The sequence below is a fragment of the Elgaria multicarinata genome, chromosome 3 (assembly GCF_023053635.1).
Source record: "Elgaria multicarinata webbii isolate HBS135686 ecotype San Diego chromosome 3, rElgMul1.1.pri, whole genome shotgun sequence".
NCBI lineage: Eukaryota > Metazoa > Chordata > Lepidosauria > Squamata > Anguidae > Elgaria > Elgaria multicarinata.
Genome location: NC_086173.1, coordinates 96143059 through 96263494, shown reverse-complemented (window position 1 = coordinate 96263494; position 120436 = coordinate 96143059). Strand labels below are relative to the sequence as shown.

Genomic DNA, 120436 nt, shown 5'->3' with positions numbered 1-120436 from the left:
GGTGCTGTGACTCCACTTTTCATATTAAGCACTGGTCCTGTCTACCACTTATAGCCCTGCCTCAGCCTACATGACAATGACAATGACTCACCTGCGGTTGGCATGTCAGTTTTGTTGGCTTCTCTGCAACATCCAGTCACCATCTCAGGGTGAATAGGGATAGTTCTATGGGGAGCAATTACTTAGGGAGAAGGATCGTGTGGGGACAGCCTCCCCCAGCCTGGCCCCCTCCAAGATTGCCATCTGCCTGCTGGCTGGGGATGATGGGAGTAATAGTCTTCAACACATCTACAGTTGGGTGCTGGGTCAGGGTACACTGTGGCAGGGTACCGCACTGAAGTGATGTGATAAAAAGCTGATAACTTGGGAGTTATCATTCAAAACAGGGGTGCAGAATCTCAAGTCCCTGGGCCAAATCCAGCTCTCACCTGTTATTTGGGGTTTCCCCAGGTTTTGTACCTTTTCTCCCATTCTGAAAGGTTTTAATGCATCTCCTAAGGCTTAGTTACTGGCAGCCTGTAAAGGCCTTAAGCTAAACTAGGCTGGCATTTTCTTGTGGTTTTGGCCCCGCCCCTTTCACTTTGGCCCCACCTTCCACTGAAATGTGACCCCTGAGAGCTTCTCCAAAATTGAATTCGTCCCTCAGGCTGAAAGAGGTTCAAAACCCCTGTAAATATTCCTGAAGAAAATAAGCACTTGTGCCATATGATGCATAGGGTCACCATCCTGGTTTGATTTTGCTTTGTTTCCTCTGCCTTTTCACAACTGCATGGCAGGAAGAAATTCAACAGGTCCTGCTTTCCCCATGAGTGCATGTGCATGAGGCGAAACATTGCCCTTGCTGAATTTCTGCCTGTCCTGTAGCTGTTCAAGGCAGATCAAGGCGAAAGCCCTACCCACATGGGACAGGCAAGGGGGAAAGCTACTATCTTACCCCAGGCTTCTGAGCTTGATCCTGCCTCATGGTCCCTTTCACACACAAGCCTTGTATTTGGGAGCCCTGCATAGGCCTGGCTGGGCAGAGGAGCCCCTTTCCTTGCGCTGCTGGTTTACGCCTTTGACTTCACACTGAAGGAAGTAACCAACAAGCAAGAGGATTTGTCAGACAAGGTCTCGGGCAGTGTGCATGTTGGGGGTGGGGGGTGGAGAGCGGCTGTAGCGTTCCCAATGACCTACTTACCGGAACAAATGAGGATTGTGCTGCCTCCAGTCAGGCAGAAGATGGGTTAGGCCGGAGGAAGTGAGGGAAATTGTGCCAGTCTGACAATGTGTCATTTTGGCTAGTGAGTGTGCTGTCAGTCCTACTGCTGTGACAAGCCAGGACACTGAAGAGGCATCCTGACCAAGGGGAGGAGAATGCCAAGCCTGAGGAGAACAAATTGAATGGTTATGTTAGGTCTCTCAAAGCGTCCTGCTTTGTAGGTCCAGAATATGTCCCCTGTTTCCAGTCTCCGCTACTCCAGCATGTTAGTCAAAAATCAGACCAAACAAAATCCATTTAGATGTTATTAATGTTACTAAATTAAGGGTGCTACCTTAGGCGTTTTCAGATAGAAAACTGTTCTGCAATGCCCAGCATTCCCATTTTCTGTTTTTGATGAGTTTCGCTAGACAGGTTTTATAGGGTGACCATATGAAAAGGAGGACAGGGCTCCTGTATCTTTAACAGTTGAATAGAAAAGGGGATTTCAGCAAGTCTCATTTATAGGCATGCAGCACCTGGTGAAATTCTCTTTTCATCACAACAGTTAAAGCTGCAGGAGACTTGCCCCCTTTTGTATCTGGTCGTTCTAGTATAGCTCCTGCAGCTTTAACTGTTGTTATACAGTTGAACTGTTAAAGATACAGGAGTCCTGTCTTCCTTTTCATATGGTCACCTTAGGTTTTTCAGCCTGTCTAGCAAGGGCACTTCAGAGGGGGAGGGAAGGAGGCTGGAGGAGGCTCAGGATATTTCATACCCCGGTCTCTCCATTCTCCTCCCTTACCCATACATCAGAATACCTCCTTTTCTCTTCCTTTGAGGTCACTTTACTGACCTTGGAGGGCAGCCAGCTGCGGTTCTGTCCGCACCAGCTGCGAGGGAATGACCTTTGCAATATGTAGCCCTCAGAGGAAAGTATCTTGAATTTGATCCCTTTTTGACTCTGAAGGGCTACAGGAGGAAGTGAGGTTCTGAGGAGGAAAAGGGAGACTGGAATGGTGAAGAAAGGCCCTGAGGAAATGGACAAAGGAGACAGAAAAGGCAGGCCCTGAGGAGGCTGAGAAAAGACCAGGAAAAAACAGCAGCAATTGCCGTGGTTCCCAATCTTTTTGGTCAGTGGGCACATTTAGGATTTTGAGAGAGTGTCGTGGGCTCTCTCACAAAATGGCTGCCAAAGGGGTAAGTTGTCCATTCATAAAATTATTGCCATGGTCGCTCACAAAACACTCAGTTCCCAGAAGGCCAACTGGTGAGGCTAAAAGAAAAAGAACTTGTCCAAGAACTTAAGTCCAAGAAAGAGATGGGGTTCAAGCTCCAAAACACAAAACTGCTCTTCTGAACCCAAGTAAAGATTTCACTGGAAGGCAGCGCCTTAAGCATCTCAGTTTTAAAAAACAACCACCAAAACACGCATACATTTTAATTTTTTTAAAAAAATCTTATGAAATAAGATAAAAATGGTGACACACTGCTGATTAGCTTATCACTGACTAATTTTACTCAGCTCTGTTGCTACCAGATTTGCTCTTGCTGCATAGAAGAGACAGAGACGGAGGAGAAAGGGGTCATGCCCCACCATCACTTTGGGTTCCTGTGTTATTTTGATAAGGAAAAGAATGTTGGGAAAGGTCCTACCAATAACTGGGATTTATAAAACTTGCTTTGTTTTATACAAAAATCCAGTACAGATTTTCTGTTCATTAGTATAGAGTATTTGCAATCCTTTCTAAGAGCACAAATACTGGCAGCTCTATAATATCATTGCTGCTTCTAGCCCTATAATATTATAAGTTCTTTGGTGGCAGAGTCTCCACTAGAGGCCTTAAAAGCCACTCAAAAGCCTTTTAACTGGAGATGCCAGGAATAGATGTAGGGACCATGTGTGTGTAAAGCGTGTGCTATACCACTGAGTTATATAGTCCCTTGCTGACGTTTTTATTCTGAATGCCACCAATCCATGCATTTATTTTACACATCTATGTAACACCCTTCACCCAAACGATTCGAAGGGCAGTTTACAAGAAAAGAAAAGAAACAAAAGAGGAGAATAATTTTTAAAATCAGTATAAAATCACACAGGAACAATCCACAGATCCCTTATATTTGATTGGCTAGGCCTGACCATAAATGTAGCAAATCTTCTTTAAGCAATAAGCACTTCAGATGCCAGATTCGAGTCTTTCTGTTGCTTTCTCCTTCTCTAGAATGGATTCCGTCCCTCTTCCCCAACCTGGGCGAGGCTTCCGCTGGATCTTAGAACTCTTGTCCTTTCTGAGGAGTATAAAGATGCAAGCTAAACATGAAGGCCACGAAGCTCACTTAGATGCACTGACCAAGAGCATTATTGGGACTCGTGATGCAATCCTACCACTGGCATTGGGCAGGCTGAGGGACTGCAAGAAGCGGTGCAAATACTGTGGTGTCGGTGGACAGAGACACCCACTTGTGGGAGGGTACTGAGCTGCTAGAGACTTCTGGTGTATTCATAGAAAGCTCCACCAGTGCTGCGGGCAGGGGAATGGGGCATTCCGGGGGCATGTCAGAGGTGGCCAAAGATCCTTAACATGACCGCCCTCCCCCAAAGAGGGCTTGCCCATTGGAATAAATGGAGGAGAATTTCTAAAAAACTCTGTCCGCCACCTCCCACTCTGCCACAGCGAGCTATTAGGGCTTAGGAAGTGGCAGTGGCTGTGCCATAGAACCTCTGCCCAGCTGCAATCCTATTCACGCTTACCTGCCATCAAACTCAGTGGGTCCTGCTTTTGAGTAGGCATGCACAGGCTTGTGCTGCTGTTCTAGCAACTTGCAAGGGCTTTCATAGAGCTTTTTCTACAAAAAGCAGCTAATCAGCTGTTAATCCGCTGTATCTACTTTCGGCTTCATCACAGAATTGAGATCTTAGCATTCCATGAGGACCTTTCCTTTTCCACTACATCATGTCTAGGTGGCACCGTTGTATAGTGGAATAGCGCAAATACACAAGAGGAAATTTCACCTTTTTTCGTGTTCACAATTAAATGCTGCATTTTCCCTTCTCTAAAACTCTCGGCAAAAGTGCCGGTTAGACACAGGAGCAAAACTGGGGGGTCACGCCGTTGTTTAAAGAACCCATAACCAACCATGAGTAAGGAATGGTGAGTGCACGATAAATACCTCATGTACAAAATCCCATAGACAAGATCTTATTTATTCCAGTGGTATAAATAAGGATATAGATGTGTACATATAAAGTCTTGCTGTTGCAATCAGTATTGGTTTGGGCTTTGAAGCTCCAACTTTGTCTCATTCACTGTGCACTTCCCCATCCCATCTATAACCATGCCCCGTTCCTAAAGAAACCAACATTCAAAGAATATATAATTATATTATGCTATTATATTTATAACTCCAACCAGAAAGAAAAATGATGCCATGCCTAGCTTAAACCACAAAGCAAATGGTTCCCAAAGGTATTACTATAATACTTGGAAGATTAAAATGTGTGTTTTATGGTGGTGCTCTTGTACCACACCACACCCACTCACTTCCACCACTAATTCAATCAGACCATCACTGGAGCATGGATGAAGTTTGCCTTTACAGTCTTCTTGTCTTGCTGCTGCTGCTGCTGCTGCTGCTACAGAATAAGCTTCAGATGGCTGCTCTTCTGTAATAAAACTGGCCTGTACTCACCAGCAGGAGTTTGTATCCAATTGTTATCCTCTTAAGGTTTAGAAGGATTTTAACTCAGGTTCCTGGAAGATAGTTTGCTGGCTGAACACAAAATGATACTTCTCCTGCCTGCACGGAGATTTTATCAAAAGGCATGTCTTGGTTACATTTTTTTTTTTATCCCTCTTTGGGGTTTTTTAAAATATTTTTTATTGAATTTTACATTTATAACAAAAGGATGTAACATCCAATCATATCAAACATAACACAATGATCAAACATGGGATACATTTCATACGCACAATCAATATCGATCCAAATTAATCAGGTGACACAGTGGACTGCTTGTAATTGTATATATTCAAAGCTTCAGGAAAATATACCAAATCATTCTCCCCCCTGCTGCCAAATTATTATCCTAGCAGATCTTTCCAGCATGTTCCATGAGTTAATGGAGGTGCAGTAATATCCTTATCGGTATTAGCATACTTATTAAATGATTCCCAAATTCCATAGAAATTATCGATATAGAGCAGCACTTTAGAATGCACAGCTACTGGGAAGCAAGTCCCATTGAGGTTAATGGGACTTACTGAGCATAGGGTTGCACTGCTGGCTTCACAACACCTGTGAAGTTGGTTGGGTTAATAGATAGAATAACAAAGTTAGAAGGGACCTCAAAGGTAATCTAATCCAACCCACAGCCAATAAAGGAAATCCACAATCATTGCATCCTGGATAAGTGGCTTTCCAGCCTCCGCTTAAAAACTTCTAATGAAAGAGAGTCCAAGAGCTTCCCCACATGGAACATAGGTAATGTGATCAAGATGGGTTACTCACAGAAGTTTCTGGGTCCTTTTCATGATGTCATTATCCTTGGGTGCCTCTCCCAATGTTTTTGAGGTTTATTCCACTGAGATTTAACTCCCTGAAAATCCTGTAACAAATATATACCACTATGAAAGAGCTGATGTATTTCCGGGATAACAAAATGTTCCTGTAACATTGCAGTGCCATCTGCTGGCTGTTTAAATGGAACATATGGAACTTCCCCACCTCTGGGAACTGCCAAGGAAAAAGCAGGGGAGGAAAGGGGAAGGCACGTTTATTGTGCCCATTGTAATCCTGGAATGGCTGCGCAAGAAGAAAGCCCACTAAGGGAGCAGGTTTTTGTGTGTGTGCTTAATGTAGAGATGCTCAACGTCAGTCTTTTCTGTTGCCAAACAGCTTATCCCATCAGGAAGTTCTTCCTAATGTTTAGTCAAAAACCCTTTTCTTGTAATTTTAATCCATTGGTTTGAGCCCTACCCTCTGGAGCAACAGAAAACAATTTTTGTTCCATGATGTATGCGATAGCCCTTCTCATATTTGCCTATCATTTCAGGCAGCCTTTCACATAATGCAATGCCAACCCTGCAAATAAGCTATGCAGTGTCGATTGTTTACTGAACACCCCACCGTATGCCCGAAAGATGTTATGGGTTATTCTCCCCTCCTTCCCCTTCAGTCCTGGTTGGACTCAATGGCCTTGTAGGGCCCTTCCAACTCTATTATTCTATGATTCCTCCAGCTGGCTCTGGAACATTTTATTTTATTTTATTTATTTATTTATTACATTTTTATACCACCCAATAGCCGAAGGGGATATTGTGGCCAAAACTGTCTTCCCCTCCCTACTCCGAACTTGGCCCCTTTTTGTTGCATGGCATGAGGATGATGAGGGTGATGGTGATGTCCCTCAAAAAAGCATCTTTTTCACTCTCTTTTGGATACACTCCAGTCTGCCAATATCCTTCTTAAAATGCAATGCCCAGAACTGGACACTATATTCCAGGTGAGATCTTAGCAAAGCATTACTTCTTGCAATCTGGACACTATACTTCCATTGATACAACCTAGAACTTCATTAGCCTTTTCAGCTGGTGCATCACACTGCTGACTCATGTGTAGCTTGTGATCTACTAAAACCCTGTGTCGAGCTAGGTGTCACCCATCCTGTATGTGTGCAACTAATTCTTCCAGTCCAAATGCAGAATTTTACATTTATCTCTGTTGAAATTCATTGTGTTAGTTTTTGCCCAGTTTTCCACCCTGCAATTATCATCTTGAACCCCGTTTCTGTCTTCTAAGGTATTAGGTACCCACCCACATTTGGGGTCATCTGCAGATTCTATCAGCATCTCCTCTACTCTCTCATCCAAGTTATATATGTAGATGTTGAGCAACACTGGGTCCAAGACAGAACCCTGCAGCGCCCCACTTGTTACTTCTCTCCAGGTTGTTGAACCATTCAGGAACACCCTATGGGTACAGTCCATCAACCAGCTACAAATCCACCGAACAATAGCATCATTTAGCCCATATTTTACCATCTTGCAGGCAAGGATATTCTACTGGAGCTTAGTGAAATCCTTGCAGAAATCAAGATAGACTATGTTCACAGCATGCCGCTGATGTACCAAGCTTTATGATAGTAACTGTATATAAAAAAAAGGAGATGAAATTGGTCTGGCATTAGTTGTCCTTGAGAAATATATTGCTGGTTCTTTGCTCACCTCCAGTTTCCAGTTTAGAAACCTGGCCTTTAACACTTTTGCATGGTGTGATGTGGCACAAGACAACTGATATTACAGGCCACTCTCCAAATTGGTGCCAGTGTGAGCTTTTGATCTCATCTTGTGTGCAAATTTTCCCAGGCCCACCTCTGTCCAGAGCAGCCTCTGCTGGGGGGAGGGGATGGAAAACTGAGTTAGTGAGGCAATGTACCCTCACTAACACAAGGTGGCAGCAGATAGCACACTGCTGGTTAATATTTGGTGAGCTGCTCAGAGTAGGTTCTTTTGAGTCAGCAGCTGTACCTTTATTCTTGCCAGAAAGCACATGGCTCCAAGCTCAACAATAAACAAGCCTCCTATACGATGGCAGGAGATGGATGTGCAATCTATTCATATGATAATATCTCCCACCCAGGTAGCCCAAACCTACAGCTGTAACGACAAGATGTATGACTTGTGATGGAAGCCAAAGAGAGGAAACGGGACATGCGAACTTGATCACATAAGCTGCTTGCACACATAGTTCTTCCCCCATTGCTTCAACTGGAAGGGACATATTCCACTCATGCTATGTCAACAGGGTTTCCCTGAATCAATGCTTGTACAATGAAATTCAGGATGCCCACACTTCTCAAGTTAGGAAAACACAGGAATCCCAAACCCCATCCATGAGAATTTCTTTGAAATGTTCTTCTTTGAATTTCTGTTTGAAAGCAATTTCTTTTCTATCAAATTTAATGGGAATGATCAGGGGAGAAATGTGGAAGTTTTTTATTGTATGTCAGTAGTGACATCCCACCTAGAGCTGGGAGCCAACAGCTTCTAGAAATTCTCCACCCTATTCATGGCCAAAGAGATTTGGGGGCCTACTTCTCTGAATTTCTCTAGGGGAAGCATACATTCTCCAACAGTCTCTCGGAGCTGAGGTTCATCGCTAGCAGTTGTTTGCAGCACAGCTTCTCTTCCTCTCCCCCCCGCCCCCCCCAAACCAGGGTTTCTGCACTGCCACAGCAAGTGGTAACAGCAGCACCTGTGTTGGTGGCCTAGCTAGTCCCCATTTCACATCCTCCACAAACCTAGCATCATTCTGGGGCATTGGCAGGGGATGGGCAGAGGGCAGGAGAAGCAGGCCACCACCACACACGAACACAGTGGAGAATATATAGAGAAAAATTTGCTATGACCTTCTGTTTCAGAGGGAAAGGTGGGTTGTTAAAAAAGAGAGAGTAAAATCTCAGAAATGTTCTGAGAAAAATGTCTCTGATACAGATGCTTCTTCCCTGAAAGCCCTGTAGCAGAAGTGGGGGGCAGTGTTGCGGCCTGGTCCAGGGAAGAGGAGGAGCTAATGCTGTGCCAAAATCTGTCCTTCAGTTTCCCCAAACTTTTGTTCCCCCATGAAAGAAGCTTCTGTGGCGGTGGAGGCGGGTGTTGCCTCATCCTCAGAATGCTTTAGAATTTCTTTTGGTGGTGTTTTTGAGCTTATTTAATCACTGCAAGATGGCCGAGGGTGCAGCGTGTCTGTTTATTCTTTCTACTGAAATCTCTCCATTGTAATGCAGCCTCCCCAGCTGCCTGCACTTCCTGATCAAAAATGCCCTATGGGAGGAATCACCTCCCAATGTCTTCCCCTTGGCTTTAACTGAAGTGCAGGTGCAGGGAGAGGATTGTACAATGAAACTCAGGATGCCCACACAAACTCCTCTTAGCCACTTCCCAAGCTAGGAAAACACAGGAATCCCAAACCCCATCCATGAGAATTTCTTTGAAATGTTCTTCTTTGAATTTCTGTTCGAAAGCAATTTCTTTTCTATCAAATTTAAATTTCTATCAAATTTCTATCAAATTTAATGGGAATGATCAGGGGAGAAATGTGGAAGTTTTTTATTTGTTTGGGCACAGCATTCATTTCCACCTTCAGAACGCCATCACAGTTAGATCTACAGGCACTCACAAATTTAAGGGCCTAAAAAGAAAGACTTTAAAAAGAAATGCTTATGGGTCAATTCTGTGTCCATCCAGGGTAAGCAATAGTTAATTTTGCATAAGTCCGCACACACCTCTCACATTTTGTAAGATCCTTTCCCTGAATGAACTGAAGGGGATTTTGGTCCGTTCATTTATTTGGAATGAGGGAAAGGGGGCTCCAATTTGGAAATTGGCGCGTGTGTGGAGAGAATTGCTAGAACTCGAAGGGGTAGGAATGTAGGCCTGAGAAGCATATTTAACCGAGAGCAATTTCCCAAGCTTGTTTGCCCCCTCTGCCCGCCTGGGCGCTTTGATTACTTCTTCACCGTGTCTCTTTCAAACGCGTCATGGTCCGGTCAATGTCCGGTGAGCGTTCCGAAGAAGTGCCTCAACTCCGAGTTCGGAAGGCCCGTGTTTTTGGCACATTACGGGCGCTGCTGCGGGAAGCCCTCCAGAAGGGCTCAAAGGACCATACCGTTAGGAGCAATACGGTCTTCCTCCTGAGTTTCTCTCCCCGCCATCGGTGCAGATGGAGCCTGCTGCGGACGGGCCCACTTCCTCGGCAGGGGGAGGCTGAGGCTGCGGCTCTTCCGTAAGCCGAGCAGAAGGGCCGGTTCCATCAGGGAGTTAGCCGAGGGGGGAGGGGGGAAGGGGCTGGGAAACAGATCCGCGGCGGCGAACAGGAGGCGGATCCAAGAGGTCGGGCCCGAGCCGGGACCTCCGAGGAGGACTGAGCCCGCGGGGCTCTCAGCGCCCGGCTATGCGAGGTGACTGACTAGGGGGTACGGGTGTCAGGTAAGGCGGTGAGATGGACAGGCTTTTCGCACCTGCGGGGCATCGGCGGGGAGTGGGGGATGATTTTTTTTTTGGCAGGATTTTCTGGCAATCGCGGCCGGGGATGAGGCGGCTTTTCGCACCGAGAATGCGGGGGCTGCGTGGAAGCGATCGGGGGGCGGGCGGCGGCGGCGGCGGCGGTGTGAAACTGCAGGATGCGCTGCGCCGGAGGACGGAGCGCGGCCGGAGCGCGGGTGCGGATGCGCGCGCCCTGCCGCGCGGGGGTGGGAAAAGAGAGGAGAGCTGTGGTAGGTAGAGCCGGATCGGGAGCAGCGGAGCCTGGCCCCGCAAAACCCTCTCGGGCGATCGGGGCCAGCCGGCCGGATGTCGTAGGGAGCCGCGCTCCTCTCGGCGCCCTGCTCCGCGGGGAGGAAGAGAGCGAGAGGGCGTTCCCCGCTCCTGCTCCTGGCCTCTGGCGCTTCTGCTTTGTGCCGCCCTCGCTGCCGGGGCCCTGGGGCAGCTCTTTTGTTCTGAGGGGAGGGATCGGGGCTTCGGGGGGAGGGGATTCATTAATGGGACTGTGCCGGCTTCCCTCCCCGCGTCCCGAACACGTACATGAGTTGACTGCTTAAGATCCGTGGAGAGGGAAATATATAAATAATGTTGCTGCATTAATAATAATCATAACAACAACAACAACAACAACAACAACAACAGACGTGCTTTGCAGACCCCGGCGAGGCCCATCACGTAAGCGCCGACCAGAGAATAGCATGAACGCGGTGGCTGCCCTGGCGCGGAAGGGCTTTTGTGCGAGACAGGGGCGAAGGAAGCTGCACCGGGGCGCAGTAGCGGGTGATGCTGGGAACGTGCGTGTGGAGCGTAGGCAGCGGGAGAGCGCCAGCTGCTGCTGCTGCCTACGGACCGCGGGAATGATGCATCGCTTCTCCATTGTGTTGTGTTGCGAGTGCGACCCAATAACACGAAGCAGCGAGCGAGCGAGCGAGCAGGGGCCCTGTCTGCTGGGCGTGGCAGTGCCACGGGGCCGCCTGGGGGAAATGCCCTCCTTTGGTGAGCGGACGTCGGATGCCTCGCCAGGAACTTGGCTGTCCCTTTGTGGCAGTCGGGTGTTTGTCGCCTGAGAGGATCGCTTGGAAGGAGGCTTTTCAAGGCCTGGGGCTGGGAGTAAACTCTTTCGCCCGGCCAGCTGATGAGGGGGGGTCAGTGCTGCTGCGCCAGGGAAGTTTTTGCACACCAGTGCCCTGGTGTGTATGTGTGTGTGTTTGGGTTTGTGTGTAGACTGTCAAACCTTGCGGGGAAAGGATCTTCGGAGGACAATATTGTGGGCATTAAGTATATCAACACGGATGAACTGCAAGAGCAATGAAACCTCTTCTGGCATTTGAGATATGTTTGGCTTTTGGCCTTTCCTGCCTGGTCCAGGGAACGGTTTGGATTCGCTTTCTTTTAGTGCTGCATCATACACATTCGATTTTCCTTAATGTGGAGACTCTGGTTATAGAACCCCATGTTCTCCTTTTTGACAAAGAGGGAGTCGTGTTGCATGATGGGATTTGTAGTGCAGGATGGTTGTAGCAGTATGTAATATAGGTCCCTGGTTGGCTACTCATTTTTAATGGGAGGCCCTGTTTTCAATTGAGCAAGGGCTGAAGGGCAGCATTGGTTCTGCTCACAGGTTCGGTTCTACACCAGCCAAGACTCTTTAACCTTCCTGGTTTCCCCGGTGTGAACAGCAGCAGAGTTCTCCCTACAAACACATCCATTGTTTACTCTCATGCAGAAGCCAAGATACAGGGAAGTGGTGCATAATAAAGGAATACACTAAAACCTCTCCTTTGATTTTCTTTCACTCTCTTTTGTTGTTGGGATGGTGCTATTGCACTCTCTCTCTCTCTCTCTCTCTCTCTCTCTCTCTCTCTCTCTCTCAGCATACAGGGCATCCCAAATAGAGATGATTGATCTTTACAGTTTTCTTTGTGGTTAAAGAAAAAGAGAATTGCCCTTCTCTGTGAATGGTAGATGCAAGTATTTTCACAAATCAGTCGCTACTGAGTTAGCTGTTCTAATGAAAGATTGAAATGCCATTACTGGGGGGGGGGATTCAGAAAGAGCTTGTTCTGTCTCTGCCCACCCACCCCCATTCTGTATTTTGCTTATTCCTTCCACTCCTAGGATGCCCACTCTTTCTTGTTTGAGAAACAGGATAGAGATAAAACAGAGAAGCCTGACATAAGTTTTGAGACAACAGGAGAAGATCAATGGCAATATAATAGTGAAGGGATACATTCTATCTATTGGACATCTTAGTCAAAAAGCTGAACATATTTTGGAAAAAACAACAACAACACAGCTACACTAGATGAAATTCTCCTCATGATGATATGAGGCATTGTTCAATATTTTCCCATATGCATCATTTGGCAGCCTTTAGATCTTGAGATATTTACAAGAAATTCCAGAGTAGCAGCGAAATTAATCTGCTGCAGCAAAACTAATAAAGAATCTTGTGATATCTTAAAGTAGGGGTGGGCAACTTCTGGCCCTCTAAATATTGTTGCTGGACTACAACTCCCATTATCCCTCAACATTAGTTGTGCTGGCTGGGGCTGATGGAAATTGCAGTCCTACAATGTCTGGAGGGCCACAAGTTGTCCATACCCATCTTGAGGACTAGGAATGGTTTCCAGTGATAGTTTAACTGAAGTCTTATTCATTTCAGTGGAACTATTCTAAGTAGAACTAACATTGGATACAGCCCTACCAGTGCAATCCTATATGTGCCCATTCAGAAGACAACCCTATTGAATTTACTTGGACTTACTCCCAAGTAAGTGAGTTGGATCCAGATTTAGTTATACTTAGAGCAGACCCATTGAAATTAATAAGATTTATGTTAGCTATGACTTATTTATCCCATCGGTTTCAGTGGGTCTACTCTAAGCATGACTAGATCCAATTCAGTGTGTGTAGGGTTTACAGCCTAGCAAATGTTTGTGGGTTTTCCCTGCCTCACCTCATCTTGGTACATAGTATTTCTCTGTAAGAAGTTAAGCTGAAGATGCTTATTGCGGGATATGTGGCACAATATTATGCACAACACTAATAATTAGAGCAGGGATGGGCAACTTCCAGGATAGGGGGGACTTTCCTTGGAACCTACCAGGGACTTCACTCGATTCCTGCTGTGGTCGCAAAAATCAGGGCGATTTTGCATTGGAACAGGGCATGCGCTGGGCATGCATGCCTTGTTTCCAAGCAGAACTGTGCTTCCAGGGGGCTTCTGGGGGGGAAATCCTGCCTGCAAATGAAGTGTGCACTCCCTGTATACCTAGTTGCAAAATTGCCATGAATTTTACCCACTGATACCATGACGGTGGCAAATCCAGTAGCCACGGTAGTAGCAGGAGAACACAGGGTGGCCTGCAAAAGTGGGCAATATTTTTTTTTTTTTTATTTATTTAAGTATTTTTATGCCGCCATTCAGCCAAAAAAGGCTCTCATGGCGGCTTACAAAAGTATTTCTTGACAGTCCCTGCCCACAGGCTTACAATCTAAAAGACATGACACAAAAGGAAAGGGGATTGGGAGGGAGGAGGAGGAGGGGGAAAAGGAAAGCAAATTCAGGCACTACAATCTTAGTTGGAAAGTTCAGCAGTTACAGGTGACAGCAGAAGGGAGGGGGCTCTCAGCTGGAGCTGGACCCAGGCACGGTGGAAAGATGCCTGGCTGCTGCTTCCTCCCTCATGGTGGCCTCTGCAGTGACAGTTGGTAGCAGGAGGGAGGGGGCTCTCAGCTGGAGCTGGACCCAGGCACGGTGGAAAGATGCCTGGCTGCTGCTTCCTCCCTCACTGGTGGCCTCTGCAGAGACAGTTGGTAGCAGGAGGGAGGGGGCTCTCAGCTGGAGCTGGACCCAGGCACGGTGGAAAGATGCCTGGCTGCTGCTTCCTCCCTCACTGGTGGCCTCTGCAGAGACAGTTGGTAGCAGGAGGGAGGGGGCTCTCAGCTGGAGCTGGACCCAGGCACGGTGGAAAGATGCCTGGCTGCTGCTTCCTCCCTCATGGTGGCCTCTGCAGTAGGTGCCTCCTGTATTATCCACTCTTGCTTTAAAGGGTGGGTAAAAATTATTCTTTTATAAAGAGAGCATTTGTCTTGCCAGATCTCAGCCTGAGTTAATATCAGCTGTTACTACTTCTGACTGGAGAAACGTTATATTAGCTCTTTCCTTGGATTTTATGGGTGTTTAAACCATTGTGGAAATACACAATAGTATTTATTTTTGTTTACATCTTATTAACAGTTTTGAGAAGTTTGGCTAGGTAGGCAATCTATAAATAACTAATACTATTCTCTAGTAAGTTAAAAATAGGTGACTCTTAATTGAAAAGACTGTATGGACAGAATTGGTTTCTATAAATCTGCCTCTAAAACTAATTGCATGATAGAGAAATTTTGAAACAATGATAGTGGCCTTTCTTGCACATACAAAACATCCACGTCTATATTACTTGTCTTGACTTACTTTATAAACTTTCCTGCACACATATAGCAGGAGTTAGTCCAACAAATAGTTTCCACACAATCTTTAGTCTAATTCTTATGATATACATCAGAAGAAGTCTGTCTGTGTCAGAAAATGTGGAAAGTCTTAACTTTGTTTTCCCTCCCACCTATCCTAAAATAATGATAATGCCACACATCATAACTGGTAATATGATGTATTCTACCTTGGACCACTTTTTAAAATTAGCTAATGTGGTCAAGCCTATAACTCAGCCTTCCCCAATCTGGTGCCTTCCAGTTGTTTTGGACTTCAACTCCTATCAGCCCCAGCCAACTGGGGAATATGAGCAGGACAGGTGCTATTGCACTCATGTCTCACTTGTGGATTCCCACAGACATCTGGCTGGCCACTGAGTAGCAGAATACTGGACTCAGTGGGCCCTTGGTCTGATCCAGCGGGGATCTTCTTAGTGTTCAATGCTGAGAGTTGTAATCTAAAATATGTGGAGGGTACCAGGTTAGGAAAAGCTGCTGTAAAGTCTGACTTAAGCATTTGCTCTTCTTGTTCCATACTTAATTCCAGTGAAAAACATGAGCAGTGAAGTTATGTCCTGGATCAGGAGTCACTTGGTATATCTGTTGATCAACGCTTCACTTATGCCAATCCATGTGCTTTTTGTCATTCTGCTCCTGTTCCCTTCCCCATGCATTGCATGACTTCTCCTTCCCACCCTACTGGGCTGGGGGTTTGCCATCACAGGCTTCCACTTGCTGCTTATATAAAGTAGCCCACAAGATAAAAGGACAGACAGAATTTGTCCCACTTTGAAGCCTGAGTCCTGATGCACCGTTGTACAACACAGTGGGGATTGGTTGCCCCATGCCAGTCTGGTAACTGCCTCAGATCAATAGAGAAATGATTTTCTCCCAAAGAAATGAAGTGGGAGCAATGTGCTGCCACTGCTCATTGGAATGGAGCGATAGAACAGTCGATTACACTGTTTGCCATGGAACAAATGTTTGGCCATGGCCCTAAATTCATGTAGCTCTGCATCGTAAGAAGTGACTCGTAGCAAGTCATTCCTTGCTCACTGACTGGATGGTGATGGGGGATAGATGGGCCCCTATAGGTCACAAGTAGGGATGCTGGAGATACCTGCAACAAAACCAAATGCGTTCAGATTTTTATGATCCTGACCTGTGGATCCCGCACAGGACCAGTTTGTCCCCCGCCAGGCAGATTCTACGGGGTTGTGGAAGTTTGTTTAAAACCTTTGGGAATTTTGTACAAATTTCAGCATAGAAAAATATGCAACACTCACCCGCCCCCAGTCAATAATGTACATTTTCCCCAGTAGGCTACATTGTGAAAATGTAGGGGGATTTGGGGGGAATTTGCACATTTTCGCTTGTACGAATTTGCACAAATGTGAAGTTGCACAAATTCAGAAACAACACCCCACCCCACCCAGAATCCTGATGGTGGGTGGATGATGGAACAAAAGGCTGTCTGACAAACTGTGAAACGCAGACGGAATGGATTTTACATAATCCGCACATCCCTAGTCAGAAACACCTTGTGTGGACGTGTTTCATACTACTGTAGCAGTGCTAATATTAAACAGTGGTTTGCTGCCCTCTCTGTCATCTTCCTCACTGCCAGTCAAGCAAAGAGCACAGCTGCTGCAACCCTACATCCTGCCAGCTCTACGGAGAGGATGAATATCTGGTTTCTGATGTAGCACTCTATGGGTAATTATGCACATTGCAATGAAAATAATAACCCTGGCTTCATAGTAGCATCTCAGGATATGAATAATGCCATGAGGCTATTGGTGAGCTTTTGTCTGTCACCTTTGGGTGCTTGCTTTCAAGGTGGTCTCCCTGGAGGGAGGAAGCTGGGCTCTCTGCTATTGAACCAGCTGGTTTTGACTTTTGGCTTAAGAAATAAGTGCTCTGTTTTACTTCATGTATCTGGCAGTGTCGGCTTTAGCCTGCAAGAATTTATGCTGTGATAAAGTTGCCTGTCTTTAAGGTGATGCAGGACTTCCCCTACCCCCTTATTTCATGGGTGGGGCTGGGTGCGTGCAGATGCGTGGCTTTGCAATTTTTTGAAAATTTGGAAAGTGCTGACTTAAGCAGGGGTTGTTGGAAGAAACTGATCCGAAAGACAAATTTGTCATGAAAGGATGTGAGATAGACAGGGAAATTCCAGTTGTGATTCATAATCCAGAGGCAGGTGATGGTGCATTGACTGAATGAGAAGGCACCTATTTTGGCCTGGCTTTAATGCAGTGGGTTCCTTAGCATTCAGAGGGCACTTCATAAGGCTTATCTCTCTTGCCAGTCCTGGTGAAAAGGGCCATGGAAACTTTATTGGCCTTCCTAACAGGAGATTTCTTTGGGGCAAAGGCCCAACAAAGCTGAGCCTAGGGTAGCAGCTGTTGTTTTGTGTTCTCTCATACAAGAGAGATCTTTTGGAAACACCCCTTCTTAATAGCACAGTAGTGACACATTTATCTGTCTGGTGGACAGCATCCTTCAGTGTCTGTGGTAATGTAGCCCCACTGCATACAGTCCTTGCCCTCATCACACCATGGGTATATGCTTACCACCCACAGTGGTCATAGTGTAAGAACATAAAAAGAGCCATGATGGATCAGACCAAGGGTCCATCTAATCCAGCACTCTGTTTACACAGTGGCCAACCAGCTGTCAACCAGGGACCCACAAGCAGGACATGGTGCAAAAGCAACCTCCCACCCATGCTCCCCAGCAACCAGTGTACATAGGCGTTCTGCCTCTGATGCTGGAGGTAGCACATAACCATCAGGACTAGTAGCCATTGATAGCCTTCCCCTCCAGGAATTTTTCCAGCCCCCTTTTAAAGCCATTCAAATTAGTGGCCCTCACTACACCTTGTGGTAGTGAATTCCATAGTTTAACTATGCTCTGTGTAAAGAAGTACTTCCATTGGTCTGTCCTGAATCTCCCACCAATCAGCCTTATGTGATGACCCCGAGTTCTAGTATTATGAGAGAGGGAGAAAAATGTCTCCCTATTCACATTCTCCACACTGTGCATAATTTTGTACACTTCTATCAGGTCTCCCCTTTGCTTCCTTTTTTCCAAGCTAAACAATCCCAGTTGATGTAACCTCCCCTCATAGGGGAGATGCTCCAGTCTCTTGATCATTTTAGTTGCCCTTTTCGGCACTTTTTCCAGCTCACAATATCTTTTTTTTTTTTTTAGGTATGGTGACCAGAACTATACACAGTATTCTAAGGGTGATCGCAGAAGTCACGTCTCTTTTAAAGAGCACGACTCAGATCAAACGTAATAAAGGTGGCACAATGCTGATAGGAAGCGAGGCTAGCCTTCTCTTCCTATCAGCTCCATGCAATACCCTCTATATTGCAGATATGGTGAGTAGATGCAAATGCTCTGTTTTGCCTAGGGCATGTCTAGATGTTATGTTACAGTTTATTTCTGTGCCGCTTTTTGGGTGAAAATGCCCCCAAAGCTGCTCACAAAAGTGTATAAATACAAGAATTCAAATAAAAGACAGGTTTAAAGCAACAATATTTAAAACTAAAAAATCCTAAAGCTGGAACAGACTCTTCCTCATGTTGAAAAGCAAAAACACAATTAGGAAAAATGCTGGCTCTGAAGTGGCGGACAGGTGTGCATTCATTTTGCCTTCACTTTACAGTCTGCATGCACCATCACAGCGTGCATAACTGTGCATCCTGTACTGGATGTACACCCAATCCCCATGGGGCTAGCCCAGGCGGTGCTGTTTGTATGGTCACAGTAATGTTATGATAGTGACTTTCCTCTTTTTAGTGCTGAACTGAGAGCAAGGAAAACAGTCCCCTTCGTTCTTCTCTCCCTGCTGCCAGCTCTAGTTGCTGTGTAGCATAATGTCAACTTCATTGTCTCTCCAGAGTCAGGCACTGTTTGTTCCTCTGCTGTATTGACTTTGCCCCTCTAAGTTTTCTGGCAGTTGGAGAGCATGCGTAGATAGCCAACCATTGTCTCTGTGCCCTGGGTCACCTCGGTGAAGGTGCGGTTGGTGTAATAGAAAAGTGCTTGGGGAGGGAGAGCTAATACAAGTGATTTTGGGGGCAGCTCCTTGGTCCTATGTATGTGACTGCAAAGCATGGCTAATGTGGATGGGAGGGAGGGAAGGCATTAATATGTCTATCACAGAGGTGGGGACCCAGTGGCCTTCCAGATGTTGTTGGACTCCAACTCCCAACAGCCCCTGCCATTATAGGCAGTGTCTGGGGTGATGGAAGTTGTGGTCCAGCAACATCTGGAGGGCCACAGGTGCCCCATCCCTGCACAACTGGGTAGAGACTGGTCTACATTTCATTTATTTGTTACATTTGTATCAAGGACCTTAGCGTAGAACTGTATCCTCCTAGATTATGTTGAGACCCTGGATAAGAAGACTATAAACAAAACAGATTTCAAAAGCAAGCTTTGTTGTCGCACAGCCAACCCAGTGTGCAGAGAACCTGGAATATGAACTAGAGAGGTAGATATTCTGGGTGATTTTCTAGCAACAGCAACAAGTAAAGCTGCAGTCCTATGTATGTTTAGACAGAAAAAAAGTCGTACAACCACGGAGTAGTCTATTAACACTTAGTTGTAAAACTTTTTCCTGTGTAAACATGCACAGGGTTGCGCCTCAAAAAGCTTTCTGTCCCCTCCCCCAAATTAGGTTTCTTAAAAAGAATGCTGTGATTGGTGTGTGTGTGTGTGTGAGAGAGAGGGGGGGGGAGAGGAAATGAGTGTTTTTTGTGAGTTGAATGACTTGTCTTAGCTCTAGTACTGATCAAAGATTCCTGGGCTGAGCATATGCTCAGTGACACACTGTTCCTTAATTTTTTAATGTATGTTCACCACCTGAACCAACATTTTGCACCTTGCTATCATAGAATAATAGAATAGCAGAGTTGGAAGGGGCCTACAAGGCCATTGAGTCCAAACCCCTGCTCAATGCAGGAATCCACCCTAAAGCATCCCTGACAGATGCTTGTCCAGCTGCCTCTTGAATGCCTCTAGTGTGGGAGAGCCCACAACCTCCCTAGGTAACTGATTCCACCGTCGCACTGCTCTAACAGTCAGGAAGTTTTTCCTGATGTCCAGCTGGAATCTGGCATCCTTTAACTTGAGCCCGTTATTCCGTGTCCTGCACTCTGGGAGGATCGAGAAGAGATCCTGGCCCTCCTCTGTGTGACAACCTTTTAAGTATTTGAAGAGTGCTATCATGTCTCCCCTCAATCTTCTCTTCTCCAGGCTAAACATGCCCAGTTGGTTCAGTCTCTCTTCGTAGGGCTTTGTTTCCAGACCCCTGATCATCCTGGTCGCCCTCCTCTGAACACGCTCCAGCTTGTCTGCATCCTTCTTGAATTGTGGAGCCCAGAACTGGACGCAATACTCTAGATGAGGCCTAACCAGGGCCGAATAGAGAGGAACCAATACCTCACGTGATTTGGAAGCTATACTTCTATTAATGCAGCCCAAAATAGCATTTGCCTTTCTTGCAGCTATATCACACTGTTGGCTCATATTCAGCTTGTGATCTACAACAATTCCAAGATCCTTCTCGTTTCTAGTATTGCTGAGACAAGTATCCCCCATCTTGTAACTGTGCCTTTGATTTCTATTTCCTAAATGTAGAACTTGGCATTTATCCCTATTAAATTTCATTCTGTTGTATTCAGCCCAGTTCTCCAGCCTATCAAGATCACTTTGAAGTTTGTTTCTGTCTTCCAGGGTATTAGCTATCCCACCCAATTTTGTGTCATCTGCAAATTTGATAAGCGTTCCCTGCACCTCCTCATCCAAATCATTAATAAAAATGTTGAAGAGCACTGGGCCCAGGACTGAGCCCTGCGGTACCCCACTTGTTGCCTCTCCCCAGTTTGAAAAGGTTCCATTGATAAGTACTCTTTGAATCCGATTCTGTAGCCAACTGTGAATCCACCTAATAGTTGTTCCATCTAGCCCACTTTTAGCTAGTTTGTTAATCAGAATATCATGGGGCACTTTGTTGAAAGCTTTGCTGGTCAAGATATATGACGTCCACAGCATTCCCACAGTCCACAAGGGAGGTTACCTGATCAAAAAATGAGATCAAATTTGTCTGACAGAATTTGTTCCTGACAAATCCATGTTGGCTTCTAGTAATCACTGCATTGATTTCAAGGTGTTTACAGATTGACTTCTTTATAATCTGCTCCAGAATTTTCCCAGGGATGGATGTCAGACTGACTGGTTTGTAGTTCCCAGGTTCTTCCTTTTTGCCCTTTTTGAAGATAGGGACATCGTTAGCCCTCTTCCAGTCGTCCGGCTCCTCACCCGTCTTCCATGATTTTGCAAAGATAACAGACAAAGGTTCTGAGAGTTCTTCCGCTAGCCACTTCATTACTCTAGGATGCAGTTCATCGGGCCCTGGAGAGTTGAACTCATTCAAGGAAATTAGGTGTTCTTTGACCATTTGTTTATCAATCTCAAACTGCAATCTTGCCCCCTCAACTTCTGCTTCACTTTTTCCAGGGGGGTCACAGACCCGCTTTGGGAGAAGACTGAGGCAAAGTAGGAATTGAGCACTTCAGCCTTTTCTTTGTCATCTGTTATCAATTTGCCATCCTCATTAAGCAGTTGAACCACCATTTCTTTCCTCTGTCTTTTACTACTCACGTATCTGAAGAAAGCCTTTTTATTGCTTTTAGCATCCCTCGCTAATCTCAGCTCATTCACAGCTTTAGCCTTCCTGACACCATTCCGGCACTTCTGTGCCACCTGTCTGTACTCTTCTTTTGTAGCCTGGCCTTCCTTCCACTTCCTATATGTATCCTTTTTTGTTTTCAGGTCATCTCTAAGCTTTTTGTGGAGCCACATTGGTTTCCTCTGTTGTCTTCTATCTTTTCTCCTTATTGGAATTGTTTGTAACTGTCCCTTTAAAATTTCCTTTTTAAAATACTCCCACCCATCCTGCACTCCTTTTCTCATTAGGCTCACTTGCCATGGGACCTTACTTATCATAGTTCTGAGTTTATTAAAATCAGCTTTCCTAAAATCCAGAGTACGTGTATGGCTACACTCAACTTTTGTCTCCTTCATCATCAAGAATTAAAGTATGATGTGTTCACTTTCCCCCAGAGTTCCCGTAACTGCCATTTTATCCACTAAGTCATCCCTATTGGTCAATATCAAGTCAAGGATTTCTGATCCTCTAGTTCCTTCCTCCACTTTCTGTAGGAGAAAGTTATCACCCATACATGTCAGGAATTTCTTGGAAGGGCCGCTTTTGGCAGTATTTGTCTCCCAACAGATATCAGGGTAATTGAAGTCCCCCATCACTACTACATCACACTTCCTTGAAACACTGGCAATTTGTTTCTCAAAAGTTTCGTCCTCGTTTTCTCCTTGATTGGGTGGTCGGTAGTAGACTCCGATTATCATGTTCTTTGATAATGACCGATAGCTCCCGGGATTCTAGTCAAATATGCAAGCCAGAGTCCTGCCCACCACCCCATGAACTATGGCCCATGTGGGTAGACTTTACTCACATGATCCATCTGGTCTGCTGTAGATTCTGTGAGGGAAACATATTTGTGGAATTCACATTTCAAGATTCTATATGCAATTGAAAGAAGTGCCTGAACCCAAGACTCACTCTCATCTGCCATTGCATGTATAGCCTATAATGTATGCAGTAGTCTACAGTTTCTTGGCGGAGGACATCCAGTGGGTGTCATAGGAACATTGGAAGCTGCCTTATATGGAGTCAGACCATTGGTCCATCTAGCCCAGTATTGTCAACACTGGCTGGCAGCAGCTCCCCAGGGTTTTAGGCAGGGATCTTTCTCAGCCGTATCTGGAGATGCCAGGGTTAAATCAGTACCTGCTGCATGTAAAGCAGGTGCTCTTCCATTTCTGCCTTCCATAGATCTGTTGGTTGATCTAGTCCCATTGCATTCTCATGTTGCAATCTCTGACTCCCAACTGTCTCTGTGGTCCATGCAAGCTACGATCAGCCTCCTGTAATTAAGATTTGGTATCATCTATATTTTGCACAATCTACTTCTGACCTGCTTATCAGGAAGGCTTCCAGATGGCAGTGTGACCCTAACCTTTCATATATGGGCTAATTATCTGTCAATACGAGTTTCATCTACTAGAAACTGTTGTCGTGGTTTGAGCCTAGACGTCTGGCAAATGTATTGGCAATGTAGCATAACTCTCCCTGAGGCTTAGCTGCTTCTCTTGCTTTTTGCTTTTTTTGATTTGAAGTCTAATATAATGCATGGTATTTGTTTTACTCACCCTATTTTCTGTTTAAAGATATCCAAGGCAGCTTACAACTTAACAATGATAAAAAAAAACAATAAAAGCAGCAGAAAAGAGCAGCATAAACACTTGTCATTCAACTGAAAGCTTTGGTGGATAACGTTCTTAACCTTTAAATGACATCAATATTGGTGCCTTGTAAAACTGGAGAGAGGATCTATAGATGGGGTGCTACCATCAAAAAGGCCCTCTCCCTTGTTGAGGCCAGAGTAAACATGATGTTATTGATGTCTTATTTTGGTGTGCAAGATTAAAAAACAACAACCTCTTTGTGGAGTGGGGGATAAGCTGGATCTTGGGGAGGGAGGTCCTGGATGGGGATATACTCCCCTTAGGGACTCAGGTTTGCAGTTTAGGTATACTCCTAGATTCAACCCTGAATCTGGGTGCCAAGGTTTTGGCAGTGACCAGGAGTACATTTGCACATCTGAGGGTAGCTAAACCCACTCCTGAAGATGAAGGATCTGCCCATGGTGACACATGCTTCACTTGCATCCCATTTGAACTACTGTAACATGCTGTACATGGAGCTGTCTTTGAAAGTGTTCAGAAACTTATACGGTCCAGAATACTTTGGCCAAACCGTTGAACATGGCCAGGTACAAGGAGCACGTGACTCTTGTTACAACAGCTATCCATCCGTTTCTGGGCACAATTCAAAATGATGGCTGTAAGCTTTTAAGGCCTAAGGGACCAAGCTATCTGAAATACATCATTCTTCCATATGAGCCTGGCTGGTAGGTTCATATGGGAGGTTTTAGGGGAGGCTCTTCTTTTGGTCCCATACCAATCAGAGGCACATTTGATGGGGACATAAGACAGAGCCTTCTTGTGGCCACTCCTAGGCTCTGGAACTCTCTGCCAAATGAGGTTAAGTTGGATCCTCTCTGTAGTCCTGCCATATGAGCCTTCTGCTCTGTGTGTGTGTGTGTATGAGAGAGAGAGAGAACAAGAAGCTTCTTTTCACACAGTGGTGCAGCTAAGTAATTTTGGATCCTGGACTTAATGGTCTTATGGAGGTGGGGGTTAAACGGCTATCTGTATTACTTCAGTTGCGAAGCATGGATTTACTTGAGAATAAACGCCATTTTGTTGTAGAAAAGGATAATATAATTTAAAAGTAAAATAGTAAAATGGGCATCTGTAATCATGAGTGTGCCTAATCAACAGGACCCTGACTGTAAAATATTTTAAGAAGGAAGGATGCTGTGGCATGACCAGGCTGGTACAGATGGTGGGCGTGTTTGCCACTGCCCTCTATCACTCTCTGGATGGTCATTTGGTGGAGGGCTGGGCTGTGGGGCCCTGGATCTCAGCCCCATTCATATAATAGTTGCACCACTGTATTCACATAATTTGAATGCAACACTTTGAGCAGAAAACACTGCTTTTTCCTGTTGCACCTGTGTTCCTCAGGCATGTGATATATTTGTGGGTGCTTGTCTAGGTTCTCTGATCCGAAGCAGTGAAAAAACAGATCAGTGCTCCTTCATTCTCAGTGAACAGTCTGTTCCTGCCAAGGGGAGTCCTGAATGCTGGGGATGGTTGCATGTTGCTTTGGTATTTCCCCCTTCAGTGCTGGAGCCTGATAAAACATGAATGACATGGCCTCTCTCTCCTTTCATTGGGCACTAAATCTGGCTTGTAAAACGATGGTAGAAGTAACGTTCCCTTCAGCAGCTGCTGCTAAACGACATTGTTTATGGCTCCCATTTACAGCCAATGTGTAATAACAAACAAGAGCAGAGAAAAGGGGGAAATGCTTTAAAATATCTGTGGCTTCTGAAGCAGCAATACTTGCTTCTTGCACTGTGTGTTCCTTTTGCCTGTGTCAGATGCTAGCCTGCTTCAGGGAATTGATTGAGCAGTAAAGGCCAGAGCCTTATGAAGAAGAGAGGGAGGCGGGGAACTATGGATTTCTTGATATAAGTGGAAGGGAGTTTTAAGAGAGATTTAATTAACCCCATTTTATGAACCTGTTAGAAGAATGAAATAGTGATGACTATAGAAGGCGGGAAACCTGGGTGCTTGTTGCTGAACTACCATGAGTAGTGTGTCTGACAAATAATGCTTGCAGATGCTGTTCTGTTTGTTCTAGGCCTCATAAAGGCAGTTTGGTGGTTTTTGTAGTTATTGTGACATACCCCACAGCATTGCCGGAATAAGGACAAGTTGGGACTCACAAAAATCTCTATTAAGGAAGTTTCTATAAGACCATTGAACTACAAGTATTTCAAGATAAATGTTTACACTCTCTTTTAAACATTTCAGCTGAGCGCATTTTTAAAGCCAAAATTCTTCAGCAACATAACCCAACTTCTGTGTAAAGAAAACACGGACTCTAGAACGCAGATTGCACAGATATGTGTAGCTGAATCTATTCTGCCTCTCCCGCTCATGTGAATGCTAGACGTGTATGCAGGGCAGACTACCCCAACAGCCATCAAGGCTAGAAACTTGGGTTTGTTTATTTTTCTGTTCATTGGTTTTTCTTTAAAGCTGAAATTGTCAGGAAGCTGAATTCTACTCTGTACCTTTACTCTTTGTCTTTTCTGTGTCCATACCGAATATGAATATATATATATTCCAGCTTATAATGCCCCTTTTGTGTTCCTTTAAGAGCTTTGCATTTAGGTTGACTATCAGGAAGTCATTCTAATTAAAAACTAAGGACTCGCTTTCCTTTAATTACTCCCATACTACGAAGTATCTTACTAAGTCTTTAAGCAGTAAAATGCATTGAGGATATGTTGGTTTGCATAAGATTTGTTCAGATAAATAGAGCAATTTGATTTCCTGCACCCTTGGAGGCTGTAATACTTCTTTAAAATGAAAACTAAGACCCATATGCTCTTTATTAAATTATATTAGGAACCTTTCCCCCCTCCCTTTTTTCTAACCAAGGGCTGGTTTGTTTTTGCTAAGGTGGGTGTGATGGGGAGAGATGGGGTAGAGAATTTCCCCTATAAACCCAGAGCCCAAACCAAGTTAGATCAGAGAATTCTTAAGCAATGTTGATGGAATCCCCCCCCAGTCTAAACCTTCTGCTGATCTGGCCTTATATCTGGGTCATGGGAAGCGACACATGTCTGAAACAGCAGATGGTCTCCTAAGGAGGCTGTGTTCAGGGAAGTTTGGAACCGAATAACCTCTAATTGTATCAACCAAGGAGACAGAGATGCAGACACATGCCTTGCATAGTACCCTATGGCAGTATGATCCTACACAAAAGAAAGTGTGACTAAGCTCAATGGGACTTATGCCCAGGTAAGCGTGCCTAGAATTGCAGCCAAAGTGTATGTAAAGCATCTTTGGGAGGAGGGGTTAGCGCAGACAGCCACAGTTTGCAAACACTGTCATGGTGAGCTCTTGAATGCAGATGTGTGCAGCAGATAGCAATGGGCAGAAGTAGACCTTGTCCCACTTGGGTCACCTGGTGTCAGATGGTGGCTGGGACGCTTGGTAAATATGCTGGTCAGGTAGACCTTGATTTGATCCAGCAGGATATTTCTTATGTTCTTAAGACAGAGTGTATACTTGACATCACCACAGACATACTAGTTTTTAGTGTTAAGAGATCCTGAGTATGCACTCTTGCTTTCTAAACTGAAACCACCATAGCAGACCAAAGTATGTATGTGTGTATGTATGCGTGTGTGTGTGTGTGTGTGTGTGTGTGTGTGTGTGTGTATACACACACACACACACACACACACACACACCATGCAGGAGTGATTTGGCATATCATAATGTGGAAGGCTATTTCTGAGTGATTGTGTGTGCATGCATGTGTGTCCCATTCCATTCCATCCATCCATGAGATTATGAGAGCGATAGAGCTCTTTAAGTGGAGGTTCACTGGAACTCCATGCTGGTGGAGATCTGCTACATTTCCTTGTTTTCAGATGATTACTGAAGACCTCCTTGCTCCAGTCAGTGTTTAAAGTATAATTTGTTTTAAGCTGTGGCTTGTTGATTTGGAGGTTACTTCTGTCTTCTTGTCGTTAATACCTTGATTGTTTCAATGCCTGATTTTGTACTTGGGAGTATTGATGGGTTTTTACTTAGATGTTTTTTAATCTTCATTTTATAAGCTGATATGACTACTTTGTTTTTGTGGAAAAGTGGGGTTAAAAGAACAGACTGTGATTGTGCATGTTTAATGATATTGGGGCTCAAAAGGTGAGTTTATAATGGTCCCTTTTTGTTGGAATTGGAAGTGAACAAAATATGAAAAGGTGCCTGCAAAATATGAAGTGTTATAGCTCCTGCACAGAAAGCTATTGCTATTAATAATAGCTTTCTGAGGTGGCTGTTGGTAGTGGAACATTTACCTTTTGTCATATTGAACTGATAATTACTTTTAAAAATGTTAATTGTCAAGAGGGTTAGTTCGATAGTTCATACACTTTCATATCACCTCTGATTCTGGCAGCTATTGCCCTGAATATTTAATTTCCCCCTAGGTCCTGAACTCAGCTTTCAAACAGGCCAGGTGATAACCTTGATTAAGCCAAACTGTAGGGTCATGCCATTTATTTATTTATTTATAACAGCATAACTAACTTTGGTTAGTTAGCAAGGGAAGCAGGGAGGTGGAGGATGAAATTGACAAGGACATTGACAAGAAGAGATATTGATACCAACATTTCTTGGCTGCCTTTCAGGGCAGGTGCCCTTTCAAGGTGGCTTATAGCAATAAAATATATAAAAACAGTTAAAAGCAATTAAGACATAAACATAAAGCTGTTCCTGAAGCTATTATCTAGCTCTAAAGCCCACCTTTTTCCAGCAGTTTGGAGTGAACAGTTAGATTAAAAAAAAAGAGGCAATACCCTTTGAGTGTTTTGTGACCATCCATGACATTCGCTTCTTCTGGGTGTTTGTTGTTACATCATAGTCCCCAATATTGGGTAACATATTAGAAAGTGTTTTAAAAATTAAACAAGGCGGTGAGGACTCCCAGCAAGCTATAGAATCTTGCATCAAACAAATGGAAAAACCTCTTTTCTACAAAAAGCCATGAGTGGTGTTAAGTGTCCCAGGAGTCATTGGATATTATAATCAGAAACATATTAATTTTTTAAAAATTATCTCAGTGCATCTTCTCCCTGTGTAGGAGGCAAGCACTTTTCTTGGCCATAGACCCTCACCTGTAAGTTGGGATAACGGTGCTGGCCTATCTCACATAGCTGTTTCCAGGATTCTTAAAATAATGTGAAGCATTTGGAATCCTTAGGGAGAGTGCTATACACATTCTTAGCAATACTAATTATTGTTTCCTCTTTCAGGGCTCTCAAATTAAAAAGGTATATGTTGTCTATATGTGCTAGATTATTCTGGTGAAATTGGGACTGTTCTTAGCAGCTGTCATCTAACATATTCCTATGTTTTCTCTCACTTCCTTACCTCAAAGTCATGCAAAAATGCTATGGGGTTGTAGCATGGTATCATCCTTCTTTCAAAAAGCATATCTTGCATTTCCATTTATTGGTCCTTTTTGGAGATAAGAGGTTTCTCTATTTTGTGAAGTTGCTCAATGGCATAATTCACTGACTTTTGCCTTTGATCGTTGGGGACAAAACAGTTTTCGTGGGAGACTTCTCAGTATTTCTGATCTGTTGTAAATTTTAACAGGAGGATCTTGCTCATTTCAAAGCAGTTTTAGGGTGGTAACATGATGTTTAGAGATTCCCAGATGTCTTCAGTGCTCACAACAGAGGACAAGTATACAGGATAGGTGCCTAAAATTGTACTTCAGACTGTCCTATTTCTCACTGAAATGCTAAACCTGTCTGGCTCTGATCTCTACCACTTCAAACTACAAGTGAGGACTTTACATAGAACACTAGAAGCCAGGGAAAGGTCTAGTTTTCTATATGCAGGGATTGTGCTCTGCGTGGAGGATTCATTCATGTGAGCCCCCCACCTGCAATCTGAAGTGCTACAGCCTAGACAGAGTTTGATCACTGGGGTGAGAGCTAGGCCAAGGTTTCTTGGGTTTGTCTTTTGTTCCTTTCTCCTGTTCTAAGAATAGTTTTCACTTAAAAGAAAAGAACGTGAACAAAAAAGATTTGTCTTAGTTGCTAAGACACCTCTACGTAAAGTTTGTTTTAAGGAAAACAATCTCTCCTATTTGTAGTTACCGATGAGGCGCTTGGTATTATGATAAGAGAATTAGTGCGGATACGTAGCCTATTTCATCCTAGGACTCAGTGAGACAACCAAGCATTGCTGGTGCCTTTTGGTGCTGATGGTGCAGGCCTAGACTTTCTCTAAACATGTAAGATACGATGACCTGGTTCAGACATCACACAAAGTCATAGTGGTTTTTTTTTTTATCATGGGTGGTTTCAGGTTAGCTTAGTGTGATATCCCAACTTGGAGATTTCCCCCCTGTTATGGGTTGTGTTTCAGAAACAAGCCACCATGAGACAGACAGGTTGCTTACCTGTAACTGGAGTTCTTCAAGAATCAAGAAGAGAACCTTCTCTGAACGATATTGCCACAATGGCAGTCGAGAGAGAACTGGGGGTACGGGCAGGAACCCCTCTGAGCATGCGCATGGCGCCATAGGGGAGGGCTTCCCACCCAGAATGCCTCAGCTCTAGAAGTTTCCCGATGCTGCTCCACACAGGCGCAGAGCCCATATATGATGCACAGAGACCACGAAGAAGAACCATGACTTGTAGTAGGGTGGTTTAGGATATTTTGTTCTGATGTCTGAACCCATCGGGGGCAATTTTATCAGTGCTGTCTTGAAATTTGCACAATTTCCCCCTCCTGTTTACTGCTTTGCTTTGAAATTTGTGCATTTCCCCCCTCTGTGTTACTGCTTCACCATGACATTTGCATATACTCAGCGATCCCACTCACTGCTCTGTAACCCATATGTATACCTGACAGCTAGCAATGAAGACCAGTGGTGGGAAGTGACAAGCATGAAGGGAAGTGGGGAGTTGAAAGTGGCTGGTGTCTGTAGGAGAAGGAGCTTTAGGGGCAGGTGTTTTTACTGCAGTAGAACATGAAGCAGCCTTTAAAAAAAAAAGTGTTAGTTAGCAAGGGAAGCAGGGAGGTGGAGGATAAAATTGACAAGGACATTGACAAGAAGGGATATTGGTATGCTTGGCTAAATAGCTGGCAGGTGGTCTTGCACAAGACTCCTCCCCCAAATTATGAGCACATCCCTGTGTTCATAAGGGCTCTGAAAATTATTTCATTTTTATGATCTGATCCGGTGGGTGGGGGTTATTCGAGAAGTGCCAAAATGGAGGATGAAACTGAGAAGGACATTGACAAGAGGGGGAGATATGACTGTGCTGGGCTCAAGACATTCACAAGACGTAAAAAAATAAACACCTTGCAGATGTGTTCCCACATTCATAAGGGCTCAGAAACCTAAATCCCTTTGGCAACCTGATGTGGGAAGGGAAGGAGTTTCGCTCGTGATCCAGAAACCCCAGCAGTCCAATTGCAGAAAAGGGTGCTGACATAGAGAACGAGGAAACAGGGATTTCTGCCACAAAGGCCCCTTAAAGACACGCCAGCTGTGGCTGGGAGGACTGAGAGAGAAACAAGTCACAGCAAGTTGCTGAGAATGTGATCATGTGTCGGGAGTAAAGGACAGGCCACCCACCCACCATGGCTTATTCCAAGTGTGGATTAGCATGACATGCAAACTTGCCCAATAATGGCTCCTGGGCAGCAGAGGGGATCAGTGCAGGCAAGTCAAAAAATTTGTGTTCTTCCCCTATGCAGCCTATTCTTGGTGTGTGGGGAGGAAGGGAAGTTGCTAGGCTTTCTGTACCTAAAAAAGGAGTGCTGGTGGCTGCTTGACAACAATGTGAACCGCCCAGAGAGGTTCGGCTATTGGGCGGTATAAAACTGTAATAAATAAATAAAAACTGCCACAGCTGGAGACAGCCCCAAACGTTTTGGTGCTTGAGGCAGAAACCCCCAATAGCACCTCGCATGGTGGCCAAAATACAATCAAGTAATTGACAACTTGCTGCCGTTTATTCTTACTCCAAAATCTTCTGCCTGAGGTGAGCACTGCCTCACCTTGGCTTATGGTGGGGATGGCCCTGGCCCATGGACCTTTTCTTTCTTCTCTCCCATATTTCCTCATAAATCTGAGAGGGAAGTTGGCAGTAATACTGGGGAGCATTCCCAGACAGACAGAGAGACATACACATGAATGGCTTTAGGCATACTCTACCAGAGCATACTTGTTAATTTGAAAATTCTGAAGAACGTTGAGAACTCTTTACTCTTATAAATCTTGCTGCATATCAGTATTCACATTTAATTATGATGACAATAATGAGGGGAAAATTACTACAAACTCTGAAAGACATCATCACCTTTAAAAAGGAATCAAGGGTGGATCCAAGAAATGACAGGCCAGTTAGTTTAACGTCTGTTCCAGGTAAATTGGTTGAAAGTATTATTAAAGACAAAATTAGTGAGTATATAGAATGACAAGTCCTTCAGAAAAAGAATCAACACGGCTTCTGTAAAGGTAAGTCCTGTCTCATTAATCTTTTAGAGTTCTTTGAGAATGCAGTAGACATGTAGACAGGGGAGATGTGGTGGACATTGCTTATTTGGATTTCCAAAAGGCTTTTGATAAAGTCCCTCACCAAAGACTCCTGAGCAAACTTGGAAGTCATGGAATAAAGGGATAGGTCCTCTTATGGATCAGCAACAGGTTAAAGAACAGAAAGCATGGAGTAGGAATAAATAGTAAATTCTCCCAATGGAGGGAAGGAAACAGTGGGTTCCCACAGGGACCTGTATTGGGAACAATTATTTTCAATTTGTTCATAAATGATCTGGAATTAGGAGTGAGCAGTGAAGCGGCCAAGGTGGTTAAAACAAGGGGGGATTGTGAGGATCTCCAAAGGGATCTCTCCAAGCTGGGAGACTGGGCATCCAAAAGGCAGATACGGTTCAATGTAAGCAAGTGTAAAGTGATGCACATTGGGACAAGAAAATCCAACTTCAAGTATAACCTGATGGGATCTGAGCTGGTGGTTACTGACCAAGAAAGAGATCTTGGGGTTGTGGTGGACAGCTCGATGAAAACGTCAGCCCAGTATGTGGCCGCTGTAAAGAAGGCAAACTCCATGTTAGGCAATATTAGAAAAGGAATTGAGAATAGAACTGCCAGTATCATAGTGTCTTTATACAAATCTGTGCTGCGACCACACTCAGAATACTGTGTACAGTTTTGGTCACCACACCTAAAAAAATATATTGTAGAGCTTGAAAAAGTGCAGAAAAAGGCAACTAAAATGATCAAGGGACCGGAGTATCCCACCTATGAGGGAAGGTTACAACTGGGATTGTTCAGCTAAGGCGAGAACTGATAGAGGTGTTCAGAATTATGCACAGTGTGGAGAATGTGGATAGGGAAGCATTTTTCTCCCTCTCCCTTAATACTAGAACCCCAGGTGATCCCATGAAGCTGATTGGAGGGAGCCTCAGGACAGATAAAAGGAAGTACTTCTTCACGCTAGTTGCTGGGGAACATAGGTGGGAGGGTACTGTTGCAACATGACCTGCTTGTGGGTCCTTGGTCGACAGCTGGTTGGCCACTGTGTGAACTGAGTGCTGGACTAGATGGCCCCTTGGTCTGATCCACCAGGGCTCTTCTTATGTTCTCTAGCATCAGGCTGCTTCTTCCTTAGCATGCTCTTGCACTTAAATAAAAAAGACATGGTAGGGTTAGGAACTTTTTTTAAAAGACTGCGAAGTGGCATTTGCTTATCAAGTTAGAATGCTCTGTTGTTGGTTGAAAATGCAGAGGTCTAAGCTGTACAAGGTTAGATACATGTAAGCATTTCATGTGCCTGATTTTAGTTCTTTTAATAGCAGCTGGGGTAGTCCTCATCGTACGTTGAGGAGGGCTTTTCACACTTCCCTCCATATCATCATTCTAAAGCAGCTATTAGCCTCCTGGGTTGAGAACAGACTGCAGGGGGGCCATGATTTTCAGGGGGGGGGAAGGGTTACAAAAACCTCCCCTGCACTCCCAGTCCTGATTGAAAACCCACCTCCACCACCAGCTGGTATTTAAAGAAGAAATCAGACCAGTGTGCATTTAATAGCATGGGTAACTTGGCCCTGACTTCAATGGTGTATGTTAGCAGAAATACTCCATTCTGACTAGTGCGGGCTTTGAAATGCATGCCAGGGATGGTTTCTGTTTTTGTGGAGGTGGGTGGTTTGAGAGGAATAGGATCCTAATGCCAGTCTCAACAAAACAAATAGCTGTATTTAATATAAAACTGATGTATCACAGTTATAACTAGTACAGTCTGTTTTATCATGGCAGAACCCCTTTAATATAAACATATACTTATACCTTGTTTCTCTAAAAGCTTTTCTACATTGAACAATTTATACTATGTAATGTACCTGTATTAGCATCTCTGCTTGATCCAAAAACCTAGGTATTAGTCTTCGTTTTCTGTCTTATGATTATACAAGGATGGAAGTATATCAAATACATGAAGGATGTACCTTGTTTGTTCTCCATCTGGACGATCTACTCTACAGCATCTAGCTATATAAAGTAAGTTATTAAATATATAATTATGTAGGATTCATCATTGCAGAAAACATGAAATTGATTGGTTTGCAAAGTGAGATGGGACCATATTGGTTGCTATTTGGTAAGTAGTTCTGTAAGTTCTTTTTTAAAAAAGCAGGGGGGATTAGGCCTGCAATCTGGTGTGTATTTCCTTGGTGTGTAGTCTCACTGAGGTAAAATGTATGTGGCTTTAGCCTGTGATAAATAATGCCAGTGTCCAGAATGCAAACATTTCAACGTGGAACTGCTCCATACATTGTGGCAGCAAATGTGTATCTGCTCCCATGTCTGCGTATGGCTTGTGTGATATGTGCCCTTGAAAACGTACACTGTCCCATATTTACATTCACCCTGTTCAGATGACACACTAGAGCATGGTAGTTAAGCATTTTGAGCTAAACATTATGGCTTAGCCTGTCGTGTGAACCATGGTTTAGTGCGTTGTGTGGCCATTCCTAGCCCTGGTGGCTACATAACCACCGTTTAAACACACTCACTCACAATTTGCTGAAGAGAGCTAGTGGCCTAACCATGGCTCAGTGTGTCATCTGAACAGGGACATTACATTTTAAGATGCACCTGTACAGTGTTTTACAGATACATGTTAGAGAGGCTATTTGTGTAATAGCCTTTATAGCACGGTCTCTGCGTATGCTCAGGGTGCAAAATGCTGCATTTTGAGTTGCCAGCTTCATATTGCAGTGTAAGCTGTATGTCTATGGAAGTCTGTAAATCACCCAGGAGACTCTCATACACAGTCCAAATGGAGGAAGAACTACTCAAAGGTCAGTGGGATGCCTTGTGAGTAAATTGATATAGTTACATCTTTATGGTAAAAGAACCACCAGATGTAGGAGATTCATCAAACACATTTTCCCAAAGCATCATTGCTCCACAGGCTAGATCGAGGATCCCCAACATGGCAGGGGCTACTGCAGTCATGAACACTTTCCTCAGTGCCTGCAAAGTCGCCTGCCAATACATGGTTTTTTTTTTGGGGGGGGGAGTATTTTTTTTAAAAATTGATTATTATTTTTTTAAAATTGTGACAGCTGGGAGCACTTCAAAGAAAAGTGCTGGCGTCCAGCTGTCCACCATCTTTATTACACAGAATGTCTGAGTCCCATGTGGACCCAAAGGTATTCTTAAAAAGTAAAGATGGTGTGCAGCTGGAGGCCAGCACTTCACTTTGAAGTGCTTCCAGCTGCCTGAAAAAGAAGAGAAAAAGGAAGGGACTCCATTGCCACTGCCTGGTAAGGGGGACGTCTTGTGAAGACACTGGATCAACTAGAGGAGGACTGGGAGTACCATGGGAGAGGCAGCAGTGAGACCAGGGCTCAAAGTAACCCAATAGGGAAGGTGGAGGGGAAAGTGGGATGGGGCTAGGGTGGGCTGCAGAGTGACAGGAACGATTGGGTTAGGCTGTGGGGAGACCTGAAAGGAGAATGCAGTGTGTGTGTGTGTGTGTGTGTGTGTGAGAGAGAGAGAGAGAGAGAGAGAGGGAGGGAGGGAGGGAGGGAGGGAGATGGGGGTGTTCAAGAGATGAGTAACTGGGGTGAGTAGATCTTTTGTGCAGAGTGAGAGTTGGAGAGGATGATTTTGAAAACTGTGGGTGGCATTGTGGATATCCCCTTCAGATTTCAGCATGCTGCCTCAGGCAAATTTATCCTCATGAAAACCTAGGATGAAAGTGAAAATGGGTATTTGAACCCTTACCAAGAATTGAAAGACACTAATTTTTCCTTGATGTCTCCCTCACAGAGGTTGGATTAGGATACATCTGTTAACAGAAGCAGTCTAAGACTCCAATTTCTCACTGACACCCTAGGACTTTATGAGACTTCAGCAGGACTTACATTTGAATGCCACACATGACTGTGATGAAATCGATCTTTTGGAATATGTTTATTTTATCAAAAAGATGCAACTATTCAAATTTTACTCCTGGATAGTCTTACTAACCTCCTTGGGTTGTGTGAAAGAGATCCCAGATGATCTACAAACTTCCGTAGGCATTTGTCTTGCATCTGCAATATACAGCTGATAGCCAAGAATCCATGGTTTTTTTCAGTAACGTACCACACTATTGATCTTGGACTATCTTCATAATTGACAGTAAGAACTGTACTTAAGATTTCCCACATTTGTAAATCCAATGAAATTTTTCATTGATTAGAATGGTCATGCAAGTTAGCCACAAGTCACTCTCACTTTCTTTAGGTTGTAAAATAGTAAAAATAACACACTGGAGGTGCATTGTGTGAGTGTGGGGGGGGAACCTTTGGCATGCAGTAGTAGTGCTTGGGTTTGGTGACATTTTTGAGGCTAATTTATACTTTACATATAGCCATTATACACAGGTACTTGCTGCACTGTTCAGTCTAAAATGTGTAGCGGAAATCCACATCTCCAATGACTTTGTGGACATACAAAGACCTGCTAAGCAGCTCTGACTGGCCATAAGTCCTAGCTTGCATTAATGACATGTGAACAGATATGCATCTTTCTTTTTGTGCTTTTGGAGTTCAGCATAACAAATAACTACATATTTAGCAAACACATATCTGTATATACTATGAATCAGCCCTTGGGATTTGGTGAAATACTTTGGCTTATATCTCTGCAGAATGCAAATGCTTGTTCCTCTTTATAGGCTCTAGGGCTGCAATCCTATGCAACTAAATGGAGACTTAACTTCTGTGTAAACATGCATAGGCTTAGTCCTGGGCTGTGAGATCAGCTCTCTTTAGCTCCTGTCACATACCTGATTGTTTCTGTGTTTAAAGTAACTTGCTGCTGTGCTTTCAAACTTCACTGATCTTTCTGACCAAGTTTTAGCCCCAGGTATGCTAGATCTATTGCTCTAGCAATTTCTAGAACATACTAATGAGAAATTATGATAATCAGTCAGTCAACTTCGCAAATCAATTTCTTGAACCCCTCTCCTGTTGTCTCGCTCAGCCAAATCATGTGTTACTCAAAGGTGATTCCCATTAAGTTCAAAGGGTTTACTCCAATGGCCACCTTTAGGTGCTTTCCCCTCAGCAGTAGAAGAAATGTGGGTGCTTCCTTCTACTGTCCCTTGAAGATGTAACGCAAAACAGCATCCCACTGGGCTGCCTTATTATTATTATTATTATTATTATTATTATTATTATTATTATTTATATAGCACCATCAATGTACATGGTGCTGTACAGAGTAAAACAATAAATAGCAGGACCCTGCCGCATAGGCTTACATTCTAATAAAGTCATAATAAAACAATGAGGGGAAGAGAATGCACCAAACAGGCAGTATAAGAGTCAGAACAAAATCAAGTTTTAAAAGCTTTAGGAAAAAGAAAAGTTTTTAGCTGAGCTTTAAAAGCTGCAATTGAACTTGTAGTTCTCAAATGTTCTGGAAGAAGCTGAAGAAAATGGACGAAGCCGAGCAAGGGAAGTAGAGACCCTTGGGCAGGTGAGAAACATGGCATCAGAGGAGCGAAGAGCACGAGCGGGGCAATAGTGTGAGTATAAGCAGCAATAACATGGTTACACTATGTAGCGTCCTCCTGTCCCTATGGCTAGTGTGCATCCTCTTGCTCTCAGGCTTACATTATATCACTCTGTAGAGCAGGGCCAGCCCCACCCATTGAGCAAAGCGAGCTGATGCCTGGAGTAACAAAAGACAAAGGGTGCCTGCTCTGGGCAGAAGAGGGTCTTTGCAGCTAGCAAGATACACTAAAATTCAAGCTAAGCCTGTCGCTGGGAAACCTCACCTTCTGAGGTGAAAGGATGTACACCTCCTGAATTCTCATTGTCTGGGGAGTTCATTACACATGTTCAGAGGCACAGTTTGCTCCTTAGTGCTTCCACTGCACTAATTAAAAAGCAACTTGAGGGCTAGGTTTACTATTTTGGGGGCTGAGCTCTAGTCCCCAATGAAACTTGACCCAGCAAAGGAAAGCTGTAGCTTTCAGGGTAATCCTGCAACCCCTGTGCTTAGAACAACTGCTGCTTATTCAGCAGGCATATAAGTGGGCCACTGGAGGAAATGTCCAGGTGTGAAAATTACATGGAATAACCCCTATGAAAACTCCCCTCATGGCACCATGACCCCAAAGACATGCTTTCATGCCATACAACCCCTATATAGCCGTACTACCATAGAAACTCCTCTCAGAATGCCTCAAGGCCATAAGAAGAGCAGAATTGGCCACTTCACTGCTCACTCCTAATTCCAGATCATTTATGAACAAATTGGAAAGCATTGGTCTCAATACAGAGCTCTAGGGGACCCCACTGTTTACATCCCTGCATTTATTCCTACTCTCTATTTTTTGTTTTAACCGGTTACATATTCATAAGAGGACCTCTCCTTTCATTCTATTACTGCAAAATTTGTTCAGGAGTCTTTGGAGGGAGACATAGTCAAAACCTTTTGGAAGTCCAAATTGCAGGCCTGCCCAGAGGAGGTGAAAAGGGGCAAATTTGCCCCAGGCCTCAAACAGTTCCCCTCCCAAAAATTCCATTGCCCGAAGGCCCCAGGTTCCTCTGGGCGGCCATGAGTCCAAGTAAATCTCTATTGGATTACCCCTCTCCACATGTTTGTTGACACTCCCAAAGAACTCTAAAACGTTAGTGATACAGGACATACCTTTGCAGAAGACATGTTGATTCTTTTCCAGCAGGGCTTGTCTTTCTACATGCCTACTAATTTTATATTTAATACAGTTTTCAACCAATTGACCTAGAACAGACATTAAGCTAACCTGTCTGTAATTTCCCAGATCCCCTGGATACTTTTTCTGTTTAAATATGCACAGGATTGCACCCTTAAATAATTATTTATTGTGGCCTTGATGTTATAACCCTCAATGGGTTGTTGTTGTTTTTTGCGTCCCATCTTCTTTGTTGCAAGTTTGTGTTCCTTTTTGTTCTCCTCATTTGGGTAAGACTGAAGGAATCCTTCTTTTCTCTAATAGCTTTCTTCTTATTAACCATGCTGGAGACCTCTTAAATTTGGTGCTACCTTCCTAACTTGTAGTATACATTTTAGTTGAGCTTTTATTATTGTAGTTTTAAGCATTTTAAGGAATTTAACCCTCTTGACTCCCCCTTTCAACTTCCATTTAATCAGTTCCCTCATTTTAGAGAAGTTTCGTCATTTGAAGTCAAATGTGACTGTGTTGGACTTCCTTAGTATTTTCCCACTGAAATATGTATTAAATCTGAAAGCATTATGGTCACTGTTTCTAATTGTTTCGAGAACACTCACATCTTCTACTAGGTCCTGGGCAGCATCATTTAGGATTAAATCCAGGGTTGCTTCACCTCTGGTCAGTTCCATGACTAACCCTGTTGGAAGACAGACATCCTTCTCTGTTTAACATAAGAAACAATAGTATGCCAGTAAATATTAACTATGAATGGAGCTTTTTTTTTTTTTTTTTTTTTGGTTTTTGGCTGTTTGGTAGCTTTTGGGTTGTATAAAAAGTGCCTGATGGGTCACTTTGGATTAATTTGATTCAGCAGCATTCTTTTCCAAACAACAGGAACCAGCCAGATATCTTTGGAAATTTATAAGAAGGGAGTGAACATGATCTATGCTTTGTCTCCAAAACTTTGTATTCAATGGTAGACTACCAACGCACATGGAGTTTCAACTATCAAGCTGAACAGTCGGTCCTAGATACATTCAGAGAGAAGGGGTCTAATTTCCTTTTAATCACAACTGCCTGGTGTGGTGGGGTTACTGGGTGACCTTGAGTTTCAGTTTAGAGAGAAATGTCTCCTTATTCACCTCTTCCTAACTTCATAAGCCTTTTTCATATTCCCATATTGATCATCTCCCCACCCCGTGAAAAACCTTAAAAGTTCCAACTGCTTTGACATTTTATAGGGAAGCTACTCCAACACCTTGATAATTTCCACTGCCCCTATAATAGTTAGTCTTTCTGAAGCATAGTACCCCGTAGGCACATCAAAGGTTTATATAATGGCATTATAGTTGTTCCCGCTTTACTTTAAATCCCTCCTAAACATTCCCAACATTTGAATTTGCATTTTTCAATGCTGCGGTACTTGACCTTTTTAACAGTTTCTAAAGAGGTAGCCAAATTAAGGTGCAATCCTGTTCAGATTTAGACAGCTCTCAGCATCCCACATGACTGGCTGGGGCATTCTAGGAAGTGTAGAACTTTTTTCTGCCTAAACATGCATAGGATTGTTCAGCAAAAACTAGGGAGTCTTGTGGCACCTTATAGACCAACACATTTATAATGGCATAACTTTTCGTGGACTAGAGCTCACTTCATCAGATTCATGGAATATTATATTATGCTGGCAGGTGTGTGCATGCAGATTCTTTCTCGCGGTCACAGAGAATATATACGAACTGTGGGAAAGAAATGCAATGCAAACCCGCTTGCCACCCAAGCCATCTCTTTCCAAGATAGTAACGGCGGAAGGGCTGGTAGCAACCATTAACTGGCACTCAAATAATGGGGTTTGAAAGTTCTATTAGGGTTTACATACTGCAACATTTCAGCTTAGGGGCGACAAAATGGCTTGTGCCAGACTTGCCTGGGATGTATGAGCCTTCCAGCGTCGTCTGTCTGTCTGGTTTTTTAAAAAACCAAAAAAGTTACACAGTATATTGGCCTCCTCATTCGTTTTGCGTGGGTACGCCGTATCCCAATGTTACAAATTCTAGGTTCCATCCCGAGCCCCAGTTACAGTTGCCATGGCTCCTTCCTAACACTCCCTCTTTACGCTGTGTCCCCCGCTACTGCCGCGTGCGGCTTATTCCGACGGGAGCAACCGCGACTGCGCAAGACGGCGATGGCTGACTAGCGGCAGCCACAGCGCCGCGCCTGGTCACGTGTTGCCTCCCGGGCCCGCGCTTTTCCCCTCCCCCCCCCCCCCGCTCGCGCTAGGATAAGGCAGGCAGTCACACGCACGCGCGATCTCCCAGCTCCGAATGTTGTGAATAAAATGCGCCGTTTGTTACACCCCGGCGGCGCGGGCGGTTCTTAAAGGGCCAGAGACGTGGGGGCTCGGGCACACCTTTTGCCTTGCCCGGCTCTGCTGGGAACGTGGGAATGGTCGCAGCGCCCTGGGAGCGTAGAGGAAAACAAAGAAGCCACCGGAAACAGCCAGGACAACTGTGGGGGGCGCGGGCACAGGGCCCAGAGCGGGCGCCCACGAGCAGCAACAAAAGGGGATTATTTAGGCTGCAGTTGCGTCCAGAGAAACGGAGAGGTAGGTAGGTAGGTCGGGGGGGGGGGGGAGGGTGGCGGGCGTGAGGAGGAGGAGGGGCATAATTGTATGCGTTCAGTCACGAGCTGGCGGTGCAGGGGGTGGGAGGAGAGGGAGGGTCGTGCAGCTTGGACAGTTGAGCTCGAAACCTCCCGCTGGATAAGGCCCTTTAGAACCACAATAAAGACGTACAAATGCAGTCTGGGTGTTGCTCGGCCTTTATGCATGGTATGGGGGAGGGGAGCTAGGTGGGCAGTTGTTGCAAACTGCGGCTTGGCTCCAACACCAATACAGCCCGGGGCATTTCCTCATCTTGCACTGTGGGCTGCACCTGCAGCACGAGGGGTGTGCAGTCGATCATGTCTTCTCCTTTCCCCTGCAAAATGCGAGGTGCCTCCTCCTCCTCCTTTCTTTTCGCTCTGTAAGCCCCTTAGGCTACAAAATCCCCGAGAGGGCCAACGTTTCCTGCTTGTGCCTTTTGGCCAAGGAAGAGGTGATTGTTGCTGCGAAAAAGGGGGGTGCGGGCTGGCGTGATCGGAGCTCGGCTGAGGAAGAGGACGGAGGGAAAGGGGTGAAGGGAGCAGTTTCTCCTTCACTGACACGTGCTGTTCCTTTCCGACGTTGTTGGTGCCTTTGTCTAGGGGCGATGAAAGGGTCATCTCTTCCTACGGGATTTGGGGGAAAGGGCTTCCCGGGCTCGGTTAGCAAGGGGGTAGATGGTCTGGTTGTCTATTGCTTCTTGCTCCTCTGCTTTCCTTGATTTTCCGTTTTGGCTGGGCCAGGCCGGAGGACGAGGCTCCCTCCGCTTTCTTTGTTATTGCTTTTGTTTCGCACGGAGCACATGGCCTGTGATCTCGCTGCTCTTAAAGTTACAGATCCCCAACCTTGGCATAAACGGGTCGATTCTTGATTCCTTAGCCCCTCCGTCGGGGGCGTGGGAAGGGAGAAGCTTCCTCCGGGTCCTCGGTCACAAGAACGAAAAGGTCAACTCACATTAAAATGTGTTTTGGTGCTCCAAAAGCAGAGCGGGGGAGGGGAGAAGTGAATGTACCATACCCATCGAGGAAAAACAAATTACCATTGCATAGCCTGAGGAATTGTCCAGTGGCATATAGTAAGTCCAGCAGTAGCCAGTGTAGTACTTATGATGCAGAATTTATTCTGAGCAGGAGTTGGCAGCTGTCAAGGTAATGACAATATTCCGAACTGAAAAGTGGTGAGGTGTGTCCTGAATCCCCATTGTGTCTTTTGAGGATAATTTAGCATTTGTGTTCTAAGAACAAGTTCCTGAAGGTGAAATTGGGAACCATGGTGGAAAAACAGCAGGAGCTGTAATTCTAGTCTTCCCTGAATAAGCTGTCCTAGTGCCCTCCAGATGTGTTAGACTACAGCTCCCATTGTCCCCAGTCAGCATGATGGGAATTGTAATCAGACACGGCTGGCTGTTGCTTCTGTTGAGCTGTTGCTTAAAACTCAGACAGGAATTCTGACCGACAGTAGTGTTTTTCCTTTGAGGACTGTGTGGCCCATGTTGTCTTCCTTCCACAGCCTCTACTGGTGTTGTGTGCCAGTAAGAGGACAGTTCCATGCGACGTTCCTTCTGAATGTAATTGTCCCATTTACAATTTTAAAGAGGGTGGTTAATGGGCTCTGTCAAACCTTCTTCAACATTGTCCTCAAAGTTTGTATGTGTCTGCTGTTACAGTGAGCGCTGAAATGGCATTACAGACTGTTCCTCAAGAGAGAACTGGCTCTCCCACCCCCAACATTTTGGAAATAAAAGGATTGAGTTGAAAGCATAGAAGGGCACAGATAATGTATCCAGGAAGCAAAAGACCATTTCTGGTTAGGTTTTGGAGCTAGAGAAAATAAAGTGGGAGGCTTCTGCAGGTGGCAGAGGAAAATAATCCTGGTTTGTTGGGGGAAGAGTCTTTGCAATGTGACTAGTGTTATTATATGAGACTGAAGGAGCGTGTGAGGGGGAACCTAAGTTGCTTGGTAATACAAGTACTTCACACACAAAAGTCCAAATTTTGCATTATGGAACTCCCAATTCTGCATGAAGGAAAGCTGCTTGCTGACCTCAGGATAAATTATGCAAATATACAGGATTTTACCAGTGCATCTATAAATATCTCTCTGCAACCATGAAGTTAGTAATATTGTATTAAAAACGACATTTCCCAGGGAACAGATTCTGACCCAGTTCACACAGTTAACTGTGGCTTATGTAAACTAGTGTCCAGGTTCAGATGTCACGTAGAAGACCCAATTGGGGCTTGAATATTTAAAAAGGCTGCAGAATGTGCCCGGCACACATGGTGGCACATCTTAGGTAAATTAATCTACAATTTGCCACTGTTATGTGTGAACAACCCAGCCATGTTCTGTGGCATGAATATTCAGAACTTAAACATAGGGTTATTATAAGTGTTTGCTTCTGACTGTTATGAAAATTGAAGGAAGCCTTTCCAGTGAAAGAGAGAGCCTAAGGCCTAGGGGAAATCATTGCTAGATCAGAATTAACATAATGGAGCAACTGGAGAAAAGTAGCATTTAGGCTAGTTAGAACCACTTGGAGGTGCAGCCAAAGTGGGGGTGATAGCTCAAGAAGTCTTCAATCTATGTCCTAATGTTTCTTTGCTCTGCTGAAATAATGTACATAATTGGCCGGTGACATTACTGTGAAGAATCTTGCTAGTTGACATAATGTTGACTATGTTTTTGTGGGCAATGCTGATTAGTGCAAATTTTGTTTTATTATGTCTGTTAACTCCATTCAAAGTGCTGGAAAGCTTTCATAGCAATGGCTAGTCAAGGAATGTTTAGATGAATTGGCACATTGTTTGGCGGCAGAAAGTCCTTAATGATGGAATCTAGGAGTTTGATTTGCTATCAGTAGATGTAGAAGAGTTCATGGCTGTGATAATAAAACTGCCTTCTCCCCACTTTTAGTCCTGCTGCACAGTGTCAGCCAATAGGATTCTTCACAAGGCAGGCACAGAGAAACCACTGTATTTGGTAGACAAGAATGACTTCAAAATCTTAGTTTTTTTCTTTAGGATGACAACATCAACCTTAAACAACTTTAGATCTCTTTATTTTTTTGTTTTTGAAAAATACCTAAGTCCTCACTTCTGTTCTCTCTACTTCCTGGTTTGTCCCTGTTCCCCCCCAAAAGGGGGAGGGACCAAACAGCAGCTTCCCTTAATGTGTCCTATTGCTATTTACATTTTAGTGAGGCATCACATATATGGAGAGAAGCCTCCTAGTGCTGGTAGTGGTTTCCAGTCCTCAGTCAAAGCAGCTACCTGCAGCTGTGTCTAGTACATAGTGCAGGGGTGGGCAGCGTGTAGCTCTCCATATGTTTTGGCCTGCAACTCCCATTAGCCAGCATAGCCAGTGGTGAGGGCTGATGGAAGTTGTAGGCCAAAACATCTAGAGGAACACAAGATGCCCATCCCTGGTCTAGAGAATTCCTCCTTCTAGCCCTCACTTACAGAAGAGTGAAAGAGAAGCTGTTGCAGGGTCTTGCTTGTTTTTGCTAGAGGTGTGACGAGGTTTCCTGTTTGTTTCCTGTTGAGAGAAAAAAAGCAGTTCATGAGGGCTGAGAGATGTTTATAAAGGTGAAAGCCATTATTTGTTTATATATGAGTGGATCTGGGAGAATCTTCCCATTTCATGATGGTGAATGGAAAGAAGTTTCTATTTTTTTCCTCTGTTGCACTATTTTGCAGTTAGGGATGAGTATGATACTGTCTCACCCTGTTAACCATTTCTGTTCATGCCGAATGAAGTTTTTGTTTGATTTATTAGACTGGTTAATAATCAAATCACTTTTTCACACAAAGTATTATTTGCATACTTGATTCCATTTGTATTGAAGTTTAAAGGATCTAGCTTTCTAGGCTCTGGTATTTTAGTTCTTAATTTGCATTAAACTACGGATTCAAAGGTGAACCAAGGCAATGGTTTCAATCATGTGTGGTTAACAGTACGCTTATTTAAAAGAAAATGTTAACTTCGTGCAGATGACTTCTGAGCAGTAACAACCTATCTAGATTATGACTGATTTAGTATAATTACAAACAGAATGGTTTCTGTGCCTGTGTGTGTACATCATGCTTGTAAATAGCCATTTGTTTGGCTGCCTTCGGCAAGTAAGAGGGTTGTATCCAAAGTTAGTCCTATTGAGAGTAGATCCTACTCTACTTGAAGTAGAGTTGAATGAGTGGGATTTAAGTTAGAGTAACATTGAATGAAACCCATTGGGTAAAACCCAGAATCTTCTTCAGGTAATCAGGAAGGAAAACTTTTATAAAGTGTGAAAGTGTTACTTCTGGCCAGTAAAGGGGGGGGGGGGGGAAGTGGGCTGGTTATATTTATGGATTTATTTCGAAGGCTAGTGTATATAGAAACCCAGTTTTGCACATGGAAGCAAATGTATATGCATAGAAAATGAACTTTTCAGATTTCATACAAGAGAAAGGTGTGAGTTTGGAAGTGTGCAAACTTGTTGTACAGACCAAAAATGCAATGTGTAGAGCTGTCCAAGTGGAACATGGAGCCTGTTGGTCAGAAAATGCAGGGAGTGTGTTTTGTGTCAAATAATGGACAGCGCAGTTAAAAAAAATGCATTCCCTACCACTTTGGGTGGTCATGACAATCATGAAAGAATGTGTTGTTCAGTCCTATGGCCCACCTGAGCTGTATTGGTGTAAACAACTCTACATTCTTCTTTCCTTTCTGCTGCTGCTGCTTCTGTGCTATGAGCAGTGTGGAGCAGATGTTTCAGGCTGCAGATTCTAGAAGAGCATGCTTCTGCCTCAGCTCATTTAGCTCTGGTCCAAAGCAGAGGGCATAATTTTCGGTGTTTTATTCAGGTGCAAATATGTCTGTGATTGGTTTGAATTGTGTGGAATTAGTCAATTGCGGGTGTGTTTGAGCTCTGAAGAGGAACATGACAACTACCAGGAGTTGTTCCAAGATAATGGAACTGAATGGAGATGGCCATTTACCACACCGGTGGGAAACTTTTTTCAGCCTGAGAGCCACCTTTCCTTGTTGTAGGTTACCTTCTGGGAACCATATGGCGTATGCCAAAGCGAAAATGGGCTGGGGGTTTTCTTAGTTCATTGTACAGTAATTTAAGCCATGCACTGACCTACATCATTAGGGCTGAAATTGCAGAGGGGGGAGTTGCTGTTTCACCTTGGGCATGTCTACATGGGGCAATATCCTGGGGATCGCCCCGGGATCATCTCTGTGCATCCACATGACGCACAGGGGATCCCTGATGCAGGGTGGGATGATCCCTCCCTTTACCCAGGATATCGCCCTACCCTTTAATCGCATTTTTTCCTGCGGTCTCGGGATGATCCCGAGACAGTGGAAGGTGCGGCCTGCTGTTGCGGTTTCATCACGGCTCCTTGCAAGTAACAGCGAGGACCCGGGACCTGGGCACGGAGAACAGAGTTCTTCAGTAGCTCCATGCCCATCGGGGGTGGGGTGAGCAGGATTTTTTTTTTTTAAGTTACTTTTTCGTTTGAGCGCTCATCTTCATTAAAAAAAATGGCGGGCGTGACATCCTCGTGCGCCACATGTAGACTGAAGGAGAGAATCTCGCAAGCATAATACCATGAGATCCTCCCCCCTCCCTCATGCAACGCCCCCCCCCCCCGCGCGGTTTAGACATGCCCTTTGTTGTAATCCTCATTCACCACAGTGTAGATTGAAGGGTTTGGGAGATTCAAAGTTAATAGTGATGGATACTTCTTCTTTAACCCTTACTTGTGTTCCCAAATTAGTGTGCAATACACATTCAAAACCATCTGATAAAACAGTTGAGATGCAGCTTGACAAGCAACCAAAAAGCATTCAAAAACTAGCAGAAGAGCAGCACAGCAGGGAAGAGGTGAACTCCCAAGGGGAGGAGTTGTTGCTTTGGTGTTTGAATTTAATTTTAATTTGCAAGCTGCCTTGAAATTTAGTTTTTATTAAGAGGTGGATAAAGATGTATTTTTAAAAAGTCACAGCAAAATAGAGCTACCTTATCATTACAAGTTTATAGAACAGTGACAGAGAAGGAGACACAGACGTCTTCCAAAGTTCAAGGCCATAACAGAAAAAGACCCTGTTTCTTGTGGATAAAAACACAACCTAGTATTCATGTAAGTTAGTATCTGCCTTGTTAGATTATCCCAAGTTTGGGGGTGATTCATATTGGAGGAAGCACTTGATCAGATAACTAGGACCCAGACTATTTAGTTTAGCGCTTTAAAAGTTGAAACTAGTACTTTAAATTGGGCCTGGAAAACAAGTCAGAGCAATTGTTTCAAAAGAGGTGTTATATGATTGTGTCAGATTCTGCCAGTTAATAACTCAGTGGCATTCTGAGTCCAGAAGCTTCTTGAACTAGACATCTTTAAGGGTAGTCCCATGTAGAGTGCATTATAAACATCCTTGTGTGTCATGTCTTTATTAGATTGTAAGCCTGAGGGCAGGGACTGTCTTTTTTCCTAAGTGTAAGCCGCTCTGAGAGCCTTTTTTGGCTGAGGAGCGGGGTATAAGTATGATAAATAAAAAAATAAAAAAATAAAATAAAAGTCTAATCTGGAGCACACCAAAGTAGGAATGACGATGGCCAAGTCTGTTTTCCAGCAGAAGGTGTAGTTATCATACTTGCCAAAGCTAGTTAAAGACACTGTGAGGCATAGTTCATTAACCTGATGATCCAGGAGCCACGCTAGCTTCAGAAATACTCTCAAGATACAAACTCTTCCTTCAGTAAGGGTGTGATCCTGACTAGGAAAGGCCTTTCCCCATCCACCTAGTTCACTAAGTCTCCCCCTTCCCCCAATCAGGTCTGTGTTGTCCAGATTGAGTTTTGGTTTTGCCTCCACCCTATTTTAGTCCATTGCTGTTACAGATGTGAATTTAGAGTTGCTACCAGGAACTGGTGAAAAGAAGAAATACCGATGACACCACCACCCCTAACTATGGGCCACCTCACTTAGTAGCTTCATGTAGATGTTTAAAAGAACATTTCCTGTGGAGAAGAACAATAGTCTCCGAGCACCACCTTTTGAAACCTCCCCTCAGAAAGGTATTGAACATGTGCTCCAGCATCCACTCCAAAAAGGTGTCTAGATGCTAACATAGTTGATGGTATCCAAAGCCATTGAAAGTCCAGGAGAATTAGCAGGGTATATTGGGTCATATGATAAGCTTAAGTTAATGTTCAAGCATTATACCAGTGCAAAATAGGCTGGAATTTGTCTTAGTAGGGTGAATAGTATACTGGCTGCTGTCGTTAATCCCCTACTCTTTCCCCACACTTTTGTGAGCTGCCCTTGGCCTTCCATATTGCAGCTGCATATCCAAACTCCTTCCCTCTGCCCCAGTATTGGAGATGACTGGATGTGTAGTGTGACCGCTAACTTCGTTGTGTTGGTGCAAGGACTCTTCTGCGCAGTTCAATTCAATTTGCAACATCTTTTGGCAAGAGGACAAGATTGTGCCCTCAAGTTTCTTTCTTTTTTAAGTAAAACATATTTCTTTCTCTAATCATTCAACTCTCCAATTTTGGATTGTGGTTCTACCCTCCTACAGGTAGCACAGACCTGTGTAGGATAGTTCCTCCTTAAAAGAACTTTCTCATTCAATAAGACAAGAGAAAACAGGTGGCTGTAGACAGATGGGTAGTACAAGAGAACAGCAGGACAAAGCTGATCAGCAAGAAAGGAGGGTGCAAGGTGGGTAAGCATCGGAGATTAACAAGAAAAGGGGGAGAAACATCTCAGGATGCTGTGGACACTTGATTGTTAAAAAGCTCAACACATTTCAGCCTCTTGCTTTCTGTTAGGCCTTCTTCAGGGGGGTTGTAACAATGTCTGCAGCAGTTATTTACAACAGGTTGTCTTGTGTCTATACACTGGCAACTAGATGGTATAAACATAAGACAACTGATTGTAAATAATTTCTGTTTCTCCCTTTTTCTTGTTGATCCACAAGAAAGGTGCCAGGTCAGGGGAAGGTTGTTCTATCTAGTCTAGACCTTCTGGCTCAGCTGGCTTCCTGGTGTGCTGTAGCTGAGCCAGAAGGTCTAGTCTAGATAGAACAACCTTCCCCTGACCTGGCGACCTCCAGATGTGCTGGGCTACAATGACCATCATTCCCAGACAGCAGGCACTGGAGGTTATATCTGGCACACCTTGAGGGCATCGGGTTGGGGAAGGCTGAGATATAAGGTTGACTAGATCAGCATTTAGAGCCTGTGTATTTCAGGAAGGTGGATGTACCAGATAATTTCAATTCATTTTCTCCCGATCTATTATAACACCATTGGTCTTCTTGAATGTAGTGTTCTATTACAGATTGTTCATGTAGAACCTTTTAACATCAAAAATTCCCCTTTTGAATAATGTAGCCTGTTCTAGGAAGGTACTGAAAAGGCTTGTACTGTGATTTGTATTGGCTTATCTATCTATTTGTGATGTTGGTGAGATATTTCTGCAATGTTGGAGTATTGTCTTGCTTTTCTAACGTTAAATGGTCACCCCGAGCTTGCTGCTAGCTTGTTGATTCCCCCACCTCACCTAGCAGCAATTGAAGATGGGCACCTTCTACAACTAGAACAGGGATGGGAGGCCTCCGACCCGTGGGCCAGATATGGCCTGCAACAGGTCCCCATTTAGCCCTTGCCCATATCTCTTACGATTCTTCTAGTAGAAGGAAGGTTTGGTTGAATTGGTTGGACATACAATAGAAAAAACACTACAGTTGTCACTTGAAGCACAGTTTCCCATACTGGAGTAATTGGCTGATGTATGTGTATGTATGTAAGCATGGCTGTTTGGGTACCTTTTCTGGATGAGTGTGTGTGTGTTGGGGGAGGAGCAGTCTGCTAATATCTTGGCTTGAGAAAGCTATACTGTTATTAACAGAAGAGCTTTAGGGAAAGTTTGGTGTCCTTTAGAAGATAAAGAGCACTGGATGGGTGCCCCTGTACTGGAGCAATGGGTGGTCAGAGCTCATGGAAAGCATATTTTTATTCGTTTTCTGAATTTATATCCATTACCGTCAACAACATACTATTCCCATATGTTTGCTGATGAATGGAAGAATGTTGCTTGCGCTGTGACTGATTTAAGGCTCAAGCTACTAAAAGTTAGGAAGAAGTATGCAGAAACTTTTATAACAAATCTAACATGACCCAGAAAGAAAAGTGTATTGTAGTGTGCAGGTGACCATGTCCCTCCTAGAGGTTTTAAGAGCTCTTTGCCTGCTGCATGTATGAAAGAAGTTGATGTCTCAGCTTCTAAAGTACTCCTTGTTCTTTTCTGTCATATGTGAGCCTATTGTCTTCTCTCTGTTCCAGTTTTTCCTTCAATAAATGACAAGGAGAGGTCCTTCTTCCCAAATAGAGATGACTGGTGGCAGCTGCAGCTTGTTCTAAGAAGTAGCTTCTCTTCAGGAACCTTGTCATCCTCCAGAGAGGGTGGTGGCGGTGGTAGCTTCTGTTGATAATATGCCTTACTGCATTGCTATGAAGAGGGTGGGACGAAAGCTATGAAAATTAGTCTTGAGTTAGATTTATGTGTGTTCTGAGTGTTGATCTATCTCTGTTCTGCAAGCCTTCCTAGTTGAGTCATGCTTCTGATGTGGGCATTATTGTTGGGGCAGATGGTGATTCTCCCATACCCTTGCATAATTAGTGGGATGTACGCATGATTAACAGTATGTAGACATGCTACAGGCTGTTGGTATGAGATCCTTGAGCAAAATGCCAATGATGTCCATTGTTCGAGAGCTAAGAGGTGGAGGCTATTACTCCTTATGCCCTCATGATATGTGCAGGTTGATTTGTATCCATAAACCCAGTGTGCTGTAAGATGGATGACTCTTATGCCAATCTACGTCTTATGGATTATTTTTAAAAACTGGAGCAGAATGTTTGGATTCTGTGGCAGAGCAGGGACTAGATTAGTATTCTGATCCTAAGCTAGTACATACTTTCCCCTCTAGTCTTACATCCTTGTGGTCATGTGGATGGGCAATAGTTTCGGTTGGTATGTCAGCTACACCCTTTCCTGGATAGGGATAGCCTAGCCACTGTCATTCATGCACTGGTAACCTCACGATTAGAGTACTGTAAAATTCTCTATGTGGGGCTACCCATGTGTGTGGTTCAGAAGCTGCAGCTTGTACAGAACACAGCACCTAGGGTGCTCATGGGGACACCTAGCTATGCCCATATAAAACCTGTGTTAAAAGAATTGCACTGGCTGCTTGTTAGCTACTGAGCCACGTACAAGGTTATGTTGTTATCCTACAAAGCCCTAAACAACTTGGGACCAAGATACTTAGCAGACCAGACCACCTTCCCTTATATACACTTATGATCATCAGAGGAAGTCTTGCTCATCATTCCAAAATGAACAGAATGTTGCCAGGAAGGACCTTGACGGTGGGCCTTGTGCAGTTCGGAAATCAGAAAATGTAACATCCTCTAAATGTGTCCTGAAAACATCTTTTCAGACAGGCTTTCCCTGGACTCTAACTAATTTTGGTTTTATATTGTATTTTTAATTTTTTAAGTTTTATATTTTAACTTGTTGTATGTCTTTAGCCCTGAGATGCCTGTTGAGAATGAGCTCAAGTCACTTTGCTGTCAACATACCAGATCCAAATTAATAGTAGCCAAACATGGACCCTGTATAACATGGTACAAAGCCTCAAGTGTTTGGCAGTAGTGTAGAATTGGCTGAATTACTTCATTCTGTAGATCTTGCATAGAATCCATTTCCTCATCAAGTTTTTGAAACATTTCCTGTGATATTCGATTCAGGGACTGTGGACTGAAGAGTCACTAAAGTTTATCATCAACATTACTAAGATAGCTTGGGGTAGTATCAAATATTAGTCCTACACAGAGTTGACCCATTGGAATGAAAGGGACTCGTTAGTTGTGATTAACTTAAAGGCTTATTCATTTCAATGGGTCTACTTAGTATAGGACTAATGTTGGATACTGACCACAGTTTCCATGAAGAAAACATTTTTACCTTGGCATGTGGCTAATCAGTTTAGAACAGCCTTAGACCATGACATATTTAATCTTGCCATATAGCTTTGGGAGTAAATTCTAAAACAACCTTCTCCAACCTGGTGCTCTCTAGATGTTTTGGACTTCACCTCCCAGCATTCCTGATGGCTAGGGCTGGTGAGAGGTGAAGTCCAAAACATCTGGAGAGCACCAGGTTGGGGAAAGCTGGACAGTGACAGACTCATGTCTTCAGTTGTGGGCCTGTCCTGGTCATGTCTAAAGCAGGGCGAAAGGGGTGCAGTTTGAAACATCAAAGGGTTTTATGGGGTATGTGTGTACTGAAACCAGCCCTCTGCCTTTCCCTCCTAGGCCCCTTTACGCAGACACTTTTTCTCCAGGTGGCTTTGAATGCTTCTGGAATCCAAGCACAGCTAGGTGGTGGTGGTAGAATGAGCAGTTTGCAGGGAGGGAGGGAGGGAGGGAGTGTTCAGCATGCACAACCTTTGGTGCTTTAAACCAAACCCACTGTTTAGACATGGTTGGAGCAGACCTGTATTGAAGGCTTGCTGCAGTCATGTATAGTTTAGATCTTAGACTTCATCCCATCAAGATCTGCATCTTACCACTACACTGAATGGGCTACTTCAGAATGTTAGGTAATGTTTTCTATACATGTGACCCATTTAGTGAATGGTTCTCTTTTGGTTTTTATTCTGGAGAATCAGGCTCAGCCTGTAGCTGTTGCATTTTAAATTTTAAGAGCCAGTTTTTAAAGCTTTGCTACATAGTTAACAGGCACTGCCAGCATCATGGCTTTATGGAATATTTGACAATATTTTACTTGTGGTCAAGTAATGGATGGGTAAGTGGCCAGTCAGTCAGTTGATTGGCACACCAGTCTTACTGCACTCTTGGCCCATGCTTGCTATGTGGGTCTGTGTTACAGCCACAGCACGCGCACACATACGCACACTCACACTCACACTGTTTGGGAGCCTGCAGTGCGCTGCAGCCCAGCTAGCCCTCACTTAACATGTTGTTTATTGTACAATAAAATCAGGTGTTTAACAACTTGCCTGTGTTTATTGCTTAACAGAGATTGCTGTTTCTTCTGCAATTGGCAGGAGCAACATAGTTGAGCTAGCTAAGAGAAGGGTTGATGGTGATGGTTGGTGTGGCTCCATGTCTGGGGCACTGAGCTGGGGGTGGGGCAAGCTGAGATGAGAGGGTGCTAAGCTGAGCTCCATGGCTGTGTCTTTTTAATGTACTGTCTGTGGTGAGCTAGGGTGGCAAAATACAAGTGTCTGTAATCCTTTTTCAAGGTTCTACTGGTTGTTTGGGTACTAATTACAAAAATTATATTTTTTCAGCTAGCTTTAAAGTACGTTTCTTTTTCAATTTCCACTTCAATGTCAGTTGTGCTTGGTAAAAACACAGATTTACTTTAAGGCAACATTACCAAGCATGTAGCACTTTGTACACATGTATATGGTGGGGTTGTGAAAAGTGGGTCTTCTCTGCCTCGAAATTCGATCTGGAGCTCCATAGAGGTAATTCTCTGCCTCGATTGCGGAGCAGCAGCCCCCCTCCCCCGCCTCGTCAAATTACCGGTTGAAGAAGTGTTCAGTGTTCGGGTAACTGGTATTAACGGAAATGCTTACAGCTCCCTCATTTTTAAAGATAAAGAAATAAAACTTGGCACTGTGATAGCTCTTAAGGGGGCTTTAGCCCTGCCAAGTTTCAATCAGTTTCGTTCATGCTTTCATTTTTTTTAGGAATTTTAAAATGGAAATTAATAAAAATGCTTACATCTGCATAATTTTTATAGTTAAAGAGATGAAACATGGCAATGTGATAGCTCTTATGATGGCTTTAGCCATGCCAAGTTTGAATCAGATCCATTCATGCCTTGATTTTTTAGGTTTTTGGTTTTTTTAATCCCCCATTCCAGCATTCTCCAACCTGGTGCCCTCCAGATCTATTGGATGGAACCCCCCCTTGCACCCAGCCATTAAAATAAAGAGCCTGCCTGTGCCTGATGCGGGTGTAGAAACTTGCTCACTCATCAAGACAGCCAGCCAGCCCAGAGCACTTTCTCACTGTGGAAATGTGGATGATTGACTTCTATGAGTCCAAGCAGAAACGTGCTTCTTCTCTCCCTCTCCACCCCCGCAGCCAGAATCAGCAACCAGTTAGTGTTTCCCACTCCCCCAAACATTGTGATTGGAGGAGAACACAGTCAGGGACAGTGCTGTGGCTATTCCTAATTGGTTAGCCACAGAAATAAATATCAAAGCTACCCCTCACCCCACTCAGTGTCTTCCAAATATGGAGATATTCAGTTGAGACACACACACAGAGCAAGATAATTCTGGAGACTTTAGAAGCTCCAATTGGACACATCTCCACTCTGATATTAATCGATAGGTTTGGAAGCAGCCAGTCTCTGCTCTGGAAGATCGAATGTTCTGCAGATGTTCACTGTTACCAGATAATTCCAAGGTGGAGCGCACTCCCCTAATATATGTGTCTTTGTAGGGGGCAGCAGCAGGGCCCCCAACATCACACCTGCACCAGGGCCCATAAACCAATGCAGTGGCCCTGTAAAGCTGACAATGGGGGAGCGGGGAGGCTCACCAGAGGCAGTCCTCACTCAGGCTACTATTTATCCTAGGATCAGCCCTGAGGGATGGGAGGGCGTTAGAGAAGGTTTCCATTTAAATACATTTGTATGTGTGATAGGTTTAAGAGCAATGATGATAAGCAGGGATCAGAAGTGGAAGATGGCCACTGGAAGTAGAGATCCTGGGTTGTAGACCCAGTGCAGTGTGTGCCTGATCTTTATATTGTCTCTATGCTCACTAAACCTTGAGCATGGAGATTTCTATGGTGATCAGGGCTGGGAAATAACGTCCAGTACAATATGCATGTGGTTGTATGTATGTATTCAGTAAATGAACATGATGCTCTATATTTCAGAACCTGGCTGGGGTCATGCCTCTACTCATTAAGGAGATGATAAACTTACAGATGATTAGGAAACACTGGAAGGCTTCGAGTACTGACAACAGCATTTATTAACTTGCTCCAGATGCTGATCAGAAATAGATAAGAGGTCTATCAGTTTCCAGTAGCAAGTGCAGATGTGCCAGTCTTTTATATTGTGCCTTTGGGGAAGGGGGAGGAAGCAGGGCTTTTTGCCGTCCATCCCATGGCCAAGAGATGGGAGTAGGCTAGCTGCAATACTGGAAATAAGTTTTGGGTGCTGTAGAATTTCATCAAACTGAAATTGTTCTGATGATACCAATATGGCCTTCCCTGGATGATGAAATATGGCACTGTGGATAGTCCAGTATTTGCTACATCTGCAGAGCTGGGAGCCAGGCTGCAGGCTGCCATCTTTCACATCAGTTCACCACCCACCCTGCCTTGTCCTTTGCCTACTCTCTCACCCATGAAGCTGTCCATAAGCTTTCTGTGTGAGTGTGTGTGTGAGAGAGAGAAAGAGTGTCTATACACATATACAGAGAAAGAGGTGTTTGGCCTACACTGGCTCTGCTGCTGCTTCCAAATTGCTATCCTATATGACTTCCTAATTTTTTAAATTTTAATTCAAGGAGGCATATATGGTCCCCACCCCCCTTTCCCTCCATTTTATCCTTGCAAAAACCCCTCGGGGTAGGTTAGGCTGAAAGACCACAGCTAGCTCAAAGTCACCCAATGAATGTTATGGCTGAGTGGGGATTTGAACCTGGGTTTCTCCACCCTTCATCACTGCTACATCACAGTAGCTTTCTTCCTAGGTGTGTTCAGTGGCATGTGGGCCTGACCTCCATCTATTTTTTTTCCTGGCAAGTTTCATGACCTGTTTCTTCACATGTTATCATCAAATATGTGGCACCATCACCTATAGCATTCAGCTGCTGAATCAGAATGCCTGAGAAAATAAAGGTAGATATGAAAACACCTCAAAATGAATGTGTGCGTGAGAAAGAAGATGAAAACAAAGCTGCTCAGTTGGGGAAGGAAGGAGTGGGCAGCTCTCTGTTCAAGGACCTTTGGCCCAGTTTGATGTGTGCACGGGCTTTCTTTCAACTTGTAAAGTCTTTGTGTTTCCAATACCTTTTCCTTAAGGTAGTGTGTGAAAGCCTCTGCTGCTTTGTAGATATGGCACAAATGAACAAGCACTCACTTGTCCGTATGTCTGGGCAAACATATCACACATCTGGGTTCTTGCCAAGAAACTTCCAAGTTGACGTTTCTTACCACTTGGCACTTGTCCATAATAGCATGGGTGCCAGGCAGTGGTTACCAGTGGGTATGAATCAGAGCTGGCTTACCTGCACCTATTCCAGCTTTCTCCAACCTGGTGTTCTCCAGATGTTTTGGACTACAACTCCTAGAATTCCTGACCATGCTGACTGGGGCTGATGGGAGTTGAAGTCCAAAAACTTTGGAGGGCACCAAGTTGTAAAAAGCTGCCCTGTTCATTCTTCTTGTGTGTAAGGTCTACAGGTGAGGAGGGGAAACAGGGATAAGTGTGCTAGTGGCCCCCTCCCTCTCATTCTTGTCACCTTATACACATGCAGGATGTCTCTGCAGCAGAGAGCCTCCTCTATGTTGGAGGCTCTCAAACCTGATTTTTCAGGTGATGTGGGACAGAGCTAGTGCGCTCTTGTCCTTGCTCGCTCCCCCTCTTTGCATGTAGAGCAGCTGGACAGCCATCTGTCAGGGATGCTTTAAGGTGGATTCCTGCATTGAGCAGGGGGTTGGGCTCGATGGCCTTATAGGCCCCTTCCAACTCTACTATTCCATGATTCTCAAGGAGAATGCCCTGAATAGGATTCAAAGTGGCAGCTGAATGAATGAGTGATATCCAGCAGCTTTAAGATGTACATGGTGGAACTTTGGGGTCTTTCTGCCTTTGCTAGTTATGTCTTGGGCTTGATCCACAGTTCACTCTAGCTCAGTTGGGACTAAATGCCATTTCTCTCCTCCTCTGCCAGAACAGTCTCCTTCAGTGATTATTCCATTTGATCATCTTAACAATGATCTAAAAACTAGTTCCATCCTGAACTTGCTTGTTTTCTTATTTCTTCCCCACCCCCTTTTTCTTTTTGTATTATGTCTATTAGATTGTAAGCCCGTGGGCATGAGCTGTGTGTATGCGTGTGTTTATTTTTTGTACAGGGCTCAGAATTTTTTTAAGGCAATATATAAATAATATTCCATCTATGCAAGTGTGCATTTTTTTTACCTCCATGATGGTCCCTTCTAGTGGAGACCATCATGGTCTCCACTAGAAGCTGAGCCATGTATATATTGTGTCATTTTGCTATTGTTGCCAAGGAAGGCAGGGATTCCACAGGGAAATAAATGTATTGCTTTTCCACCTTCCTGCTGGAGGCACCCAAAGTGGTTCATGTACCAAAACAATAAAAACAAACAATAATTCAATCATAAAATAACATCAATACAAAAATCGCAGATCAATAAAAATGCAAATGCCCCCAACAATAAGACTAAAAAGGGGGCAGTAGTGGATCTAACCAGAGAACCTTTGTAGCAGATAAACTCAAGACTTGCTGGGAAAGAAATACCCTGAAGCAACAATGGAGCACTGGTAAAGTAGAAGACGAAATAATATCCTGGGGCAAGGAGTTCCACACATACTGGGTGGTACAGTGGACAGATTCTCTGGTATGTCCCCAGCAGCTGTTCCTTAAGGCAAAGGGACTTTGCATGATGACCTCAGCGGGTTGGCATACTTATAAGGGTTGAGGCAATCCTTTAGGAATTGTGGTACTAACCTGTTAAGGGGTTTAAAGGTGACAACCAGCACCTCATATTGCATCTGAAAGCAACAAGGGAGTAATACGTTCCGAAGACCTGCCACAGGTCAAAATCCTTTCAGTAGCAAACTGCACCAGCGGAATTTTTGGAATTGTATTCAACAGCAATATCATGTAGAGTGCATTACAGTAATCTAATCAAAACATAACGAATGCATGCTTGACCGTGGCTGGGTCTGACTTTTTCAGGAATAGGCATAGTTGGTGGACAAACTGAAGCTAAGCAAAAGTGCTCCTGGCCACAACCCCCACCTGGGCATCCAGGAGCAAAGTTAGCATGTAGTTGCACTCTCAAATTGCAAACTTGATCTTTCAGGAGAGTTCAGCCTTGTGCAGAGCAGGCTGACATCCTATCCTTGGGTCAGTAGGCATCCTAACCAAGAACACTTCTCCGAATTGTGTTCCAACTTTATCATTGATCCTTTGCCAACCATTCGGAATAGGGTTGTTTTCCTTCTGTCCATGGTCTTTGCTTCTTCTGTACTTGTGGTATGTTTCATGGGACAAAAGCAAATACCAGTAATGTTGCAGGAGCAGACTTCTATCTTGTGGTATCCTTTCTCTGAAGAGCCCTGGAGTCATTTAGGTAGCCAATGGTCAATGCCGCATCAATGCCTAAGACGCCCTGACGGAACTGCTGAGGCAGCCTAATAGCACCATGTCCCATCCTTGCCAAGGCCTGGAAAAACATCACAGCTGCATTAATTCCAGTGACTTGTTCTGAGGTCATTTAGAGGCAGGAGCTTTGCAATCTGGGCAGGGTGGGAAGCATCTGCTTGCTCTGTTTGGGTCATTTGCCAGCTGTGTGCTTAATAGAATGTGCATCCCTTCCGCTAATGGTGATGAAATTGATGCTGTCGATGAGATGGGGCAGGAAAATACAAAGCTGAGGAACAGATCCCTGGGGCGGGGTGTGTGTCTTTTTATCACAGTGATGGGTAAACCACTGTTTGTCAGTGCCCTTGTGCTCAGCTCTGTCTTCTGGGGAGCGTGGGTTCTGAGAACAATTCCCGCATTTAAGCAGGCACAGACTGGGCACTCAGGTGAATTGTGCTCATATTTCCAGCACCACTGCCCCTTCTCCAGCTGCCATACACTTGTACGCCTCTGTCAGGAGGTGAATTGCAAATTATACTCTTCTGGTGGAGAGGTGACTCTGCAGAAAGCATACAGGAGAGGCGGTGTGTTGTGGTGTTTAGATTTCTGCACGTGAACTGGGGAACCCCAGGCTCAAATCCCCACTTAGCCACAAAGCTCTCTGGGTGACCTTGGGCCATTCACCATCTCCCAGCTTAATCTACACCACAGGGTTGTTGTGGGGCTTGAGGGTGGGGGACATAGGTAGGCCACTCAGCTCCTTGGAGGAAAGGCAAGATAAAACCCGATCCATGGATAGATACAGGAAAAAGCGGTAGGGAGAAATGATGGGTAGGGAGGGGAATGAAAAGAGGAATTTTTTAGAGCTATTGGAGATAGACATACAGGGAAAGCATTTCATGTGCATGGTGGGGGGAGATGGAAATAAGGTGAGAGGCTTGGTCTGTCACTGAGGACATGTAGCTTCTTACCCCACCATCTGCTGCTGTGCTGCAGACTACTGGTGCTGTAGCGCCCATTAGGGTGACTGATCAAGCAGAGGTGGTTGTTGTGAATTGAAATGGCTTGTCGCCTCTTTTTGCCTCAAAGCTCTGGCTCAAGGGCTATTTCTTTACTTCCTGCAGATCCCCAAGACCTGGCGTGCAGTTGTGTTTTGAGCCTGAGATCCAGCCTCACCTTTTGCCTTGCCGACATCCCCAATGCGACCATGGGAACTGGCAGTGAATAGGTGGCCTCCTTCTGACCCCTTTGACCAGCGACGATTCCCAGGGGGAAGCTGTGGCAGTCCAGCACACCTCAGGAGAAGGTACAGCACTTCCTCCCTTAACTACGTTGATCACCCGTGCAGAGGTTTCTCGGGGCAAGCGTTGGGGAATCCGGAGGCTTCCTATGCCTCCTTCAAAGTAAATGTTATATGTGCACTTCTACAAAGATTACTGCTTTCAGTTCTGGGTTCTGCTACATGACTGCTGCTCGTGAAGGTGGCATCTGTAGTAGTTTCCAAAGAGATCCACATGTAGTTAAGAACAACAACGCTGCATTCCATATTAAATCAGGCTTTCAGTTTCTGGCTGAAATGCTTTACACACCAGTACCCATCTTCCTCTCCTATAAAACTTCACCAGAATCCCTTTGTATTGGCCATCAAGAGCTATGGCATTGACACACACACAACTTACAAACCATATGTCATCACTGATGGAGAGAGCGGAGAATAAGGCTGGCATTTCTTGGATTGTGTAATTGCAAGGCATTTGTACATATATCTGAACAAAATTAACCAGGTACTGCCTTAAGAGACTTAAACTCATCTAGAATCCATGTTGCCTTCTTTGCTGCCTTTAATATCAAAAGTACAGGCTTGAAGATGCAGAAGGAAAGGTAGCAGGGTATAATTACAAGAGGCCAGATGCTTTCTCATGTAGCTGGGCCATCATTTGAAAAGCATCCATAGAAAGCCTGTGTTTAATGTCCCTAGGATTTCTTCACTTGCCTTAACGCATTAATGGGAAACGTGTTTCTTCCAGTTGTAGTTGGTCTGCAACTTCCAGCAATTCTCACTGTTGTCTATGCTTACTAAGGTTTATGGGAGTTGTTGTCTAACAATAGCTGGGGAGCCATGCATTTCCCTGCCCCTGCCATATAGGGTAGTGAGCAGCCTCTGCTCCAGACACCTGGAATGTACCATGTCTGGAAGGATATCAAAGGCTTGGCATCTTAGTTGTTGGGTGATGTTGGCAGAACTCTCTGTCTATCCTCTCCAGATAAAGGGTAGAGAAGAGATTGATCAAACCAGAATCTTGGCAATGGTGATGTTGCGGCTGAACTCGTGTCCTAGTTTTGCTACATCAGCAGTTGGTTCCTCCAGTCCCCCAGCCCATGTTGAAACTCTGGCCTAGCCCTGCTGTAAAAATGGGTGTATTTGTAGCTGAGAGCTCAGCACAGATAACTGGCTGGCCCCTGGGGTCACCCCTCTATATTTCTCTCCCCACAACTGGCTCCACAGCCCTCCTTCCCGGCACCACTGGGGCCGACGCGAGCGACCTCTGCAAACTCTCCTAGCCCAGGATGAGAACTACTTGCACCCGGCTTTTTTCCAGCAGCAGCAGCCACAGCCACAAGTCCCCGTAGATGAGCACCCGGCGTACGTTCTGGCCACCACGCCACCACGAATGCTTCACCCGGCTGCACACCCACCCCACCAGCATCCATTCATGGTGGATCTCCATGAGCAGGTAGGGAGTTTGTGTGTATGTGTATTGGTGGGGAGTGATGATGGTATAGCAGATGTCTTCAGACTGTAATGAATTCCATGAGCTGGAATCTTGTTCTGACAGTGGATAAGTGCTGGTTGGAGTTTGCCTAGGACAGGCGTAGGCAACAGGTTGATCCTGGGTGCCAGTGCACCCCTAGACACTTTTCTTGGTGCCCACCAAGGGGCCCTATCTACCTCTCCCACCTTAAAAAAAACCAACACAAAAAAAGTCAAACTAGCTGGTGGTATCGCTGTGAAGTGTGTTTCTACTGGTGCTGAAAACTCCGGGTTCCTAGGAATTATTTCATGGGTTGGGGTTTAGACACCACCTATGCTTTGTTACTGTCTTTTTGCCACACCTCCTCCCATGACAGCCCTTTAGTAGTGCCCACGGCAGTTTTTCAAATTCTCAAATGTGCCCACAGGCTCCAAAACATTGTTTTCTTCTGGCCTGGAGGCCTTGAGTTGGCCAAGAATAGTAAACTAAGTCAAGACAAACACCTCCTCTCCCTATGGATTCCCTCCATTAAAGAAGTAGAAGTGTGTTTGTATTGGATATACCCAATACTGGGCATTCTTAAAGATCTTTCATCTTGGAAGGTGTGTAGAAATGTACATATGAATCTTTCTTGAAGCTCATCTGTATGGTACAGTCAGCTAGCATATCCCTCTGTTGAGTTGAAAGGATGGTGGTTCAAGCCCATCCAGGGACATATCATTGCTGACGTGTGTGCTGAAGTGGATGGTCCTACTAATACATTAGCTCATACTGGTTATTTATTTGGGTGCCTGTGCTGCTTGCAGGTCATGAGAGGGCCTATCGCTCAGTGGCAGAGCGCACACACTTGCACTCATAGGAACCCAACTTCAGTCATTAGGATTCCCAGATAAATCATGTGTAACAAGGTGGGGTGGAAACATGTCTCATTCCAGACATTAGAGGACTGTTGTTTTTTGTAGTAGAGGCAGTACTGGGCTAGATAGACCAATAGCATGACGCCTCCTCCCATATGTACCTGCCCGGACCTTAAGATCACCTTCTCCGTGAGCCCCTGCCAAAGGAAGTGAGGCAGGTGGCTACTAGGAGGAGGGCTTTCTCCGCTGTGGCACCCCGGTTGTAGAATGAGCTCCACAGAGAGGTCCGCCTGGCGCCTACACTGTACTCCTTTCGTCGCCAGCTGAAGACCTTTTTATTCACTCAGTATTTTAACACTTAATTTTAACTTAAATTTAAATTTTACTGTTTTAACTCTGTATTTTAATCTTATATCAATTTTGCTGTGTGGTTTTATCCTGGTTGTGCTTTTTATACTGTATTTTGTATTTGTGCTTTTACCTGTTGGTTGTTTTATTATGGTTTTAATTTTTGTGAACCGCCCAGAGAGCTTCAGCTATTGGGCGGTATAGAAATGTAATAAATAAATAAATAAAATAAATAAAATAAAATGATATAGTCTTTGCTTGTTAGGATTGGGTCAAGTCCTCTGAATTTTCGGGATGGAATTCTAAGGAGTCCTTTACTGCTTTCTCCCTTCTCCTTTGTCCAGTGTGGAACCACATACCCTTGAGTTGATGTAGTTCCAAGGCAATTCTGCACCAAGTGGGCAACATTTTGTTCACATCCCTTTTGGCTCCACCCACATCATCCATATACAAAAGCCTCTGATCAGAACATGAAAATGTGGCTCCCTCCCCACTGCTTTTATAGTGCAATCTGAGGGGAATGATAATAGTTCGAATCAACATGAGGAAATAATTGGTGAGGACCCTGTTGCACCAGTATGGAAAGGATTATATCAGCCCTCCCCAAGCTGGTGCCCTCCAGATGTGTTAGGCTACAACTCCCAGAGTCCCCCAGTGAGCATAACTGGCTGGAGGATGCTGGGAGTTGCAGTCCAAGAAATCTGGAGGGCACCAGTTTGGGGACAGCCGAATTACACTATTGTTCCACTTTCCTGGACTATAACTTATGCAGTTCACACATACACAGTGTCTTAGCCTGAAGTATTCCTTTCAGTACCAGGATAAAACTTTTTTTCCCATTTTGCCCAAGCATTTGGGCAGAGCAATCTACAAGGCAGGGGTGGAGGGGAGATTAAAAGATGGAAGAATTGCATTATCCAAAGCCCCGTTTGATGCACAATGGGAGGGAGGGAGGAGCAATATTTCCCTGCCCTCCTTAACTTTAGGTGTGTGTTTTCCCTTTTATGTACTTTTTACAATTTCCCTCCCACTGCATCCAGTGGGAGGGAAATTGTTTCCAATGCCAGAAACATGTCAGGGGAATGCCCTCTTAGGGACCATAGCATCGTATCTTAAATTATTGAATTTGCATCTGGTTAAATAGTTGGATCCCTTTTAATTTCATGTTCTTTTAATATTGTATTGATATTACATTTTTAAGTTCATCAGCCTTCAATCCCATTTTTGGATGATAGTGTAGTTTTATAAATTCTTAAAAATAATAAATATTGGAGGTATTGCAGGGTCCAGAATATTTTGGACAAGGGCTGAGGAAACTGAGAGGAAAGGAAATGATGGTGGTGGGTCTAGGAAGTGGGAAATGGTTTGGGGAGCAAGCCCACCTGACCACTAGAATCCCTGCGTATTGAGGACTTTGAACGGGTACACAGAGAGGCGAGGGGTCGCGCCCTCTGCTGCCACTCCAGTATGTCCTAACCTGTGAAAGAGCCTATGCGTGTATAGGAGATTGGGGACTCTTGACCAGGCAGGTTCCTAACTCCCTTGTACAGAGAGTGTGTGTGTGTGCGGGCGCACTTTCTCACAAATTATACTAAAAGCCACAAGGGGGTGGGGCCAAGCTCAGCCGGCGATGTCACAGTCTGCTTAATGTGTGATCAGGTCCTCCTGGTTTGTAGGTCTGATGGGAAAACCTTCCATAAGCATTGCATTCTTTATTCCCACAGCTGTCAGACCTAGCAGCATTTCTTTAAAACTAAAACATAGCTTCTCAGAAAACCAAACCTGCAAATTTCATGGTATATATGAAGAACTCTTGTCATATCCCATCTCATTAGATCATATACTTGTGCAGGCCTGCTAGCTGTGGGAGCCCTGTTCCCATGGCAACATCCACACAGCAGCTGCTGGAATTCTGGAGGACAGTTCAGGTCCAGAACGCTGGGCATTTGGTTCCCGATAGATTCGAGCCTCTGTCCTGCTAAACTTGCTTGCCTTTCTGTGGCAGGCAGGAACCTCTGGGTAAGATGGTTCCCTTACTCGTTCCTTCCTCCCAGACAGCTTGAGGCAGAGCCTCTAAGGATCAAACTACATATTACCTTAACTTGTACCGTAACCCTTTTGCTTTCTTATTAATAAGTAAATGTGCAGCCCTGATTTGGATCGGGACTAGTGTGCACCTTCCCCTCTGTAGATGTTTGCTTCCAGAATTCCCACCTGCCCACCCCAGCCATGGGAGTTAAAAAGATAAAAGCCTCCATTGATGCCAGTGAAGTATTTTCTTCTTTTCTTTAATCCCCTATTTCTGTGTTAGTTTGTAGTATTGTAGGGGGTGGGTGTGAATTTTGGGAAGCAAATGTGGGGGGAAGGTTTCATCAACCCCTTCCGGTGTGCTGATCCCAGTCTGATTTGGTATAGTACACACTTACTTCTGTGTAAGAAAGCAAAAGCAGGGGTGGCTACACACTGCATAATTCAGGTAACCTGTAGTTTGTCTCTTAACACTTTGGGAGACAGGATACCTTAATTTCATATAGATTAATACAGATATACATTCATACTTAAATGCATACATGCACGCTCATACACATGCTGTAATGCTTCTGGCCTTTATACTAGAAATGACTCTTACCAATATGTCCCTCTGCTGTTGTGCATCATTCCCCAGAGAGTTGGCAACCCATGGCTGCTGTGCTCCAGATTATGACTTGCATTAGTTTTGCTTGGCTGAGTTCCAAGTAGCCTCGAGAAAGAGGTAAAGCTGTGTGTTCCGGTGGCAGTCTGTATCCAAGCCAGTAGAGTGCCTGATGAGGGTGCCCCCTCCAGCAGTGCATGGCAAAAGGTTAGCACCTCTTAAAACCAGGGATTTAATGCCCTAATGTGGAAGCCTCTTAGGCTAATCAAACAGTGTGTGCCATGTCTTCCAGTACAAGAAGGGAGGAGTCTCCAGGTGCACAGATGCTGAAGGAGGCCAGTGTACTCCAGGTGTTTGTGAGGAGCAATGTGCTTCATATTTATTTATTTATTTATTTATTACATTTCTATGCCGCCCAATAGCCAGAGCTCTCTGGGCGGTTCACAATAAATCCTTCTTCAGGGGCACTATGCAATAGGAACAAATATTAAAACTATATTATAAGTGATTTATATGAAACATAATAAAAACAAGACTCAATCACTTTCACTGAAAGCAATAAAAAACAAGCTATGCCTTAATTTCCAGGTTAATTGGGAGCTGCTCACATAGTCTTTTGGGGGGCAGAGGCTAAAACGTTCCATGACAACAGTTTTCTGGGCAAGCCACATATCCCAAGAGGGGGGCCTAGAAACAGGAAGAAGAAACCACGAGAGTTGAGTCAAAAATATAATGTGCACATTTCAAAGCACAAGATAACTGATGAATGTATGGGTGAGGGTTCAAAATCTAAAGGTTTCTTAAAAGCAAGTCCCAAGAATTCCAGCTGCAGGATGGGTTGTTGGTTACTTGATTCACCTCACTGATAGCCAGTTAGGGTGCAGAGCTCCAGCCATTCATATGCCATACAAAGGCCTGCAGCTTCTCAGTAGGATCCAAGGTGAACAGCTCAGAGGTGCGGAAATTCATTCTGTGATTTAACCATTATTATTTTTAATCTAAGAGTCAGCTGGAGTGTTAGTTCCTAGAGGAACTGGATATCAGAGCTCAACCTCCATCTCCAAAACCTAGGCATGATAATCTGGGCAGTGTGTTCCTCCAGAAAGCTTTCCATTATGGCGCTTCAAAAGCAATCTTTTATAGATTTTGAACATCCCTCTTTGCACTGAATTTCATCAGTTGCTATTTGTGGTTATCTGAAACATGCCCCACTGTATATTTGTATGACTTTAAAAACTATGCCTGTACATTAAGACCTTGATTTGTTGTCCCTAGTGGTTTACATCTTCTCTTGAAGGAGTTGCTTGGTTCTGTTGGTTTGGGATCGCCTCCTTTTGCGTGTTTTTGCATGCCAGGGAGAGGGATCTGGCAGCGCTGCTGGGTAGTTGTGTTCTCTGTAAAGCCACTGGCTGATGGAGTCCTCTGCAGACCTGAGACCAGTGCTTCCCTTTGTAATGTTGCTTAACTTCAAATCTGTGCTGGCATATTTAGCTGTGGGCTCAGCTGGCGGAGTGGAGATGGTAAGGTAGTTTGGATGTGCTGATGCAAGGAGATGTGACTTGATTGTCTCTTCCCTCCAGGTGCATCAGGGAGCTGTCCCTCTCTCCTACACGGTGACCACGGTAACAACGCAAGGCTTCCCCATTCACACTGGCCAGCACATTCCTGGTTGCAGCGCGCAGCAGCTCCCAGCATGCTCAGTGATGTTCAGTGGACAGCACTACCCACTCTGCTGCCTCCCACCCCCCGTGAGTCCATTGGCATGGGGAGAGCAGCACAGGGTAAAGTCTTGTTCTCCGATTTGGGGCAGTATCGCCACACTGCACTGTTTGGGCTTGACACCTGATCAGCTGGGTCTGTTTTTCTCTCCATATACTTAAGAGGCTAGGATTTATTGGTGTTCTCTGCCAGTCATAGGAGAAGACAACCTGCTGCCAGTGGGCCTCTTCCCTATTCTATAGCCAGACTGACATTGGTGGCCCTTCAGGTAGGACGCTCTGGTCCTAAGCATGTGGCACATAGCCGTCTCATGAGAGCTTTATTTTTTCTCTGTTTCTTTCTCTCCTCTTATAGCTGATCCAGGCCTGTGCCATGCAGCAGCTCCCTGTCTCCTACCAAACATTCCCACCACTCATTTCCAGCGATCATTACATCCTGCACCCTCCACCGCCTGTGCCACCACACCAGCCTCCGCATATGGCTCCCCTCAGCCAGTTTGTCCCACTCCAGCCCCAGCATCCTCGCATGGTAAGTTTCTTGGGATGGCGTGCAGCCTGCTTCCCCACGCTCAGGTCTGCTGCTGTTGAGGGGTGTCAAAGTCAGCATGGCCGTGACCCTCTAGTGTAGCATACAGTCTGCTATCTCCTTGATGTCTCGAGCATCAGTTTGCAGAGAAAGTCTCCTGCAGTTGTCCTGAGTGTAAAGAGAAGCTTGAAAATGGCTCTCGTAAAGAGACGAAACATAATTGTATCTGGGTGAGGCTTCCAGTGGTCATGAGGGAACGTATGTAATCTGTGTGATAGAAAGATATCTTTTTCATGGTCCCCTACATACGATCATTTATTGCCTAGACTTCTGTGTAGCTCAGGCTAGACACAAACTCAAGCCTGGACTGTACGCATGACCAGCAGGCCTGATATGACCTTCCCCAACAAGTGCATTGTATCTGTAGGACAGTGTAGAGTGGGAATTAAGATCTCTTTGGGGAGTCCAATGGAGCTCAAAACACCAATCAGATGAAGGGGGTAGGGCCAGGGAAAGAAGGTGTGTGAAACCCCAGAGGGCCAGATTTGGACCACAGACTTGAGTTTCAACTCTCCTGATTTAAAGCCTTTTAACACTGCTCTTCGGGCAACAACACCCCTGCCCCGAAGAGTAGCTTACATATGACCAATAAGAACAAGGCAGTCTCTGCCTGCAGGTTTACAATCAAAATGGTGGTGCCCTAAAGGAAACAGGGATGAGGCGAGGTGGAACAGGGAGAGTTTCTGCATAAAGTTGGCAACCTGCGAGAGCGAGATGCGGGTGGGGAGTGGTTCCTCCTTGCCACTGATCACCCGCGGTAGCTCTGACACGTTTTTCTCATTCATGAATTGCCTTTCTACTTTAAAAAGTGCTTGCGGTGATGCATGATTAAAACAGTACACTCCTAAAGAACATCATTATTCCATCCTCCAACATGCACAAACAATAATCCTTTGAGGTTGGTTGCTAATGTTCCCATTTTGTAAGTGGGTAACTGAGGTGGTGATAGCTTATCTGGGCTAGGGTGCTTGAGGCCACTCACTTGTCTGGCCTCGTCCAATATAGTTGAATCTGGTCTGTGGTAAAATGCCAATCTATACCGGTTTATGAGACTTCCATATGTTAGGATAGATTTTTACAGGCTATACCAGGGTTCCCCAAGCTGGTACCCTGTAACTCCCAGCATTCCTGACAATTTTGATCATTCTCGCTGATCAAAAATATCTGGCTGGTACCACGTTGGGGAAGACTGGCCTATACTGCTGTGGCCCGGCCTCCTGTACCCTTTCTGTTTTTTCTTCCTTTATGCTTTGGACCTTTCTCCTCCCACCCTCATGGCTTCCCTTTGAAGGGAAAGAAAGTAAGGGGGCCCAAATGATACAGGGATGGCAGATTTGAAGCAAGACCTCCCAGTGTGCTGTGTAGTCCTCCATTCCTACCAACTAGTAGCGGTGTTCTTTCATGCACTGTATTCAGTATGAGGGACTTGCTGCCAGAGGGAGCAAGGACAAGAATGTAGTGACAGTCAGAAAGAGCAGCCAGCATTGTGAAAGAGTGTCTATATCAGAGATAGATGAGTTGAATGGTGTGTGATGTACAATGCAAAATGAGAGGGTTTTTTTTTAGGGTTTTAAATGGGCAACGCTCCTCTTAAAAGAAGAAGATAGAGCAGCTGCTTTATTCCAAGCCAGTCCGTTGGTCTATCAAACTCAGAGCTGTCTATGGTGGCTATCAGCAGCAGTCTAGAAATGGGGTCTCCAACGTGGTGCCCACAGGCAACACTGTGCCCGCGGATGCCTCTCTTGGCACCCACCTTCCGATTTTTTTTTTAATTTAAGATTTTTTTATTTTAAAAAAGAGTCTGGGAGGTTGCCATGCTGCAAAGCAAAGTGCTGCCCTCAAGCGCCATCTCTATTTGGGTTCGAAAGAGTGGTTTTTGTGTTTTGAAGCTCAGGCCCTAGCTCTGGCTTGTTCTTAAGCTTTGGGCAAGTTACTTTTCTTTTAGTCTCACTAGTACGCCCTCTGGGAAATGTTTTTTTGGGACCAGCCATGCCCACCATAGCAGCCATTTTATGAATGAGAAAGCCCCTCCCCCAATATGGCATTCATTTGTGACAGTGCCCATGACAGACTCAAAATTCCAAATGTGCCCCACTGACCCAAAAAGTATAGGGACCCTTTTCCAGTCCTATCTGGAACTGCTGAGGATTGAATTGGGACCTTTTCCATGTAAAGCATGTGCCCTGTGGTCCTTCAATGTATAGAAAACTGAATGTATCTTGCTGAAATAAAGACTGTCCCAAAGTAAAGTGTACACAATACCAGATTTAGTCTTGTTACAGAAAATCCTTCACCAAAAGGAATATCTGTAACCCCTTTTGGACTTTACTGAATCTCCTCCTTGAAATCCTTTAATCAAGGAAGAGTCCTCTAGAATTCTTGGTATCTGAGCATAGAAAGAATAGTCAAGAGGAAGATCCTGGGTAGACCCTCTTAAACAAAGATCAGGTTGGAAATTGGGGTCCGTCTTGGCCATGTGCATCTTTGCTGCTGGTGCTGGAAGCCTCTCTTACTGGAGGCTGGATGCTCTTACTGGGTGGCATTGAGTGTTGCTGTCAGGCAAGTGGAGGGAGGGAGGTGGGGGAGGCTAGAAGGTGAGAGAAAAGTCGTAAAGTGGAGGTGGAAGCCCATTGGGGACAATTGTGGGGAGAAGAACTGAAGAAACAAGAGGAGGATGCAGGGGCAGGACGTCGGGAAGACAAGGGAGAGAAGAAAATGAGAATGCACTGAAAGGCACTCTTCTGCACAGAAGCTGACTCTTACCATCCATCTAGAGAAGAGCTTTTGATGTCATTGTTAGGTAATCAGAAGGTGCTGGGTACTGGGTTCATTTGTGTGTGTTTTCTGCCTTTGTTGTTTAATGCAAGTCATACGATGAAGAAATAATGTTGCAGCACCCATTGATCAAGAAATTGGTTAGTGCTTTGCCTTGTGTCAGTAGTTGAGACAGTCTGCTTTACTCCAGCCTTCCCCAACCTGGTGCCTTCCAGATGTGTGAAACTATAACCCACCAGCCAGCATGACTAACAACCATGTTGGCTGGGGGTCATGGAAGTTGTAGTCCAGTACATCTGGCAAGGACTAGATTGATGAAGGCTGCTTTGCTCTATTCCTCTTCCCACCCGCCTCCATCATGGCCATGAATGATGGCTGGGGATCTGTACCTTATGTTGCATTTGATGCAAGATCCCTGTTGCATGTGCAGACACCAAAGTTTTGAATTTCTCTAAGAAGGGCAAGGGCTGGAGATTTGTATGTTGGCACTGTGGGTCAGTAGTGAGGTATAAGGCGAAGCCAAATAGGATGGCATTGGACCCGTGTCCTTCAACATGGGTCACCATCAAACAGCAGTAAAGCTGGGCAGGAGGATTTCCAACAGCAAGATGAGGGAGGGGTGCCAGCCATTTGCTCTGGCAGCCATTTTTCCCTTCACTGCATGTGTGTTTCCAGTCTCGGAACCAGCCTGGGAGAAGAAGAGCAGCGTCCCTCCCACCCAGTGGAAATCGCACGCACACACACACACACACTGTTGCTGTGATCTGCGAACATGGTTTTGCTGTTGTCACATGTCATTCTGCCCATAGAGAGAATGCTGGGAAGAGGAGCAGAAGGAGGAAGTGGCTTCCCATCAAGTTAACCCTGGAAGGTACCTACTAGACTATCCTGGTGATGACATGTGAGAGTTAGCGTAGCAGTGCCATCTTTTGGTTCCCTACAGTAAAAGCTGGAGCTCTGCTCTCTGCTCCAGTGGCTGGGCAGTACTGTTAACTACAGCATTTTTTTACCATTTCTGACTCCATGGGCGTATTTGGGAGGTGTTGCTAATTAGAACTGCATCTTATTTGCTTTTCTCCACAGCCACTGCAAAGGATAGAAAATGAGGTGGAGCTTCGGGGTGAGCAACACTCCATTGGAGGCTTCTCCTATTCTCCTTCCCACCACACTCCTGCACTGTCTCCCTCTGTGCCATTGCATTATCTTCCACAAACCCACGACCCACTGCACCAGGAACTGCCCTTTGGCGTGGTGAGTGTCCTATGAAAGGGCTCTGTGCTTAGCAGGGTTGAGAGTCTGGGCAGCATTTGCACACCACGTGGGGCAAAAGAGATGGCCAGCAGGTTCTATTCCAGCAGCTTCTCTGGATTGGGCACATGCAAACGCTGTTTTGTGGTCTGTCCTTTGCCCTTTGCAACTCAAATTCACCCACTAGTGTGGTCATCCTGACAAATACGGAAATTTCTTGTGCGCTGCAAGAAGTGTGTGCCTTAGTTCCAGGAGGATGCAGAAAACTTGCAGAGAGCACATTGGATATTGTCTGTTTTCTTTTAGCCGGAAGATTTGTACATGTTGTGGTTGCAAAAAATACGCTTGAAAGCGTAAGGGCAGTGCTTGCTGATTTCTTAAAAGACAGAGGGATGGCTGAATAACATTTGTGGCGATAAGAGAGTGTGGCTCCAATGCCCTGCATAACTCCTTCTTGCTCCCCATTCCAACCAGAATAGGTTATGCAATGTAGTAAAAAAAAAAAACCACAGACAAGGCTCGGCAGATGTGCTTGAATGGCATAATAGACAGTGTTGCAGAATTCTGACTTTCTCAGTGCATAGAACTTTTATTTGCCCAGATGCAGATTCTCCCCGCCCCCCCAAACTTGGCATGGAGTGTGCGTGTTTGTGTTTGTGTTTTGTGCCTAGGCATTAGGCAACACTGACCCAGCTCTTGGTATTCCCAACAGCCATATCCACACATGATGCCCCGGCGACTGAATACCCAGCGATACAGATTGCAGCAGCCACTGCCACCCCCTCCCCCACCACCCCCACCGTACTACCCGAGCTTCCTACCATACTTCCTGTGAGTATCTGTTTGGCTCTACATTCACCCAAGGGGGAGAGAATTGCTCCCTGGAATTCTCCCTATATTGGAGTAGAGGACAAATGTCTTGAATTGAAGGCTCTGCCTTTCGAGGTAGTCCCTCTGCAGTAATACAGGCCACCTTTTCTCCCCTAGCAATATACTGGGTCAAAATATAAGATTTGGTTCTGGCCTGCATGTGTGCTGACGTGTGATTTCTGCTTCTGTTCACCACGAGCAACTTTTTTTTTTTTAACTGCAGTTCAATGCTTCCTGTGTCACCAACAGCAGTGGGACCCACAATAAGTTTGGACTTGGATGTGGATGATGTAGAGATGGAAAACTATGAGGTAGGTTGTTATATCATCAAAATGGGGAAATGCTCTAGAGCAGGAGTGAGCAGAAGTTAGATCTTAATCTACTGGTACATCTCTGGATGTTTTGCAGTAAATTGGTAAAGATTTCTGACTCCTAGTTGTTGTAACTATAAAATAAGCCACAAAATGACTCTCTTTCCATCCCACTCTAAATTATACTGCTGAAATGAAGAAAACTTGGGGTAACCCAAATTTAATTTTGTGCGTGGAAGGACTGTGAGTGCCATTCAGTTCTGGGATTCAGAATAAATTTCTGGGCGCAGAATTCTTTACTTCTACGTGTATATATTTTTCACCAGGCTCCAGTTGGTGGATCTTGAGCACTAATAGAAAACCAAGTAGATCCTGCAAATCTGAAGTCTGCCTGCCCCTGTTCTAGAGCAGCAACTGGTTCTGCAGGTTGGCTGCCTCAGAAAGAGCTTAGGACTGCTGTGTTTAAGGAAACGGGTGGTGACAGCAAGAGGGGGCAAAGGTACAACAGAAGATGCTGCTGCTCTCTGGGGCCAAAAAGCTGATTCTACTGTGTATCTCTCTTTCCAATTTTCATTAGGCATTACTGAATCTGGCTGAGAGGCTAGGAGAGGCCAAGCCACGGGGACTCACCAAAGCAGACATTGAGCACCTTCCATCCTACCGCTTCAACCCAGAGAGCCATCAGTCAGAGCAAACCTTGTAAGTCGTGGGGCAGAGGTTAGAGAAGTTCTCTGATGGCTTCTTGACTGTATGAAATAAACAGTGCCCAGGTAAGAAGGGAAGGCAGTGTAGTTGGGGGGGGGCAGTCATGAAACCGCCCTCCCCTTTTATCCAGAGCATTGTTTCAATTTTAGTAAAGCAACTTATTGCCATTTTTTATATAGAAGAAGAAGAGGAGGAGGAGCTAAATAGATATTTAAATGGATAACCATGCTAGGTGTTGGGGTGAAAGTAGGGGAAATTATACCCCACCACCGAAAAGCAGCAAAATGCCTGCCCAAAGCATGGGAGGAGAGGAATGCATCTGCATTGGTACATGTGTCCGCAAAAGACACATGAGGAGAACCAAGCTCTCCCCCCAACAAAACAACCCACTTACATCTGGAAGGTGGTACATCTGGCTTTGCCCTTAGACTTAGATGAGTTCTGTGAAGAGTGGGTTCCGCCTGCAGTTGAGCTGTGAAATAGCTTTCCTAGAGAAGATCAACAGTCTCCCCTGGAACTATAGGTGCTTCCAGCATCCAGATGGACAATTCTTAGTACTCCCAATTAAAAAAACATTGTACAATTCTTCTGTCTTTCCCTCTTTAATGATTTTTTTTTTATGGTAAGAAAAAAGATGGAAGGAAGTGTTGGGGAAACATGGGAGGGTTACAAATAAAAGACAGCGATATCTAGACCTCCCATAAATTTCTGTGAACAAACTAGAGTGATTGCGCAATAGAAGACTTGTCTGAAAGAACTCTAGGTATCAGGCGCCTAGATAAGTATCTACAACTAGATGTAAGGAAATCTTACCACAAAGGAAAGACTAGATCATACAGTTCTTGAAGACTCTTCATGATGACAGGTCCACATATGCCACTCCTTTCCTTCTCTCCTGCTACCTTACTGACTGGATTCTTCCTACTTCCCCAGGTGTGTTGTGTGCTTCAGTGACTTTGAAGTAAGGCAGCTGCTGCGAGTTCTGCCCTGCAACCACGAGTTCCATGCTAAGTGCATTGACAAATGGTTAAAGGTAACAACTGCTGCTTGGACCAAAGGATCCGTAGTCAAGGAGCCATTGCAGTAAAAGATTATTCTGTGCTGGGTGCGATGGCTTGGGAAGTGCATATTGGTGCAATGAGCCACCTGAACAGGGAAGTGGGTCTCATGGCAACCATGAACCAAAGCTTTAGAACAGAGGTTAAGAAACTTTTTTCTGTCAAGGACTGCATTCCCATGGAGGTAATCTCTGTGTGGGGGCGGGGGACATGCCAGCAGTTGGTGGGGCCAGAGTTGGCAGGGGGTGCACCCCCTTATCTCCAGTTTGGTGTAGGGAAGGCATCTCTACAATGGGTTAACTCCATCTATTTCCCAAGAAAAGCAGGGACCATGTGACGGAGTTTTGTGTAGTCTGCCAGTCCCAGGCTCCTTTCTGCCAGTTGGTCCCTGGTTTACATCCAGGACGGAGCTTCTCTCCTATCTCCTTCCATTCTGAGAATTGCCTTTTCTGTCCTTATTTTCCTTCCTATTTGCCTTAAATAAGCTCGTTCTCACTTGAAAAAAGAAACAAAAAAGCTTCATCTCCGCTCTTGTTTCCTCCTGTTGTTCGTTTTCCTCCTCTTCTCCATGGCTCCTTCGGAAAAGAAAATGGCTGCCAAAGCTGCAAAAAAGGGAAACAAAGTTACTCATGACTTGTTGTGCAGAAGCTGCTGAAAGCCAACTGGACCCACGACCTTGGCTCCAGATCAAAGCGTGATCTTGCCGGCCGCACTCAGGGGGGAAGAGGCAGCGAGGGGTAGTTTTGCCAGCTCTGCCCACCTGATAATCCTGGTCAACACTGAGGCATCCAGAAACAGCCCCAACCCCAAGGGAAGCGGTCACCACTGAGAGATTTGAGGTGCCTGTGTCTATGGACCATGCCATCCTCTCTAGGACAGATCCGGAGCCCTTTACTGGTCTATAATCAGGGTCTGGAGAAGGGATTCAGAAGCCCCAGACACAGCAGATCAGCTCTTCAACAAAAAGAAGGGTGAGAGTGATAACCAATTTCCACATGCAAACATCCCTGCTGCGACAGCTTCCCACTAAACACAGCAGGCGGCCATTTTGGATTCTAGTTTCACTTTTATAAATGAGGATGAATCCATTTTCTCTCCTCCGGTTTTAACCAACCAAACAAGGCCTGAGGAGTCATAGACCCCTTCTGTTAAGAATATTTCCCTAATTTATCAGTCAGTTCTTTCACAGCTCACAAAAACTGGCTTGGATCAGTTAACTGACGAACTCCTTAGACAAACAGACTGCAATGCCAGGCTGCAAATGCTAAACACACTTGTGACCCACACCCCTCTGATTCTCTCTCCCCACCCCAAGATTTAAAACTGCTAACCGGCTTAAGCCTCAAAAATCTAGCAAACAGCTGACCTCCACACTCAGCCAACACTCTTTGGTGGATTCCAGGGAGAGTTCACCTAATTCCCACTTAACAGCCATGGGGAGCGCTATCAAGGCACAATTTTAATCCACTACAGGATAGCAACTTCTCCCTGTCCTCCCAGGGCAATGAGGATTTGGAGAGGGAGGAGTGGGCTAGGTCAGACATGGAGACAACAGAAGATGTTTCCACAAATGGTGTTGTTGTTGTTTTTAAATAGAAGAACTTCTTGCCCTTACTATCTAAGGCAATCTCTACTTGAGCCATTAATCCTGCTGAGGCAGAGAAAGTACAGTCACTTTCAAGGAGTGGTGGGGGTGGCCATGTTTCCTGAATCTAAGCCAGCCACTAGGGAAGGTTTCCTTTCCAAATTATTTTTTAAAACTCTTGCAAGAGAAATTGGCCTCTCCCCTACAGGGTAAAAAAAGTGCAGACGTTGCACAGTGCTTCTATACGCTACCCCAGGACATCATGGAAAAGCTTAAGACACCTTTTGTAGATGCCCCAGTGGCTATGCTAATCTCGGGAGCAGTCATGCCGAAGGGTGGGGTTACATCCCACAAGGACCAAGGTGAATGAAGGTCTGACACTGCATTAAAGAAGGCCCATAATCCATCAGCCCTTGCCTTACATGCCTTGGAAGTCTCCTATTTTGCGAGGGCTTGAATTCTCTGGGTTGAAAACATAAACAATAAGGACCTGAACCCAGACATCACTTTATAGGAGCCTGATCAAACTCGTAAGTCTTTCCCCTTTATAGCAAATGCCACCTAAGATGCCCTCCAATTTATTGCATGAGCCATTGCAGCTACTATTACTACTACTGTGGCTGCAGATCTATTTTGCTCAAACATTGGCACATGGACATCCAGACGCAATCGTGCCACCTTGCCTTTCTTCCACTGTGGCACTCAAGGTGGTTACATGTGGTTCTCAGGTGGTCTCCCCTCCAAGCACTGGCCAGACCATGACTTGCTGAGCTTCAGCAAGATGGCTGCCTTATGTGCAGCCATCTTTCAAGACCATGACTTGCAAGACATCCTGATAGAAACAAAAGACAGAAAGAAAGCAATGCCCATAAAAGTTTATGGATGAACAACAAAAGTTCACGGTATTTACCCTATCTTCTTAGTCATGCCAAAGAAAGATGGAAATTGGAGAACCATTTTTTACCTCAAGCTCCTCAACAAGTACAGACAATTCCACATGGAGATGCTTCACACAATCAAAGAAGCCCTTCACATGGGAACATTTCTATGTTCAGTCAACCTTACAGGCATATCTTCAAATTCACATCTCCGCACATGACCAGAAATGTCTGAGATTCACTTAGCAAACACAACATCTCCAATTCAGAGTGATACATTTTGGCCTAGCCTCAGCCCCAAGTGTCTTCATCAAAATCATGGTGTCCCTTATAGCACATCCTCATATTCAAGGGATTCATATTTGTCCCTATCTAGATAACTGCTTCTCAGATCAACCTCCAAACAGAAGGTGCTGAACAAGCCAAACTTAACCATGCCTGTCTTGATCATCATAGCTTCAGTATCAACAAAAAGAAGAATATCTTGCAACCAACTCAGTCTGTCCTTCTGGGAGATCTCATTGACATCTGCATAGACCTTGTCTGCCCAGAAAGACCAAACTTCAACAAATGACAGCACACCTTTGCCACAGAAGTTTAGCAGATCTGATGGACTTGGAATATCTGTAATGATCCCCTGCCTAGGTATCAGCCCTGGGCAAGACTTTATTCCCACTCTCTACAGTGGCTACTTCTGCTTTTCCAGGCTCAGATTACAATAAACAACTTCAGCAGATACACCTAATTTAACTACTCAAGTCTTCCCTTCTTTGGTGGCGAATCCTACAGAACCTTCAGCTGGGTACACCACTCCAAGAACCTCCCAATATCATGCTGATCATGGGAGCCAGCCTGGAGGGATGGGGCATTCATTACAACAACCAGGTTGCCAAAGTCTACTGGCAAGGATGGACCTCAGCCAGAGACACTTTGATCCTGAGGGTGCAGTATTGACACATTCCCATCCGGGTGGATAATACTACAACCAAAGTCTATATTAATTGCCCTGGAGGATGGGAATTTTGCTCCCTTCACAAAGAGGCACAACACATGTTCCTCTAGGCTGAGTGGCATCTGGCCTCCATCTCAGCCCGGCACATCTGAGGTAAGCTGAACTATAATGCAGACTATCTTAGCTGGCAGCTGCTTCCTTCCTGCAACAGGCTTTCCTTAGCTGCTCTGCTTCCTTCCTGCAACAGGCCTCAATATGGGCTTAAAGCCTGCCACCATATGCAGACAGACTCAGCCATATCATCGATCCTAAGTCAGAATGCCTACCTCTCAGTTCCTGCCCTCATCTTAAGTGCTTTCTCAGAAGAGGCTCAGTACTAATCCCTCCTCTACCTCCTAAGTTCACAGATTTTCCTCCTGGAAGCTTGGTAAGTTGTCCTTTTGGCATTTATGAAAGTACCATTCAAACCCATGAAGACAATTCCGCTCAGATTCCTGTCCCAAAAAGTATTATTTCTGGTTGCCTTTACATCAAGAAAAATAATTTCAGAGCTATTTGTCCTTTCCGTACGTGAAGGCCTGCTAACCTTCCACAAAGACATAGTTGAGTTAAGACCCAACCCCACCGTTGTTCCCAAGGTCAGCATCTTATTCCATAGGTCACAGGAGATCATTCTACACTGACTCACTCCTCTCATCCCTTAGAGAAGGACTGGCATATGTTGGATATGCACAGAGAGATTAAGGACTTCACCTGGACAGCTATTCCTTCTACAAGTATAATTTCATCTCTGTGCTTCTTTCCTACTTCTCCTCAGTGGTCTACTTTTCTTCCATTAGAAGTTGGGAGATCTTTTCACTACTCTACTACTGAGCTATAGCCAGGAATGGAACTGGCAGGAATGAGGCTGGGACTGGCAGACCACACACAACTCTGTCACATGGTCATTGGGCGATAGAGGGAGATAACCCATTGTAAGTGTATGTCTTTTGCACCATGCTCTGGTAGGTGGATCTCAAAGTAGATTTTGCAAGCCAGTCTGCCCTCCCACTCTTGTCAAATTCATAATGGCTTTACTCTCCGTTCAGCATTGAGGATGAACTATGTACATGTCCCTTAAGAGGGGACACTGACTTGATTGTAGGAGTGGGCAATCTGAGGCCCTCCAAATGTTGTTGGACTGCAACTCCCATCAGTCCTGGTTGTCTGCGCTTCCCTGCAGCAGGCCAGCATGAGCCTCTCTGCAGTGGACGGGGGTTAGCCAAGGCGGACGCATCTGAAGTTTCATGGTTGCATTCTTGCCTTGGTCATTGCAGGCAAACCGCACGTGCCCCATCTGCCGAGCAGATGCCTCAGAAGTGCACCGGGAGGCCGAGTGAGGCGCGTCAACACACTGCTGCACAAATTCACTCCAGGATACGGACCTTGGACCAGGGGCTTGGGTCAGCCTGTACGCTCAGCCTCTGGGGCCTCTCCTGGGATGTGGTGAGAATATAAGCAATGTATGACACCCCCTCCCCCTCACCCCATGGCATGGACTGGGCCTGGTGGTAGAGCCAGCTCCGCGGTGTCATGCTTTGTAGGGGGAGGTGTCCCCATGTGCTCCGCACTCCAAAGACTCTCCATCCTTTGCGCCATTATTCTCCAGGTGTTTGCATTCCTTTTTGGTTTTTGGTTTTCCTTTCCTGTTTAGTTTTAGTTCTGTGGATGTCTGACCCGATTTTAGTCTGAACGCATCCTCTTCTGGCAGTGCCAGATTGGGGCCTTGAATGCAGAGCAGCTCAAAGGGTGGAGGAAATGCCTGCTTCAGTCGTCCCGCCAGCCACTTGCCCAGAGCACAGTGTTGTATGGCAGGCAGTAGCAGCGGGGAGCGGAGGGGGCTGGTTGGTTGCGACACTGATATGAGCAGCCTGCGGCTTTGCCAGAAACAGCCGTGGCTGCCCCCACACCGATCATGCGCCAGAGCCACCTTCTGGGATGTCCTATACACCCACTCACACCGTAGCCCCCCTGGCTTCTCATGCCCCCACCCCCCGTGCTTGCCTGAGATGCTGAATGGAGTTCAGGGCTGTTCTCACAACTGGCTGCGGGATGGAGGGGAAAACAGGCCTGAACCAGGACCCAGACATCTCTCACCCCACCCTCCTTCTGGTTGCTGTGAGGCGATTATGGGGGAAAGACCCATTTTTTCCTCAGAAGAGGAGGGGAGAAATGTGTAAGCCAGAATCCCTGTGACAGGCACCTAATCCGATGGAGCCTGTGTCTTGGGACTGAGAATCATGTTACAGAGGACGCCTCTTCGTCTTCCCTTCCCTTTGCACACCCCCACCCAAGTCACTTTTTTTGCTAATACATTTGGGTTGCCTACCCATTGCCATGAACCCTCCTCCCCTGGAAAAAAAATAAAATCAAGTTTGAACCACTGGCTTTATTCCCAGGAGGAGGGTGCCTGGGTTTTGGTTTTTGTTTCCTTTCTCGCTCCCTGTTTTCCTCCTGCACAGGAGGGGGAGATGCTCAACAGACTGAAGCAGAAGCCTTCAACCCTCCCGTTACAATTCCCACCCACTCCTCTGTACCAAGCCCAGGCTAAGCCCCTGAAAGCTGTTGGCCAGCTGTGGGGCTCTGCACTGCAGCATCCCGGGCAGAGAGCAGATGGGGAATTATTTATTAATCTTGTTGCCTACCCTTGCACTAGCTATCATGGAGAAAGCCCATCTGGTGATCCCTCCTCCCTCCAAGATGCTGTATGCAACAATGCATCGGCTTTCTTTCCTTTTGGATAAGACCAGGCAGGCATTTTCGCCCCCTTCTTGCCTGCCTGCCGTTCTTATTCTGCCCCTCCCTGCTCTCCCCCCCCCCCAATCAAGTTTGGCCCTACTACTGCTACTGCCATCCCAGTGGGGTTTTCTGCATGGCCTGATGCTTGTGCTCTGGGTCAGGTACCTTGGGTGTGTTTTGCCATGACAAGCATACACTTAAGTTGTGTGCCTTCCTGTGTCTGCACACATACACTATCCTACCTAAAACACCTGCTGGTTTGAAGCAAGAAAGCAACCAACCTGCCACCCTGTTACAGAAACCTGTTATCGTTAAAATAAAAGTTGTTTTGCATGATTATGCCGTGGAGCAAGAGAGAAGCCCTCGCCGTGTAGTTGGTTTGTGTTCTGAAGCCTGGCGGAAGACTCGGAGAGGACGACAAAACCTAATGTAAATGTTCACAAATTATGCATGCCTGTTATGACCAGCTTGGAACTTGGTATTGGCTAACTCTCTAGCCAGCTGTGGGGTGATGGGGTGGGTGGGGAAGAGGGAGTTCTTTGTGCTCAGCTGATTACTGCCATGCACTGTACTGCACATGTCCGCAACGCCTCACAAGGACCGTTAACGCTTTTCGGGGCATTTCTCTTTCCCCTCCCTCCCCTCCAAATTAGAAATTGATTTGAAACCTGGTTGGGCCTGGAGGAGGAGGCCGTGTGGTCTTTTGCTGGACGTAGCCTGAGGTCAGCTCACAAGGTTCCAGATCGGTCAGGGCTCCTGCGCGGTTCATGGCTGTTGTGGAAGGAGGAGTTGGGCAGGTGCAGCTTCTCCGCCACGGTGCTGCAGAGGTGGGAGAAGCTACCCCTGCCGACCGACTCCTTTCCCCCACACCCCTCTCTGCAGCTGCTACCACCATGGGAGAGTCGTCTGGCATTGACCAGTGACCCCTAGGCAGCAAGTCTGGCCGCGTCACGCTCGGTCAGAATTTCATCTCCAGCATCCACCCGGTGGAGCTGTGTTTGCCTTCTGCGTCTTCTGCTGCCCACCTCAGAGGCACTTTTCGTTCCATTGGTATTCTCAGTCTGGCTTTTGAAGTGGGTAGCGGCAGATGAGAGAGAGCCCAAGACAGGGCCGGGATTTCCCTGCTTATTCAGCAGCAGCAGCAGCAAGAGCCATTCTCAGGCCTGTCTAGATCAGTGGGGCACCTTCCTCTTGCTCCTTCACTTAACTGCTCTAGAATAAGTAGGTCAAATTCATTTGTGACTTGCTGGCTCCCAAGCAGCTGTGTCTGACTGTTCTGGGACAAAGGACCACATGACTACAAAAAGGCACTAAGGAATGGAGCGGGTGTGTGTGTGTGCCCCATTCATCTGATTGGGCTGGAGCAGCCCAGAAGTGGGACTTGCAAGGGAAACTTGCCTTCCAACTCAGCTCTTTTCTGGGGGTGGGGGGTGTTCTGAGCTGGGATGGTGGCTGGGGGGGAGAAAGAGCAGAGCCTCTTGTAAATCCGTGGGCAGGCGCAGGGTAGTTGGTGGTTTTCGGAGCACACCGGCTCTCAGCAATACTTACCTCTAAAGCAGGGGGAAGTCTCAAGCATGGCTGGGGTTGCCAGGCCTTTTGCCACCAGTGCTCCCAGCCATATGCGGCAGAGACGAGAAGCTATTTTCACCCGCCGGTTGCTGTGATTCTTGACCCATTTGGGGATTTGGAAGTCCTCCGCACGCTAGGATGGGTGGGTCTGGGAACAGTCTTTGGCCTCTTCAGTCATAGTCCAGGATAAAATTGGACTTCAGACCCTCAGCGTATGCAGTTGGATTAGTCAGGGACACAATTGGCCAGGTAGGTAGGGACTCTCAAGGTTGGTTGCACTAGAACTGACTAGCAGTCTCTGTTTGACAGAAGCAGCTGGCCTGCTGCATGATCAGGAAATTAGAAACCAACCTCTTGAACTCTGGGCAGGCCCCAGCATTTTTCCTTTAAGAAAAAAAAAATCAATGACATGAATTTATGTTAAGTTAGTGTTTTTAAGGGTTTTCTCCCTCTCCCCTTTGTGTATTGGCTGATGCAGATTATGGTGCAGTCAATCAATATGGTGGACAAGGTCAAATAATTAGCCTCTTCCTTCCCACCCCATTTCTCAGAGGGTTAGGATAGCTGCAGTTCGACACCTAAGCCAGGTCCTGGCCCATGCGCTTATGCGCCCGCGCGCACGCACACACACAGGAATGGGCCGCTTGCCATAGTAAAACTGCACAGATACCAGCATCTCCTTCTTTCCAGTCCTTCTGTGACCAGTTGATTCTCCTCTCCCTCTCACATGTCAAGCCAGTGCCTTGTGTCAGACCCACCTCCTCCCTTGGCCTTTCCCCTTGTTTCACAGCTTTTCAAGAAGAAAAAAAAACACCCAACCCAACACAAAAGCAAAACCTTATTCCACAAATGACACAAATAACCAAAGGTCTTTACTGTATATATATATTAAAAAAATATATAAACCACCGGAGGTGTTTCTATATTTATAGCCAATCAGAATCGTGCCGGCGCCCATCCGTTTCCAGTGCTCTCTTCTCCTTCCCCCGCCATCTTTTCAGAAAAGGTCATTTGCGGGTGGGGAGGGTAGAAAAGCCTTACGGTTCTTCTGATGGTGACTCGAAAGCTCACAGCTCGTGTGCTGCAGAATTTATTCCAATGAGCAGCTAAAATTATTATCATTAAAACAAAACTTTAAAAAAAAAACACAAAAAAAATTACTAAAACATTTATTTAGGATGTTTGTGATTGCTGATTGCGCTGTAGATGCCACTGTTTACCAATGATTTCCTGTGGTGGGATAGTGGACTGTTTACTGTTCTTTTATACCAGTCCCGTGCCCTCCAGAGGGATAGCTCAGCTTCACCCTACAAGGAGAGGAGCCTCCCTGTAGGGCACCAGGGCATTTGTTCTGTGTTAGAAAGTTTATATATATATATTATATATATATTATAAATATATATATATAATTTTTTTTTGCTCTGTTACTTGCACATTTACAGTTACCTCATTTTTCCCATGTATGTATTTGAAAAAAGGCTAATATATAGAGAAGAAAAAAAAGGTTCTTAAATCTCTAAAAAAAGTGTTTGTTTTTCCATTCCATTGGAATCATATTGGTTTGTAGCATTTAACATAACTAGTATGTTGTATTATATATATGTGTATTATACTGATTGAAATTTTTAACAGATTTGTACTTTTTTTAAAATGAAAGTTGCTAGTTCTGCTTGACCAAGTAGTGCAATCATTATTTTTTTTAATGTTGTGGCTGATTTTGAGAGGGATATTCACTAATAAATGTATGATGTATACCAATGAGGGCAGGCCAGTCTCTTCTCTTGATGGAGGCAGTGCTTTCAGGAAGGTGTTTTTAAAAACAAAACAAAACTATCATTAGATGTATCCAGTCCCTCCTCCAAGGAGCTAAAAATAGTTTTCTGGGTCATTATGGCTCTGATTTAGCAGAGACTAGACTGAGAGCAAACTTCATATCCCTGAGCAAGGTTTTCAGTTGGAATTTCCCACATCCAAAATTTTCACGACACCTCAAGTGGCTCACAAGATTATGAACACGTAGTCACAATCATGATTAGTACTCTAAAGAAATCTGTGCTTAAAAGTTAACTTCCGCCATGCTGTCATTATTGGTGCCGCATCAAAATACCAGAAACTAAGTTAGTGGCTTCCTTCAAAGGCTTCAGAGAAATTATGGTGCTCCTGAAATGTTAAACTGGTGTCAATATACATTCAGGGGTTGGAATAGTAGGCCAACTACAGCACTTTTCACATTCTTATAAGCTACTCAGTGGTGAACTATGGTTTCTAAGAACATATACCGAGTGAGTGGGCTGTTCCTATCTGCTGCAACTTTGAAGCAAGAAGAAACCCAAGTGCAAGCTAAAATGTGGAAATTATATTTTATTTTGAGTCTTTATCAACTATATTCACCTGCCACCTGAAGCAACTCTCTTCAAAAGCAAACACTATTTTTCTTGAGCCCCAGTTAGACAGCAGATTTGCTTGTGCTAGATCACTGGACTGTTAAATATCAGGACTAAGAAAGTGGAAGCACCCTAATGAAAGAATAAAAATACAAATGACATAGCAAACATAAGTGGGGGGGGTATAAAGTAGAAAAACATAAAGGCAACTCTACTTCATTGAGATTTGATCCAAATTTAAAAGGCTTCCACATGGGAAATAAATGGAAACCATGGTGCCATAATATCTTTAAAATTAGGATTCGTTGCTGACTGCACTTAAAATTTCATGCGATCTGCTGCTATTTGTACAAAGGAAAGTGGTCCAGCCCACACACTATCCTGTAATCTGTCCTTAGGCCTCCAGACTTACTTTGTGGATGACTGGTTATTGGGAGCCCTTCATTTCCCTAGCCCATCTATATATTTGCTTCTTTTATCAGTAGTTGAACTTGACTTGTTGAGATGGGATCCTGGCCTCCCCCCCACCCCACACACAAACTGCATCATTAACCATCTTGCAGACATTTAAGGCACCATTTTCCTTATCAAAATATGGAAATGGCTCCTGGGGGAGGAGGATGACCCTCCCTCTACTTTGATGAAAAGACCACCGATTTAAAACACACATAATTCACAGCTGCATTTTTTATTCTCGTACAAAAAAAAAGCATTGTAAGATCTGATTCTAAAATCGTAGGCCCTTGTCTCTGTGTGGCTTTTTATGATTCTCTACAAGGTCAGAAGCATGGAAAACAATAGAAAATGTGGTAAGCCTATGTTTAAGCGCTGCTGTCTCAGACTGCAAGTGGGGTCATTGAAGGCTCATTCATAAATGCTGATTTTTAAAATAAATTTATATCCCACCTTTTCCTATCTTGCAAGGATCCCAAGGTGGCTTACATAGTCCTCACCATTTTACCCTCACAACAACCCTGTGAGGTAGGTTAGGCTGAGAGTCAGTAACCAGCCCAAAGTCACCCAGTGAGCTTCATGGCTAAGTGGGCACTAGAATCCATGTCTCCCAGGTGCCAGTCCAACACACTAGCCACTACACCACCTTGGCTCTGGAACTGTAGACCAGCCACTGTCTCTCATTTCTGAAGAGGAATATAGTGTTGATGGATTGTTTCACTTGTTCATTTTTACAGAAATAACTTCCAGAGAGAAGGTGTGTGTGTGGGGGGGGGGGGGAGGTTTTGACTGGTACAGCCGTCTCTTCCAGCTCCTAATAGGAACTATAATCTAGGTGGCAGGAACACACCATAGGCAAGAGGGAATTGTTATACCTCTCTACTTTGTGTTTAGTAGGTCTCAGGTATGTGTGGCTAAAATGCTGCCTTCATAGAAGATGAGCTCATCTTGATTTGATAGTTCCATTGGCTAACTTTTCAACTGTCCTTAATCTCCCATTAAGTTTCATTGGCTGAGGTTCTAATATTATAAGACAGAAAAACTTCTCCCTATCGACTTGCTTTACATAATGCATAATTTTATACACCTCTATCATGTCTCCCCTTACCATAAATGGTTGGAAGTTTCTCAAAACTACAATAATAGAAGCTCAGTTAGAATATATAGTACAGGTTATAAAAGGTAGCTTCGAGTCTCAAGAGGTCACCACAATGGTTAACGAACAATGTCAAAGAAAGCTTCAGAAAATGGATGTCTTGCCCAAATGAGAACAAAAATGAACACAAACTTGCACAAAGGAAATGAAAGCGAACAATAGTTGCAAAAATTTTTTTGTGGAACGAAGAATTCTTTAAATATATCAAAAGCAGGAAAGCAACTAGGGAGACAATTGGACTGTTGCATTATGATAGAGTTAAAGGAGGATAAGGAGATTGGGAGGTTCATTGAATCCTTTTTTATAGAATCATAGATAGCAGAGTTGGAAGGGGCCTACAAGGCCATCGAGTCCAACCCTGTCTTCACTAAACTGATATTTTCAGGAAGGGAGTCTGAAGTACTAAGGCAAATAGTGGTGACAAAAGATGAAGTCCTCAATTTTATTCACCAGTTGTAAGCTAATAAATCACTGGCCCAAGATGGTATCCTTAATCTCCCATCTGTCAGTTTCATGGGATGACCCTAGGTTCTAGTAGTATGAGGACGGAAGTCTTTTTTTCCTTTTTGTCAGCATCTTTGTAAGGGCTTCTTAAAAGTCTTCCCTTCTAGCTGTGCTCTGGAGAGGTTTGCTCAACAGGGGAACATACACCTTCCAAAGTTTCATCAAGATGCATCTTAAGGCAGCTACACAACTCTAAAAGGTAAGTCTTAAGTCATTGACGCTACCATCTGAGAAGCAAGCAGTTGCTAAGGGAAAGCATATCAATAGGGTCTCTGACATAGTTTTGGCTGATCCTGCCAACACAGCATAGCAGACAAATGGGAGCTGGCATATATACACACAAAAACTTCTTAGCACTGTAGCTAAAGCCTTGGTGTAGACATTATGCCAATATTATGTGTGTGTTTTAACCCACGATACACAAGGGCCTTATCTTCCTCAAAGGAGGCATTCGCAGCTAGGGTTTCTGCTGACAGCCTCCTTTGGGGAGAAAAGAGCACAGTGCACACCTTTAGGCAGGGGCACAAACTCACCAGGCTTTCCAAGAAAGAATCTTGTCACTGAGCTAACATGTTTGTTAGAAGAGTGAACACAGAGGCAGAGCCACCAACTTGCTTTTGCCCAGCCAAAGCTTCACACGAAGGATAGGAACTTTGGTGGTTATGATCAGTCCTAATCACTACATGGGGGGCAGGGAAAGACCACGCTTATGGATCTACTATGCTTTTTGCTAGATCTCTTAAGATCTACCAAGCAGATTCAAAAAAATAATGGCTATGGGACCAAAGATAAGAAACGATATCTCTGGGCACATGACCAGACTTAGGTTGTTTTTTCGGTACCAGAAATGAGCTCACCATTCTTTTACCCACAAACCCATGTTCATCCTCCATTTCAGTGGCCTCATTTGGCATGGAGGAGTCTTTTTGATATTGTGAGCAACTACATGCCCCAAGGTTCCTTTTCAGGAACCTATTTGAGGAGAGGAAGTTCTTGGATCTACAAGGCCAAAGCTAAGGAGAAGGGAGCAGAAAGTGTTTATCCCAATGGCTTTATTCTGCCAGTAGGCAGAGCAGCTTTCCACTTTGAGCTCAAACCATCGGAGGGGAACAAACGCTTGGGGCTTTTTTTAAAGCCTTCAGACACTCCGCCCACTTCCTCAGGCACTGAGAAAATGCAGCCGTCCACCTTTTTCTGAGGTCCAAGACACTTTTGTTCACTGCTCTCTGGCTCCTAAAACAGGCCAGTTTTTAGAAGGTGATACTGTTGGCTCCTGTAAAGGTCATTTATGCACTGATGTCATGTAAACTATCAAGGTTTCAGTGAATCTCCTGGATGTTGAAATCATGTATATGCCGGAGGGCAGCTTTCCCCAGTTTGGTGCTCTCCAGACGAAGTACAACTACCATCATCCCCAGCCAACATGTCTATTACTGGGGATGATGGAAGTTGTAGTCCAACAATCTGGAGGGCATGAAATTGGGGGAAGCTGCCATAAGATGTTGAGATCCAACTTCTACTGTTGGTTTCTTGCTGCATTGTCATGGTGCCCCTGAAAGCAGGGCAGGCATGCAGCTCAGGTGAGGCGTGAGAACAGAAGTCATAACTTTTGTGCCTGGCACTGCCATTGTGAGGTGAGGCAGAGAGACTCTTCTGGCAAGAAACAATAGCACAGGTGTTAGAAGAATTATCCCACTGAAAAATGGCCTTGTATCAATGCACTAGTCGGACTAGTGACGTTGTCACATGTACCCTCTCAACATACAATGTATGATAGGTGAAGTGAACCCGAGGAGCTTCATGCTGCCTGAGAGTAGTGGGTATGTGCATAAGCAACCTTGTGAAGGAGTATTGAGGTTAGGAGTATCAGAAAACGTCAGCCGAGTGCAGTAAGAAAACTACTCTCTCTTGCAAAGCGTTGATAGTTCATCCCTTTGTGATCGGAACCTTAGCAGTTGCTCAGGAGCAAAGGAAAATTAATTCTGTTGATCCATTTTGGCTGTACTAGGAAGGCGTCGGTGCTAACCTTCTCAATGTTTTGTACTGGCTCACACCAGGCGAACGCCCACAACATCAGGATACCCAAGCTCAACCAGAACAGTAGGTTTTGGATTCCTCCCCACAAGCATGCAAACTGACCCTAGTTGGCCCAGTGCAGCAAGAATTTCTCATGACTAAGTCCCCTTGGGAATAATGGAACAGTTTACAGTCCCCTTAGTACATTCTCCAACAACCACCTCTACAAAAATTGTGTAAGTCCTGGGAGTTTTAGAAGCTCTAAGTAGTGTAAACCACCTCCTTTAATGCCAGTGTTCACTTTAAATAAAGACAAGAACTTTGGGGAGATGACTGTTTTTCCAAAGCATTTTTGCTCATGCTTAGATAAGTAATTAGTATTAACATATACAACACAACTTTTTTTTTAAGATGGAACAAGCTACTTCAAGATTGAGTGTACAGAAATCTTTGTTCCAATTTATGATGTAGGTAAAACATAGGCTTTGCAGACTGGCTGAAAACATAGATGTTAAGAGCAGCAGGCTTGGGAATATCTTACCACCTCCTTTTTGTCACTTCTACCCTAGGATGTGATGGGGGCTGCCACCATTTTTCAGGTGTCTGCCCTATACACCTATAAAGCAGGGAGTGGGTGGGTTTAATTTTTACTTGAAAAAGGTAAGATGAGGTGAGAGGAGTGGGGCTGTCTCCCTGCACACCTTTTGTATAGTCTTTTTCCAACCTAGCTCACTTCAGTTATTGGAGCCAATCTGGGAAGAAGTGCCTGGAGTGACAGGGTAAAGTTCCCCTCACCTCCACACTCCTTAAGCTGTAAACAATAAAAAAATAAAATCAGACTCCAAGCATGGAGACAATACGAGAGTATGTGGCAGATATAAGATCAAACAAACCTGGCTACCTCCATAGTTCAGCACCAAGTTTTCAAAATTAAGATTATCCCATCCAGTAGTGCAATTGCAGCAGCTAGAGTTCTGTACATGATTCCCATGAAATAATTCTCACGTTTTGCTTTCTATGGAAAGTAACACACACACACATCTTCTGTCTTTTTAACAAGGGCTACAAGGCTAAGGTTTAGGCTGTACAGAAGAGGGCTCTGTTCCATTTAGGAATTCCACATGATCACTTACCATTTTTGTAACAGGCATCAAAATGGTCATGTCCTCAAGGAATGAGACTGGGGCAACCCCCACCACTGAAAGAGATTGCCTCAATCTTTGGCAGTAGCTAGGAAACTGCATTACACTGTGACTACCATCAGATCATTTTGTGTAAAAACTAAGTATATATTAGTATACACATGTGTGTGCACTCACACTAACTGAAGGACAAAGACTGTACTACACATAGGCCTCTGCACAGAGAGCTAGGCCCATCTTAAGTCTGTATCCCATCCCACAGGAAGACATTGTCCTTTTTCTCCTAAAGTCTCCTACAAATCTTACTCAGATTTTTTCTGAATTCATACATCAAAATGACATGCGGAAAATCCAGTTTTCTTGTGCTTCTGATCAAGTCAAACAAAATAGAATGGAAGCTAAGTCTGGCAAATAAAAGTAATACTGTATTTCATGAGTCCAGCTCAGATTCCAAATGGTGCTGATTCACAGGAGGCAAGATTAGCTCCAATATACACAGTAGCAAGTGGGTGGAGGCTCCTCTATTTCAAGGAGATCGACAAGAACCCAGTAAGTTCCATGAATAAAGCATGTTTGTGCTCTTCCACAAGCCCAAGTATATACAACTGAGAAATGGTGTTCTTATTAGCTGGAACGATGAGAAGGCAGCCTGCCTTCCTGACCTCATGAACGCCCCAATGTATGATGGGGCAGGCTTAATTTCCCTACATCTAGTATAGATAATGAGATGGCGCCAGGCTTGCACTCAGTTGCGTTTTATTAGCTCAGGATGAAAAGGGCCAGGGCAGCATTCTCTCAAATTTCCCCTGCAGTCCCCAATGCCATCTCCTGGGCTGTTCCAGAGGGTTGCAGGGGGAATTGGGAGAAAATTGCGACCCAACCCCCTTCATCTAATGCAGGGATGGGCAACTTGTGGTCCTCCAGGCATTTTGGCCTACAGCTCCCATCCTCCCTCCCCACTGGATATGTTGGCTAGAGCTGATGGGAGTTATAGCCCAAAACATGTAGAGGGCCTAAAGTTGCCCACCTGGGCTCAAGAGGGAAGCCTCTGCTGGATCCCGGTTGTCTTCATGGAGGCAGGTCTGGAACCAACCCAAAGGCTGCAGTCATGCGAGGGAGCTCTATGCTCTGCAGAACTGTGTATAGCCCTTTAGAGCTCTACCTTATAATGCTTGCTCATCATTTAGACTTTTCTAGGCAGGCAGGCAGGGAGGGAGGCAGGCAGGCAGGCAGTATACCCATTAGCATGGATGAAATGACAGGGTACTACTCACCTGACTTAGAAAAAAAGTCTACAGTCCTTGTTTAGAAGTTAGTTTAACTTTTCTACCTTTCTTTCAGTCACTACTCAAGATACCTCATGTGGTGAGACTGGGCGTATCTCACACAGGCACAATCAAAGGCTCTTCCGGAGTGAGCCCAGAGGCTGCACATAAAAGTTTCTAATCCAGTTTGAAGTTATAATATAACCTAAGGGAATTTAGCCTCTTCAATTGTGTCTGCACACTTTGGGTCAGGCCATTAAATCTATGTGGTGCATCTGGGCCAGGTACAGTCTGTGTAGGCATTAAGACACTGACAGTCAAAGGTGTTAGCACAGGCACACTAGAGGCAGAATTTATTACACTACGCAGGCTAAGAACCCTGGAGAAGAAGAAGAGCCCCTGTTGTTAAGAATGTCAACCAGCTCCTGATTAAAAAAAAACAAAAACAAACATTGTTACCCTCATTCTCCTTTGGTCATTACAAAGCAAAAGAAATATTTAATAGATTTATACAGAGTGAGAAGCTGGAAGAAACAACCCTCTGCCTGTCTCCCCCCAATCAGGGCAGAAGATCTCAACCTGGCCCACAGGTACGGTCCTTTAGTTGTCACAAGCAGCAAAACATCAGATTTCCTAATGTCAGAATGTGGGGTATATCATCTCCAATAAAAGCAATATTTACCAAGAGCTGCCGTTTCTGACCCTCTCTTGGGAGGGCAATTGTGGCCCCTCCCATTTGCCCTCTGAATGTAAAAAAAGGGGTGGAGTGTGCCCAAGTGTGTGCAGTTTCTCCCGACAGTGCAGACACATGACGTGGCTGGCCCAGGCCACATAGTCTCTGATCCCTCATTTGTACGCAGCAGTCTTTAAAAAAAATATTGTATTATAATAGGAATCTCTCTTTCCATCTCTCTAGTTCGGAAAAGTGTCAATCGTCCGTGAGGTCCTGCACAAAAAGAACTTCCGTGTGGCTGAGTCCAGCTTCTTGCAGCGTGGGTGGGTTAGGCCACTCCTCTGTAGGAAGGCAGGGCAAGACACGGCGGGGGAAGTTGGCCTCAATCTGGAACTTCTCCGGGCTCTCTTTCAAAGAGAATAGGAAGTCATGGATCACCTGGGAAAGCAGGAGACAATCATTTGCCAAAGGATTGTTCTTGCTAACAGGGATGCCTAGTAACAGCTGGCAGGAAGCACAGATTCTCACATTACTACAACAACCTCTTACTGGAAGAATATCCACTATTTTGTAATAATCAGGGAACCTTAAAGGTCAATATAGAAACCTCCACCAAGAAAGCACAACATACCAATTAACTATAAAATGAAAGCAATAAGTCATCCCATATTTTCACAGAGACATTGGCCTGGATCCAGAGTTCCCATGGGGCTTTGCCACTGGAAGGAAGAGGGAGGGGCGGCAGGAAATTCCTGACAATTCTTCCTTATCTCTATTACCCCCCGAAAACCTCCTCCAAGGCTCTAGGGGCTGCAGGGATACTCTGAATCCAGCCCATTGCTTGGTGCAACAGAAAGAGGGGTGGGTTTCCATGTGGGAGATCCAGGTCTGAATCCCTCTATGAACCTCAGCTTAATCTAGTCTGCAGGGATCTTGGTAGGATAAGAATTTTACAATAGGAAGCATTACAAAAGAATATAATTCTGCTTTGCTTCAGGCAGCTCCACCATTTCCACCCCACTGCTGACTGGGTTTTCCTTTATCTGTTTAAATATCCTGTGAATTAGGCAGTTTAAGAACTGAAATATTTGTTCTCCAGTCACCCATAATTTGTCATCCACAAAGCTAGGAATCTCTGTCCCATTCTTACTGTTAAAGACTGCGCAAAATGGAATCGCCTCTCCACCCTGGAGTCATTGGGCATTTTGAAGATGATCTTGACACTTTCTGGGTCATCAGGATGCGGCTCTGGAGGAAGGCATTCAGATTTTCGTTCCTTCTCCTCCTGCAAAGTCTGCAGGGATAAAATGAACACGTGAACAACAAGCAGAAGCTCCAACACTTAACAAAATTTGATTCCCTAGACAAGGACAAATTGCAGAAATGCAGAATTCCTGCAAGAGATTAAAAAGGTTGCAAGGCTATGAAGAGTACCAACCACTATGTATATCCAATTCAGAGTTAAGCTCTTTTACACCCTACTGAATTCAATGGGAGTCAAATCATGCACTTAAAACTCTTCAAAGGTACTCATTGGAACTTTGGCTGGGTTATGCTCCATTAGAAGCACTGGGCTGCACTCCATTTATGCGCTTTATCAGTCTTCCAGTAGAAAGGTATGACATGTACACTGGTTTCTGCTGTATCCTCTCCTTGGGAGAAAGGAAGTGAGTTTTTAAAAAAACCGGACCCTGGGAATAAGGAGAAATGTAATTATCAAAAGGATAAGCTATCAATTTGCAGTTGCAATGACTTTTCATTGGTAACACTGATACTGTTTAACTATTCCTATTGAAAGATAAACAGTTTTGCAGGTATTCTAAAGGACAACCCATTTTCCAAATGAAAACATAGTTTTGCTAGTAGATTCCCATTAAAACATATGTTTTAATATACCAATGGCAGAGTCAAAGAAATTAAATTATCACATGAAGACTTCCATCTTTACACTTCTTTCCTAAAGTATACGCTAAAAGACATACAGAACCACCAACTTTAACCACAGCTTAAACAAGGTCATGGTTTGCGTAAGCCATGACATCTGTTGGCATGCGCTATGCAGAATTTGCCTAATTCCCTGCCTTGGCACGTCCAAACCCTGGCAGTGTGGCTTGTAGGAGGGTGGGAAAACCTTCAAATAACTCAATAACAGGCCATTTGAGGGTTGTTTCCCCTTACAAGAAGCCATGCTGCCTGGTTTGGATGATACAACATGCTGAGAAAATTATGCCTGCTGGGGCTTAAACAAGCCACTGCGGATTGTTTAAGCCACAGCAATTGTGCAGACTGGGCCACTGTGTAATAACCCATCCATGAAACAAGCACCATACAAAGTTGACACTTAGAAAAGAGACTTGCCTGAAATCTCATGCTGAAACGCCAAGCACCCTAAAAGTTATCAGCAGCAGTAAAAAGGTGATTTGAGTTACAACCACCATGAGAATGGAGACTAATATATGCATCTGGCAACAAACCATTTCTGCTTTATACTGTAATATGCAGCAATTGTATTATAATATACAGCAATTGTATTAATGGAGAAGGAGAAACTCTAGACAAATTTAAACAATGATACCTGTTCAAGTTAAAAGGTATAATTGGTAAAGTATGAAAATACATGTATGTGGTCTGAATTCTATATAGTAAGGTGCTGATAGTATGGGTTCAACTAATGAAAATGCATGTTCTTACATGTTACAACATGAGATGGTATAAGTATTTTCATCACAATGTAAGACTTGGGTAGCAAAGGCAGACACAATATCATTACAAACTGCATCAAAAATTGTTCACTGAAGAGAATTTAGAACTGTGAACAAGGCTACCTCTCTCACATGTAATTTAAGGATGGTAGAAGTCTCCTTTCCTTCGATATTTCAAAGATGTTTCTCAAGGAGGAGCAAGCGATCAGGATTGTTTAAAAGCATAGGAAATCCTGCCTTGACTCTTAAAGATCCTTCCAAATAGGCTGCAGACAATGTTCTGATTTTAAAGGATTGACAAATCTGCAGTTCTGAATATTATATCTAAATCTACTATATATACAGTTTTAAGGGGTAGGGTGGGGAACTTCTGCCCCATGGAGTCTGTGAATCCGGCCGTAAGTCTCTCCTCTTCAGCACTTCCACCCCAGGCAGCAATTCAGTTTGGGAAAATAATGAAAATGGGACTTTTCTGCCCCTGCCCCAAAATCCAATTGCTGGGGAGTAGAGGGGATTTTTAGAGGGTAGCAGGTGGGGAGGGAAAGGTTAATCCCCACGTAGCAACTAAGCTCAGGAAAAAAGGTCGCCCTCACACAAATGGGGCCTTTTTTCTTAAGTCTAACTCCTGCACTGGGGAGGTAGGGAGATAGATGGAGAGTGAATGTGCTGGATGGGGATGGCTGAACGTGAATGGGGTGTGACCCGCTCTCTTTTAGCATTGGTCACACCCACCATCAGATCCAGTCCTGCCCATTTCCCCCCCCCCCAAAGGGAATGTGGCCCTCAACTTAAAAGAAGGTCTCCTATACCTGGTTTAGGTACTCTAAACAATGTTTACTAATCTCTTTGCAAAACCCCTTAGATTGCATGTGTTCTGTATTTATTGAAGATGTAAATTAATGAACTGGGAAAAAGCTCCTTGTTTTACATTGTACTGTGAAATATAAACTAATCAACTGGAAATGGCCTTGTAGAAACTGGTAACTGCACCCCTTCCCCATTTCCAAAATGCCTACTGCTTCACTGGCAGTGATGAGCCAGGCTACAAGAACCAGTACAAGAAGTACTCTGAAGCTGTGGCACCGATTCCCATTGTGAAAATTGCAACCAAGTCCTGTGATTCACTGCTATTGACACATTCGCTTCTCACCCGTTGCCGTCTCTCCTCCGCCAGTTTCTGCTGCTGCACCTCCTCCTCCTTTCTCCTCTTCTTCTCACGCTCTTCCTTTTTTTTGCGTTCCTTCTCCTGATCTGCTCGTAAGGAAGCCAGGTATGCCTCATCCTGCTGCTGTCTCAGGACCTGAGTTTGATTTCTCTCTTCTCTAATAAAAACCAAATAAAAACTGTTAGGACAATACCCATAGGATCTAGAGCAGTAATTTCAGATTGTTTTTAGGAGGGTGTGTGTTTCAAATTGGGAAGGCTTCCATTTTGTCCCCATTATGACTACGTACCAGATGTTATGTCTGCAGTTCACAGCACTACAGCAATTTCTAATGTGCTCCTCCCACCTTGTGTGAAGAGTTCTCTGCACACAGCTGAGCATTGAGGAGCTGTAGACTAGGAAATTTAAGGTAAGTGATCTTTTTGGAGACGTTTCCCTCAACCACTGCCCTGCGTTCTTGCCCAAATCCATTCTCATACACTGAGCCCAGAAATGGATTGCTTTGAAGAATCCAATACCCTACAGGTCCTGGTCACTGGAAGCCATTTTTGGGAACATTTGATTGAGGATGACCCAACACAAACCCATTAAGTACTTTGGGGTGGAGTGAAGGGTGAAGAGAGAGATGGTATCCCTGTTTTTAGCCTAGTACCTTTCCATGCGCTCAGACACCAGGTATGTCTGATTGGCATCCATGATGAATGTCAACTGGTTAATGAGATCATCAGGTTGGATGAGGCCTTCTAATCTTCCAACTACAGTCATTCTGCGATCTTTCAACATGATCATTGCCAGGAATGGGTAGGTGTTCTCACGTAGAGCCTGAGATACTGAGACAAATGTATAAGAACACTGTCACTATTGAAAATCTCAGTACACAAGCCATTTTGAACGTATGAAGCTGCCATAAATGCAGTCAGACCATTCGTCTATCTAACACACTACTCTGTATAACATCATTCAGTAATAGGGTGGGGAGTCATCTCAGAACTCAATGAGAAATTAGGGATACCAGATAGGGAATAATTAGAATTCAGCCAACTTCCATCCATGGACTATCACACAGCATAACATTTTAGATCTGGGGTGGGGAACTTGTAGCCAAATTGAAAATGCGATGCAGATTCTAGCTTGTATCAGTCTGCATACTGAAGTATTTATACCCTGCCCATTCCATTCAAATAGTATTCAAGATGGCTAACAACATTTCTAATAAAATGGAGAGGAGGAGGAGGAGGATGTACGCCGCCTAGGGGTCCTTGGAGTAAAAAAGGTGGGATATAAATGCAGTAACTAAATAAGTAAGAATGACATTTTTTTAAAAAACATACAAAAATAAACACAGCACAGCCTCAATAGTTTAAGAGGGAAGCAGTTCAATCATAATCCAAAAGCTCTAGAAAAAAAGTATGGTATGGTTTGTTCACCTTATAGTAAAGGGAGGCAGAACAGGAGCAAAGCTGCTCCAATTAAGAGCTTATTTTGACAGATGAATACAAACAACTAGTGAATTAGACCAAAGTCCAGCTTTCTGTTCCCACAGTGGACAACTAGATGTCTATGAGAATCCCACAAGTATGGCATAAGCACCATAGCACCCACCTGCTCATGGTGCCCAGCAATTGGTATTGATCTTGGTATTGATCTTGGAAGTAATAGTTAGCCATCATGACTAGCAGCCACAGCTAGCCTTATCCTTCATGAATTTGTCTAATCCCCGCAAAGCAGTCTGAGTTAGTGGCCAACTTGTGGCAGCAATTTCCATAATTTAACTATGCACTATGTATTTATTTATTTATTTATTACATTTTTATACCGCCCAATAGCCGAAGCTCTCTGGGCGGTTCACTATGTGAAGGACTTCCTTTTATTTCTCGTTTATTTTTTACCCTTGAACTTAATTGGATGACCTTAGGTTCCAGTATTATGAGAGGAGAAAAACTTCTCCCCGTCTACTTTCTCCACCCAATGCATAATTTTATACACTTCTATCACCTCAAACATTGTATCCTTTTCTCACAGGGGAATTGCTCCTTGAGCATTGTGGTTGCCCTTTTCTTCCCCCTTCCAGCTCTGTAATATTCTTCCTTCTCCCTTCCCAGATTTGTGATATTCTTTTTGAGATTCAGTGATCAGAACTGTGCAAAGCATTCAAAGTGTGGTCACATCAGCGATTTGGATAAAAACATTATGATACTGGCATTTTATTTTCAATTCATTTCCTGATTCACAACATGGAATTTGCCTTTTTCATAGCAGCCACCCTGGTTCAATATTTTCATCAAGCTGTTCACCCCAACCCCAAGTTCCCATTCCTGGTCAGTCACTGCCAGCTCAGACCACATCAGCATATATGTGAAGTCTGGATTTTTGGCCCTTGTGTGCAACACAATACTCAATTACATTGAACTCCATTTACCATTTTAATGCCCACTCTGCCAGTTTCTAGCAATCCTTTGGGAGCTCTTCACTGTCCTTTTTTTTTGTTTTAACACCTTAAACAATTTGGTGCTGCACCATGTACATTCATGGTGCTAAATAAATAATAAATATAATAATACCTCACTCCAAATCATTTATGGATGTTAAAAAGCACATATCCCTGTGGGACCCCACTGTTTACATCCCTCAATTGGAAGGCCTGTCCATTTATTCCTTCTATCCACTTTCTGTTCTTTAACCAGTTACTGATCCATAAGACCACCCTGCTCCTTATCTTGTGACTATCAAGTCTGCTCAGGAGTCTTTGATGAGGAACTTTGTCAAAGACAATGTCTACAAGATCACCCCTATACACAGGCTTGTTCACACTCTCCAAGAACTCCAAAAGGTGAGACAGGACTTTTCTTTTGCAGAAGACATACTGAGTCCGCTTGAGCAAGATATGTCCTTCTACATGCTTGATAATTTTATCTTTAATACCACTTTCCACCCCTTTATCCGGAACCGATGTTAAGCTAATTGGTCTGCTATTTCCTAGATCACCTATGATCCCTTTTTTAAAAATTGGCCACTTTCCAGTCCTCAGACACAGAGGCCGACTTTAGGGACATGTTTTTGTTAGAAGATAAGCTATTTCACATTTGAACTCTTTAAGAACTAGGTGGATACTATCTGGACTCAGTGGTTTCTTTGCTTTCAATTTGTCAATAAGGCCTAAAACTTCTTATCTTGTCACCACTATTTGTCTCAGTTTCTCAGACTTCCTTTCTGAAAATGTCAATTCAGGAACAGTATCGGCCCTACATCTTTTGCAGTGAAGATAGATGCAAAGAATTAATTCAGCTTCCTAAACAGAGGTGGAGCATCCCCCACCGTGTTCAATGGGATTTCTTTTCTAGGAAGTACACATAAGATTGCAGCATAAGATGCAATCCAATGTACACTTAATTTAGAATATGCCCAACTAAACAGTTTAAATGCCATGTGTATTTTTCTTTTCTTTTTTAGAAAAAGTGTTAAATCAAGGCAGAATTGGCATCAGGACATTTACCTCTGTATCCTTCTGGCTTATTTGTGGAACAAGCCCAGAAAAGCATCCTGGTATTTATGAGGGAGATCACTTCAGGTGCACAGAGTGTGTTGCTGCAGAGAGAGGATAAATGACAACTTACTTGAAGCCAAATACAGAACCCACGCATATCATGACTTATTTTAAAAAAAATCTAAACTAACCTACCGACAGAATTCATCAGTGTCCTGGTGGTCATCACCATGAAGGTAAACAAGGAGGAAGCGTAACTCCCTTTTGGCATCATTCAGTGCCTTGAGTGAAAGGACAGGAGACATTTTAGGGAGACGAAATCCAGAGTGCCTAAGTTAAGAAGTAGTGCCATTTCATCAGAAGATCACTCTGCTTCCATGTAACATACAGGGAAAGACTGCGCCAAGGGAATCACCACACCATGATGCACAGCAAACCTTCATTTGGGAAAGGAGATCTAAAACTGCTTTCCCCTGGCTCTCCTTGTCCAAAAGTGTTGCTCCAGAACAAATACAGTAGTTAAACCTGGATATGCCCTTCAATCAGGTGTCTCCTGACAACCAATTGCTCTATATCAAGATGCTGCACCTAAGTGCACTCTTAGAAGAGGTAAAACAGAAGATTGAGACTGCAAGAATCCCCTCTTCAAAACAAATAACACCAGTAGGACAAGCCCACATATCTCTGAGTCAACTTCTTGCACCAACCTGACTGTATGTTCCCTGGTAGAAGACAGGATGTATTCTTCCATATTTTTCTTCAAACATATGAATGAATGAAACAATGTCACCCACAGGGTCAGTGACCCGACTACGAGGATCAGGGCGTATGAAACGCAAAGCAAACCTAGGAAAGCATATAAAATTAAAGTATCAGCTTACTAGATATCTAGCACCTCGAGAACATGAGTGGGCTGATGTCAGTCCTATGTGTTCTATTTTTATTTTTTTTAACTAGTATCCCCAAGGCCTATTGGAGTGATTTAAGTTTACAAAACAAAAATCCATATTCAGGATCTATTAACACAGATTAGTTATGCCTTAATATATCCCTAGCAGACAACTTTAACAATGGAAAATGGAAAAGACTGGGTCGCAGCAAGTTTCACCTAGCCCAGCATCTTTGCAAGATTACCAGTGTCTGGTGATTAATGGGCGACCCGTCCACCAGAAAACCAGTTTGCAGCCTTCCCACTCACCTCTGCCATAGAATGTCAGACATCTTAGCCAGTGAGTGATGGCAAACGTTAGAATAATGCAGTAAGATCAACCTATAGAAACATGAACTAAGTTTGGACTTACCTAAATATATCAAGTAATGTGTAATATGTAAATCGGAATGGAAGCATTATCAAATAGTAACCCCAGCCTAACAAGCCCTGAAATGACAAAGAGAGAGTTAGGTACTTATTACTACATTCCTTTTAAGAACAGGTTGAATGCCTTTTACCAAGCAGCAGATATATTGCTGAAAGGTTTCAACACAAGCTTGGAAACCACTGATTGCTTCCCTCCAATCAGCTTGGAGCATATCTCAGCTTTTAGATCTCACCTGATTCCTATGTTTTTAAAATGGAGATGACAGCACTTATTTAACGTACATACATTAAAAAATTGGTAGTTAACTAAGGCCTACTTCACAAGACTTTCCCTCATATACAGAGATTATAGTTTATTGGTTACTAAAGAGATTTTTAACCACCTAGAGAGATAAAAATTAAAAATACCATCACTTCTAAAGTGCAATGCAACAAAGTTATTTTTCTGCAAGTGTGCATGTTGGGAAACAGTTCTGCTTTCACAATTTACAACAGCATGACAAAACGTATTACACCAGTTATGGAAAGAATAAAGGATCTTTACAAAAGTCCAGTGTTCTATAGGAAGAAAATCCCACTAAAGTTGAACACAGTTGACAATATTTAAACACTTCCAAGACTCAGAAAACTTGCAGGAAAAGTATTTTTTCTTCTAGGTGCTTTCTTTTTCATAGTATTAGTCACAGAGAACACAACCTATTGTATTTAATCTAAACTCAATGATAAAATAACCTGCCCTTGGCTGCGGCCTTGAAACAACATAGCTGTAGATCCTATGGTCAGCAGTGTTGACTTGTAGCGGTCGAGGAGGTGGTGGATTGAAGACACTTGGGACACCCTCTTGTTCATTCAATCGGTCCTGAACAGCTGCCTATGGAAGGAGGACCAAAAAAGACGAGTCAACAGGAAACATCTGAATTATTCTGAATGTCACCTTGATGAATTATCTTGGGCCACGTAAAGGACTTAGGCATTCTTTTAGTTTGCAGTATAGAAGATACCATTCAGAAATCTTAATTGATAATAAGATCGTGCCTCATGAGATGTCCCTACACAAGATGTCCCCTACACTTTGAATGTCCCAAGGTATGGCTAGAAGCACTCACAACAGTTAATGAAGCCTGGATTTGGGGAGGTGAAACATTAAGGAACAGAAAGTTGCAGATATGCTTGCCTGTTAAAAACACACACACCAATGAACAGAATAAAATGTAAGGACTTCATTTTTCAGTAAGTATTCAGAGTTATTTTAAATATACAACTGGGATGAATTCAGTTCAGCAACGAAATATGCTTCCAAAACACCGAGAAGTAGAGAGCAGGACTGCAATACTTTGCTCAGCTCCTTGCCTCCCCTTATAATTATCAGAATTCTGCTGAGTAACAAAATTGACACATGGTGTAGAATCAGGGAGCATTTGCATTTGTATGATCTATAGAGGTTGCAAAATATGAATGATCCTGGTGAAGAACCTGGATTTTGTTTTTTAAGCTCATTGTATATATTGTCCTGATTGTAACTAGCATAGCCTGAGAAGGATCCATCGCCAATTTATTCCACAGGACAAGGTCTGACTTTGTAGATGCAGTGTCACTACGTTAATCAGCGCAATAAGCAAGCCCAAGTGGTACAGTACCTCTATGTTCCAGTTGTGTTGTTCCAGTGTATGGCGACATTGGTCCATGGACTCGATGCCAGTCAAATCCTAGGACAAAAGGGAGTGGAGGAACTTAACTCAAATCAAAACACAAGGCATTGCTTTAATCGAAGTTTTTCATTTAACCCACTTCTCTTCACAAATCTGTCAAAGATAAGGTGTTTATAAACTACTTCACAAAAGAAACAAACAGTCAAAACAATTCAAGAACATATGGCAAACTTACTTTATACTTAATACCTGCCTTGTTTTTTGTTCTGAACTTTGAAAAAACATGGAGAAAACCTTTGCTTTTGACACTATTACTAGGGAAGTGATGCTTAGCTTTTCAAGACTGAGACCAAGTGCCCCAATTCTTGAAATGCTTCAGAGTAATTCTTTCTTTACGAGTGATACTTCTAGTGGGTGCTGTTTTCTACCATATTTATTTTATTTTATTTTATTTATTTATTGCATTTGTATACCGCCCCATGGCTGAAGATAAAACACATAAGATAAAACATTTAAAAACAATATACAAAAATTAAAAACCACAAAAACATATGAACTCATACCAGTATTCCCTCTTTTGCCAGTGGTATCTTGTCATTTTGCACTGGTATTTTTCGCTACTTATACCATCAAAAACAAAAAATGTTAAACTGCATAACTGATCCGGTACAAACTACTTTTGCAGAAACAAAAATTGACTTTTGTGGAGAGGCATTAAGCACAATATTAATATTTTACTCAGGCTGGACACTAGCTTTGAACTAGCCCAACCATTAGTATTGCCAGTGTTTTCCACCATTCCTTTCCCTGTTATGTCTCACTGAGCTCAGAGTAATCTTATCAACTGTCCTTGCCCACACAGACTACCACAATTTTCTCCTCCTTTGCTATTGCAATATGCATTTAATCATAAGTGATAATGCATGCTTACAGTTGCAGCACAACCATATTTTGTCTGGATGTTGTAATAACTATCGCCAGACTTCAAAACAGTGTTTCATCCCTTTTCCCATTAAACAGGGGGCTGTCACTAATTCCTTGTTTATGGACTGGAGAAGAACTAAATTCTATTCTGGGCATAACAACACAGAACAGACTAGAACAGGATTCAGCAACCTTTTTGGATAACTGGCTACAATTGGAATTTTGAGTGTGTGTTATGGGTGCTTTCACAAAATGGCTGCCTTGGGGGACATCTATTCATAAAATGGCTGCCATGGTGGGCATCAGCTGTCACAAAACACTCATTTCCCTGAAGGCAAACTGATGAGACTAAAGCAAAAGTAATTTGCTCCAAAACCTAGGTATAAGACAGAGGTGAGGTCTGAGTGCCAAAGCACAAAACCACTCTTTTGAAACCAAATAAGTTGGCACTGGATGGCAGCAGATCACTTTCCAACATGCCATCACAGACTCATTGTTTTTAAATTTTAAGAAAAACTTAAGATATAAAACAGGTCAGGAAGGGCAGGGAGCCTGGCAGGCAACAAGAGACGTGCTCATGGGTACATTGGTGTGCTCAGGCACTCTGTTGGAGACCCCAGGGTGAGACACACAGGACAGGAACAAAAATACAAACTTGACACATATCTAAGAAGACAGCACAAGCCATGGACATGCAAGGAAACAACTTAAAGTTTGAACACACACATATTTTCTTTCAAATGAGGTGCACATTTGTTTAGAATGATGAGTACAATTTTAACCTAAGATTACATTAAAATTACACTTTCATACGCTGGATATCTGTCACATCGAACTTAAAGTCTTCACATTCTCCACCTGTTTTATTTATAAAGAGCAGCCCTGATTTGAGTTACAGCGCTATGATTAAGAAGGCTTTTACTTCCTTTCATTAGCACTTTTTCCTAGTTTATTTTGAGCTTTTAATTTCTCAGCATTCTTTGACCAAATTATTATTCATCTCCAATCTTCTCTTTGTAGCCATGAATTCATAGTTATATCAAACATTGGAACAACACTGGATATTCCTTCTCCAAGGTTTTAATGCCACTATCCATAATGCCATCAAGCACTGAACCAATACATGCAGGCATAAAGAAATCATTCAACAAAAGCCCTCAAGCTGTAGCATTCCACTCTGCCTGTTAAGCTGGTATTCTTGGTCTTGTTTCATCTTTGCTCAACCTTCAATTGTGCTGGACATGTCAGGTAATAAGCTTTGCTCTGCAAACCACTGAATCACCAAATTAGACTTTAAAAGGTAATTTCTTTTTTAAAAAATTTTTTTTTCCTACAATACTTAAACATACACAATAACAATTAAAAAACAACAACACACTACATAAATGTTGAATAAATGTTGAATACATAATATCTTATCTGAGTAACATAATCAAACTTAACATACAAGTGCACCCCCCACCTCGGGATCTCATTCCTGATTCCAAAATCTCATACTTTCTTCTGCTGGTGGTTTCCCACTTCCCTTAGAAAACACAAATATTAGGAACTGTTTCCAAATTCCTTCAAAATCATTTGTTTTAGCTATACCTCTTCTCCATTTAATATTACATGTCAATTTATCATTAATAGCTATATCCCATCCTTCTTTATACCATTCTTCAATAGAATATTCCTCTTGAATCTTCCAGTTCCTAGCTACAATCAATCTTGCTGCAGTCAGCAAATTCGTTATCAGTTCCTTAATTTCTTTTTTACATTTTAAATCTTCAAATAGTGACAGTAATGCAACTTTTGGTGTTCGTTCTATCTTCATTCCCACAATTTCTTCAATCTCCAAAAACACCATCTTCCAAAATTTTTGTACATAGTTGCATTCCCACCACATATGTAAATACGTTCCTTTTCCCCCACATCCTCTCCAACAGTTTGCTGATTGCTGATTATTTATCTTGTTTAATCTAACCGGAGTTAGGTACCACCTCCATATAATTTTAAAATAATTCTCTTTTATTCTTATCGACATATTTCTCAACGCCCTTTGTTTCCATAGTCCCTCCCAGCCCTGTTGTCCTATTTGTACATTCAAATCTGTCTCCCAAACCATTTTACCTGAAGTATCCATCAACCCTTTCTCCACCAATATTCTATATTTCACTCATCAACCCTTTTGATGCTGTTCTTTTCCCCCTATCGTTTTCTTTCTTAACTATTAATTCCTCAAACTTCGTCAATTCTCTACAATCTCCGTTGTCTCTTACCCACTTTTTAGTCCACTGTTCTAATTGCCAATAATTTAACCAAGTTAATTTTTATCTTTAAGGACCTCTTCCATATCTTCTCTTGTATTCATTCCTCTTAACCATTCCTTTAATTTCATTTTATTTTTTTCTATTAAAACTTTACTTAATCTACTCTTTAATTACTCCGGGATTTTTTTTAACATTATTACCGGTGACAAAGGGGAGCTGCTTGGAAGCAGCTCCCCTTTATATTTGCTCCAAATTTCCCAGTGAAACCTTAAGAGCGGGTTACCTATGCTTTCTACCCATTTTTTTTTCCTTCCCTGAAAAATACATTTTCCAGATTGATCTCTGTATTACTTGTAGTTTTATCCTCCATCCAATCTAATTCTCCTATTCCTATAATTGCCTCCACAATGTGTCTTAATCTGTTAGCTACATAATATAGTTTAATATTTGGGAGACCCAATCCTCCCTTTTTTTGACTTAAATACCATTTACTTTTATTTACCCTCGCTTTCTTATCTCCATTACAATAATTATTTATAATACTTTGCCAACTTTTTATCTCTAATTCTGAAATTTTTATTGGTAGCATCCTAAACACAAAATTGATCTTTGCTAAAATCTTCATTTTTATTAATGCTATTCTTCCAAACCAGGATAAATTTAATCTTTTATATTTTTCCAATTTTACTAAAATCTCTTTTTTTAAAGTATTTAAATTCTCTTTCTCTAAGCTCTCTAAATTCTGTGTAATTTTTATTCCCAAATATCTAATCTTTTCCTTAACTCTCATTTCTCTTCCCTTTTCTTCCCAGTCCTTCTCTTCCTTTTTAGTATAATTAAACAACATCATTTCTGATTTGGACCAATTTATTCTTAACCCAGTAATATCCTCAAATTCTCTCAATTGCTATTTAATTCTCCCCATCTTTTCTATTGGATTCTTAATGGTTAGCAGAGTATCATCTGCAAACATATTCAGTTTTATTTTTTTCATACTACCTATTCCTTCGATCTCCTCATCTTCTCTTATTGCATTCGCCAAAAATTCCATTACCATTACAAACAGGACCGGCGAGAGTGGACATCCTTGCCTTGTCCCTCTGGCTAGTCGTATCTTATCCGTCACACCATCATTCACTACCACTACAGCTGTATTTTGAGAGTACAACTGTTCTATTACAGCTTTAAATTTATTTCCAAATCCCATTTTATTTAGAACCATCTTTAGAGCTTGCCAGCTCACACAGTCAAAAGCCTTGAAGATATCCAATGCCAGAATTCCCGCTTTAACCTTAGACTTTTTTATCACCTGTATTGCATTTAAAACTCTTCCCACTAAATTGTGCATTTGTCTACCTGCTACAAATCCACATTGATCTTCCCCTATATATTCACCTATAAATTTATTCAACCACCTTGCTAAAATAGTTGAGAAAATTTTAGCATCTTGGTTTATTAATGAAATAGGTCTGTATGAATCTGGGACAGTCAAATCTTTATCTGGTTTTGGTATTAAAATTATTAATGAATGTTCCCATGATGTGTCATGTCTTTTAGATTGTAAGCCTGTGGGCAGGGACTGTCAAGAAATAACTTTTGTAAGCCGCCATGAGAGCCTTTTTTGGCTGAATGGCAGCATAAAAATCCTTAAATAAAATAAATAAAATAAATAAATGATTCTGGTGTCCTTTCTCTTTCCAATAAAAGGTAATTTCTTATAACATTTACAGTTAATGAAAGAATCCAAATTCTTCCTCCCCTGGTACTAATAGCGTACATCTTACAAATAAGCCCTAAAATCAAAACTCAACAAATTTAGATACTTTTCTCAATCATTTGCATGAATAGATGTGTACTTATTGTCTCTTCACATTTCTAGGCTGCATGTTGACCTTTTCAATGAACTTAAAATGCTTCCACTGTTTACAAATGTACAAGGTTCAAAAGCTCGTTTGTGCTCTTCTATGCATCTAGAACTGCTGCCATGTGCAGTAAAATTGGATGCCAGACGTTTCTCCGTTTAAAAATAATGTAAAGGACTGTAGTAGCTTTAGATGAGGAAAACAAGTACCATCGCATTAACAGTGTTTTCATGTGTGTCTCAAAGGTTAAAGACAAATGGGCACTGTTAGCCAGGGGTTGAGGCTTTACCCTTTTAGGATCTACTTTTGTTTTTTACTAGAATTTCGAGAAGCCCACCAAGCAGAGGTAGGCATAGAAGACATACACAAAGAATTAAAGAATTCCAATTCCAAGAATTTGTTCTTGGTATCAGAACTTAACTGAGCTCACAGTCCTTCCGCACAATATTTGCACCTAGTTATCCCCCCCACACACACAAAAGGCTTTCTTAATTTCTGTAGTATAATTGCAGGAAGGGATGTCATTTTGTTTTTGCCACTGTTAAACTACTACTTTCTGATCTACTTCAAATCACCCAGAGATCTACTACTAGGCCCTGATTTACCTTCCACCCACCCTTTGTTTATGCTATATACACTTTAGCATAAATCACAGTTCAATACACTCCCTCACTCCTCATCAGTATAGTGTAATATTTGGCTGAATATGGCATCCTGAGAAAATGACAGCTTTTGTATAGATGTCTCTTTGCCCATTACATTTTTAACAGTTATGTCTGATTTAATCCATGTCAGAAAATAGAGACAGGGAACTATCACCTAATGCTGCTCTTCTGCAGGCACTAGAACATTTCTCACACAAATGGCCTGTAAAGATGCTGTCTGAAATACTGAATTCTGTTATCATCAAATTCTTGAGAACTGATTCCATGGCTCAATGACAGCCATAAAGTTAGATCACTAAACCTGATGAGTACATTTCCATCTGGGATTCCAAGTCCCCCCTCCATTCCCTTGTATTGAAGGACTTCCCTGGGAAATAAGCATACCAGCTAATGCTACTGGCATTGTGCTTGAGTAGTTTATGCTAGTGCAATGTAATTTATGTTAGCAGCTGTGCTCTTTTGGATACTGCCCATGAAATTATCCATTTCAGTTTCTAAAAACATCACCTCAAAATATGTCCCTTCTCCTCACCTACATTATTTGTTCTAAGAAAAGATTTTTTACCAGTTATTAAAAGCTACCTATTTTATTAACAAGGAAGTTGCACAACTAACATTATGCCCGTTTTCAACACTGGAATATTTGTTAGATGCAAGTCAAACTGAATATGTAAGTTAAATTTATATGGAATTTAGAGGGCTGCCCACTATGGTTATTCAAAAAATGTATTTCTTTAACTCCTAGTATCCTGCAGAAAACAACAGAGTTGGTATGGTATATGCCAAGGATACTTGCAGTACATTAGGAAAAATCTCAGTCTTTACTGCCCCATTAAGTTTTTACTACTCTGGAGAGTGGGGCAGAGAGAACAATGAAGATCAGCTTAACACATGAATTTTACAACACATAGCAGATCATGGTGGATTACAAAGTAATATGACAGGACACAACCCAGGTTGTGTACATCATCCATGCCCCTTCCCCTGTCCCAATACATACACAGTAGACTTATCTCACCCCCCTCTATTCTAGCTGGGAGATTCCTGCATTAAACAGAGGGGCTGCAGCGGCAGCCCAAAGCTGGTTCCACGGAGGCAGGAGGCACTGGTGGAGGTGTCAACATGTCCTATTCAGGGGTGATCACTGCCACAACAAAGGAGTAGCAATACAGGGTAAGAGGAGTGATGGCGAGAACTACTTTTTTCTCTGCCCTTCCCCCATCACACAAGTCAGGGGTCCCCTTGAGGTCAATTCAACCTCAGGCCATCACCACTACCAGTGTCTGCAGAAAGTTCCACATCACTCACCTCTCCAATGTGGGAGCTCCAATACTGGGAGAGATTAAAAAAAGGGACAGATTGGAGCTATCCTCCTGATCCTTGAATACATGGGGAAATTTACACCTGCCCTGTCACTGATGTGAATAATTTCTCTCCCAATGTGAGAAGGATAGTTTCTTTATTAAAAAAGGTAACTCTAAAGTTATACCATGTCATACACACACACACACACACACACACACACACACACACACACATTTTGTGTGTGAATAAATGCTACTTCTTTGCTTTCATATTTACCACACTCTAGTGTAAACAGGAAATGGAATCTAGGGTAGGGGCTATGCAGATCTCAAGTGGTGCAGTTCTCAGTCATTCCCACTTATTTCTATGGATCCATTTAAGAGGGCTATGAACTGGGTCAAAACAAAACTGGCTTCAGTAGTGGGCTCACCAGAGTGCAAGGCTTATGTTTAGTCTCTATCAGTGCACCTTTACTTTTGCCCATATTAAATGTATGGTTGACATTAATTCCTACAGAGAAGGAATGCAGTTGGGACAAAATTGCATTGATTGCAAAACCTATCTATTCTCCCTGGGTTGGCACACACCAACAAAATATTTATTATGAACGTAAAATTCATTTTTATGCCACTTTTTAGACAAAAAACACCAAAGCACCTCACAAGGAGTTCATATACAAAAATACCAGTCTACTTACATATGCCTATACATCAGCAATAACACATCACTGTTCATAAACAAATGTTAATATTCTAACTATGCTTTGTAACAAATATACAGCTGGAGATGGACTGAGAGATCTAAAGCACCATGAAAGCTGAAATTTAAATAAGCAGGGAGAAACTGCAGATTTTAGAGATTTCAGAGTTTTAAAATCTTGCTTTTGAGTATAGACTCAAGACCAAGGAGGAAATCAGATTTAGTGTTAGGTGTGCAAATGCATTTACCATGCCTAATTTTTTTCTAAACAGCTGAGGGGGCAGCAAGATTGGGATAGCAATGGTCCTGAGGAGCAGGGGATTTCCCAAAACCTGATTGGGCCTTCTGTGATTTTTTTAAAAAAACCTATACGTTTTAAAAGCATTCATGGATTTAACATATGTAGTTTTATTCTAATATGTCATATAAAAGATACATTTCCATGCTTCCGGTGACAGGCTCTATAGCTATTCCCAAACCACTGCCAAATTCCAGAGAATTATGTTCCCAAGGTGAAGAGCACCTGACTTCTAGCAGAACAAAAGCCAAGCTTTAGGTAATTTGTTCTCACTCAAGCTGCAGTGACCGAAGACTGTAAACATGAAGCCATTCTCAGAAACAATTTGGTAACATTTCTCATAGACTCACAGATATTGCACTGAAAGATCTTTAGTCAACATTTCAATAGTTTGAAGTAGATTGCTTCTCCCCCACATCACAAACTTTAATTCACAATGGTAGAAAGTATTGCCACTGCTTGAAATACAAAAGCCATTTGCCAGGGGAAAGCAGAGATGCTTCCAAACTCATTTTGGAGGGAACATGGTTCTCCCTAGTAATGTACTGATTCAACCCTTTAAGCCTAAGGTAAGAACTTGGATAGATGAAGACAAGCTGAACTGCTTGGAAAACAGCTACACAATTATAGAAAAGTGGTGCATTCTCTCTAGGGTTAAAAGAACTGATATACTTTCCCTAGTACTGAAAGAAGAGGGACTGGCTGGCCGTAGAAGATGCTGAAAGGGGAAACACCAGCACAGGCAATGGAAGGGAAGGTCTCCCATGCCTCTATTAACCCCATTGTTCCTTGAAATCCAGGGGAACAAACCAAAGTTAAGCAGTTTTATGGTTTAAATAAGAGAGACTTAAGCACATGTTTATAATTTCCACTGAAATAAATGGGAATTAACGTGCTCAACTTTGATCAGATCATGCAACAGATTTCTTAAGGGGGCTCAAAAATTTCTCACTACTCATAAGTAGTAAGATGTGTTTCAACTCTTGAAGTACAAAATTTCAATAATCAACATTAGCCACATAGAGATACCAAAGGGTTTACACAAAACAGAAAAAAATCTAATAGAAAATACATATCAACCATTTATCAATCAGCCTTCCCCAATCCAGTCCCCTCCAGATGTGTTGACTACAACTCTGATCACCCCCAGCCAATTCTGGTGGGAGGTGATGGGAGTTATACTTCAACACATTTGGAGGGCACTGGGATCGGGAAGGCCATCATAAATAACAATCATATTCTACAACACCATCCTAGTAGTTCAATTGGATAAATGTATTCTTCTTTACACAAGCATAACAGCCAGTTTATTTCCAGCAATATGCTTAAGGATAAACCTGACAGAACACAAATTTAGATACATGTTTGCTGCTCCTACAGTATAAAAATAGGATGAAGTCCCTCTTTCTCACTGCTTTGTCTCTTGTCATAATATACAGCACTTAAGATGTACTTTACTCCACCATGAGGCTCCTTCAAATTGTTCTTGGCTCTGGGGCTTCTTTTATAGTGCCTGAGTGCTTGAAACAATCTGTAGGTTCTCATTTTCTAGACAATGCTATTGCACTTTAATACTCAAAGTTGGGGGGGGGGGGAAGGGAATACTCCTTCCCTGCTATTGGTCCTCACACATGCCCTAAGCTGTTAACACATGTTTCATTACATTATGCTCGAAGTGTCTTGTGATCCTGCAGTGCTAAACAAATGACCTTCTATGCTTGCATGTTTTTGAGCACAGCATAAGAACCACAGCTGTATGTTATTAGAGTAACTTCTATTTGAGGACACCTAATAATGTGCTAATTTTAAGTCATTTTCTCAAACAAACACAATGTTATTTATAAAAGAGTAATTAAGTTTATGTCCAGAAAGTATTTTTTTCTGGATACTAGAAAACAGATTTGTTTTAAGTTATAAATGGAGACAAAATAGTATCAATAAAGTTAAAGTGCTTCTTATCCAAGTTACTAGTAAGTAAGGTAGTGCCTATTAAAACTTACTACACGGCACCAAAAATCCTTCAATTCAACTACAAGCAGTTTGACAGTCCACCAGCACTAGCTCCCGGGAGGCATTTCAAAAACACCAAGTTTTACTCCAGCAGAAAAGAACAAAAACAATCTGCGATCTTCCCAGATTTCTATTTTAAATGTGTGTAATCAATTAGTATTTGTTTAAAGATTTTACAAACTACCAGAATGAAACAGATACTTGCTTGTTTCAGTGTTGTCAATTACACTTTAGCTAATGGGGGAAATGTAGAAAGACTAGAGTAACATCTAAGAATGCTGGTCATCCAAAAATGCACAGAGAATATCTTATATACGCAACTGGAACACTCTGTCTATTCAGTATGAAATTGTACCTTGTAAGAGTGATTATACAGTCTGTTATATATAACTGAATCAGGGTGTGAACAGACATATTACATTAAATAAATACATAGTCCTTCACAAGTCAGTTTCTGCTCACCAAGATTATCAAATTATTTTTCTCAAACAAGCTATAGTGAAAGCAGAGTACAAAAAACAGATAATATAGTTCCACAATCCATATTTAGGCTATACTTCTATTAGGCCAACCAAAATGTCACAAAATAGAATGCAAGCTTTTAAATTCTCCAGAACTCCTAATCAAGCTAAATGATAAACAAAGCAGGGAAGGTGGAAAGCCATCTTATGTTGAAGCCATGGAGTCTGCCCTAAGTCACATTTTATGATGGGATGTAGGCAGGGATAGCAGAACTAGAAAGTAGGCTCTAATAGGTGCTGTCATTATTAAGTTCCAGCTGGAACTGTCCCTAGGACTGCTGGGATGAAGAAACATACAGTGGTTGATTTGGGGACTTAGAATTGGTACTGTCTTTCCCCCCACCCCCAAAAGATCTATCCAGCTCCCTTGCAACAATATGCTAATTTTTCACATCATACTCAACTTCTATCCAAATTCATATAGCAACTTGTTAATGCTGCTCTTGGTTATGCTCCCTAAGCAGTCAGTAAAAAGAAAACCAACATTTTAACTATGCTAAAAATGCCAGAACTATATTACTCATGTTTGGAAGGTTATAACATTAAGAGCAGAACTGAAGGGTATAGGACGAGGTTTCCCATAAATTTATAGGAGTCAAACTAACAACCAAACCTTCCAAGAATTAGTATAAAGCAGGAGTAGGCAACCTGATTCCCTCCAGATGTTTTGGACTACATTTCCCATCATCTCGAAACATTGGCCATGCTGGCTAGGGTTCATGGAAGCTTTAGAACAAAACATCTGGACAGCATTGAGTTGCATACTTCTGCTATAAAGGCTAAATACAAGTCAACCATAAGTTGTAATGTTTGAAGCCACAGCACAATCTGGGTTATAAAAGTAGTTTGATTTGATAGGGATGGATCATCAATGGGTTCCTTTCTACTTTTAGAAAATCCTCATATATATTCAAGCTATTAAATCAAACAAGAATTCTCACAATTGCCAATTACTCTGGAAGTTGTTGCCAAACAGTGCTGGCTATCAGGGAATAACGAACTGAAAAATGATCTGTTCGCTTTTATTTATTTTTTATTACAATGATGTAGTGCCCTACAGATAAGGATCTGTACAGCAGCTATACCCTCATACTTGCAAGCAGGGACCCATTGAACTCAGCAGAGCTTACATCCAAGCAAATACATGTAAGACTGGGCTCTATGTGAACTTATTTGCCACCCCCACAGCACAGGTGAACAAGCATTTTTACAAGCACCCTTATTAACCAATTTGGAATAGACTGGTATGCTCGTCTCCTATACAGGTGTACTGACTCATTTCCTGTTTTCCTTAACCATCCTAAAGTGTGGCCTTCCCCAACCGGATACTCTCCAGCTGTTTTGTACTACAAGTTCCATAATCCCGGTCAGCATGGCTAATGGCCAGAGATGACGGGAGTTGCAGTCCAAATATCTCGAAGGCAGCTGGTTGAGAAAGGCTGTCTAATGTATAAATAGCTGCTATTAACTTCGTTGACAAAATGCAACCACCAGCCCTCCCCTAGAAAAAGACCTATTTTTCCGACGTGTTTACCAGCCTACAGACCTACCTCACGGACTTTAAATTGCAGTTCTCTCTAAATTCTTCATGGAAACGAACCTACCCCCACCCACTAAAGTAGGGCTCTCACGGGGACGGGATTCACGTCCAAGCGGAGTCGTCCCTAGGCTCCTGGTCATCCGCTCACTTAGGCCCGGGCGTGGCCACTCTACGCAAAACGCTTCCACGGAAAAAAACTGCTTCCACTCCCACTCCCACCCCGCTGCCTCCCATGGCCCCGCCGCCATCCCAGGTCCAGCAAAAAAATCAGGCCAAGCTGCCGCCGCTCCTTTTGGCCACCCCCCGCGCTAGAAGCCCCTAAGGGACGGAAAGGTCGGGCTCTCGCCGGGGCGGCTGGCCTGGCTCTGTCCGCTACCTTCCACCCATCCACCTTGCCCGAGTCCTGCACCTGGAACTGGAGCAGTTTCTCAGTCTGCTCCGCCGACAGCTCCCGCTCCTCTGGAGCCGCCATTTTGCTGCCGCCTCTGACCCGCAGCTGCGTCACTCCACGGACGTGACGCGACAATTCGAAACTTCCGTCTATGTTCTATACGTGCGTGCCAGCGTAGAGGAAAAAAGAGTAGAGTCCCCAGTCGCACCATAGAGATAGGAAAGTAATAGAGTCATAATACAATGCAAGCTGCTACAGACGGAACTTGCTGGTTGCTTTTCATACTATTTTTGCGTCCCCTCCGGGACGGAAGTGATAGCTACCAAAGAAACCAAAGGAAAAATCCAGGATTTCAGCGTAGCTGTGAATGGGTAGCAATATATTCAGCCAGAAATGAGAGGGAGCAACATTTTTTTTTAATTCAAGTCTTATTTTGTGTGAAAATGTGATTTGCTTGTTAGAAAATATTTTAGAATTCTCCTGTCTGTGTAGTCGGTTATTCAGGTATTACAGATTCGAGGCTTGTAGCTGAGAAACAATAGTTTACGACAGCCTTGAATGTAGGCCGCGGTTAATATTGCAGTTAATAAGTGGAACTAACTCAGGCTTGATTGATTTGATTGATTTATTACATTTATATACCGCCCCATAGCCGAGGCTGGCTTGGATTTCCAGCCCCAGATCTCCTGAGATTGCAAGAAAGGTCAGTCTCCTCAAATTGCCCACTCAGACTCTCTCGCAGATCAAATCCAACACTCAATTGCATGCAGAAGCCTTGCACTCCTTTGACAGGCTGTGTTAAGAGCGCGACCCTATGCATTGTTTTGATAGGAAAAAAGCCTACTGCTGGCTGGAGCATGCTGGCAGTTAGTTGTAGGACTTTTTTTCTGTCTAAACATGCGCTGGAACACACACACACACACACACACACACAAAGCGGCTTCTAATGTAAATCGGCAAGCTAGGGTTTGCACAAATCCTAAAAGTCTACCGTCACACACATAGTTCATATTTTCACGCACTCCCACTTTACTTCCGGTCCATTGGGGAATCTCCATTTTACGGCGTTCGAAAAGTAAAAGCACCACGGGGTTGTACGGCGTGTCCGTATTTCGTGGGCTGGTGTGGTGTGGTGATGCGTGTGCAAGTTAATAATTAGCTTTCCTTTGGTGCAATCTGAGGTGTGTTTTTCATGGGAGGGAGGGAGCTTGTGTTTTTGGACTCCCAACACCTATCATCTCTAACCATTGCCGGCTGGGTCTTAATCGTAGAGCCCAACAACATCTGAAGGCTTCTGAAACTGTCCACTTTCAACGTGACTGTGCTATACTAACGGCAGGGACACTTACAGCAAAATATATTTTATTTGGAGCTTTGCCCCATCTGCATTTTTCATTCCTAGAATCTGCAGAGTTTCATAAATCAATGCACAATCGCACAAAAAACGTACTGAAATGGTGACAGGTTAAAAAAAACGATTTACAAAAGGATACAAAAGCCATTATGTCAATTAAAAGCAGGGTGGGCGGGTGTAGCTAAAGCCTGGCACAGGATAATCCGTAATGATAGTGAAGGTACCAGAAAACCTTTCCCAGATTTCGAAGCTGGGTGCCATAACGGAAAATTCTCTCTCTCGCTCGCTGGTAGCCATCACCTAACTTCAAATGTGAACTTATAAATCAATTTTGTAATTGTTCTGCTGATCTTGACCATGTGGCTATAATGTAATATTGGAGTGGAGACCTGTAACCTGTGAACTTACTATGCCAAAAAATACTGAGTAGGCCATGATTCCTAGGCTGCAATCCAGTTACCTGGGAGTAAATCCTATTGGAACTCCATGGGACTTACTTCCCAGTAGATGTGCACAGGATTGCACTGTTTAAGCTTTTATTAGAGGGGCTTTAATGTATGCCATTACCTGAGCCCTCATCTGCAATGTGGAAAAATACATCATGCTGAATGGTTGTTCACCCTCACCTTAGTCTTCAATATAGGGATATTCACACTGAGCTGCATTACAAGCTTCCCCATCCCTTTCATCTGCAGCAGGGAGACAATAATGTTGGACAGCTTATTCCTTCGCTCCTAGCGCAAGAAGCAGTTGCAGCTTTTAAACGGTTATGGTGTGATCCTATGCATATTTAGACAGAAAACAATCCAACAATTCCCAGCATTTTCCAGCCAGCCATGCCAGAGGATTGCACCCTTAAACACTCTAAAACATTTCCCCACAGAAGACAATGGGCCTGTTCAGATGACACTTCAGACTCTGTGGTTAGCGAAAATGTGGTTGTCTCGGGTTAGCACTAACCACAAGCTGTGCTATCAAACACAACAATTTAAGCCATGGTTAGAGTAGCCCTGCTGCAGTCAGTCTGACTGTGGTTAGTGCGTGAGCAGGGTTTAGCAAAATGCATTGCACAAGACTCCTTCAACTCTGCTGCTTAACCAAAAGCCTTAACCAGCAGAGTTTAAGGTGTCTTCTGAACAGGCCCAATCTGAGTTTTGGAGGAGCATGAATTTCAGTTTTTGTATCTTCTTAATGCTGAGGCTGCCAAATCACTTGTGAGGATAAATTCCTGGATTTCTCCATTTTTTTTCTAGCAACAGCTCTCACTCTCACCATTAAAGAGTGAAAGGCTGCAATCCTATGTATCCTTACCTGGGGAAGAGCCCTGCTGAATACAGTAGGGCTTACTTCTGAGTAATCTACTAAAATTCTAATGTGTAGACAGGGGTGATCCAGTGGGCATTGTTTACTTGGACGTCCAAAAGGCTTTTGATAAAGTCCTTCACCAAAGACTCCTGAACAAATTTAGCAGTCATGGAATAAGAAGAGAGGTCCTCTGGATCAATAACTGGTTAAAGAAAAGAAAGCAGAGAGTAAGAATAAATGGTCAATTCTCCTGATGGAGGGATCAGTATTGAGACCAATTCTTTTCAACCTGTTCATAAATGATCTGGAATTAGGAGTGAACAGTGAAGTGGCCAAGTTTGCAGACGACACCAAATTATTTAAGGTTGTTAAAACACAAAGGGATTGTGAAGAGCTCCAAAGGGATCTCTCCAAGCTGGGAGAGTGGGCATCCAAATGCAGATGTGGTTCAACGTAAGCAAGTGTAAGGTGATGCACATTGGGGCAAAAAAAACCAACTTCAAGTATAACCTAATGGGATCTGAGCTGGCAGTGACCAAACAACAAAGAGATCTTGGGATTGTGGTGGACCCAGTGTGCGGCTGCTGTAAAGAAGGCAAACTCCATGTTAGGCATTATAAGAAAAGGAATTGAGAATAAAACGGCAGTATCATACTGCCTTTATACAAATCTGTGGTGCGACGACACTTTGAATACTGTGTACAGTTCTGCTCACCACACCTAAAAAAGGATATTACAGAGCTGGAAAAAGTGCAGAAAAGGGCAACTAAAATGATTAAGGGGCTGGAGCATCTCCCCTATGAGGGAAGGTTGCATCAACTGGGATTGTTTAGCTTGGAAAAAAGGAGGCTAAGGGGAGATATGATAGAGGTATACAAAACTATGCATGGTATGGAGAACGTGGATAGAGAGACATTTTTCTCCCTCTCTCATAATACTAGAACCCGGGGTCATCCCATGAAGCTGATTGGTGGAAGATCCAGGACAAATAAGAGGATGTACTTCTTCACTCAGCACATAGTTAAATTATGGAACTCACTGCCACAAGATGTAGTGATGGCCACCAATTTGGATGGCTTTAAAAGGGGGTTGGATAAATTCCTGGAGAAGAAGGCCATCAATGGCTACTAGCCCTGATAGTTGTGTGCTATCTCCAGCGTTCGAGGCAGGAAGTCTGTGTACACCAGTTGCTGGGGAACATAGGTGGGAGGGTGATGTTGCAACGTGTCCTGCTTTGTTGGTCCCTGGCCGATGGCTGGTTGGCCACTGTGTGAACAGAGTGCTGGACTAGACAGACCCTTGGTTTGATCCAGCATGGTGCTTCTTATGTTCTTAATTATACATAGGCTTGAGCTGAGAGTCATAGCATTAAAAATAACCAGAAAATCCAGCCCTCAGCCAAAGGAATGGTCAGTCTAATATTGTCTATGGCGCATACCTCGTCCACTTCTACCTTTCCATGACTTGCCTTTCTCTGCCTTACCTGCAGTTACCCTATACAGAAAGTCACAAAGTTTTGGTCTTTGCTATTATCACTTGTCCTGTGTGACACACGCACTTTACTTCTCTCTCAGTTCAAACCTTTATAAAACCAGTTTCTCGATTTCCTTGTTAAACTGATTTACTCACTGCTTGCAAGAAGTGAGGTCAGGAGTTTGAATCCAGCCAATGCCCATGTCGGGGGGAATTTTATGGAACCGGGAGGTCCTGGGTTTAGGGGAACTTAGATTTGGCCATGTGAGGCTTGCATGATGCAGGACCTTGCAATTCCATAACATCTCCCTCTTCGCTTCCAACAACATGGATGTTTGCACATAATGGAAAAGTGGAACTCTTTTTCTATCTGTGTGGTAGAAGTGGATGGGGTATATGCCAAAGGCATAGTACTAGGCTGACAGTTCCTTTGACTGTGCACTGGATTTTCTGGTTATTTTCAAGCCCATGTAGGGCTTACTGAGTAGGGTTTACTCAGAAGTAAGCCCTACTGTACACTGCGGGGGTCTTCCCAATACAAGAGCACATCGAATTGCATTGGAGTAGTGAAAGTGAGAGCTGTTTTTAGGAGAAAATTGAGAAATCCAGGACTTTATCCTCACAGTGATTGGCAGCAGCATCAAGCAAAAACAAAGGCAGACATTTAGATGTGCTATTCACCTGGTGAGATATTTATGACTATATCAATGTATTTTCTTTTGCAAGCTAATTTCTTGCTATAAATAAGTGTGCAGAGAGACCCTTGAAGGAAGGCAGCAGATGAGGCTGCATGATATTTCTGAGTCCTACAAAACAAAATCCGTCCTATATTCCCACTGATAAGATTGGAGGATCTGTGTTTGCAAAATAGGCCACCACTAGAGGTCAGTAATAACCAATTGCTGTTTGCCTATAACCAGCTGTGCCTTTGAGAGCCATGATGTGGCATACACAGTGCTTCAGTTTGCAAGAGCAGATTGCTGCCGACTATCTAAGACTGAAGAGTGACAGGTTCACGTTTGCAGAATTTTCTGTCCATGCGACAGAGGAGGGTTTCATGGACCAAGGTTGGGGAAATGATGCTTTGTGCTGCACATCATAGTTTGCTTACATTGATCAAGAAGCAAGTATGAATCATTCCATCATTTCCTTAAAGAATAAATCAGCTCTGAAAAGGCCCATTCCAGTTTCCCACAGGGGTAGGCAATGTGGTGCCATCTAGTGGTAAGGGATTGTGGGGGATGTAGTTCAAAACATCTGAAGGATGGAGACACTGATATGCTCTTGCAAGGGAAGAAGGGTGACTTGTGCCATTTAACTCTTGATTATAAGCAGGGTTGAAATTCACACAGGGTTGGAATTTCTTTCCCATATCTCCAAAACAAAGATGGTTAAGCCAGATTTCACCCAGCTGCCTCCTTCCTCTCCTCTCCTCCTTAATGTAATGATGGGTGTGTTTGTAAAGATGGCTGCCTGGCATTTCACTCCCCATGGCATGAACAGGGAACTCTTTGCAGGGTCAGCTACTTCTTTTGGAAGCAAAACCCCCCAAAATTCAAAGTATATCTCAGCAAACTGATATATTTCAAACATACAGGTTGAGAAGGGAATGATAGGAAAGCGGCAGCTATCATCTATCTATCTATCTATCTATCTATCTATCTATCTATCTAAATAAATAAATAAAAATATAAATGTTCGTTTGTTCAAAATCTTAAATCTCTGAAAGTTCTTCACCGATGGCTTTGAAATTTTGACACAACGTTAGATTCGATTACGCGCGTGTTTTTATATACCTATATTATATAGATGTCACACCTGTCACATGTAAAACATGCTTTTTTAAAAAAAACAGCGCCATCTGTTGGACTTAAAAGCAACACATGCTGGTCAGGCTGGAAGATACATAAGCAGCAATGAAGCTGTATGGCGAAT

General features: G+C 43.7%; 2 protein-coding genes across 7 annotated transcripts; one reads left to right on the top strand and one right to left on the bottom strand.

Annotated features, from left to right (window-relative positions):
- Nucleotides 1-9999: 9999 nt before the first annotated feature.
- Nucleotides 10000-83749, top strand: RNF44 (ring finger protein 44). Of its 6 annotated transcripts, none has more exons than XM_063120946.1 (11): nt 10000-10139; nt 59493-59674; nt 60875-61103; nt 66539-66739; nt 67032-67205; nt 71121-71288; nt 71998-72116; nt 72379-72466; nt 73044-73165; nt 74105-74204; nt 78961-83749. In XM_063120946.1, the coding sequence occupies exons 2-11, from the start codon at nt 59568-59570 to the stop codon at nt 79021-79023; spliced, it is 1371 nt and encodes a 456-aa protein (XP_062977016.1). In that variant the 5' UTR covers nt 10000-10139; nt 59493-59567; the 3' UTR covers nt 79024-83749. The 6 variants fall into 6 exon arrangements, with proteins under 6 accessions (XP_062977016.1, XP_062977019.1, XP_062977015.1 ...); XM_063120949.1 differs by having other exon boundaries at nt 10000-10167; nt 66539-66706; XM_063120945.1 differs by having other exon boundaries at nt 10000-10167.
- Nucleotides 83750-90049: 6300 nt separating this feature from the next.
- FAF2 (Fas associated factor family member 2) lies at nt 90050-114494 on the bottom strand. The gene is made up of 11 exons (XM_063120952.1): nt 114388-114494; nt 101891-101959; nt 100990-101124; nt 100237-100313; nt 99643-99781; nt 99131-99216; nt 98945-99036; nt 96104-96281; nt 95437-95608; nt 92735-92878; nt 90050-92022 (listed from the first exon to the last, which is right to left on the bottom strand). Exons 1-11 carry the CDS (start codon nt 114448-114450, stop codon nt 91840-91842), a joined length of 1338 nt encoding a protein of 445 aa, XP_062977022.1. The 5' UTR covers nt 114451-114494; the 3' UTR covers nt 90050-91839.
- Between the last annotated feature and the right edge of the window lie 5942 nt (nt 114495-120436).

Bases quoted from the DNA above. Each gene is read 5' to 3' on its own strand.
- RNF44 (XM_063120946.1), top strand. From the start codon at position 59,568: ATGCGACCATGGGAACTGGCAGTGAATAGGTGGCCTCCTTCTGACCCC. The intron at 67,206-71,120 runs GTAAGTTTCTTG...TTTTCTCCACAG, and splicing joins AGCCCCAGCATCCTCGCATG to CCACTGCAAAGGATAGAAAA. The intron at 73,166-74,104 runs GTAAGTCGTGGG...CTACTTCCCCAG, and splicing joins CATCAGTCAGAGCAAACCTT to GTGTGTTGTGTGCTTCAGTG.
- FAF2 (XM_063120952.1), bottom strand. From the start codon at position 114,450: ATGGCGGCTCCAGAGGAGCGGGAGCTGTCGGCGGAGCAGACTGAGAAA. The intron at 99,782-100,236 runs GTAAGTCCAAAC...ATGCTTTCCTAG, and splicing joins ACATTACTTGATATATTTAG to GTTTGCTTTGCGTTTCATAC. The intron at 99,217-99,642 runs GTTGGTGCAAGA...CTTTCACTCAAG, and splicing joins ACCAGGGAACATACAGTCAG to GCACTGAATGATGCCAAAAG.